We start from the raw sequence: 144,179 nt of genomic DNA on the forward strand, positions 1-144,179 counted from the left end.
CTATGAACGAACAAATACTTGTGTCTCCAAAAGCACAAATACATGTGATGTTTTTCTTGAGGTGTAATTGACATACATTATATTTCAGGTATATAACATAATGATTCGATATTTGTATACATTGTGAAATAATCACTATAGTAAGTCTAGTGAACATATGTCACCATATGTAATTAGAGTTGTTTTTTTTTTTTCTTGTGAGGACAGTTACTAAGATCTGCTCTTAGCAACGTTCAAACATGCAACACAGTGTTAACACTTAAGTGGGAGTTTGTACTGTTTCCCTGCCCTCACCCATTTGCTCCCTTCCCCTGGGACAACCACCAATAGGATCTCTGTATGTGAGCTTTTTTTTTCTTTTTTTTTATGATTCCACATACAAGTGCGATCATATAGTATTTGTCTTTCTCTGACTTCATTTAGTATAATGCCTTCAAGGTTCACATGCTGTTACAAATGGGAAGATTTCCTCCTCTTTATGGCTGAATAATATTTCATTGTACATATACATCACATTTTCCTTATCCATCTGTTGATGGATGCTAAGATTATTTCCATGTCTTGGCTCTTGTAAATAATGCTGCAATGAACATGCATGTGTAGATAGCTCTTAGAATTAGTGTTTTCATTTTCTTGGCATAAATGCCCAGAAATGGAGTTGCTAAAACATATATGGTAGTTCTATTTTAGTAACTTTTGAGCAAGCTCCATACTGTTGTCCACAGTGCTTATACCCATTTACATTCCCACCAACAGCACATGAGGGCTCCCTTTTCTCCACATCCTCACCAACACTTGCTATTTCTTGTCTTTTTGAGTCTAGCCATTCTGACAGGTGTAAGGTGATGTCTCCTTGTGGTTTTGATTTGCATTTCCCTGATAATAAGTGATGGTGAGCATCTTTTCATGTACTGAGGTCATTTGTATGTATTTTTTGGTAAAATGTCTCTTCAGATCTTCTGCCCATTTTTAAGTTGGATTGTTTATTTGCTATTGAGTTGTAGGAATTCTTTATATATTTTGGTTATTAACTGCTTATCAAATATGATTTACAAATGTTTTCTTCCATTCAGTAAGTTGCCTTTTCATTTTGTTGATGGTTCCCGTTTTTTTTTTTTTTGAGATGGGGGAGGGGCGCGGAAGGGAGAGGGAGAGAATTTTAAGCAGGCTCCACGCCCACTGTGGGGCCCCAACATGGGGCTTGATCTCAGGACCCTGAGATTATGACCTGAGCCAAAATCAAGAGTCAGATGCTGGGGCACCTGGGTGGCTCAGTTGTTAAGCGTCTGCCTTCAGCTCAGGTCATGATCCCAGGGTGCTGGGATCGAGCCCCACATCGGGTTCCCTGCTCCGCGGGAAGCCTGCTTCTCCCTCTCTCACTCCCCCCTGCTTGTGTTCCCTCTCTCGCTGTGTCTCTCTCTGTCAAATAAATAAAATAAAATCTTTAAAAAAAAAAAATGCTTAGCTGAATGAGCCACCCAGGTGACTCAACGGTTCCCTTTTCTTTCTTTTTTTTTTTTTTTTAAAGATTTTATTTATTTATTTGACAGAGAGACAACGAGAGAGAGAACACAAGCAGGGGGAGTGGGAGAGGGAGAAGCAGGCTTTCCGCTGAGCAGGGAGCCCAATGCGGGGCTTGATCCCAGGACCCTGGGATCATGACCTGAGCCGAAGGCAGATGCTTAACGACTGAGCCACCCAGGCGCCCCAACGGTTCCCTTTTCTAATGTAGTCCCACGTGTTTTATTTTTGTTGTTATCTCTGCTTTTGGTGTCAGATCCAAAAAATCCTCACCAAGACCAATGTTAAGGAGCTTACCCCTATTTTCATCTAGTAGTTTTATGGTTAAAGATCTTACGTTCATGTCTTTGATTCATTATCAGTTAATTTTTGTGTATGGTGTAAGATGGTGGTCCAGTTTCATTCTTTTGCATGTAGCTGTCCAGTTTTCCCATTACCATTTATTAAAGAGATTGTCCTTTTCCCATTGTTGATTATTGGCTCACTTGTCATGTGTTAATTGACCATATGTGCATGGGTTTATTTCTGGGTGCGGTTCTGGGTTCGGTTACCTTGATCTGTGTGTCTGTATTTATGCCAATACCATACTGTTGTGATTACTACAGGCTTTAGTTTGAAATGAGGTTGTGACAAAGATTCACATCCCCACCAGCACAAATACTTGCAAATTTTAATGCCATAATTTTTTGAAGAACTAAACTGTTTTGGGGGCACCTGAGTGGCTCAGTTGGTTAAGCATCTGCCTTCGGCTCGGGTCACTATCTCGGGGTCCTGGGATCAAGCCCCACATCGGGCTCCTGGCTCAGCAGGGAGCCTGCTTCTCCCTCTCTCTCTGCTGCTCCCCCTGCTTGTACTCTCTCACTCTCTCTTTCTCTCTCTCTCTCTCTCTCTCTCTGTGTCAAGTAAATAAATATTTTTTAAAAAGTAAACTGTTTTTAAATTAATTTATTTTTAAATGGAATATATTTGAAATATGAAACTAAATTGAAGGTGTACAGCATGTTACCCTGATACACTTCTCTATAGTAAGAGGAGTGCCGTCGTAGTGACGATACCGCTAGCGTGTTACATGATGATCCTTGCTTTTTAGTGGTTGGATTGGGACCAGAGTTTTAAAAAAACTCTTAGGAATGACAAAGGAGTAATGAAATAGTTACTTTTGGTATGTTGCTGAGGATATTTCCATAATTAGGTTTAAAAATTGGAGTGAAAATTTTTATGATTCCATTGTATTAACATGAAGTTCAGGGGCGCCTGGGTGGCTCAGTCATTAAGCGTCAGCCTTCGGCTCAGGTCATGATCCCGGGGTCCTGGGATCGAGCCCCGCATCGGGCTCCCTGCTCAGCGGGAAGCCTGCTTCTCCCTCTCCCACTCCCCCTGCTTGTGTTCCCTCTCTCGCTGTGTCTCTGTCAAATAAATAAATAAAATCTTTAAAAACAAAAACATGAAGTTCACTTGGGTCTAATTCAGATTTTCGAAAGTCAGCATTACAGAGCGTTCTTTTCAAAATGAGGGTTTGTAGCCACATTGTGAAAACTTGAAGATCCAGTCTACATGCAGCATTCAGTGAATCACTTTGGAGAGCAGGGTTACGGTCTGGGTACCTAAGATAAACTGATGTCTTTGCAAACCATTGGGACCATTTTTTATTTTTTTATTTTTTAAGATTTTATTTATTTATTTGACAGAGAGAGACAGCGAGAGAGGGAACACAAGCAGGGGGAGTGGGAGAGGGAGAAGCAGGCTTTCCGCTGAGCAGGGAGCCCGATGCAGGGCTCAATCCCAGGACCCTGGGATCATGACCTGAGCCGAAGGCAGACGCTTAACGACTGAGCCACCCAGGTGCCCCGGGACCATTTTTCAAATGCTTTTATTTTGGAATAACCGTAGAGTCACAGGAAGTAGCAAAATAGTACATAGAGTCCCATGAAATCCTGTAGGGTCCCCTCACCCAACTTCTCCCCACAATGGGCCCGTCCTATATAACTGTAGTTTAATGCCACGATAACATTTTATATTGATAATGGTATTAAGTTCAGCCACGATTTGCAGTAAAGCAAACCAGCTGTTCAAATAATTGTGTCTTTGAGATAATGTCTTCTGATTCTACTGAAGAAGATTGTGTAGAACAAGAGTCCTGGCCTGTTCTTTTAAGACAGATAACCTTTAATCATATACAAGGTGGTAATTCTTTTGTGCAGGGGAATCCTTCTGTAGTTAGAACATGTTTTGCTAAAGCTTCATCTGCTTTAAATTTAACAAAGTGTATAATTATTAGTCGAGCAAACTTTGATTCTTTCTAAATTCATATATCCTCAAAATTTTAGTTGAATGTCTTCTATATTCAGTTGCCTATAATTAATGTGACAATCCTTAAGTGACATCATAAGACATTCAATTCTGTAGAATAAATTGTGCTATTCTAAGAAATGAGGTGGCAGTTGAAAACCTAATGATACACCTACAGATTAGTATTTCAATATAAATAATCATTATATTCACTACTTGATACCTGCTTAATTGAAGTATATATAAATATTTTGGCAAAGCAGCCCATCCACATGGATGGATGAAAAGAGCTAAGATTTCCAGTATCTTACTTTAAGTTCATAATTTATTCTGTAGACATCTTAAATTTGCCTTGTACGCATGCTGAGACCTAAGTGATAGAGACCAGCAAAGTCAAAGAGAAGTTGAGAACCATCAAGGCCAAGACCGACAGCACTAATTTGATTGTACACCTGATCCTAGGGAAGCATATTTTCATTTTTCAATAGAATGTTTTCTATGATGGAAGCTTTTTTTTTTTTTTAAGATTTCACTTCTTTATTTGAGAGGGTGAGAATGAGAGAGAGAGAGAGAGAGAGTGCACAAACAGGGGGAGCAGCAGAGGGGGAGGGAGAAGCAGGCTCCCCGCTGAGCAGGGAGCCTGATGCGGGACATATTTATTGAATGATAGATACTTTAGGAGAACAATCTTTAATCTCTTTAGTATTAGCATGCGTTACTATATTTTCTTCAGAAGGATGTGGGAACTTCAACATACTCCAAATTGATTGGATCGCCGTTAATCGTAGGGGATTCTTTCTAGCTCTAAGAAAGCCCAGGCAAATGTCAGGTTAATTTTTTAATTAGTGGTTTTTCTATTTACTTATTTCCATGAGGCTAACAGTTTGCCCTGAATTAGAAACATGGTCTACTTTAGATGCACGTGGACTTGATCCCAGGATCCTGGGATCATGACCTGAGCCGAAGGCAGACACTTAACCTACTGAACCACCCAGGCACCCCTATGACGGAAGCTTTAAACATGTTGGTATTATCTGTGCATTTATTTTTCAAGGGGAGGAAGAAAAACCTAATAATTCGCAGAGAAAAGTTTGCCAATTTAGAACGCATCATTTGCTTTACCTTTTGATGTAACAGACAAGGTTAGATGTAATTCCAACCATATTTTCTTATTTTTTTAAGTAGGCTCCATGCCCAACAGGGCTTGAACTCCGGACCCTGAGGTTGAGAGTCACACGTCCTACCCGCTGAGCCAGCCAGGTGCCCCCCAACCATATTTTAAAGAACTATGCTTTACATTGGGGATTTTCACTGAGCTGATCTCAGCCTTTTATGGGTGGTGGTATGCCAACTCATCTGCCTGGGACTTGGGACATCATCTGGATCAGGACAAAAATAGTTTTAAAGGACAGAGGAAATATTTTCATGATGTAAAGAAATCACGATATCAGCTGATTTTGGACTATACCAAAGCTTGATTACAGTTATATTTTGCTTTTCTTAGCAATTTGAAATGTGTCACCTGAAGTATTTATTGCTAGACACAGTAACTTGAATTTGCCGGGAAAGAAAGAAATACTAGATAATAAAAGTTGAAATCATCTGAAATGGGTATTTGAGAAATGGTACCAGTGCTGCTGGAAATGGCAACCACTGGAGTTAGGCCAACAAAGTTATTGTGTATAGGGAATCCGATGCTCACACCATCATTGGAAGGGCCAGAGGAGTAGAAGTCTGGGGAGTCTGCCATAATCTTCCAGATTAACTGAGATCCAGAAATTAGGAAAGGCCAGCACACTTTGAAATAAGCATCTAGATTTCATACCCTTCTCCCCACACAGCTGGTATGTAAATAGTGATGGGTGGAACGTGGCCACTGCAAGAATTCGCAAACGTTAGAAACTAGCAGCCACCACCCTGCACGATTTTTCTCTTCTCAGCCATCCAAATCTCACATGAATTGACTAAAGTTGAATTGCATCCAGTGCCTTAATGGAAAGCTATCTGTGAAATAAAATTTTCAAGTTATTGTAATCGAAGAAGGAACAGAGAAGGGATTGAAAAGATGCCAAGTGCTATTTGACAAGATCTGGGATAGAAGTAATCTCTATGCACTTGGAAATCCCATATGTGTGTGTGTTACATGGTTCAGCATGGCCCGGAGAGTAATTCATGGAACATTGATTCTGCAGATACTTATCAGGGAGAGATAGGACTCATGCTCCAAAGTGTTTAGAGATCCCTGCATCCCCACCTTTTGCAAAGTCCTGGTGCAAATTAGCACATTAAAGACTCGGAGAAGCCGCCTTTTCTCTTCTGGAGAGTGCACATCATATGGTCACAGTGGTGATCTCTGGGAAGTGGAAAAGGGCCTCAAAAGACCGTTCCTTGTCACTCTCTACTGTTTTGAACAAACAGAACTTGATAGAATGTTAAGAAATTCTTATCTTTTATAAAAATAAAGTTTGTTTTCCTTCTTTCTAAGATTCAAATAAGAAGTTGAGATGTAGGAGCTGAAGGCATGAATCCCCTGGAGGAAGAGGCCCACGTGTTATTTACGGCCAAGGAACAATACCAGTGGTTTTCAGTGTGAGATCTTAGGGCTCCCTGTATCAGAATCACTTGGGGGGGGGGGGGAAGAGTGGCTTACTGACTAAAATGAAAATTCTGGGCCCCTCTTGAGATCTACTCTATCAGAATTCCTGAGGTTGAGACGTGATTATTTGCATTTTTTAAACAGATGTCCCATAAGTTTAGTTTTTTTCACTTTCTTAGTGTGATAAAATAGATATAACAAAATGTGCCTTAACAATTTTTAAGTGTACAGTTAAGTGGCATTAATCACACTGACAGTGCTGTGCACCCGTCACCACTGTTTGCAAAGCTTTTCGTCGCTTGAAACAAAGACTCGGGGGGGCGCCCGGCGGGCTCAGTGGGTAGAGCATGTGACTCTTGATCTCAGGGTCGTGAATTCAAGCCCCATGTTGGGCATGGAGCCTACTGAATAATAATAATAATAGTAATAATAATAATAAACAACAGAGACTCTGCAATTATTAAGCAATAGTTCCCATTTCCCCCTTTCCCCTAGGCCCCTGTAACCTGTAATCTACTTTCTGTCTCTATTAATTGGCCTATTCTAGATATGTTATGTAAGTGGGACCACACAGTATTTGTCCTTTTGTCGGGTTCTTTCAATTAGCATAATGTTTTCAAGCTTCATCAGTGTTGCAGCAGGTGTCAGGACTTGATTCCTTTTTTTTTTTTTTAATGGCGGAAGTGTCCATTATGTATGCACAGACCACATTTTATTTATCTCTTCCTCTGCCGCTGGACACTTGCGTTGTTGCCATCTTTGGGCCTCGGTGAATAATGCTGCTGTGAACATTGGTGTGCACGTAACTGTTTGAGTCTCTCTTCAATTCTTTGGGTAGTGTTTTCCCAAGAATATCCGAACATTTTAATGATACTAATGCTTGCAGCCGATGAGCATTGAATATCTTTTCATTTGTTTGTGTCATCTTCGATTTCTTTTAGGTACTTTTATCTCTTTTTTTTTTTTCCTTTGTCATTATACCTAAAGGTTTTTTTCTTTCCAGAGAGCCAAATTTTGGTTTCATAGGTTCTCTTATTTTTTCTCTATTTTATTTCTCCCTGCTCTAGTCTTTACTGTTTCCTTCCCTCTTCTAGCTCTTAGTTTAGTCTGCTCTTCTTTTTCTAGTTCCTCAAAGTGTAAATTTAGGTTACTGATTTGAGATCTTTGTGGGGTTTTTTTTTAACACAGGCATTTATACTTAGAACTTTGCCTCTAAGTCCTGCCCTCACTACATCCCAAAAGCTTTGGTAGTTGTATTTTTTTTTTTTTTTTACTCTAAATATTTTCTGTTTTCCTTTGCAATCTCTTCTTTGAGGCACTGGTTGTTTAAGAGTGTGTTGTTTCATTTCCATATACTTGTGAATTTCCCAGTTTTCCATTTTTTAAGGTGATTTATAATTTTATTCCCTTATGGTTGGAGAAGATACTTTGTAGGATTTCAATCTTTTAAAATTTATTGAGACCTGTTTGGCCTAGCATCTCCGGGAGAAGGTTCTGTGTGCACTTGTGAAGACTGTGTTTTCCAGCATGGTTGGATGGAGTGTTCTTTGTGTCTGTTAAGTATAGATGGTTTATCGTGTTGTTCCAGTTCTCTGTTTCTTTATTGATTTTCTGTCTAGATGTTTTATCCGTAACTTAAAGTGTTATACTGAAGTCTCCAACCGTTTGCAGAACTATTTCTCCCTTCAGTTACGGAAGTTTCTTCCTATGTTTTGCAATGTTAATAATTTTTTGTTATTTAAAGATTTTATTTATTTATTTGACAGAGACACAGTGAGAGAGGGAACACAAGCAGGGGAAGTGGGAGAGGGAGAAGCAGGCTCCCCACTGAGCAGGGAGCCCGATGCGGGGCTCGATCCCAGGACCCTGGGATCATGACCTGAGCCGAAGGCAGACGGTTAACCGACTGAGCCACCCAGGCACCCCAATGTTAATAATTTGTAAAAGTAAAAATAACATAATAATAATAGCTAACAACTTTTGAGCATTTAGATTATACTAGGAACTCTTCTATGTGCCTCAAATAGAGTAATTCGTTTAATCTTCACAACAACCCCACAAGGTCGAGTGCTGTTAATGTCCACATTTCATAGAGGAGGTGATTGAGTTTGAATGAAATAAAGCAATTTGTAGAAGATCACACAGCAAGTAGGTAGTTTACCTCCACAGACAGAATCCTTAACCATTAATGCTCCAGGCACTTCTCCCTGCTAAAACAAATACAAAACACTGTCATAAGAATTTGTGTGGCACTAGACACACACACACAGAGCCTGTGTGCTTATAATTAGAGGAATATGGTTATTTTAGAGAATAAACACAAATGGAGGACTGAATATAGTGCTTCATCCATTGTGGCTCTTGGAAGTTAAACTGGTGTTCTTTGTACCTAAACATTGATCCTACAACTAATTCATATTTGCTCTTGGAAACTAGCATATTGATGGGATAGGAAGACAGATTTATTTTATTTATTAAATTTTTAGTCCTTAAAGAATTTTTTTTACTCCTTGGTGCAAATTCTCCTTCTAAAATGAAAATGTTCTTAGATACAACGTCAGGGATTCTAAGTTTTTGGTCCCCAAATAACTTCTTTATCACATTTTAAAAAATGAATAAAATCGACAAGACTTGGCAGGTTAGGAAAGGTACAATTTTCTTGATTCTCTGTGTAGAGCATGTAATTGCGTCTCACAGATTTTATATCAAGATATTCGCACCTTGCATCACCTCTTTATTCTTCCTTAGACTTCTTGACAGTTATGATTATGAAATTATTACATTCCCATTATAAACAACAATTCCAATATGGACTTTATCATTATTAAGGCATGTTCTCTCTCAACCCATTTTCTTGAGAGTTTTTGTCTTGAAAACATGTTGTATTTTGTCAAACGCTTTTTCTGCATCCGTTGAGTTTGGTTATATGCTGTTTATCTTTCCTCTTGTTAATGTGATGTATCACATTCATTGATGTATAAATTTTGAACCACCTTCATATCCCTGGAATCAATCCTACCCGATCTTGGTGAATGATTTTTTAATGTATTGTTGAATTCAGTTTGCTAATACCTCATTGAGGATTTTTGCATCTGCATTTACCTGAGATACTGGTCTGTAGTTTTCCTTTTTGTAATGTCTCTGGTTTCAGTATCAGAGTAATGATGGCCTTGTAGAGTGAATATGGAAGTTTTCCTTCCTCTTTTATTTTTTGGAATAGTTTGAGAAGAACAGGTATTCTTTTTTACGTGTTTGCTAGAATCCACCTGTGAGGCCATCTGGTCCTGAGCTTTCATTTGTTGGGAGTGTTTGGATTGCTGATTGAGTTTCATTTCTAGTAATTGGTCTGTTCAAATTGTCTATTTCTCCCCGATTCACTTTTGAAAGATAGGATGTATCTAGGAATTTATCCATTTCTTCTAGGTTGTCCAATTTGATGGCATAAAATTTTTCATAACATTCTCTTACGATCCTTTGTATTTCTTGGTGTCCATTGTTATTTCTTCACCTTTACTTCTGATTTCAGTCCTCTTTTTTTCTTGATGAGCCTGGCTAAAGGTTTATCAGTTGTTGATCCATTCAAAGATGCAGCTCTTGGCTTCATTGATCTTTTCTTTTGTTTTTTAGTCTGTAATGCATTTACTTCCACTCAATTTTTATTATTACCTTCCTTTTACTAGCTCTGGGTTTTATTCTTCTTTTTCTAGGTCTTTTAGGTGTAAGGTTAGGTTGTTTGAGATTCTTCTTGTTCCTTAAGGTAGACCTGTATTGCTATAAAATTTCCTCTTAAAACAGCTTTTGCTGAATCCCACAGATTTTGGACAGTTGTGTTTTCATTATCATTTGTCTTCATGTATTTTTTAAATTTCCTTTTTGATTTCATGTTTGGCCCACTTGTTGTTGTTGAGCAGCATGTTGTTCAGCTTGCATGTATTTGTGTTTTCTCCAGATTTGATTTCCAGTTTCATACTGTAGAAATTGTCACTGTAATTGATTTTTAGTTTAAGACTTTTGTAGTTGCAAAAGATGCTTGATATAATTGCAGGCTTATTAAATTTATTGAGTCTTGTTTTGTGTCCTAACATCCACCCTGGAGAATGTTCTATGTGCACTTGAAAAAAAATTTGTATTCTGTTGTTTTAGGATGGAATATCTGTATATATCTGTTAGATCCATCTGGTCTAATGTGTCATTCAAAGCCACTGTTTCCTTGATGTTCTGTTGGGATGATCTATCCACTGATGTAAGTGGGGTACTAAAGGCCCCTACTGTTACTCTATTAATTTCACTTTGTCCTTTTATGTCTGTTAAAAGTTGCTTTATGTTTATAGATGCTCCTGTGTTGGGTATATGGATTAATATTTCTGTCATTACATAATGCCCTTCTTTTTTCTGTTATTAGTCTTTGTTTTATTTTTTTAAAAGATTATTTATTTTAGGGGTGCCTGGGTGGCTCAGTTGGTTAAGTATCTGCCTTCGGCTCAGGTCATGATCCTGGGGTCCTGGGATTGAGCCCTGCATCGGGCTCCCTGCTCAGCAGGGAGTCTGCTTCTCCCTCTCCCTCTGCTGCTCCCCCTGCTTGTACTCTCTCTCTCTCTGTCAAATAAATAAATAAAATCTTTTCTAAAAAAAAAAAGAGTATTTATTTTAGAGAGAGGGCAAGCAGGGGGAGGGGTAGACGGAGAGAGAGAATCCTGAAGCCGACTCCCCACTAAGCGTGGAGCCCAGTGTGGGGCTCGATCTCACAACCCTGAGATCATGGCCTGAGCTGAAAGCAAGAGTCCACTGCTCAACCGACTGAGCCACCCAGCCACCCCTAGTCTTTGTTTTAAAGCCTTTTTTTAATCTGAAGTAGTATTGTTACCCCTACTTTTTTTTCACTTCCATTTGTATGGTACATGGTTTTCCAACGTTGCATTTGCAGTCTGTGTCTTTACATATGTAGTGAGTCTCTTGTAGACAGCATGTACATGGGTTTTGCTTTTTTATCTATTCAGTTTTTTGATTGGAGCATTTAGTCCCTTTACATTTAAAGTAATTATTGGGGTGCCTGGGTGGCTCAGTCAGTTAAGCACCCAGCTCTTGATTTCAGCTCAGGTCATGATCTCAGGGTCATGAGATGGAGCCCTGTGTCAGGAGTGGTGCCTGCCTAAGATTCTTTCTCTCCCTCTCCCTCTGCCCCCCCCCCCCAATTCACTTGCTCTCTTTGTGTCTCAAAAAAATAAATAATGTACACTTAAAAAAATAATTATTGATAGGTTTTACTGATTGCCATTTTGTTAATTTTTTCTGGGGTGTGTGTGTGTGTGTGTGTGTGTGTGTGAGAGAGAGAGAGAGAGAGAGAGAGAGAGAGAGAGAGCAAGCTCCGCACCCAGTGTGGGGCTTGAACTCAGGACCCCAAGATCCAGAGTCATATGCTCTACTGACTGAGCCAGCCAGGTGCCCCTTTCTGGTTGTTTTTGTAGTTCTTCTTTGTTAGTTTTTTTCTTCTCTTTCTCTCTTCCCTTGTAGTTTGATAGCTTTCTTTATTGTTACGTTTGGATTCCTTTCTCTTTTTGGATGTATTGCAGGTTTTGATTGTGGTTACCATTAGGTTCACATATATCTTATATGCATAGCACCCTATACTAAGTGGATGGTCGCTTAAGTTTGAACATGGTCTAAAAACACTACATTTTTACTCCTCCCTCCTCATTTTATATAGATGGTGTCATATTTTATATCTTTTTCTTTTGTGTATTCCTTGACTATATTTTGTAGATATCTTTGATTTTGCTATTTTGGTGTTTTATCCTCCACATTAGCTTTGTAAGTGATTAATCTACTACTTTTACTGTATCTTTGCTTTTACCTGTGGAATTCTTTCCTTTCACAATTTTCTTCTTATTACTGACTTTTCTTTCCACTTAAAGAATTTCCTTTAATATTTCTTGTAAGGCTGGATTAGTGGAGATAAATTCCTTCAACTTTTGTTTGGGAAACTTTTTATCTCTCCTTCAATTGGGAATGATAACCTTGCTGGGAAAAGTATTCTTAGTTGTTTCAGCACTTTGAATACATCCTGGGACTCTCTTCTGGCCTGCAAAGTTTTTGCTGAAAAGTCAGCTTATAACCTTATGGCATTTCCTTTGTATGTAACTGACTTTTCCTTTTCTCTTACTACTTGTCAAGTTCTCTCTTTATCATTACTTTTTGCCATTTTAATTATTATGTGTCTTGGTGTGGACCTCCTTGGATTGATGTTGTTGAGGGCTCTCCCTGCCTCTTTGATCTGGTTGTGCTTTTCCTTCCCGAGTGATCAGTAAAGTTTTCAGCTATTTTTTCTTCAAATAAGTTTTCTGCCGTCTTCACTCTCCTCTTTCTGGGACCTCTACAACGCAAATGTAATACACTTGATGATGTTGCCAAGTTCACTCAACCTATTGCCATTTTTTATTCTTCTTTTCCCATTTACTCTTTAGCTTGGTTGATTTCCATTACTGTCTTCCAGATTGCTGATCTGTTTTTCTGCATCCTCTAATTCACTATTAATTGCTTTCAATGTATTTTTTTTATTTCATTTATTGAATTTTTCATCTCTGATTCTTTTTTATACTTTCTTTCTCCTGGTTGAAGTTCTCACTGATGGCTCCCACCCTTTTCTCAAGTCCACTGAGTATCTTGATGACCATTATTCTGAATTTTATCGAGCATATTGTTTATCTCCATTTCATTTGGCTCTTCTACTGATTTTGTCTTGTTCTTTCATTTTGCAGAGATTCCTCTATTTTGTCTTAGTTTCAGTGTTGGTTTCTTAAAAGTAGTGGCCTCATGTAGTGGAGGTCCTGTGGTGCCCTGTAGCGCAGTCCCCCCCCCACTCACCCCACCCCCCAGTTACCAGAATTAGGTGCTCCAAGGGGTATTCACTCTGTGGGCTACATAAACACTACCACTGGAGCTGAGCCATGGGTTATCTTTAGCTGAGCCGGCTACAATGAGCTCCTTTGCCTGCTTTGGGTCCACAGGGCAGGGTTTGGTCTCTGCATTGAGAGGTTTGAGGCCACTGTGAGTTCTTTGGTGGGCGGGGCTGACGGTCAGCCGAGACGTCTGTAATTAGCCTCTGGGCCATTGCTGCAGGTGCACCCAAGGTCAGGCTTTGCTTGCTGTGTAGCCAGCTAAGAGGCAGCGTTGCTGAAACTTGTGTGTGGAGTTATCCCCACCTCTCCCCGGGGCAGGAGTCACTTCGGAGTGGCACTGGTCCCTGCTGGGGCTGCCAGTGGGGTGTGGCAGGGCAGGAGCTGCTTTGGGGGGACAATTGCTCTGGCAGGTGGGTTGGATGGGTGGGTCTGCAGGGGAATCCTGGGGCAGGGCATGTGCTGCTAGCAAGATAGATGGGAGAGCTATCTAGGCTGGGGGAGTGGAGGAGAAATGGTGCCCACCAGCTTTTTTTCTTCCCGGAGACATCTGAAGATCCCTGCCCCTCTAGCACATGTTCTAAGATTAGTCAATAAATCTTCACAAGTACTGGGGCGCTGGGTGGCTCAATCCTTAAGCGTCTGCCTTCGGCTCAGGTCATGATCCCAGGGTCCTGGGATCGAGCCCTGCATCGGGCTCCCTGCTCAGCGGGAAGCCTGCTTCTCCCTCTCCCACTCCCCCTGCTTGTGTTCCCTCTCTCGCTGTGTCTCTCTCTGTCAAATAAATAAATAAAATCTAAAAAAAAAAAAAAAAAAAGTCTTCACAAGTACCCCCAGACAGTTTCAAACCGCTGTGTGTGCTGTGTCTTGGATGGAGTTATTTATTCTGAGTCTTTTTTTTTTTTTTTTAATATTTTATTTATTTATTTGAGAGAGAGAGAATGAGAGAGAGCGAGTACATGAGAGGGGGGAGGGTCAGAGGGAGAAGCAGACTCCCTGCCGAGCAGGGAGCCCGATGCGGGACTCGATCCAGGGACTCCAGGATCATGACCTGAGCCAAAGGCAGTCGCTTAACCAACTGAGCCACCCAGGCGCCCTATTCTGAGTCTTGAAGGGCAGGGACTCCATTTCCTTTTGCCTTCCTGCTCTCCTAGAGGTGAGCCCGCTGGTGTTCAAAGCTCCCAAAATTACACCCAACAGGTTTTCAAAGCGAGGGACTCATCTTCCCTGTGTGGGTCCCCAGTGCCAGGGGTGCCTGGCGTGAGGTCTCATTGTCCTGTTTCTGTGGGCTTGCAGTGTTTCTCCTGTCTGTGCTTACTTAGTCTTACCTGGGATTTGGTTCCCAGCTGCATCTCTGCCTTCCCGTTTTGCTGATGTGGCCTCTTCTCTGCAGTTAACTGGAAGATCTGTTCTGCCAAGTCTTCAGGTCATTTTCAGAGTTAGTGGCATAGATGTATCTGTTTGCCTCACGGTGTCCGTGGGATGAGATGAGCTTAGGATCCTCCTATTCTGCCATCTTCCCCCTCAGTCTAGCCTTGCTTATTGATGAGATCAGTTTCTGTTGAGCTGAAGTTCTTCTACAGATAACCACCTATGTATGGTTTTCTCCTGTATGTTTCCTTAAGTGTGTGTGACAGGAAAACAAGAGACAGCAAATGCCTGTTCATAGATATGACACATGTAGGACTTTCCTCCAGTACTCCTATGACCTGGATCGGTCAGTATGCTGGCTTCTCTCTGCTTTGTGTCCCTGCATGAATTTCGAGATTACAAGAAGTTGTAAATTGTAAATCACATACATCATTATTGATAGTGGTTTTCTCACCAGAATGCTTGTGATTATGGATGTATAACCAGCATTTTTGCACAGACTTTATCACATAATTCACTTTGGTATGGCTTCTCACCTGGATGACTCATTACATGAGTTTTCAGCTGGTTACATGGGTATCTTTCCACACATATGGCAGCCGTAGAGTTTGACCCCTTTATATAGTCTCACATACCTTCTCAAGCTCTTAGCTTGGATAAACACTTTGCCATATATGTTACTCATCAGCCTGGCCTTGGAATATGGGTATCTCTGGCCTTTCAAAAGTTTGTGATACACCACTTCGCTTTTACAAAAGACCTACATTCATACATGTTTTTGCTAACCAAAAGAAATTGGAAGAGGACTAATTTTTACCAAAAAAGGCAGAAAATGAAAGGTGTTCAGCAGCATGTGACCCGAGCGGTGAGAGTGGCCCCACCAAGCAGCCTCGCTGGGAACTGCACTGAGCATCTCAGCATCAGGCTGCCATCACTTTAAACTCTGTGAGCATCTGTGCTTGATCCTGATTTGTGTGTGTGTGTGTGTGTGTGCATGTGTGTGTGTGTGTGTATCTATTAGCAAGATGTGTCCTAAGGTATCAGAAGAACCTTAAATTTAAAGAGGTTATTTTTGGGGTCTGGGAGTGCTCAAAAAATGTCTCATATAAATTAATGGTGACTGCTTCTTTCCTTTATGCTATTTCAGCTTACAGAAGCTTTTATAGGAATGCTCTACTTCTGGTTAGCTGGGAAACCTCGATCTCTGATCCAGTTTTTCCCTGGAGCTCTCCACCTCATCAGGATTCTTGACACTGGACGTATTAGATACAGCGTGTTCTTTCAGAGTATAGTTGAGCTGTGATTTTCCACATTTCTCTTTCACTGTTTGAGTTGGCACAAAGACTTCCTGTGCTGGAAATGTATTTCATAGAGTTCTGAATTATCATTTCTTTGTGCAACTTGTTCTCTCACAGGTGTAGACAATGTATTTGCATGTAGAAATTTTTCAACGGATGCATTCTCTAAAACACAGAGATACTGTACTGTTTTATTCTGCCCCGTTTTCTGGGAGTTGAAAGCCTTCTTTTTAGTGTCAGATAACATCTTTGGTAATGCCCCTTGTTAAGGATTTGCCTGAACTAAATCTGATTTTATTCTTAATTCCAGTTATTTAGAAGAGTTTTTTAGTTTTCTTTCTGGTAGCTTGATTTGTTTTTAGATTTAGTGTCTCACAGTCAGAAAAATGCGGCCTGTATAATTGCTTTAAAAATTTCAGTTTTCTGGATTTTTTTTTTTTGTAAATGTTTGGTAAACATTTGAAAGAACATTTAGTCCATGTGAGATATATAATTTTATTACATGGAGGTTTCACTAAGCTGATTCTAGTACTATTTGTCTGTTTTGCATTTCACACTCAGAGTTCTGTTCAAGCTTACCAGAAATGCAGGAGAATTCTGATGTCACTTTTATCTTTGTAGGTACTATTTTTTTTTTTAACCTCCCACCATGAGTCTATTTTATTTGTTGCTTCTCCTATTTGCTGTGTCATTTCTTTTTGTATTTTTAATTATTGCTTCTCCTAGATCTAGATTTCACATTTGTTGTGTCAGCTCTTCATCTTTCTTCTGAATTCTAGAATAATTTTCTATTGACTCAGGTTTCTTAAGTTTCACTACCTGTATTTGTAGTTTAGGATTTGGGAAAAACCAGTTTTCATTTGACTGAAACCATTTTGATCTGATTGATCCTTTCTGAGAGATATCTCATCACTGTACATTTTGTTTGGAATTAAAATTAGAAATTAAAGTTTTCTGCTCTGATTCTGTAGGATGAGGTCCTTCTTTTAGAATGCTAAATCTTTCCATGAGTTTACTGATTTTTAAGGAATCTTTAAAAAGGTTATGTGGATCCCAATGCTCAGATCTTTTAATCCTTAATGAAAAAGAAAGCTCAAGGGGGCGCCTGGGTGGCTCAATCGTTAAGTGTCTGCCTTCAGCTCAGGTCATGATCCCAGGGTCCTGGGATCGAGCCCCACATCAGGCTCCCTACTCGGTGGGAGGCCTGCTTCTCCCTCTCCCACTCCCCCTGCTTGTGTTCCCTCTCTCACTGTCTCTCTCTCTGTCAAATAAATAAAAAAATAAAAAAAAAATAAAAAGAAAGCTCAAGCTTTGTACTTTTTTTCTATGGATTTTCCTCGATGAGAAAATGCTTGATAACAGAGCATGGGAAAGACAGGGAAGTGCATGTTCTGCTAAGCCTTTGTTTTTAGCCAAGCACCTGTGGGTACTGCTTTAGGTATTTCCTGGGGAATTGAAAATTGTTCCTTGGAATCCTCAGCTAGGCCAAGCAAATTTTTCCTCCGTGTTCATTGTGGTAGCTGGAAGTTACTTGGTGCATCACACCCCTTATCTCAGTGGCCAAACTACTCCCTTAAAGGCCTTGCTTATTTAATGAAACCCATGGTGCAAGTAAGACAAAGACAAAAGCCACAGTCTCAGTGCTTCCTGTCCAGCACACTTATCCTTGCATAGAGCTTGGGGGTTACCACGGGCTCTCTCGGGGAGTCCCATAGACGTGCTCTGCAGGTTTTCCTTGATGACCTTCATTGGTGACTGGAATCGTGGACTGGCTGATCCTGGTCGCCGCTGCCTTCACTATGTCCCCATCTGTACCTTGTCATTTCTGACCCCCAGAACATCATTTCCTGTTCTCCACCCATTAAAGATGTTTTCATTAGTTATTTTAGAACTTGGGAAGAGAAACTCAAATCCAAATCTTAAAATAGGAGTTCCCTTGCCACGTGTGACCGTTTGATTCCTTGCCAAAGTGTATAGGGAATGCAAGCGACTTCAGTTATGCTTAACCCAAAGATCTTTTTTTGAATTAAACCTAACCTACCCAGGGCAGACTATTCTTAGTGATGTAGAAGAAATCAAAATTGGAGGATGGGATTTTAAAAAGGCTATAAATGTTAGTGGTTCTTGACCACTGCAACAGTACTCCCTGAAAACCACCTTGGTCCCCAAGAGAATGAAGGCACAAATAAGTCCAAACCAAGCTAAGTAATATAACGAGCACTATGTTCCCAAACCACAGTGCAAAACTTGAGGAAGCCAGGCTGTGTGAAAAGCACCTGATTTTCCCTGCACTTTTTTTTTTTTTAAAGATTATTTATTTATTTGACAGAGAGAGATAGGGAGAGCAGGAACACAAGTAGGGGGAGTGGGAGAGGGAGAAGCAGGCTTCCTGCTGAGCAGGGAGCCCAATGGGGGACTCGATCCCAGGACCCTGGGATCATGACCTGAGCTGAAGGCAGACGCCTAACGACTGAGCCACCCAGGCGCCCTGTGCTCTGTATTTCTTAACCACCAGAATGTCAAGAAAGGGCGATCAGAAGCATACCCATCAAATTCCAAGAGGCAGGAAAAGTGAGGTGGTTTGCCTGATAAGAGAACCTGGAAGTGGTGAACCATAATATCACCCACATAATCTGTATCCCGTTAAAACCTTTGAAACCCCTATCACAAAACATGGCCAGAGCACCATCATAGGAAAAGGCCAACAGACCAAAGTTAAGTAGGGAGTCTTTGGAAGAATGCAGGTGGGAGACAAACACCCTGTACCCAACAGTGCCCCAGACTTCTGTGTGGAAAACTGAGCTACTCAATACCTAGAGAGAAATTATGATAAAGACCGTGGGATTGTAATAGGGAGATCATGTAGTTCTCACAGATGCCTCTCTTAATTACAAAAAATGAGTACCATAATGACTCAGTATTGTGTTAACAGATTTGAAGTCATTTTCTACTTGAAAATCCATTACTGAAAAGGGACAACCTAGGGGCGCCTGGGTGGCTCAGTCGTTGTGTCTGCCTTCGGCTTAGGTCATGATCCCAGGGTCCTGGGATTGAGCCCCGCATCGGGCTCCCTGCTCGGCCGGAAGCCTGCTTCTCCCTCTCCCACTCCCCCACTTGTGTTCCCTCTCTCGCTGTGTCTCTGTCAAATAAATAAAATCTTAAAAAAAAAAAAAAAGGGACAACCTAGGATGTGGAAAATACGGGAGCAGGGGAATTAGAAAAATAGTCCACCTACCATTGTTAAAATTGTCTTGGATTTTCTGTCTATGCATTACTTTACTTACTGTAAGATGTGGTGGGGAGGTAACCAAATAGTAATGAGGGAAAGTTTGATTTCAGATGTGGAGAGAAAACACTTGTGTAGTTTCAAGATGTAAGGGACAACAATTTCAAGTATTCTACTCAGACCCTAATTGAGAACTGCTTGTAAAAAAAAAAAAAAAAAAAAAAAAAACAACTACTTGGAAAATTTAACACAGGATATCTGATATTTTGCAAGGTGCGATTGGAGTATATGGTGCTTATGTTTAAAAAAAAGTTGATAGATGAATTGCTATGATGCCTAGGATTTGTTCTGTTTCAAAATAATTAGGGGGGTGGGGGAAATGAGAATACAGATGAAATGCATTTGCTTACATAAGGGTCCTTTTGGAAGCTGGGTAATGAGCAAAGGAGGGATCATTCTACAATTCTTCTGTATTTGGGTGTGTATATGAATTTTAATATATTTTTAAAAAGTAATAGAAATGTTTTGACTTCAAATATGCTTACTCGCTGAAAAGGCTACCTCCTAGAATTCATCTGTGCTGATTGCTGTGCAAATGTTGGAACGTGGACTATAGACTCTAGCAAGTGGGTCAAGTCCTCTGACAATCTGCCTTGGACAAATGACAGGTGACCCTTGAACAACATGGAGGTTCGGGGGCACTGGCCTCCTGCACCGTGGTAAATCCGCATGTAACTTCTGGGTTCCCAGAAATGTAATAGTCTAATGTGGACTGGAAGCCTTATAGATACCATAGTCCTTCACCGCATATGTTGTATGTTCTATGTATTAGAGACTATATTGCTACAATAAAGCACACTGAGGAAAGGAAGTATGGAGAAAAATCACAAGGAAGACGAAACACATTTGTAGTCCTGTACTGTCTTTATCACAGTCCACACATAAGTGGACCTATGCAGTTCAAACCCATATTGTTCAAGGGTCAACTTGTAGCTAGCTACAAATGACAAAAAAATTGAGAAGAAAATTACTCATTATTTAATTTCTTAACATATTCCACCGTTTTCATAAAATTTGCTTATATATCCTTCTACCCAATTTTTAAAGTTAACGTACACTTAATGCCCAAATCTAACATTACGACGTGTTCTAATATAGGAACAGAAATATGATGGAACATTACGTTTTTGAGACCGCGTATTTCAGTCTAGAAAATGTGTTGGACTAGTTTGATACTGTAGATCATTTCTAACTACACAGAAAAGATGCAGAATGTAGTGTTTGCTTTTAGTTTATTAATTTATTTTGCAGGAATCTTTGACTTTCCGAATATGTACTGTTTGGAAGTACGATGCATGCATAGCCTTTTAAGATGCCTTTGTACAATTTCACCTCAAAATGATTCACAGCATACACAGAAATCTAAAAGAAACATGGTATTTACAAGATTTAAGAAGTTCTTGCTGTTTTAATGAAGAAACTGATCAATTCTTTTACAGTAGGGAAACATGGACATTGGGTGTCATTATAAATAAGAATTCAGAATTGTTCAGTCTCAAAGCAACTTTTCATGGCTTTAGAAACTAAGACTGAGTCATCATCCTATTAATCTCTGAATGCCCAAGCCATGCAAAATCTACTTGTATTAAATATTTGGGGATGCAAATGATAAAAAAAAAATGCAGGTCTAGTGAATGTGAAAACATCATCAGAATTAACTTTTACAATAAGAAAATACTGTTAATTCTTTCAAAGAGATACAGTAGTGGTGCAACAGACAGTGCCCAATTTATTCTGATTTTTTATAGTAATATTTCAATGGTCATTTTTCTTGCTCGACCAATATACAGACACACACTGTAACATGGATTCATTCAAAGTCTGAACAGTGGTTACAATAGTAAAATAAATCAAATTTAACTATGAAGGGACATCTTCACATTCCAGGATACATCACCGATATTTTCAAAGGACAAATTTTCTATGCCTTATATCCTTTTTGTTTATACTGTCAAAGACATTATTACAGTCACCTTTGAAATACTATTTAAAATGGAGTTGCCACAGAAAGCTGGATATGAACCCTCAATAACCGGGACAAACCAATGACAAAATTTACGGAAACGATAATTTTTTTTTTTATAATTAAAAAGTACTAAAATCGAGACCAGCTCCTTAAAAATTAAACTGCTCATCACACTTCCCCTTTCGTTCAGGGAAATAAACAAATTAGCAACATTTTCCCCACCATCCTTTATCTTCTCTAAAACTACCTTTTCTACAATGCAGTTCTTTTATTTCTTTAAAACCTCCTGCCTCTTTGCTCTCGCATACAAGGTCATTATCAATTCCAAACATTTGACAATGCGTAGAAAGTTTCTGGCTCCTCCATTCCCACTTTAAACTCTGCAGACCTACTCCAAAAGTTAAGGGGCCATGTACTTTTAACAAAACAGCAAATGTGCTTTCTAAAAACCCAGTTTACAAAGCCATGAAATAGTGTGACATGTATCGTCAGGCCTATGTGTTACCAGGTACATCAAACTAGTCATGTTTTCAGAAACAATACTTTTTACTAGAAACACAAAGTGCACCCACAGAACCAGAGAGCCGAAGTAGGGCGGCGGATGGGCACCGCGCGCCTTCTCTCCTCCCACTCCGATGCCGACCGTGCCTGCACGTCCATCTGACCGGGAGACCTTTTGCAAAGGCACTGTGAGAGTGGGCTGAATTCTTGCTTAAAGCGGTCACGGGCAAGTATATACAGGGAACACAGGTAAACCTCCCAAATGTGTCAGTGTAAGACAGTTTTGCTTACTTGAAAAACTGAATACAGCCTACGCTGGCCTATGAAACTTGGGCACAACCAGAACTGAACACAGACGAAACGTCTTTAAAATCCAGCTCTGATGTCTCCTACCCCACCCTCTACACCTATCACAGACACTGGCTGCTTCTTTTTCCTGGCAGGTGAAAAGGATGATTTACTAGATAGATCACCAAAGGACTGGAACCATGCATCTAGGGTATGAGAACAGCTTATTAACCTGGATGTGTGTTCATGCAATAGTTGTAAAGTCACCTACAGGGTTTTAATACAGCATCCGACTGTTTGCATACATGCTACTTTCATTCTCAACCGACAAGTGCCAAGTTACCTGCTGCCCCTTCAGCAGATCGAAGAATACTGGTAAACCTTTAGCTAGAACACCAAGCAGGATATATATTTTTCCCTAAATTGTTATTTAATACCAAGTGGGGTTGATCATCCCTAAAGAGATACGAAACCATACAAAGGCAAAGGCCTTGGCGTATTAGAGAATAGTAGGACTGAAAGACGGCTACTGGAGACGGACAGATCCCAGTGTCACAGAAACCTTAAAGAAAGCCGTTTCCAGGTCGCTTTTAAGCCCATCTGTTTTCTCACCATTATTTTCACAGTTTGGCCACAGTTTCATGAGAGATGGTTTATCAGTGTCATCACAGAGCCACGCATACTTTTGTGAGACGAGTGGATATTTCGGGGGGGGGGGGGGGATTTCCCACATAGGAAAAAAACGTTTTCAAAGCTGTAGGCCGAGTGTGAAATTAGATGATTTTGATGGAAAATGATGATGGGTTATTAAGCCTTTGGTTTCATTATACTATTAAGTGCAGCTTGTTTTTCCAGGTCTGCCAGATATCACTTCTAAAGTAGAATACAATAAGAGCTTAAAGAGCGTGCGTGTGCGTGTGTGTGTGTGTGTGTGTGTGTGTGTAGCGGGACACACGGTATGGTGTTTTACCTCTGGTAAAATCCTTTAGGATTAGAAACCCTACTGACTTTATTGCTATTTATAGTCACCCAAATAACAGGAAGATTCCAAAATCCAATTCTGAGCTAGGAAGGAAATTCAACAGTGATAGAGACCTTAATTAAATGTCCTATTCATAATTTTCCAGTGGTACACCCTAGTGAATCACATGATCTTATATCTCTTCAGTTATTCATACCCTAAAGTTGGGGTTTCATAAACAAGGAGTGCTTTAGTATCACCTGAACTACTTGAACAAACTCAATATTACCTCTGAATACAGTATGTTAAATTGAAACAGTTCTTAGTTTTAAAGTCCTTTGTATTCACCTTTCTCTTAATCCTGTTTCTTGACTAGCCTTCTCTTCCTCCCAAGTAATGCAGTGTACAACTTTATGATCTTGGCCAACTGTAATTTCCCTCACACTGGTTTATTAACATGTGCAAATCAATCTGTATTGAACAGCTCATTTTTTTTTTTTCAGCTAAGTAAGGATTCTGGCACAAAACACTGTGCTGTAAACATCGTGAATTCGTCACACAAAACTGGAAGGAGGAAAAAAAAAAGGCCCTATGGACTGCAAACATTTCTTACAGAACCACAGCTGAGCTCAAGATTTCTGAATGGATTTTGGAATGGATTTACATTTGGCGTACATTCACTGTGTTATTGGCAAAGCAGAGTTTTACGAGAAGGTCATTCATAAAATCGTACTTGGTAAGGACTTGTTATTTTTAAAGCCAATGGCCTAATAAAAGCATGCAGTAACTTAAAAATTATATCTACTATGTGGCATCATTAGGTCTTAGTTACCAGTGTTGATTGAGCTCGATGAATTATTGTACAAGTAAAAGGGATCTTATCACCTCTGATTGTAGTTTTGAAGGAAGGGCATGATATGCCTCATTCCTGACTGCTACAAATCACATTTTAAGCCACTGTGTTTGTGTTTGAAATTACCTCTGAAAAAAGCAGCAATTACAAATACCCTTATTATTTTGGTCCCCCCCAGCCCCCCGCAAAAAAAAAAGTCATATTCTGGGTGCTTTTTCCTGTCCTTCTCCTCAGTAGGCAACAACGGGAAGAAGCCTGGGGAACCTTGGTTTTCTAGAGAGCTGTGACCAGGGCAGTCTGCCCCAGGAAGTCACAGTCAGTCTGCATGAACTGTATGTAACATGTCACAGCATGATTGAAAGTTCTAGTTTATAAAGTGAGGGCCGCTCAGCAGTAACTTTAACTGGGAGTCCACAGAAGAGTTCTTGACTTCTCTGTGGACATTCTTTCAGGAGTGAATCCTTTCCCAGTTTCAAGTATCCCTTTCTATCTCACTCTGCAATGAGTCAAGAAAGGAAAAAAACAAAAACACAAAATAAAGAGAACGCCCCATTTTTCTTGAGTGAGCACGAGCCCTACAGGGGCGCTGCTCCTCCCCCGGTGGAATCAGAAATGAAAAGGCCGGGCAGATGCACAGACTCCCAAGGTTCCTTTTCTTCTAGTGGGTGCTCCCAGTTTCTCTCTCAAGTCGACGCAGACTCTTGGGAGTTCAAGTGTACCGTGGCATCTCGCACTGCTCACAGCGGTTCAGTGCGGGGTGGTTCAGGAAGGTGCAGCTATCACAATTCCATGGGGCCCCCTCATAGTCTTCATCGCGGGGTTGTGTCCGGGGACTCTGTTTGGAGCCAGTTAGATGCTCTGAGGGAAGTTAGGATCAAGAGAGAAAAGAGATTGAATTTTTCCAAATATAATCCAAACTGAAAAAATCACACACACACACACACAAAAAGAAATAGTTTCTACTTGGCCTAAGGTGAAAGCCAGTGAATGTCCACAGCTACTAGAACAAGAGGTTTATGATACAAACTGTACTTGGTTTAAGAAGATAAACTGAAGTCCAGGATAGACTACCTTCCTCATTCATTATCCATAGATAGTGGTTATACTGTATTGCAGCCGAATGAACAGAAGGAGAAATACCAGGCAGCATGTGAAATTCAGCCCCCTCCCTATTCCCCCCCCCAACTTCAGCCCCCCAGGACACGCCCCCTCGTAGTAGTAGCTATACTGTATTCAATATCCGCTGGGAGACCTGCAGCTTCACAGTATGTATGTGTTAGTTAATTATAATGGTTCACAGTGACTGCGATGCTTCCACGGAGTTGCTCCCAGAATGGTTAAGAGAGAGAGACTCTATAGTTTTTCATAAAAGCTAAATTCATTCAATGTGAAAGATTGTTTTTTATTCTCATATTTTTTCCTTTTTGGCATTATAAGGTCCTTGAGATAGTTTTTTAAAAATGTCTGTATCTGGCAATGTAAAATGCAACCTTAGGTGGGTCCTCAGGATTTTTTTTTTTTTTAAAGATTTTATTTATTAGAGAATGAGAGCACGAGCCGGGGTGGGGTAGGGGGAGGCACAGAGGGATGAGCAGGGAGCCTGAGCTCCACAAGATCCCAGGACCATGGGATCATGACCTGAGCCAAAGGTTAACCAGCTGAGCCACCCAGTGGCCCCAGTCCTCAGGATTTTCTTTAAAAATACTTGAAACTTAGGGTGCCTAGGTGGCTCAGTTAAGTGTCTGCCTGTGGTCAGATCATGAACCCAGGATCCTGGGATCGAGCCCCACGTCGGGCTCCCTGCTCAGCAGGGAGGTCCGCTTCTCCCTCTTCCTCTCCCTCTGTCCCTGCTCATGTACTCTCTCTCTGTCAAATAAATAAAATCTTAAAAAAAAAAAATACTTGAAACTTAGATTCCTCCTAGATCCTCATCTCTCTGGCCTTGAGCTCAAAAAAAGGCTCTTTGCTTCAGGAGTTAATTTGTAAATCCTGCTTTTTAAGAACAGTCCCTACTGAAAGTGGCAGCAGTGAGTAGGAGGCTAAAGATATCTGGGTGGAATTCCCCCTGGAATCCGGAGCATGGCCAGGAGGCTGGGAAAATCTACCTGTAAAACACTGGAAATCATCACTGTGGACGCAAATGAGATTAAGATCTAAGGTAAGCAGTCTACCTAAGCCGGTCACAGAAGAAACTAAGATGGAAGGCTTTAATCAGTTACCATTTGGGGTTAAGTTTATCTTCCAGTGGAAATTAATGAACTCACTTGTGGTTAGCAATTCGTATTTCATGACAAATGGCTGGTGTGAAAAGAGACCTAAGTTTTAGACCTCAAACCTTACAACAGGCAATAATAAGGCTCAGGTTGAAACAGGAGGGAGATGTTAGCTTTACAACAGAATAGACAACCTCTGGGTTCATCAACCAATTCCTAGAACTATAAAAAGGAAAATGGGTTTGTTTCTCTGGCCTCCACTGGCGATCTGAGTGGCCATTATCACCCACCTTGTATCTTTGGGCTCATGACTCCAAAACACAGAGACTTGATAGTTTTCTTTTTTGTACAATATGGAAGAATAAAAAGCACATTTAACTGTTACAGCCTTCTGTTAGAGGAAAAATGTTCTCCATGCCACTTCTAGAAAAGGTCCTCTCTCATACAATACTCTTTGGTTTTCAGGGCATTTTGTTCTCCTAAAAGGTAAACACTTAAACCGTATTGCTGTTGGTTTTTAATAAACAGGCCCTGAAAACTCACTTTTATACTTTTCTAGAGCAGGCAACTTTTTACTTCATGAAGTGTAACTCCAAACCTAGCCTTAAATTTTATTTTCTAAACTCCATAAATACCTGCACAACCTATTTTAACATAACTAATACAGGATACTTGGGGCTCCTCTTCATTGTCTAATACTGTACGCAAAGTAAAAATAATTTCCCCTCTATCCTTCTGAGTTCTTGCCTGAGACCCACCCTATAATAAAAGACAAGAGAAGAAACCACGTTCATTAACATGTATACCTCACACACACAGGACAGAGACCTAGGAAAAATAACTCCCCAAAGGGGGGGCCAAAGCTGCCACTTAACATACCATCTACAGCTAAAGACAAAAGAAAGATGCTGGGGGCAGGGCAGGGGAAGCCAGTTAGGGAAGATCTACCTAGATTTAAGTCAGTTCCCTTCTCCACTGATCCAATTCTCTTTTGATTTAGTCACAAGGCTCTCTGGGAGGGGCAGGGAAACACTTGTAGGTGGAGACTGCCTTTATCAATGTAGATGTTCCTTACTCAAGGGTAACTTGTACTCTGTTGTCAGGGCTGCTCCAGCCTTCACAGTCCCTCAGAGTAACCCTTCCTTGTGCCAAAGAGGCGTGTTTGGTGGGGGCACGTTTTCTCCTTCAGGACCGGGATGATTTAACTTGGAATCAAGTCACTCTGAAGTAACTTATCAGAAGTTTTCAAGGCACCTAATTTACAATTATTGTTGGTAAGACACTGCTCATTTCATCACAGGGAAGTACTGTTTAAATAGAAGCCTCTAGGGGCGCCTGAGTGGCTCAGTCGTTGGGCCTCTGCCTTCGGCTCAGGTCATGATCCCAGGGTCTTGGGATCGAGCCCCGTATCGGGCTCCCTGCTCTGCGGGAAGCCTGCTTCTCCCTCTCCCACTCCCCCTGCTTGTGTTCCCTCTCTCAAATAAATAAATAGAAGCCTCTAAAACCCAAAAGACATTTTAGATGTCCGTTTTCATTTGATTTGACAGTTGTAAAATCTTGTCTTTTTATGGACTGTTTAACAAAATATTTCAGGCCTCATAGAAAAAAAAAACCTTAAAATATGCATATTTATACACAAAGGAAAAGTGAAGTCAATATGTTTTTCCTTTAAGACTATTTTTAGGGGCGCCTGGCTGACTCAGTCAGAAGAGCATGCCACTCTTGATCTTGGGGTCATGAGTTAAAGCCCCACGTTGGGTGTAGAGATTCCTAAAAAAAAAAAAAAAAGACTTAAAAAAAACTATTTTTAAATGGGTTAATAGGCCAGATTTCCATAAAAATAATCATCCTCAAAAACATCACAAATCAACAGTTTCACCAATATTGTTTATATTACACAGTCATACTTACATAAACTCAAACATAAACAGTATTTTTAGAACCCTTATTTCAACTGAATCCCAGGGTAAAATTCAAGAAGCATTAGAAAATTGCAGTGAGAAGTTATAAAATCCCGAACTTTCAAGTTATTTCTTTAATTACTTGGCCTTGCTTTCTAGAAGCTATTATTAAGAGCAATCTGTCCAATATGGTGACTACTGGCCACTTGAAATGTGACCAGTGTGAACTGAGATGTGCTCTAAGTGTAAAACGTACACCAGATTTCAAAGATGTTGTATGAAATCAAGAATGTAAAATATCTCGCTATTTATATCGACTTCATATTGAAACGATAATACTTTGCAATATACTAGGTGAAATATTTTATGTATCTGCCTTGTATTATATTTCTATTGGACAGCACAGCCGTAGAAACTCGGCTAAGAGAATAATTTTTAAAGTAGTCTCTACACCCAACAAGGGGCTCGAACTCAAAATCCCAAGATCAAGAGTCGCATGCTCCACCAACTGAGCCAGCCAGTCGCTTGGAGAGAGTAATTTTTTTAAAGGGGGAAAAAAAAAGGCAGCCTTTACTTGTGGTAACTCTACACGGGCAAACACGTGTCTTTGGACTTTGTGCACAAAATCCGGACACACAAGTACAAACCCTCAGCAGCTGCTGCCTGGGTGTCATGGACGTCTGCCTGTACTTTGGAGGTCACGCTAATTCTTCGGGCTTTCCTCTCAATTGTGCAAGGGTCTGACGAGTCTGCATGAAAAGAAGCAAAGCCAGGAGAAAAGGGATTAAAGCCATCCATGAGAAGAGTGGACAGGCTCCCAAGGATCTCCCATGGGACACGGACAGTTGCCTGTTTACCCTTTCTGTTGCTTCATGTTCCCTTTAGTTCTCCTGTGAGGGTAAGTGCCATTTTTAATATTGCTTTTACAACCTATACAGAACAGTGCTCTTAGAACCTTTTCCATCCTCTACAATTACTTGGAATCAATGCCTAATTTCACCAGTTGCCCCCCTTCCTAGTGCAAACTCAGTGATGGTAATTAAATGTCAATGTAAGGGCAAACTGTGGAAGATGATACTCTAGCAACTGCCTTAGTAAGCAACAGTTATTAGAAAACCACAGGTTGAAAGTACATGATGTGTAAGGCTAGCCAAAGAATCCATTAAAATAAGATAAAACTATAGTACATCATAATTAAAGAGTAGGAGTAGCAGTAACTGAAAAAATCAGAACTCAAAATAATATGGACTGCAGGTATCCCAATTTTTTGCTAGAATTTTGTTTCTATTAATTTATACATTATTAGTAAGTAGTCCTTTCTTTCTGTTAAGACTTGGTATCATTTGCCCTTAAGAACAAAGAAAGATCTTGTATTTTCTGATCCGTTCTGAGCCCCCATAAGCAATCCCCTAGGACAATCCACCTTTGGAAATCACTGCTCCAGAATTCTAAGCGTGGTGCCTCGGTACTTAAACACTCCGTTATCAGAGTAAACAAAAGCAGAGTAAATGGTCTCCTTAGGCTCCAAAGAGTAAGTTCGATTTCTTAAATTTGTAAAGCACTTCTTTAGTGTCACATACTTACTCTCACAGACTCTTAACAACAGCCCTGTAAAATACACAAACTATTAAGTATTTGGACTGATCGCCTTTCTGGTGCACAGACTAGATCTGAACAAGGTCAGGTGGCCAAAACTACCCAGACACACGCTCCAGTAGTGGGACACCAAGGTCAATGCTCTCACCAATGATAGCTTGGGGAGGACTTGCTGAGTCCGCCGAGGAGCTTACATGCACACTGCACTGCTTCAATACAAAGTTCAGTCCAAAAGGTTTCCGGGTCTCCCTCTTTTTCCTTCTGTTTCTTTTTCTTACTCTCTCCTTTTTATCACCATACTTCAGACAAACATCCTTATTCCACTTGGATTTACCATATGTGTCTGTAATAACTCCAAGGCATTTATTCTAACCAATAAATCAATTCTACCAGTTATTTATACTTTATCTTAAATTAAGTGATACTGCAAGAAAATCTACATTAAGCTACTTTTTAGAAGCCAATTTAGTTAAAAAATCTGCAAATGCTTAGAAAACAAATTTGAATTCATAGAGAAAATCAAATAGCTTTTAGAAATGTAATGAAAAGCCTTCTTAAGGAACTGTAGCATTAAGTTCTATTCATAAATTTTAAGAGGTGAAAGGTTTAAAAAGTATAAGGGTTACATAATAATACTATTTTATACTCTCACCAACAGTATATATAATGAAAGCTCAACTGGATTTCTATAGTAGAGATTCATTTATAGTGAAGATGTTAGTTCTCTAGTCTACTCAAAACTGTAGAGGTAGACGATAAGCTGCCTGGGGGAGGAGTCCTGTCTTTGTAGCATCAAGCGTCTATCTACATAATCCATCTACATACTGAGCATTTGCTACATAATTTAAAAGTTGATTGTAACTGTAATTTAATTACAGCTAACTCCGAGGGACTATCCAATTATCAGCTTTAGCAAAATTTGTTTGAATTCAAAGTGCCATAGAATAGAGCTTTTTTTGTATAAAAGTACTTGTAGAGAGCCCGCTGAAGCTTGCTATTACAGCATCCTAATAATGCAAGCCCTGCACTGGTCCTAGCTGAGCCAAACACCAGCTCCCCACCTCAAATACATGGTGTTGGTCTCAAAGACAGCAGGCAGAGTGACCGTCTGCCACCCCAATATCACCACTGCTAGAACACGGAGTATATGGGCTCCTGGCAGCTGATCTATCCCATTACATCAAGAAAGTGTCCTTTTATTTTCTTCTGAGTTTTCAAGGTAAAACTTACACAATGAAATACACAAACCACATGTGTTGCCATTTGAGGAGTTTTGACAAATGCATATACAGCTGTTAATAACCCAAATCCCGATCAAGACATTCTCATTAGCCCATAAAATCCTCCCATGCCTTTTCCCAGTTAATCCCCGACCTCTAGAGCTGTTATCCCAGAGATAACAGCTGTTCTGTTTTTTTGACATAAATATATAGCTTATGAGATGCATATAAACAATCATACAGTATGCATTCTTTTGTGTTTTATTTCTTGCAGCATTATGTCCTTGAGGTTGGTCCATGTTATGTTTAACAGTAGTTGATTTGTACTGCTCAGTAGTATTCCATGATTTGAATATATCAGTTTGTTTATCCATTCATCTGTTGATGGGCTCTTGGTATGTTCCCAAGTTTTTGGTTATTTTGAGTAAAAATGCTATGAATCTTCTAATACAAATCATTTTGTGGACATAGGCTTTAAATTCTTTTGGATAAGTCTTCAGAAGGCGAACTGATAAGCTACCGGGCAGGTGAATGAATGTTTGGTTTCATAAGAAATGGTCACCCCATCTTAAACTTTTACCAGAAATGTGTAAGAATTCTGTTTGTTCTACATCCTCATTAATGTTTCATACCATCATTATTCAGGAATATCAGGATTTTAATTTGCATTTTCTTAATGTCTATTCAAGTTGAGCACTTTCATGTACTTACTGGCCATTTATATATATTTTTTTGTCAAGTGTCAACTCAAATGTTTCGACCTTTTAAAAATTGGATTGTCCTTTTATTACTGTTTTATAAAAGTTCTTTATATATTCTAGATACCAGGTTGGGTTTTTGTTTTTGTTTTTGTTTACCAGATATGTTTTCAAATATTTTCTCCCAGCCGCCTGGCTTGCCTTTTCACTTTCTTAATAGTGTCTCTTGATGAGTAGAAGTGTTGAATTTTAATGAAGGCTCAAGTACCAACTGTTGTGGGTCCTAAAAATTCTAAGCTAAACCCAAGTTGCAAGGATATTTTATGTTTCGCTCTGGAAGCTCTATAATTTAGCTCGACACTTAAGTGTGTATGACCTATCTCAGATTTTTGTGTATAGGAGGTAAGAATCAAAACTGGTAATTTTTCCATATGTTTATCTAGTTCTTCCAGCACTGATTGCTCCAGCGACTTTCCCTTCTCCATTGGTTGCTTTGGTCAAGAATTTGGCAGTGTTAAGTGAGGGTCTATATCTGGGCTATTTATAAAGCTACAGATGATTTTGGATAATAAGTTTCCCAATTTTTATTTAATTGTAAACATGGTGTATTACTCTCATTCCTTTTGGCAACGTTTTGTAGTTCTCAGCCTATACTGCTGGTTAGATTTATTCATAAGTGTAATGTGTCTTTTGATGGTTTTGTAATTCTCTTTTTAATTTCGTTAAGTTGTTTGCTTAGTATATAGAAATATGGTTCTTGTATACTGACCTTCCATCCCAAGACCTTGTTAAATTCACTAATTAGTTCTAACAGTTTTTTTTTTACCTTAGGTTGTCTTTGCAAATAACCATGTTAATTGGAATGGCTGCTGACTTCAGTCAGATGCTTTCCCTGCATCTAGTAAAATGATAATGAGCTTTTTCTCCTTTGATAGTACATTCCTAAGCTAAAACAAACTTGGTCATGATATATTATCCTATTTATTGTGAATATTAAGGATTTTTTTGCTTTAAGTGCAGGAGGGTTATTGATCCGAATTCTGTTTTCTTTTTTTTGGGGGGGGGGTGAGTAGGTAATCCTTTATCAGGTTTTGAAATCAGGGCTCTGCTGACTCCGTACGACCAAAAAAAAAAAAGGGGGGGGGGGAGCTTTCCTTCTTCTCCTGTTTCCTCAAAGAATTTGTGTAAGATTGGTAGGATCTCTTCCTTCAATGTGTTACAGTATTCACCAACCAGTGCAATCATCTGGATTTGGAGTTTTCTTTGTGGGAAAATTTTTAAGATAATGGATTCAATTTCTTTAATAGATATACAGCTATTATTAGGTCCTATATCATCTCGTTTTCAGTTTGAGTAGATGCGTCCATTTCACATAAAGTGCCGAGTTTACTGGCATAAAGATGTTCATCACATTTTATTTTAATGGGTAACCCATCTTTTGTTTCTGATTTCGATAATTTGTGTTAAGTTTTACTTATCTTTACATCTCCTTGACTTTGTTCTTCTTTCCTAGCTTAAGGTGGAATTTTAGGTCACTGATTATTAATCTTCAGGTCTTGTGTATTTACAAATTTCTTTGTAACCACTGCATAAATTTTGTGTAAGTAAAGAATCTGACCTTGCCTAAAGATGGGTCTAGCTTTAATCCCTAGCTCCTGGGAGATAACCACTAAAATCTTGAAATTTCCCAAGTGATCAGAGGGTCTTTGTTATTTACAGTGGGCCCTTTGGACCATACCTGAGAGTTTATGCTAATGAGATGGCTCATGGTGGACACACTGTCTGCTCATCAACTGGGTCCTCTAGGCTCAGGTTAACAACTTTTCAACGTACTCCCTTAAATAGAGTGATTCTTTTATAACAGCCCTTGAATCAATTATCTGTTGGATTAGTAATAGGTAGTGCTTCTTTAGTAGACACCCAGGCAACATCAAGTTTAAAGACTCATGTATTATTAATCCAAATGGTTAAAGTGATCAGTGATACATAACTCTCTGACTTTCAGCTTGAAACGGCCAAATCTAATACTTGGAAGTCATCCACTAAGATACTTATGTGTATTACTCTTAGGAATCCTACTATTTTAAATGCAGATCAGATGAAATACCTACGGTAGTAGTAGTATTGCACTGCAACCTATAAAGCAAATACTTAAAATACATAGAAAACTGTTCAACTAAAATTTAGGTGACAGAATTTATATATTACCTAAGGAGTAGTAACTCTGACAAGATTTTAACATGTTTCACCCTTAAGTTGCTTAAAGCAAAATGGATTAAGACATGAAATGCATACTTCAGCTCAGTCATATAAAAGAACATGAGCCTTGAGTAAGAATGGGACAGAAAAAATTTATCTAAATTCAATGACTCAAATTTAATTCAAATTAGTTTTTTAAGACACTGAAATGCCAATTAAACAGTGGTAACATAAAAATAGAACAGAGCCAAAAGTGATGCCTCCAAATCTTGGTTACAGAGGATTTATTTTGTCTTTTATGAAAAAACACCTAGTCCCTATCTATCTAATTATTATTATGTTCACCTGTTGGGCACACAAGGCTGCTTCTGCGACCTGCCAATTTAACATTCTAACTTAAGACCTTTAAAGTTCTCATTATTTTATAAGAATTATCTTTTAGGATTATAGTTATTACAGAGGTAAGTAAATTTATGTTAGCTATATAATATATTCTTTAAGTTCTTTTTAAAAAATTAAATTGTATATCCCACTTAATTACCTTTGACCATAATTCCATGAGTTACTAATTTTAGTGCTTTTCAAAGTATGGTTAACTTTTTTTATGCTGAACAAGTTAATATCTCTAATGGAAATTTCTTCAGCTAAAGAGGTGAACTCTCAAAGAATTCTGGTATTTATTTCTATGATGTTTATGGCATTTCCCTACTCACCTTTTTTAGATGGCTTGGGTGGTACAACTGGGCCAGGTTCTATGTTGTCATAAAAATTATTCATGGCTTTTGGATCAAAGTTTCCTATAAAGAAAATAAAATCACCATGCATTTAAGGCTCTTTCTCCTATTTGACTTTTTTGTTAAAGAATATACAGAAATATCTAAAAAGGGAAACTGCTTTCCAGGGTTTCAAAACTCCTATCACCTTCCCACTGAAAATGTTTTTCTTGATCACTGTGAGAAAAGGCGCAAGCAAACTACCACATCAGTGTTGGCCTATAAACTATCACTTCAAGGAATATTTTTCTAACTGCAAAGCTAGTCTCTTTCAGCAGGATTATGTACGTGGCACACTTACGGAGGTAAATGAGGAAGAGAAATTAAAGAATGGCTGAACTATTTCATGTCATTCATAATTTACCTTAAAAAGTTATCCATTCTAAATTCAACAGTGGAAGAAGTCAAACATACAAAGATGAATCCAGTTAGAATAGCAGCAGCTCACAGATTCCTATCTTCAAGAACTGGAGAATACTGAATGTTGTCTACAGATTTAACAAAGATGGTAAGGTGCCAAGTTCAGAATGATAAATAAAATGATCCCTGAGAATTTTGTCTTGCCACAAAATTTTCAACTCTCTTACAAAGTTCACTCCTTGGCCTCGTGTCGATTTCAGTCCCAATTCCTGCCATGACTCCTCCAAGGTGGGTTCTGAGACAGTGGCAGCCTTAGGTCCTACCTTCACTTCTGTGAAGCTATCAATCACTGTAATCGGCTTGTTCTGCACAATTCCAATTAAGCATTGTAACTACGCATGCTATCAGGTACTAATAGTTCAAATATATTAGATGTCTTGATTTCTAGACATTATTTCTCCCCCAACAAAGTTTTCCTCACCGAAACCAACAATAAACCTGCTTTTCAGCAAACCAAATAATGATCTGCATCTAAGATCCATTCTCTCACTTCAAAGTTCACACTGGAATTCAGTATAAAATGGACATATTTGGACCCCTTATGAAAGGAGATTTGGAAATACTTAAGCACCAAAAAGAGCTCTTTGTTGCCCAATGGAGACCAAAAACACAGCTCTTTGCTTATAAAACTTTAATAGTGGTTTCCCTTGCAGGTCCTATTACAGATGCTTTTAACCATTTGGAAGATAATGAAAGCCACAGTGCTATAAGATGTTGCATATGTATTTCTTCAATTACTTAAGTTACAGCTGATGTTTTAATTTCTAGATCTCGTAAGGCTTACTATCAATACCCTAACCAAATGTTTGTGTGTTTTGCTTTAAAAAACACCCAAGCAAAAACTGATGCAGTCTTCCAATACACTAACAATAATCTGTATCACCCCTCCATGATGCAGAGCTCCACTGCTTCAAGCTACCGAGTCTCTACAGGGATCACCTTCTGACCTGGCCAGACTGCTCAACTTTCACATTCAAATTCGCTTCTATTCAGATTGGTGGGCATCTTTTAGGTTCCCCTGCTTCTACTGTTAAAGTTAGCTCATTGCCATTTTTAGTCAAGATTTGTTATATACTCTCAGAGTAGACGCTCTCTTAGCTGCCATAATTGAAAACAGTAAGTGGTGGTAATGGGAGAGGCTGATTGAAACAGACCTTTTAAGAAAAATTACTCAACTTCAATGTTGGACCAAGACTTTTTTTTAAACATGTGTCCACTGAAGTTCTATACTGTCTTTCTTACATAAACTACACCTGTGATGAGCTACAGGGGGAGTGGGCAAACTTTTTCTTATGTAAAGGTCCAGAAAATCAACAATTTTACGCTTTGTGGACCTGTAATAGTCTGTTGCAAGCCCTCAAGGGTGCTGGTGAAGCACAAAAGCAGCCCCAGACGACATGCGAACAAATGGGCATGACTATATTCGACTAAAACTACAAAAGGAGCCAGCAGGCTAGTTCCCTGAACCCTAAGTTCTACAATTTTGTTTCATTTTGAATAAGAGAACAGAATCCTCTTAGATTTTTGTGATTTCTCCCCTTAACCCTTTCCAGTTTTCACCCGTATCTAATTCACAGACCACCCCCCCGCCCAACCGCACCTTCTTGTTTTTTTGTTTTTTTAAGTAATTTGCCTTTGGTTTTTTTTATAGGAGGAACAGCTCCTCCTGCATTCTTGTCAGCTTAATAAACATTCAGAAATAGAGTAACTGGCATACACAGGTTAGGGAACAGGTACAACTAACTCACTGAGCGGACAATTCAATTGCTAGGAGCAATAGTACTTGAACATGCCAGTATGTGGCCAGCGGCTGTGGGCAGGGTCAGAGTATTTTACAGAGGAAATGAAGAACAGCTCTAACCTGGTGAGCTGGGTAAATGAAAGTTAAGAGAGCTTCTACTGTAGTACAATTCTATAAGAACGTTAAAAACAAAACAAAACCAAAAAAAAAACAAAACAAAAACCCATTCTCCTAAAAGTCTGAGATATACTTGGATGTTTTCATATGATATATAAAAATGGCATATAGAATTTATTTTAAAAGTGATAAATCTGATACTGATACGTGATTCCCTATTTTTACAGATACTTTTGATGATTATCACAACATCAATCTAGGAAGTTTTATAAATGCAGAGTAACAACATAGAGCAGTCTAAATGACAAAAATTTAATGATGGAACTGCCAAAGTAAAACTATTTTTGATCCCCCAAATCTATGACCATAGGGTGGAGGGATCTCTTGAAGAGGATCATAATGGATAAAAACTATCTCTTAAATCTGTAAAACCAAAAATGATTGCTATTTAAGCAGCTTAAAACCCCACACTATTACTTTATGGTTTACCAAATAATCAAGTCTATACCTCTAGATTGAAGGAGGTCAACTTCTTTCAGTGTACAGTCAACATTTATCTGGAGTTGTCTGTTCATGCTTCTCAATCTTGTCATTTCCTCAGGCTAGTAAGAAAGGACCCAAAATAGCAATTGTGGGAAAGTCATTATCAAGCCCAACATTTAAGAACTGCTATTCATGTTAATAGTTTTGATTGGTTATTACCAACAATATGGCCTTAGTCTATAAGAGGGCATGTATAAGAAGTCCTAAACGTTTAAAGGAACAGTCAGGTTAAATGGGGACATCAGTATGGCCACATAAACACAAAATCTGCATAAAACGTGGCAAGCTACAGTACTAGACTATGTCTTATCATACAAAATACCATTTTAATCACAGAGCACTAAAAATATTTTACTTCTATGTTTTCATGGTAAGGGAATCTATGAGAATCAATCTGTAAAACAAGCAATGTCCATGATTTTAGTGTTGTCCAGGCTTGAAAAAAATAACAATACTAAGTGTCAGGCACTGTGTTTACCAGAGGTCTCATTCTTTCCTCAAAACATCTTTCAAGGCAAGTAGTAGTCATATCGCTAATTTATACATGAAGAAGCTGATGCACCCAGAGTGCATGTAATTTTCCCAAGTTTATAAAACATAGTGATTGGTAGAACCAGGATTTAGATCAAAGGAAGCAATCTATTACATGAAAATTTCACAAACAAATGGATCCCATTCTTCCTCCAATTTTGTTTCCTTCTTCCTTGATTTCAAGCCCAGTCTACCTATCCTTAGGCCTTTTAGAGGCATACATGAGACACTGAAATGTACAGAATGCCCTATTCTTCAGTTAAAGTTTTTTGGAAGCCTTTACATCCCCTGACCTTCTAGATTTCTTTACTATATATACATACATACATATACATACACAGTAACAAAATTAAGAGTTTGAATTCCAGAGGCATGGATACTGAAGCTTTCAGCACAGCCCAGATATTAACTCAGTTACTGATGTGCTTTCAACTATACGAAGTAAAAGGTAAATATCTGCTATGAGAGAATAAAATCCTCTTCTGTTAAAAACCTGTATTTTTGGGACGCCTGGGTGGCTCAGTCGGTTAAGCGGCTGCCTTCAGCTCAGGTCATGATCCCAGGGTCCTGGGATTGAGTCCCACATCGGGCTCCTTGCTCGGCGGGGAGCCTGCTTCTCCCTCTGCCTGCCTCTCCCCCTGCTTGTGTTCTGTCTCTCTCTCTGACAAATAAATAAAATCTTTAAAAATAAAAAAAAAGCCTGTATTTTTCTACAAAAGAGCAAAAAGGTTCTTAATTCACAATAATGCAAGCTCTTATGCTTTTAGGACACGTTATCAGAATAACTGGGACTGCCCCTTACATTAGCAAGTATGAAACATTTAAAATAAGGGATGATGTAATGTATGGTGATTACCATAACATAAGTGATAGAATACAGTAAGAACTACAGTCCCTCAGAATGGTCATTCAGAAATATTTATTAGGGATTGCTTTCCTTTTTTCCTATCTGAAAAATTATGGGACATTACCATGTAAAATGCTTACACCTTGTCTACCAGGCAATATTAAAAGGGTTTAAAATATACCTGAGCATTTATACTAAAAATAAAGCACTTGTCCAGGGGTTTCAAAGATACTGTCTTCGTAGGAATATGTGAAAGAACCCATTCTCCGTAGAATCATAACGGGAAAATTAAATACCTAAAGGAGTTGATTCTTCCTATGTATTGGGGCGGGGGGGGGGGGGGGGTGTTTTAGTCACAATGGTCCTAAATAGTGAAGCTCTAGAACTAAGTATGGAAGGACTGTAATACACTTTATAGTCTAGAGGCTACAGCACATTTGCTTATAACAAGAGATCTAGTCAACAAAATCATTTCCAAAGACAGGAGAACCACTGGAATTTACTAAAAGAATAGTTTATCTGTAAGATTCGTATGTCCTTTTTCATAGTTTCTGACTGAAGCAATGTAAAAAAAAAAATTCTGAAAAGTCAGTACCATTTGCCAAAAAGTACACGGTCTTTTCAGGGAAGAGGGGTTTCAAGATCGGCTGTGTACAATTTAGAGCTGTTTGTAAAAGATCTGACATTTCAAAGTGAAAAATTCTAAGCTTTTTTCAAAAGGTGGCAAAACTACCTTAAGTCAACTGAGCACTTTAAGAAGTTGTATCACAGAGACCCAGTCGAAGACCACTGTTGTTCAGTGGCTTGGCCCTAATTATGCATCTGAGACTAACAAACGTGGGTTATTCCAAAAACCCACTTAGAACAAGACAAATGACAGGAAAAACAGGCATCTCTCAGCTTAATCCAACCTTATTTATTTTTCAAGGTTTAACTTAAATGTCCCCCTCTGCCATGAAACTGTCTCATCTTTGAACCCTACTGGCAAAAAGCTAACATTTCTATCTCAAAACCCTGAAAGTACTTAATATCCTTACCATTTAACTGGCCAACACTTCTGATTTAATGTCAATTTACATGAACTTTTCTCTCTCTCTCTCACAAATACATACAGGTTCACAGACACATCTATCCTTTCACATACAGATCTCTTTATGTGACGACCTCTTCGACAGCACTTAACACAGGGCTTTGGGAACAGCAGATTACGGCCATCTTGCACTTCTGCCCTCCTTAGATTATTTCACTGGTGCTCTAAGCTTCTACAGCTGGTAACAAATGTGCGTTTCAGTCTCGTGAGGCACACACATTTTAATACACTGCTTGATAAAAAATGTGAAAACTTGAAGGTAGAAATATGTGCTTAATAGCAAAAAACAGTTCATTCTCTATCATGTAATCCTACATGCGAGTGGGACAAAGATAAAGACAGCCATTTTACTGAGCACCTAACTCCATGCCAGGCACTTTACATATATTGTTTTTATCTTGACAACAATATTAAAATATACTTATTAGAATTCCCATTATAGATAGGGAAAATCAAATGCAGATAAGTTAGATACAGCCAGTGATTGCCAGAACTATTCTGCCTCCAGAGCCTATGTGGGCACTTTTTTTTTTTTTTAAGATTTATTTTAGAGACAGCAAGTGGGAGAGCTTGGGGGAGAGGGACAGAGGGAGAGGAAGAGCAAGAATCTCCAGCAGACTCCTCGCTGAGCATGGAGTCCGATGTGCGGCTCGATCCCATGACCCTGAGATCATGACATGAGCAGAAATGAAGAGTCGGCTGCTTAACTGACTGAGCTACCCAGGCACCCCTTATGTGGGCATTCTTTACAACTATGTCATGGCACCTCGAATGAGCCTCTATCAACAAAAGGGAATTCTGACAAAATGCTTTACTTCTGGATTCATTTCCTACATAATATACCTTATGTTATGCATACACCTAAGGCTAAATCTAAATTTTGCAAAAACAGTTCGTGGGTGTGTGGGTGTGTATCTCAAGCAGGTTTTTCCAGTGTTGTCCAACCAACATTAGTAAGAATACTTACTATTTATTGGGGACTGCATAAATTATGTATATTATCTTATTTAATCCCATGAGATAGGTACTCACAGATAGTATAGGTAAGAAAATAAGCAGAGAAAGTTACTTCTCCAAGGATATATGAGTGACAGGTAAGTAGCAGGAGGATTCAAATTCACATCTGAAAAGAGGCACTGTCTGAACCTCCACGTAGAACTGTCCGTCCCTCAGCCATGCATTGCTAATAGTCCTTCATTTTACTCTAGGCCTGGCAGCAGAAACACAAGGGAATCAAATTTCTTCTCTCTCAAATATTGTCACCCATATGGACTACCAATTTCTGAAGCTGGGTGATGGCTACACAAGGGGTTCAATCCACTCTTCTGCTTTTCTTAAGTAACTCATCAATAAAAGTGCTCATCTAAAATCTGGATTTTTTTTGAAGCACTAACCTATGTTACCTTTGACAGTTCTCTACTTTCTAACACAACAAAAAAAATCAATAGGGCTCATTTTAGCAGGAATTACCACACAGCAAGAGGTTACTAAACAAATCTTACTTGGTTAAGTTAGGGTAAATGACTTTTATGCTAAGAAAATCTCTTTATGCTCCGTAAGTACCTAAAAGATTCTAAAGTGCCCAACCACCAGGGTAGATTCCTATGTGGGTTATGTTCTTCAATACCTCCCCCAATCAGAGAATTCAATTAAGATTTCAAGTGGAGAAAACAATGAGAAACTTATTACCTTTCAGTTAAAGATAGCTTTGTAATTTTCTAAGTGTTTTAAGTAAAACCCTCCCTTCTTACTTCTAATACTGACTATATTTAGGAATTTCGTCAATATTAGAAAAAAATTTCATTAGGTTACTAAATATGCCTGTTTATCAATACTTTCCTTCTGAAAAATTCCACTGGCTCCCCATTACCAGCAGAATGACGTTCAAACACCTCACCCTCAAGGTCTAAACCCCAATCAGCAGATGCACACTAACCTGTTAAGACATCAGAAATCTCAGCTTAAGTGTAAGACCTGTATTTGCTGCCTCCTGAAAGTCTGTCCCTGTCTTAACTTCACATCTTCATTATCTCCATGTTCTTTTCCCTCCTTTTCTCTTTTCTTTTCCCTTCTAAAATGCCCTCCCCTTTCCTCTATGCCTATACAGCAACACTATGCTGTTTAGAGCAGTGGGTCCTCACCGTTTTCCCCTTCACTCTATTAACCTTACGAAAATCAGATGAAAACTGTAGACATGCGTCCATACTGCACATAATTTCAGAAGTTCACAGACTGCCTTTGAAGCCATGACCCTCCATTAAAAACTTATATACGAAGGCGGAGCTGCAGACATGCTGTCTGCAAGAGGCCTGACATACATGCTCACCTCTCCAAACCCGTAAATGCGGAGAAATTACCCTCCGTTGAGAGAGGTCAGGAAAATAAGGAATGGCTCCAGAGACAAAGTAAAGGGTAAGGTGAAGCCCTGAAGAATACACAGGACCTACCCATGAAGAGCTTCAGGAGGGCATTCCAGCAGAAGAAATGCATTGAGTACATATACAGACTAGTTGATGTACGAGTTCTCTCATTACCCGTGAGCATCACCAGCACTTACCACACTGAATACTAATTATCTGTCCATGGGTCTATTTCTCTCGCTAGCAGGTATGCACTAAGCACCCAGCGCAGGACCACATTCATAAACTCAACAAGGACTGCTGCACCAATAAATGCCAAAAGGTGAAGCGATAGGTCGGATCACAGAAAGCTTGTATTGTCACAAGATTTTAGGAGACTGGTTTCAAAACGTTCTGAATAGCTTAACATTTTTTAGAACTCAAATAGCACTTAATATGTTAAGAATATATTATCCAAATCTTTTCGTTAGGGCAGTTTCGATTAGGACCGCTGTCAATACCGTTACCTTCGTTCCTACAATTATTTATACTTAACAAAATTGCTCTGCCTTAAAATGCTCTACAGGGCACACTTGCCCAGGTTCATACTGATACTGTTCTAACTCCTCTGAATCAACGTACTTAAGAAAATAACTTTTAAATCTTTGGAATTTATAAGTATATTATATGCTTAAAAGAAAAAATGAACACATGAGAAAAAAATATAAAATGCTTGGGCAGGGTGCACTTTTCTATTTTGACAGAAAGCAATTCACAGTAAATGAGATGCCATACCTTCATTATAACTGTCAGTTATTTGACAATACTGATGAACCTATGGAATTCATACATGTGAGAAGACATAAAAGCATCGAATTATTGTGATGAGAACAACCGAAGGTGAAAGTCTCTCATCCATTGTGGAAAAAACGAAAAGGCCCTGCCAGGAACAGAACCTAAAAGAAAAACACATGCCCTGGACAGCCCTCCTCCCCAGCTTCCTGTCCACGCAGGCCAACAGAGGACTTACCGTGGGGACCGCAGTGGTGCAGCTGACCCTTCTGAGCCGTCTCTGCATCAGGTCATGCTCCATACTGTTAACTTCAGCCTTCAACCGCTCTAGCTCCTCTTTCTCAAGTTTCAACTGCTTTGCTAACCTCTCCATCCTTGCTCGCTGATGTAACAGCAAAGCTATAGTGTTACAGATAGAGTCATTGCAGAGGGTAACATTGAACAAGTGACTGGGAGATTTCTATACGCACTGCTAATGCATAAAATACTCAAAAGAAACCCTGTCCTCCATTTTCAGTTGGCATTTACCCTTGTGTCTTGCTAATGCTATTTTGCTTTAATCTGGCTCTTGTAACTGCTGCCAAAATGCCATCATCTGTACGTCCCTCTTGCTCTGTTGACCTTCGTTTCCCTATGATTGTCTTTTTAACTGTACCTGTGTGGGTTTTAAACAGGTTTAATACCAGGCATGTCAAACTACAGTCATAATTACTACTCTTATATAATGAAAGAATATTAAATTCTCAGATACCTTGAAATCTGAATAGACTTTTAAAAAATTCTGTCCTCCTTTTAGTTAGGTCCACTATTAACTAATCCAACATTAGTCTTCATCACCAATCCCACTTATAAATATATATCACTTATAAATATTACACCCTCCAGGCCAATCTCATTAGAAAAGATTCTAATTCCTTAACCTTGATAAACTTTAGCCCATCCACTATGAATCTCCTTTTCCCACTCTGTGGTTTGTGTTTTGACAGTATCAATTTCACTTGTCTATGCTTTTGTCCCAATGAATGTTATTCCTAAAAACAGCCTTCTTGGGTCACTATTATCATGCCTATATTTTCATATTTTAAAACAAAGCCTGTAGAGAACTCTGAAGCACTGACCCTATTTTTTTCTAACCCTATTCTTGGTAGCGATGCTATTGCCCAATATTTAATAAATACTAACCATTTAATTAAAACTAAACAGCTAATATAAATTTATTTTGAAAAAGCCACCTCACCACGAAGATGAAATTTCATTAAAGGGCTCAAATTACCTTGCGTATAGGCATAGTCATCTGATCCAGAACTAGAACTCCTCTGGTATTTATGGCTTCCCTTTTCTCCCCCAGAGCCTGGTACCACTGAAATGGGCTGAATAGGTTCTGGCGCAGCAGAACGTTCTTCTTGGTCCACTAAATTTAAAAGATTTTCAGTCGTTGCTCGACCTACAGTAATTTTAAAAACTGTTGTTGGGTTTGGTATCACTCGAGGAGATGGTGATGGAGCACATGAAGGTCCGGTTGGCTGTGTATATGTAATGTACACAGGATTAACACTAAATGGAGGTTTTGGTTGACTGGATATTCCTCTCGAAGGAGAACTTGAAGGTGGTGTGGTGGCTGTGTACAGTGAGTGCTGATTCCGTGGAGACGGCTGATTACTGATAGGTGAAGGGCTCCTGTTCATTGCTGTCCCAGGTCTTTGAGAGGGTTCAACTGTAATTTCGATCTTCTTCATGGATCCTTTGGGTAAGCTAGATGTTGTGTATGGGAGATAAGATACTGAATGGCTTCCCTGTTTCTGATAGCTAGGAGGTCCTTGTTGATATGGATGGGGTGGAGTAGTTGAAGGACTAGGTGGCATAAAGACGTGGGAACTTGGGTGGCCCAGCTGGGAAGGTTGCACTTGGTGCTGTGGAGAGCTGAAGGGTGAAGGACATTGAGAAGGAGGTGGTGAATGGTAAGCAGGTTGAGGAATCTGCTGTTGTTTGGGAGAATACTGAGAAGGTTGATAGTTCTGTTGATGTGCATAAACAGGTAAAGGACGCTGGCTATAATGAGGCACTGGGCCCTGTGGTGAGGACTGCCATGGTGTAGTCTGAGGAGTTTGTCTTCCTGATGAACTCTGAGATGTCTGTCTAATATAAATAGAACCAGGAGACCCATAGAGATTGCTTGGAATTTGTGGAAGAATTTGTAAAGCTCTTGGTACAGTCTGTCCAGAAGGGAGGTTCTGGGATACTGTAACAGTAATCGGATTTGTACTATACCGAGGTATGTGCATGTATGAAGGAGGTGGCGGCGGCGAAGGCCCTTGCATAGCAGACGGATTCATTCCTGTTGGCATGGAAGATGGTTGCTGAGGTGGCTGTGAAGGAGGAGTGGCTGCACTTCTGTTCTGTTCATTCATAAAAAATGGATTGTAGTTTGGAGTAGCAGCCACAACAGCTGGAGCGGAGTGTGGTTCCTGAACTAAACATATCAGCTGTTTACTTGCTGCATGCTGTGGATCAATATGTCCATCACTTGAGCTATGTACCAGTGTTCGACCCCCATTAAGTTGTGTTCCATCTCCTGGGTGGTAGCTACTAGGAGAATGGATACCCAGATTAATATGCAAAAGGCGATTTCTATTCATCCTGTTGTCATCTGGACTATGGTATTCCATATATAAGTATTTGCTACTCTCCTGGGAAAGGGCTCGGCAACAGGCTTCAAGATTGTTGTTGTTCTAGGGGAGAAAAATGGTAAAATTAACACTGACAAAATGAACAAATCCTAATAGAAGTCAAGCTTTGCAGGTTACACAAAGACGACTATCATAAAATAAGTAGAGAACAGCATTTTAAGCACGAACAGCTTCATAGTCACCTACCCTGACAAGGAGATCCCAAACAATTCATATTGTTTCACAGACATTTAGTTCCTATGACTGGTACTCCCGCTACTGCTACACAAATGGAAAGCACCCACTAATGAACAGTGTGACTCAACTCCAAGTCTTCTGAGTCCAAATCCAGGACTCATTTTAGGTCTGATGCATCTCCACAAATTAACATGTTGGGCCAATCTTGGATTCACCACAATGCTCTAACATGTAAGTTAAAGCAATATTCATCATTAATATTTAATCTGAAAAACATGGGGGCACCTGGGTGGCTCAGTCGGTTAACCATCTGCCTTCAGCTCAGGTCATGATCCCAGGGTCCTGGGATCGAGGCCCGCGTCGGGCTCCCCGCTCAGCAGGAGGCCTGTTTCTCCCTCTCCCACTCCCCCTGCTTGTGTTCCTGCTCTCGCTATCTCTCTCTGTCAAATACATAAATAAAATCTTTAAAATAAATACATGAATAAATAAACAAACTGAAAAACATGAAAATAACCATGCTTTAGTTTTCGAAAGGCACTGAAACCACAAAAGGAGAAAAATTATAATAGAATTCCTAGAGTCAAAACAATAAAAATTCTAAAGCAGCCTTTTCTTTTAACCAAATTTATCCCTATATAATTTCAACTATCATTAGGAGAGATTAAGCTAAACAAAGAAATCAGTAAAAACAAGCACACTTTTTGAACTATGGTTCCACAACTTGGCCAAAGTTAAGGCTATTTAACAGAAAACCAGGTCTCGACTGCCTTAATGAAATTCATTCACACTCCCACAGTCTCAACATTTTTTACCCACTGAAAAGTAGCCTGGTGAACTTTCAAATCATTGTAGGATTTTAATTTTTTGAGTCACTACACATACACTCAAAGATGGTAATACCAAAGTGACATTTTAGATACTCCAACAATAATCAACTAATGAAGGAGGTTCCTCTTTTTTTAATTTGAAAATTATAAGGTAGTTTTCCATTAAAATACAAAATTCTGAACTATTTTATTAGCCTAAAGCACTATTCTCCATTGCCCTTGGAATAAAATTTCTCAATTTCTGTGACTTTCTCTGTAGTTCATAAATACACAGATAAGCACATACATACCTACTACTACATACTGATTTTAGTAAAAAGCACATTTTATATAAAAATGAAAGGAAACACTTTTACTTCTGCTGGGAAGCAAATAAGGTTAAACCTAAAACAGAACGTACAATGCTGTAATTTTAGAGCTGGAAGAACTTTTAGGGTTCATCTATTCCAACTCAACTCATTTACAGATGAGGAAAGAGATGCCCAGAGAGTTACATGGCTTGAGAACTAGCACTGAACTAGTTAACAGGAGAGCCAGTTCTAGATTCTCCATCTCCTACTCCCACTGCTGTTTCAACTATAACACAGTAATTTCAAGGGAGAGGATGTTAGGCCAAAAGTAAATTACTATACTAAAGCTTTAAGAAGTAAACAAAGAGGGCGCCTGGGTGGCTCAGTTGGTTGAGCGACTGCCTTCGGCTCAGGTCAGGATCCTGGAGTCCCAGGATCGAGTCCCACATCGGGTTCCCTGCTCGGCAGGGAGTCTGCTTCTCCCTCTGACCCTCCCCCCTCTCATGCTCTCTCTCTCTCTCTCTCTCTCTCAAATAAATAAATAAATAAATAATCTTAAAAAAAAAAGTAAACAAAGATTCAGTTAAGCAAACCTTTGCAAAATGAATTCTCAGAAATTTAAAGAATTGGCTTCATCAAAACTCCATACATAACCTGTATCTGTTTCCTTATATAAAGCTTTGATACTAAAATTCTGAGCCACAGAGAAAAGTAATTGCTGAAATTTAAGAAGAAAATTATTAAAACTCAAAGTTTGGCCTTTTTAAAAGTCCTGCTTAAAAATCATTGTGATCAAGGAAGAGAAGCTAGGTATTAAGCAAATTTGGATCCAAAGGATTTAAACTGATTGCCAACTAGAAAATGTCACTGACAGATATCTGAAGGAAAAGAATATGTATGAAAAGTGAAAATAAAGTATCTCTGCAATTGGACTAAAAGGAGAACAAAAATTAGCCAGTTTTATATGAAATCTAAAGCACTCGTGGATACTTCACTATTTGACATTTGTATCAACGTTGCTGAAAATTCATGTTTTCTACAGTGAATTAGGGAGCCTGAACAGTATCCTCACACGAGGACCCAAATTCACAATGATACAAAGTTGGTTTGTCAGCCTATTCAAATGCATGTCTATAGTAACAAGGTAAGTAAATTTTCACATGAAGAAAAAATTTAAACCAGCAATACAAAGTATTTAAGTATTATCTTTATGAAATCATTTTTAAAAGAATACCACCAAAATAGATTCAAATGTTATCTTTAACCTGCAGAATGCTTTCAAAAGAAAAAAAAATGGATACAAAATTTACCAAATACTAAATATAAATAAAGAAATCAAAATTACTTAGTTGGATAAAGAGGTCAGAATTCTTTTCTCTTTCTTTTTCTTTTTTTTAAGTAGACTCCATGTCCAATGTGGGCCTTGAACTCACGACCCTGAGATCAAGAGTTGGATGTTCTACTGACTGAGCCAGCCAGGTACCCCAAGAGGTGAGAATTAAACAAACAAAAACCATATATAAACTCTTGAAAAGATCAAGGCAAAAAAAAAATCATACTCCTAAAAAGTGACCCTAAATTGAGAGATGATAGCTCCAGAGAGAGAGGCTTTAAGACTGTATATTAAATGTAAACTACTGAGTCTTTAAATGCAAACAGAAAAACTTTTCAGAGCCACTCAGTGGTAGTAAGTCTCCATACCAATAAACTCTATTAATCCCAAAGGAACAAAGAAGAGAAAGACTTGGGTCAATGTAAATTAGCAACAAATGTTCATTAACTTCAATTTAAAGTTCATTCCTTCAGTTTAGTGTGATAAAGACACTAAGCCATGAAAAAATACAGGTGATAAAGGGATAAATTAAATTTGAAAAAAACAAAGTCAGAGATGGGGGATAGGTGGTAAGGAAGGTGATTGCTAGAAAATGGTTTTAGCTAAAAGCCTCACTCATGCTTGGTTTTACTCCAGTGGGAAGCACCTTTGCTCTACCAGAAACCAAGATGTGACTGAAGTAAAGAACGGAAATTCAGACTGGGAATGTGTGTTGGAAAAAACAAAAAGCAAGCTATAATACAAAAACCGTAAGCCCGTAGGTCTAGACCTAGCAGAAGGTCTAGGAAGCACCTCTTTTACCACAATTGTTCTATTCTATTTGTAATTAACCTCCACTGTATATAGGCTTAGGTGATAACCTGAGCCGCTCACACTGCAGTAAGGTAAAATTTGAACTGACTGTAGTGTGAGGAAGTCCAGTGGGCAAGACAAAGGCGCTGTACCCAAAAGTGAACCAAAGAGGGAAATGCTGTAACCCAAAACACTCTGAGATCCTGTGGAGGATGCTGCAAAATTCAATAAGGGAAGCATTAGGCCGGTTTCTCTCTTGTCCCTTGAATGGGAAAACACATTCTACCCAATATTAAAGATACATTTCACTACAAGACAACCAAACCAAAGGAATATGATTAAACTTAGAGAAAGTGGCCTTATACTTAAAATTACCTATTAGTAAGCATTTATCAACCAGAAAAACAGTAAGAAAGGGACTGGACTCTCTATAGACTTTAAAAAATAGGCTTGGGGTGCCTGGGTGGCTCAGTCATTAAGCATCTGCCTTTGGCTCAGGTCATGATCCCAGGGTCCTGGGATCAAGCCCTGCATCGGGCTCCCTGCTCAGCGGGAAGCCAGCTTCTCCCTCTGCCATTCCCCCTGCTTGTGTTCCCTCTCTCGCTGTCTCTCTCTCTGTCAAATAAATAAAAAAATTTTAAAATATAAAAATAAAAAATAGCCTCAAAAGTATATAGCCTAAAAAGTTACAATGATAAATCTGAGATTCAAAATTCAAATCCAAGGATTTGGGGACTGATCAAACAACTCTAAAAATGTAAAAAGTGAAATATGAACATAATCAGTTTTTGTTTTGCTACATGCCTTTTTTCGCCCCCCAAAATCAGTGGTTCTCAATGGGGTAGAGGTTTTGCCTCCCATAAGATATTTAGCAATGTGTGGAGACATTTTTGGTTGTCACAACTGCAAGAGTGCTATTGGCATCTAGTGGTAGAGACCAGGAATGCTGCTAAACAGCCTACAATGTACAAGGCAGGGCCCCACAACAAAGATTACCCAGCCGAAATTTCAATAGCACCACGGTTGTGAAATCCTGCTCTAAATATCTCCTACTGCCCTCCACATAGACAAGAAAACTTAAGGAGAACTGTAGCTTAATATTAATCACTATCATTGCTGGGTAATCTACCTGTAACATGCACTGAGATACAACACCCTCTGGAATCTCCGGGAAACGTTGTCGGAGGTCATGGAGAACCTGCATATCAAGCTGTGGAGTGCTCTGCGCCATGCCAGAACAAATGGTGGTCAAGTATCTGTTAGGAAATTGATGCTAACCGGCCTTCCAATAGTAATGATCTTCCAACACCGCATTCATTTTCTATTAAAAGAAATCAAAGTTAATCACTGTGTTTGTACACCTAAAACTCATGTAACATTGTGTGTCAACAATACTTCAATAAGGTACGGTTGAATTTACTTACATATTTCACTTTATTCAAACAGAAATGATCACTATGTTAAAATGGAGAGTTGTAAAATTGACAGATTCAACTTAGCCAGACTTTTCTGATATAATACAGCCAATCACTGGTTTAGAAACAAAAAAAGCCAAAAAACATCTGAAAACCTGTTTCATTTTAATGCTTAAAAAAATAAAGCAGCAGCTATATTAAAACTACAGAGTATTACTATTTGGCAACCATATTTTGCTAGCCTTGAGAAATGCTACTTACGTATAATCACTCATATTTTCCCAAGGTCTATCACATCACTCCCCTAAAGCACAGTAATCATTTTGATGTCCGAAATAGTAAGAAAACAAGGACTTGATGATAACACCAGAAAGCATTACCTGTCCTGTCTTACATCCTACTTGTACTCTGAGGCTAAAAGATTTGAAGTATGAGTAAAGGAAACCCAAAGTCTAAAGGAAATAACTTAGCAAACAAAAACGGAAACTTAGAATCCTTTGTTTTTAACCATGATGCTTTGCTGGAGGTGAGGTGGGGGGGGATGGGCTAAATGAGAAATGGGAATTAAGGATGGCACTTGTGATGAGCACCGGATGTTGTATATAAGTGATGGATAACTAAATTCCACTCCTGAAACCAATACTACACTACATGTTAACTAACTTGAATTTAAATAAAATCTTGGAAGACAAAGGAATTAATTAATTAAAAAGATCATGCTGCTGGCCCATCATTAGCCAGACCTAAACAGCTAGGCTTTCACTTATTTCTGATGCCACTGACAGAGGTGCTAAGATGGCAGGATTTAAGGATACAGTTTGAGTGGAGAAAATTAACATCCAATCTCACCGGCACTACTCAAGTTGAGCACCCACATATAAATAAGGCAACTAGTGAAATAATGAATTCATAAATTCACTGGCAGCATCAAGGGTCAATGAACTGATACATGTTTTAACACAGCTGACTTCTGAATGGCATAGGGGTTATGGGCACCAACCCCAGTGCAGTCGAAAATCCGTATTTAAGTTCTGACTCCCCCAAAACTTAGCTACTAACAGTATACTGTTGACCTTACTGATAACATAAACAGTCGATTAATACGCATTTTGTATGTTAAATGATGTATTATATACTGTACTCTTACAATAGAGTAAACTAGAGAAAAAAACATTACGAAAATCGTAAGAAAAAACATCTATAGCACTGTACTGTACTTATTTTTAAAAATCTGCATATAAGTGGACTCATACAGTTCCAACCTATGTTGTTCAAGGGTTCAACTGCACATATTTCCTATTTTTTTAAAGGGGAAAAATGTAGTGTATACCATACAATCTCATAATTTCTGCTGTGTTCACTCACTAGATGGTCAAATATTTTTAAGTATGTGAAGTAAACACCTGCATCATCTTAAGAGGCATGGAAACCATGATTGTAAGCTACATGGTCTAAACCACACTCATAAGGAAGGGTCATTCCACACCAAATCTTCTTTACCTTGCAAATAAGTCCTGAAACTTCAAATCATGCCATTACAATGTAGAGAACTACAATCAATATTTCAAAAATAAAAAATGTTCGGATGGGTGTAAGAAGGCAGCATAGGAAGACCCTGAACTCATGTCCTCCCATGGACACACCACATTTACACCTATATATACATCAATTCCTCCCGAAGAACGAGGGGCTGACGGGACAACTTCCACACAATACAAGGTTAGAGGGACCTCAATCAGAACGGCAAGAGAAAGAGATGCATGGTAACAAGGGCAACCTCCCCCCCCGCTTGATGCCACAAACTGCCAATAGTGGAAGGTATCACTGCCCAGTGCACCGAAAAAAAGCTGCAGTTTAAAGGGTAACTAGACTATAAGTGAAGGAAAATCATTTGTTAACCCCAGAACATCCACCAAACAGTGGGGTAATGACTGGAAGTCTCCCTGGGGTCAGAGGTGCTGGTGAGTGCCACTGGTGACCTGCCCACTCCCACCGTGACAGTCCACGCAGGAGCAGGGACTGGATGTTCTAGACAGCCTGTCTCTTCGGCTAGTGCTGGGCCCCAAGCACACACCAGCCCCAGCCATCTAAGCAGGGGAGCCCCAGTGAGGCACACACCAGGGCACACCTCGCCTATATCCAATACGGCTCCAGTAATCTCACCAAGGGGCACAGTGCAAAGCCCCCGGAGATACCCCCATCCACGCCAGGTGCTGCTCCAGTTTTCCATTAGGGTAGCCCTGCTGCAGAGTGCCCCAGGACCCGGGGACCACACGGATCGCAGCTCCAGGCAGCCAGCTACCCAAATGCGCGAGGAACACACAGTCTGCATGGGGGATGTGTCTACACAAGGCCACTCCTCTAAGACTGGGAGAGGCGGCTCTTTCACCTCATTCATAGAAACAAACACAGAAAATCAGATTTAAAAAAGGAGCAGAGGAATATGCTAGTAAGACAAAATTTCAAGGAAATAACTAAACCAAAATGAGATAAGCCATCTACCTAACAAAGATTTCAAAGTAACGATCATAAAGTTGCTCAACAGACTTGAGAGAAGAGAGGATGAATTCACTAAGAACTTCCACAAAAAGACACTGTTTTTTTAAAAAACGTCTGAGGTAAAGACTAAAATAACTGAAATAAAAAATATACTAGAGGTAATAAACAGGAGATTAGATGATGCAGAAGATGGCAGAAGAACAGATGAGCAATCCCGAAAACAGGGGAACAAAAAACATTCAAGCTGAACACCAAAAAGAAATGGAATTTTAAAAAATGACAACATCAAGCAAATTAACATTCTCATGATATGGATCTCAGAAGGAGATTGAGAGAGAAAGGGGCAGAAAATTTATATGAAGAAATAACAGGGGCACCTGGGTGGCTCAGATGGTTGGGCATCTGTCTTCAGCTCAGATCATGATCCCAGGGTCCTGGGATCGAGCCCCACATCGGGCTCCTGGCTCAGCGGGGAGCCTGCTTCTCCTTCTCCCTCTGCCTCTCTCCCTGCTCATGCTTTCTCTCTCTCTCTTATCTCTGTGTCTCAAATGAATAAATTAAATTAAAAAAAAAAGAAAGAAAGAAATAACAGCTGAAAACTTCCCTAACCTAGAGAACAAAAGAGACATCCCGGTTCAAGAAGCAGAGAGCCCCAAAGAGGGCCATACCAAAACACGTAATAATTAAAATGTCAAAGATCAAAGATAATGAGAAGATCTTACAAGCAGCAAGAGGAAACCAAACAGTTATGCACAACAAAAAAACCTATGAGGATATCAGCTGATTTTTCAGCAGAAACATTGCAGGCCAAAAGAGAGTGGCAAGATGTACTCAAAGTGCCAAAAGGAAAAAAACTGACAAACAACAATCCTCTGCACTACAAGGTTATCACATAAAATCAGAGAGACAGAGTTTCCCAGACAAACAAGTTAAAGGAGTTCATCACCACTGAACCAGCCTTACAAGAAATGCTAAAGGGACTTCTTTAAGTGCAAAAGAAAAAGCCATGATGAGAGGGTAAGAAAACAGTGAAAGGAAAAAATTTCAAGGGTAAAGGCAAACACACAGTACATCAATCACTTACACTGCTAGTATGAAGGTTAAAAGGCAACAGGAGTAAAATCATTTGTACTTAAAAAATTAAGGGAGTCACAAAAAGATGTAAAACATATAAAAGATGGATGGGAAAATAAAAATATAGTTCTTTTAGAATGTGTGATAGAACTTTAGCAATCAGCAACTTAATATAAACTGCTTATACTTAGGATGTTATATATGAATCTCAAGGTAACTACAACACAAAAACCTGTAAGAAATACACCAAAAAATAAAAAGAAAGGAATCCAAGCATAAAACTAAAAGTCACCAATCATGAGGGAAGAGCAAGAGAATAAAGAAACAGACAACTACAAAAGCTATCAGAAAAAATTAACAAATGACAATAAGTACATACCTATCAATAATTACTTTAAATGTGAATGGTCTAAATATTCTGATCAAAAGCCACAGGGTATGCATAAAAAAAAAAAAACAAGACCCATCTACATGCTGCCTAGGAGAGACTTAACTTCAGACAAAAAGACACATACAGACTGAAAATGAAGAGATGGAAAAACATTCCATGCAAATGAAAGCCAAAAAAAAAAAAAAAAAAAAAAAATACGGTAAAAAAAAAAACAAAAAAAAAAAAAAAAAAAAAAAACTTGGGTAGTAATACTTCTATCAGACAAAATAAACTTTAAAACAAAGACTGCGAGGCACCTGGGTGGCTGAGTTAGTTAAGCGGCTCAGGTCATGATCCCAGGGTCCTAGGATAGAGCTCCACATCGGGCTCCCTGCTCAGCGGGGAGTTCACTTCTGCCCCTCCCTTTGCCCCTCTCCTCACCTCCCTGCTTGTGCTCTCCGTTCTCTCTTGGGCTCTCTCTAAAATAAATATTTTAAAAAATAAAATAAAACAAAGACTGCAACAGAAGACAAAGAAAGGCATTATGTAATGATAAAAGGATCAATCCAACAAGAGAATATTACAGTTATAAATACACACCCAACAATAGGACACCTAAATACATAAAACAAATGTTAACAGGGGCGCCTGGGTGGCTCAGTCGTTAATAGTCTGCCTTCGGCTCGGGTCATGATCCCAGAGTCCTGGGATCAAGCCCCACATTGGGCTCCCTGCTCAGCAGGAAGTCTGCTTCTCCCTCTCCCACTCCCCCTGCTTGTGTTCCCTCTCTCGCTGTCCCTCTCTCTCTGTCAAATAAATAAATAAAATCTAAAAAAAAAAAAAAAGTTAACAAACGAAAGGGGAGAAACAGAGTAATACAATAATTGCAAGACACTTTAACATTCCACTTACATCAATAGATAGATCACTGACACAGAAAATCCATCAAGATACACTGGCTTTGAATGACACATTAGACCAGAGGGACCAAATATATACAGAACATTCCATCCCAAAACAGAAGAATACATAATTCATTTCAAGTGCACATGGAACATTCTACAAGATAAATCACATGTTAGGCCACAAATCAAGTCGCAATTAATTTAAGAAGACTGAAATCATATCAAACATGTTTTCTAATGACAATATGGAACTAGACATCAGTAACCACAGCAACAACAAAAACTGGAAAAACACTACCATGCAGAAGCTAACAAATATGCTACTAACCAACCAATGTGTCAACAAGGATATGAAAGAGGAAATTTAAAAATACCTGGAGACTAATGAAAATGAAAACACAACAGTTCAAAATCTTTGTGACACAGCAGAAGCACTTCTAAGAGGGACGTTTATAGTGATACAGGCCAATCTCAAAAAAACAAGAAAAATCTCTACACCTGAAGGGACCAGAAAAAGTAAGGACAAACAAAGCCCAGGGTTACCAGAAGGAAGAAAAGAGTAAAAATCAGAGTGGAAATAAATGAAATAGAGACTGAAACACAATAGAAAAGATCAGTGAACCAAGAGCTGGTTCTTTGAAAAGATAAAAAAGAACCCTGACAGACCTTTAGCCAAACTCATCAAGAAAAAGAGAAGAATCAAATAAAATCAGAAATGAAAGAGGAGAGGGCGCCTGGGTGGCTCAGTCGGTTAAGCATCCAAGTCTTGATCTCAGGGCTGTGGGATCAAGCACACACTGGGCATAGAGTCTGCTTAAGATTCTCTCTCTCCCTCTCCCTCCCCACCCCCTTCTCCTTATGTGCTCTCTCGCTCAAAAAAAAAAAAAAAAAAAAGAAGAGAAAAATGAAAGAGGAGAAATAACAACTGACGCCACAAAACCACAAAGAATTATATACCAAGACACTGGACACTGTAGAAAAGATGAGTAATTCCTAGAAATACACAATCTTCCAAGACTGGATCAGGAAGAAGAGAATATCTGAACAGAGTGATTAGTTCTAGTAACAAAACTGAATCGATAATCAAAAAACTACCGCCCCCCCCCAAAAGTCCAGGACCATATGGCTACATAGGTAAATTCTCCCAAACATTTAAAGAGCTAACACCTAACCTTCTCAAAGTATTTTAAAAAATAGAAGGAAAACTTCCACATCCATTCTATGAGATGAGCATTACCCTGATATCAAAACTAGGTAAAGACACTACAATAAAAGGAAATTACAGGGGTGCCTGGATGGCTCAATCGGTTAAGCGTCTGATTCTTGATTTCAACTCAGGTCATGATCTCAGGTTCATGAGATCGAGCCCCACATCGGGTTCCACGAGGAGTCCGCTTAAGATTCTCTCCCTCTCCCTCTACCCCTCCCACCCCTGCTCACGCACTCTCTTAAAAAAAATTAATTAAAAAAATGACAGAGTACTATCCCTGATAAACAAAGATGCAGAAATCATCAACAAAATACGAGCAAACCAAATTCTACACACTGACAAAGACATTCACCACAACCAAATGGGGTTTATTCCAGGGATGTGAGGATGGTTCAATATCTAAGAATCAATGAACATGATACACCACATTAACAAAAGGATAAAAAGTATATGATCATCTCAATAGATGGAGAAAAAAAATTTTGACGAAATTCAACATGCATCCATGATAAAAACCCTCAACAAAGTGGGTTCAGAAGGAAGATAACTCAACATAACATAGGCCATAGATGAAAAACAGTACACTGAATGGAGAATAAGTGAGAGTTTTCCCCCTAAGGTCAGGAACAAGACAAGGATGTCCACTCTCACCAGTTTTATTCAACACAGTACTGGAAGTCCTAGTCACAGCAATCATACGCTAGAAATAAAAGGCATCCAAAGTGGTGAGGAAGAAATAAAACTCACTATTCACAGATGACAAGACACTATATAGAAAAAACCCCAAAGACACCACCAAAAAACTATTAGAATAAATGATTTCAGTAAAGTTACAGGATACAAAATATACAGAAGTCTGTTGCATTTCTATACACTTAACGACAAAATGAGAAAATCCCATTTACAAGTGCATCAAAACAGAATAAAATAATGTAGAAATAAACTTAACTAAGGAGATGAAAGACCTGTACTCTGAAAACTGTAAGACACTGATGAAGGAAACTGAAGACGACACAAACAAATGGAAAGATACATCAGGCTCATGGCGTGGTATAATTATTATTGTTAAAATGTCCATACTACCCAAAGTAATCTACAAATTCAATGCAATCCCTATCAAAATACCCACAGCATTTTTCAGAGAACCAGAACAAATAATCCCCCCCAAAATTTTTTTTTTTTTAAAGATTTTATTTATTTATTTGAGAGAGAGAGTGAGAGAGAGAAAGAGCACAAGAGGGGGGAGCGGGAGAGGGAGAAACAGACTCCCTGCTGAGCAGGTAGCCCGATGCGGGACTCGATCCCGGGACTCCAGGATCATGACCTGAGCCGAAGGCAGTCGCTTAACCAACTGAGCCACCCAGGCGCCCATAATAATCCCAAAATTTGTATGGAACCACAAAAGACCCCAAATAGCCAAAGCACTCTTGAGAAAGAAGAACAAAGCTGTAGGTATCACAATACCAGATTTCAAGCTATACTACAAAGGTATAGTAATCAAAAGAGTATGGTAATGTACAAAAATAGACACATAAGATCAATGAAACAGAACACAGAGCCCAGAAAGAAACCCAGGCATACACGGTCAATTAATCTACAATAAAGGAAGCAAGCATATACAATGGGGAAAAAACAGTCTCTTCAATAAATGGTGCTAAAAAAACTGGAGACCTAATGCCAAAGAATGAAACTGTGCCACTTTCTTACACCATACACAAAAATAAACTCAAAATGGATTAAAGACCTAAATGTGAGACCTGAAAGCATAAAAATCCTAAAAGAAAACATAGTCAGTCATGTCTTAGACATCGGCCTTAGCAACATTTTTTTTTTTAAAAGATTTTATGGGGCGCCTGGGTGGCTCAGTCGTTGGGCGTCTGCCTTCGGCTCAGGTCGTGATCCCAGGGTCCTGGGATTGAGCCCCATGTCCAGCTCCCTGCTCGGCGGGGAGCCTGCTTCTCCCTCTCCCAGTGCCTGCCACTGTGTCTACTTGTGCTTTCTCACTATCTCTCTGTCAAATAAATAAAATCTTAAAAAAAAAAAAATCTTTAAAATAAATAAATAAATAGAGAGCGAGAGCAGGAACACAAGCAGGGGGAGTGGGAGAGGGAGACGCAGGCTTCCCGCAGAGCAGGGAGCCCACTGCGGGGCTCGATCCCAGGACACTGGGATCATGACCTGAGCCGAAGGCAGACACCCAACGACTGAGCCACCCAGGCGCCCCAGCAACATTTTTCTTTTTCTTTTTTTTTTTTTTTTAAGATTTTATTTATTTATTTGACAGAGAGAGACACAGCGAGAGAGGGAACACAAGCAGGGGGAGTGGGAGAGGGAGAAGCAGGCTTCCCGCAGAGCAGGGAGCCCGATGCGGGGCTTGATCCCAGGACCCTGGGATCATGACCTGAGCCGAAGGCAGACGCTTAACGACTGAGCCACCCAGGCGCCCCCCAGCAACATTTTTCTTGATGTCTCCTTAGGGAAACAAGAAAAACTATGGGGACTACATCAAACTAAAAAGCTTTTACATGGCAAAAGAAACCATCAACAAAGAAGACAACCTATTGACGGGGAGAAGGTATTTCCTATTGAAGGGGAGAAAATATATAAAGAATGCATACAACACCAAAACCAAACCAAACCAAACCACCAAACATTCCAATTAAAACATGGGCAGAAGAACCTGAATAGGCATTTTTTCCAAAGAAGACATCCAGATGACCAAGAGACACATGAAAAGTCACTCAACACCACTCATCATCAGGAAAATGCAAATCAAAATCAAAATGAATTAGCACTTCACTCTTGTCAAAATGTCTAATATCAAAAAGACAAAAGTAAGTGTTGGCGAGGATGTGGAGGAAAAAACCCCTCATGCACTAATGATGAGAATGTAAATTGGTGCAGCCACTATGGAAAACAGTATGGAGGTTTCCCAAAAAATTAAAAACCCTAATTTGAAAGGATACATGCACCCCCATTTTTACTGCAGCATTATTTACAATAGCCAAGTTACAGAAGCATCCCAAGTGTCCACTGATAGCTGAATGGTAAGGAACATGTGGGATATATACACAATGGGGTATTACTCGGCCACAAAAAATAACAACATCTTGTCACTCACAACAACATTAAACTACAGGGTATTATGCTAAGTGAAATAAACCAATCACAGAAAGACCTATACTATATGATTTCACTTACATGCGGAATCTAAAAAAAACAAAAAAAAAGAACAAGCAAGCAAGAAAACAGAAACAGACTCATAAACACAGAGAAGAAACTGGTGGTTGCCAGAGGGGAGGAGGGATGGGCAAAATACATGAAGGGGATTAAGAGGTACCAACATCTAGTTATAAAATAAATAGGTCACAGGGATAAAAAGAGTAGGAAATACAGTCAATAATATTGTAATAATGATGTATTGTGAAAAATGGTAGCTACACTTACTGTACTGAGCATTCCTAATGTATAGAATTGTTGAATCACTCTGTTGTATACCTCTAATATGACATTGTAAGTCCACTATCCTTGAGTAAAAAAAATTTTTTTAAAAAACTGGAATGAATCGGGCGCCTGGGTGGCTCAGTTGGTTAAGTGACTGCCTTCGGCTCAGGTCATGATCCTGGAGTCCCTGGATCGAGTCCCGCATCGGGCTCCCTGCTTGGCAGGGGGTCTGCTTCTCCCTCTGACCCTAACCCCTCTCATGCTCTCTCTCATTCTCTCTCTCTCAAATAAATAAATAAAAATCTTTAAAAAAAAAAAAAAACTGAATGAATCTTTGAAAAACAAATGAAGAAATAAAGATATTTAAGGAAAATACTGAATTACTTTTGCTCGTCTATAATTAAATAGATACTTAACAATCATCATGTAATCTCAAACTTGATTTCATTTTGCATACAAACTGCTAGCTTTCACTGGGCGTCTGGCTTGCTCTCCTCTTCCTTCCAAGCTAAGACTGTTAAGAGTTATGTACACTCTTTTTGTCTACCAAGTGGCCACAAAGCCCATACCTATGAGACTCTGCCTAACCACAGGTTAAAAAAAAAGCCATCAGTGACTGTTTTAATGACTTCCAGCCACAACACAAAAGCTATTTAATGAACATGAAGAAAAATTAAAATGTGGGGGAATATGACTGGTACATATATGGGCTTTCTGTCCACCCTGTACTCTTCTCCCTACAATTCATTCCTTAGTCTGCTTTAATCTGGCTCTTATCAACATTCCACTGAAATACCACAATCTCTCTGCTGCTAAATCCAGAGGATATATTTTCTGGTCCCTATGCCCCCTTATCTCTGCAGCATCTGACAATACTGATTGCTCCTTTTTTTAGCCTCTTTGACAACATACTAGCCTGGTTTCTTCCCACCTCTTTTGTCCCATTAACGTCTGTCTGGTTTTTGCCCTAAGTTGCTTCCTCTTTTCATTCTACATCCTTTTAACCAGTGATCATATCCACTAGTAGGCATTCAGTAACATTTAAAGGCTGATGATTCCCAAATTGGTATCTTGAACATCATGCTCTCTCCAAGACTCCAGACACATATAGCCACCTGCCTACTACAGAGCACCATCTGGATATGCCCAAAGATAATTGTCAATATGTTCAAAAAGGAAATCCTCACCACAACCCTTCCCCAAATGCTCTCTGTTCTCTCCGCGAATGTTACCACTATTCACTCAGTAACACTACAAGAAACGAGGGTGTGATCCCTGACTTCCCATTCTTGCACAACCAACTACAGGGTGAAACGAAGTGGTCATGGTTTCCACCCCAGTTCTGCCATTTGTTAGTGTCTAAGAAAATACTCAATCCTTACACCTTTGAAATTTCACCTATAAAATGGAAATAATAGTAGGGCTGTAGTAAAATTTAAATGTCAAACGTTAGTAAGTCAGCATTAGTTACTATTATTCGGGGCACTTTTGAATACTCTCATCAACATTATGGCTCCAACTTCGTGCTGCTCTCTCACCTCTGGTCTTGCCTTCCTCCCACATCACAGCCAGAATATTTGTGTTCTAAGATGCAGATCTGATCATGCCCCCTCCACTCTGCATCCCAAAGGAACAGAGCCAGGTGTGATCCTGTGCATGGCTGTCCTGTGCTACCTCCTCCTAGGGCATGAGACCATGATCATCCATCTGCCTGAGATGCTTTTCTTCCTCCCTCCCCACTGCTTCTCGAAGCCACATCGATCCTGCACACGTTGGTACTGATGGCACCTCCTCTAAGGGGGCTTCCACTGACAACCCCCTTCCCCGAGTCCTACCGCCATGCCTCTCCTCTACCCACACCGTGCTAGAGGACCCTCCACTGTGCTTTCACTGCAGGTTGTGCTTATCCTCACAGGCGCACTGAACACACAACACTGAAGCCACCAGTGTATCTGAAGGTCTCTCATATAAACTGTAGCTCTACCTAGAACATGCTGTTACACCACAGAGCGGGGGAAGTACTCAGAAATGATGGGAGCTTGTCCTAAGGACCTGGGAGCCAGTGTGAAAAGGCTCCCACTGGCCAAACCTGTGACAATTTGAGTACCAAAATAATTAAGGACAGTAATGAATTACAGGCCTGTAAAAAACAGGAACCCATGAGTCGCTATCAGTATTAAATACACATGTACATAAATGGAGAAGGGAGGACTTTTATTTATAGTAGAATCCAACTGGTAAACATGCAAGGAGTGCTGAAGCCTTAAAAAATCATCATTTTGCCGATATCACAGTACAGACTGCTTCAAGAAAAAAAATCATCAATGGATGCTAAATCTAGGAGTAGATTTGCATGAAGAGTAGTATGTATGAATGGTCTTCAAGTATCTCCCCCAAAGAACTGCTTATTAGTTGCGGGGGGGAGGGGGAATTACACAGTAGATAAATCAAACAGTATCACGATTAGCTAATCAAAATTAACATCAATGAGGGAAAGATGGACAACATACACCTCTAGATGGGACACCCTGAGAAAACATATTACTTTACAGTATTCCAGTCAGGAATGCAGAACCTGAGGGGCGCCTGGGTGGCTCAGGTCATGATCCCAGGGTTCTGGGATCGAGTCCTGCGTCACGCTCCCTGCTCAGTGGGGAACCTGCTTCTCCCTCCCCCTCTGCATTCTATTCCCCCTGCTTGTGCTCTTTCTCTCTCTCAAATAAATAAAATCTTAAAAAAAAAAGGAATGCAGAACCCGAAACTTATGAGGAAAGAGACAAAGCCAAAATGATAAATGTTCTATTTAAAAAAAAAAAAAAGAGGAGGGATGGAGACAGGGTGAGAATGTCATCTTAAAAATGCCAATGTCATAAAAGAAAAAGGCAAGAAAAATATCACAGATTAAAGGAAAGAGAGTACATAACAACTAAATCTAATAACTAATCCTAGACTGGGTCCTATTCTAACTGGGGAAAATGTTACAAAAAAATGGATCAATTGACAAAATTGAAAGATGGTAGATTATGGAAAGTATTCCATTATGTTTAATTTATTGAACTTACTAAGTTTACTGAATTGATAACTGTGCTATGGTTCTATGTGAGACTACATTAGTTTTAGGAAATAAGGCAGTGAAATATTTAGGGGTAAACGGTATGACAACTTACTCTCAAAATGATTCAGGAAAAGAATATATACCATGTACGTGTACACGTGTGCCTGTACACACACACACACGTACATGCACAGAAAGAGGGAACAAATAAAGCCAACAGGGGAAATGTTAATAGGCGAATATGGATCAAGGATATAAGGTGCTCTTTGTAAAAATTTTTACTCTTGCAACTCTGTACTTCTGGAATTATTTCCAAATAAAAAGTCAAAACAAAACAAAACAAAAACAAAAAGGCTGTAGTTCTATTCAAGGGCTATGCTTTGTTCACCCCTGCATTTCCAGAGCCTGAGCTCATACTTGCTCAAATGTCTGTTAAATAATTAATTACATAATGAAGAGTCACTTTTACTATACCAAACCAATCTACCTAATAAAGTAATTATATATAGACGAACCTTGTCCCCCACCTCCTATACACACCCCCAATAAAATACTGGGGGATCAGCGATCACCTCTGTAGAACAATTTGTGAATGCTTAGGAAAAAGGGAAAATAGATTTAAGCTACTCAATCTTTGAGTATGTTTTTCCAGTTTTCTACTCTTAAAATATCCCTGATATCTGAAAAGCTAATTTTAGCTTTTTTCTACCAGATTAACAATCCAGGCTTAATTTAAAATGTACATTATTTCAAAGTCCTTAGTGTTAACTTTAGTCCTTAGGGTCAATTCAAACCTGTTCGAGGGCACCTGGGTGGCTCTGTCGGTTAAGTGGCCAACTCTGGGTTTCAACTCAGGTCATGATCTCATGGTCGTGAGATAGGGACCTGCGTCAGACTCTGCGCTCAGCGAGTAGTCTGCTTCAGATTCTCTCTCCCTCTCCCTCTAGCTTGCATGTTCTCTCTCTCAAATAAATAAAATCTTTAAACCTGTTTGAATTACCCACCATTTTCATCAAAACAACCATCATCTGCCATTTTCACAGTAAGGTGATCTATAATTTGCACTAGCCAAAGGAGTCCTAGATAAATAACCCCGCCAAGTCACTGAAGGTCTAAGACAGCACTGTCTAATAAAAATATAATGCAAGTCCCTTTAAATGTTCTAGTAGCCACCTGAAGGAAAAAGCAAAGGTGAAATTTCAATATATTTTATTTAATCTGATATATCAAAAATAGTATTGTTTAACTATATGATCAATATAAAAATCACGGATGAGCTATTTTACATATTTCTCTCCAACGAGGTCCTTGAGATCCAGTGTGCATTTTATACGAACAGCACATCACAATTCAGACTGGCCACGTTTCAAGTAGTCAGCAGCTACCTGCAGGTAGCTCTAAGGCTTTAGGATTTGCATTCAATTAAAAGGCTAAGACCTACAACTCTTAGATTCTATAATTCAGTATCTCCTTTGAGGGTATACAATTGATTAGGCACAGGGTCTGGCACAGACTAGGTATTCAATGAACATTTGTTAGGTGAAATAGAAAAGAAAAATGGAATTCACTGAATTTAATGGTAAGAATGACCTTAGTCATCAAATCTGCCTGTATTTACAGAAATGATGACAACTTTCCCACTAGGAAATGATACTTCAATACTTGAGGGGCTAACCATATTCAGAACACTTGCTAGCTATTTAACTGTCGTCAAAAAAGAGTTTCTGAAGCACCCAAAAGCTTAACTCAAGCTTCTCTAGTGGCTCCAAAGAACTGTTTTATTCATTTCTCAACCCTAATTTCAAGCCTTTAAAATATAAGGATAATACAACTGCCTCCTTACGAAAAAGAAAAGGCGACAAGGGTAAACAAAAACAAAGACGCTTCAGGCGTCAAGCAAGAGCTTGGGTTCTGTCCAGTTCTGAGCTCTTGGGAGCTGCTAGCTCTCCGCCAGCTCTGTCCACCTTTAAAACCTCAGGAGCCACCAAATGCCAAAGTTACCATTAATTTCACCACTACTGCTATCAGATACCATTTACTGAACAACTGTGCCCTCCAAGGTAGCTGTGATTATCTCTAGCTTACAAATAAGAAAACAACTTCCAGGCGCCTGGGTGGCTCAGTCGGTTAAGCGTCTGCCTTCAGCTCATGATCCCAGGGTCCTGGGATCGAGCCCCACATCGGGCTCCCTGCTCGGCGGGGAGTCTGCTTCTCCCTCTCCCACTCCCCTGCTTGTGTTCCCGCTCTCGCCGTGTCTCTCTCTGTCAAATAAATAAATAAAAATCTTTAAAAAAATAAAAAATTTAAAAAAATAAGAAAACCACCTCACAGAATGGGCATATGGCAGAATCACGACTCAAATCCAAGCCTGCCTTCTCCAAAGGCTGTGTTCTTTCCACTATGTCACTGGTAGGTATCAAGGACACTGCCAGTAGGGTGAGAATGAGCGCCTTTCTTTGGGGAAAAAAAGACAAGAAACCTCCATCAACTTATCATCCAAAAAGGGGGTTACAGGGGTGGGAAGTGAAGGGCTGAGAGGGGTGCAAAGAACCCTTGTATAAATAAGCTGTTGTAGGACATATAAGAGGCAGAGCTAAAAGGAAAAAAATTGCCCTTAAGAGTTACAAATACTTGCTTTTGAAAAAAACATATTAAAAATCATCTTTAAAATCAAAGCCAACAATTTACCCACAAAGATGGCTACCATCTGAAAAGATGATTTTTTAAAATTTATTTAAATTTTATTTATTTATTTGACAGAGAGAGAGAGAGAGCACAAGCAAGGGGAGCAGCAGAGGGAGAGGGAGAAGCAGGCTCCCCGCTGAGCAGGGAGCCCGACGTGGGGCTCAATCCCAGGACCCTGGGATTATGACCTGAGCCGAAGGCAGACGCTTAACCAACTGAGCCACCCAGGCGTCCCCTGAAAAGATGATTAACAGCAGACCTACTTTTCACAGCAAATATGAAAATGTCTTCTCTTTAAAGGATTATGTATGTAATCTGAACAGTGGTTAGCACTCTGCCCTATACAGTCATTTTCATAAGCACTAACTGACATGGATAATCATTAAGTATTTCGCAATATATAACACTCTGAATAATTTCCTGATGATTAAAAACATGTTAAAATTCTTCTTTAAAAAAAGCAATTTCCTTTCTGCTGAGAGATTAAAACAGATAGTTTACAAATAGAAAGTATTCTAGCCAGTAAGATGAGCCTGTTTCCCTAAAAAACAAAGTTTTAAAATAAAGTACTACACTACGTTTTTGCATGTAATCCCACAGAATACAACTAAGATGAAACATTGGCCTATAGTATCTTATATTATAGATTTCGATGTGATGCACATCAAAACACACCATCTATTCCTGTCCAGATATTATCAATGTATGCAACAACTATGCTTAATAGATATGGACTTTGTTTCTTAACCTTTTAATAGGCTGCTTCTTTTTATACAATTCTAAAGTGATGAGTGATGATCTGAAACCAACCAGAGGACTCAAGCAGTATCTGAACTGTGCTGGCTAGGCTGGGCTGTGACCTAACTCCTGGGACACCCTTGAAACACCCCCACTAAAGCACAGATGGCCACAGCTGTGGCTTGTGGAGCTGTGTAGGCGGTAACCCTAGATCAGAAATAAGAAATACTAAAGGCATAAACCCCACGATCGTCATAGGGTTCTAAAGCCACATAAACCAAGAAGTTCTACAGGGTGGAGCCTTTGTGGTCTGTCAGCTTTGCGGGCAACTCCCAATTTCTGAGGGCAGGATGGAGAGTAGGGGGCCCAGACGCTAGGCTCAGCGGTGGAATCACTCTGAGCCTTCTTCTAGGGGTGCAGCTACCCCCACCCCCATTCAGGAGTGCCAGCACCACAAGGCGCAGTGGGTTCTGATCCTCAGAAAGCAGCTACTGGGATTTCTCCAACAGAATTCCTCCTCCCAAACAGAGAGAAAGCTCCCCCAAAGCTCTGTTCTGATGCTGCCGTTCTCCGCACTCTAGAAAATGACCTCACACCTAGTGCTTTGTTTCCACAGCAAATACTTTCTGAGATCAGCAAATATGCAGGGTTGTGCGGTTATAGGCCTGAGTGTTTACTTCTGCCACATTTTAGCTCACTTCCTAAAATAATTATAGCAGAGGTTACAAACCAATGGTCTATAGGCCAAATCCAGCCCACTGATCTGCTTGGTTTGACCTCAATAGTGTTAAAGAAAAAAGCTGAGCCACATTTTTTTTTTTTTGAAGATTCTTTATTTCTTTAAGTCATCTCTACACCCAAAGTGAGGCTCAAACTCACACAACCCGGAGATCAAGAGCCACGTGCTCCACTGACTGAGCCAGCCAGGTGCCCGGAGCCACACTTTAAAATAGAGAAATTGTACCTAACAACCCGGATACCCAACTTCTCTCTGAAAAAATGAGAAGCTACAGCAATAGCAGGCAAGTGGCTACAGCTGAGGCACGGCTGCGCCCTGTAGAAGGGACACGTACTTTCCAGCCTGCCTACTGCCCACACTCCCTAGGCCGTCCCAGACACAGAGGCCTGAGGTTGCCTCACCCACTGGCGTACCAGCAGGGTCTGTGCCCCCTGCAATGTGTTCCATAAAAGGTTTAAAGCCAGTACTGTATCAGTCTAGTCTAGTGTGTCTCCACAGTCGGCTACTGATCCGGTAATTTGGGGTACAATAATGCTTCATCATGCAAGCTTGCCCCATGTGTCACAAGGTGGTTAGCATCCTGGCCTGTAAAATGCCAGAAGCGCCCCCAGGTGGTCCCTAGAGAGACAACAGTATCTCAGGCTGACAGCCGCTGCTAGCATCTTAAGTTTGGTGAGGTGAACACTGCTGAGGTTTGAGGAAAAGTTAGCCTGGCCTTGAGAGAACTTTTAAGGAAAGGAATCATTCATTTTTCTGATTAGTCTGGCCCAGCCAATAACCATTGAACAAAAACATGTATACTCATATAAACCTTTGGAATTTTCACCCATATTCTTGTTGCTTTGGAAGTTTTGGTTTTAGATGATATTTATTGAGCCATATGTATGTACCAGGCACCGGGCTAAGTGCTTTGTCTCATTTAAACCCCCTTATCCCACAGGAGAGGCAAATAATATCATCCACATTCTACAAATGAGGAAATGTGAGGCTCAGAGAGGGTAAATAATTTGCCTGTAGTCACAGAGTCAACAAGCAGCAAAGCTAGGAAACAAACATTATTCTCCTATACTTCTGGCTACATCGTAAGACTCTGATGATGTCAAAACTCTTAAAGACAGTTTAAATCAAAACCTGATTATAAAATAGAAAGGGTTTTTGTACTAGATAGTAAATTCTTTTAGGTAAGCAGCAACAAGAAGTGGCCAGTAGTGGAGCATAACTAATGATCTTTTACTGGTACAGGTAAGGGTTCCAATTTCAAGATTTTTCATGCATATGTAAAGGTGCAACTAAATAACAAGCAAGGGATAGGAATATGATACTTGTTATTTCCCCTAAATGAGCCTTCCAAATGATTTCTAAGACAATCGTCCCATAGGATTTTGATTATAATGGAAACCATTCTGAAACAGTCACATATTCGTTGCATCTATCTTACATTCTACTATATTCTCAAAGGAGATATACTACGGATCAATATTTATATTAAAAGAATCAAAAGCATCTTCATGTTAAATATAGTCCCCCAGAAACAGATAGAAGCATATTCAGTTTATTTTTTGTCTTTGTTTTTTTTAAAAGATTTTATTCACTTATTTCAGACAGAGAGAGAGCGCGAGCGAGCGCACGAGCAGGGGAAGGGGCAGAGAGAGGAGGCTCCGGGCTGAGCAGGGAGCCCGCCTGGGATCATGACCTGAGCTGAAGGCAGACACTTAACCGACTGAGCCACCCAAGCGCCCCCATATTCAGTTTAAATTTAAAATGAGCACCCGTCCTCCCCAGTGAGTATCTGCTTGCTAGCTGCCACCTCTACAGAACCCATGATATGTGCCACTCCTGCTGCCTCCCACGACCTCCCCAACAAAAATAAAAATAAAGGTACTTGGGATCTTCTCCCAATTCTGAGTATGGTAACAAAAAAGCAGGATATGAGTATTAGTTTTTTTACTCTTTATTTTTTTAAAAAAATTATTTTTTGGAGAGAAGGGGGGCGGGGAGGGAGCTCGAGCCAGCAGTGGGGAGGAGCAGATGGAGAGAATCCTGAAGCAGACTCCCAGCCCAGTGGGGAGCCTGACATGGGGCTTGATCCCACAACCTAGGAGATCATGACCCGAGCCAAAACTAAGAGCCAGATGCCCAACTGACTGAGCCACCCAGGTGCCCCAATTATTAGTTTTTAAGTCAGCTCTACGCCCAACATGGGGCTCAAACTCATGACCCCGAAATCAGGAGCCGCATCGTCCATCGACTGAACTACCCACGTGCCCCAAAGAAGTAGGATATTAAAAAATAAAGCAAAATGCCCTTATAGAGTGGTATATGAAAAAAGAAATGGGAAGGCCTTGATTCTTACTAGAAATATTTTGTTCATTTAGGAATACTGATTGGTGGTAGGAAAAAACGGTATCTAGGTTAGAAAAATCAAAGGTTTCCTACTATAAAAATATCTCAACAACATTCTGGAAAAGGCAAAATTATAGAGACAGTAAAAAGATCAGTGGTTGCCAGGGGTTTGTGGGGAGGGTTCATAGATGAAGCATAGGCAATTTTAAGGGGGTGAAATTATTCTGTATAATACTCTAATAGTAGATACATGACATCATGCACTTGTCAAAACCCATAGAACTTTATAATACAAAGAGTGAACCCTTTTTCTTTTTGAGGAGGCGAGGAGCAAGGGAAAGGGAGAGAAAGAATCTTAAGAAGCCTCCATGCCCAGCCCGGAGCCTGATGCAGGGCTCAGTCTCATGACCCTGAGATCATGACCTGAGCCAAAATCAAGAGTCAGACGCTTAACCAACTGAGCCACCTAGGCGCCCCAAGAGTGAGCCTTAAAGTATGCAAATTTAAGATCATTTAGTAGGTCAGGGGATCCCAGGAAGGAACAGACACCATATGATGTAATCTAACTGTATTACAAATGCATGAAACAATGTCATTCCAGAGGGTGGGGGGGAAAGGTGCTGACCTACATAATTTTGGAAATGAGTGGCATTTGTAAGACTAAAGTAAAGGCAAAAGGAAATATACATAGGCAATGCACTCTGGTTGATAAAGCTGTTTCCCATAGAGGTAGAAGTTAACAAAACTGATATACATCTATATATTTTATATATATATATATATATATATATATACACCAGGAGTGAACAATTAAGTACATTGATGGTGAATGATGAGAGCCAGGTTTCTCACTGTTTGGGACAGGTTACAAACAAGCAAGGAGAGAAGGCTAGAATGATGCATGTGGTAATGGATTAGGTTGAAGACATCAGTAAAAACTCTTGTTTAGCTTAATATTGATATAAATATATAAAAACAGATACAGAGAAACATGTATAGACATGCATAAATATACAGATACGTGGGATGTGTATACGTGGGATTTCAGCTAACAGAGCCTAGAAACACCCCCCCCCCCCCAAAGTAGCAGTGAGCCTACCTAGTACTCAGATCTTGATTTCTAATAACATTAGCATTCTCTAATAAAAGGAACCAGGGCTTTGAGGAGAAATGGCTGATTCTAGAACTAAAACAGGGGATACACATCCTAGGATAAGTCTGGAGTATCTTACAATGCCCGAAAGTAAGGAAGTGCTCAAAAGGAACCCCACCCCATGACAATGGGGGCATGTTAAGGTAACACATGGGCCAACCAAAACAGCTCATCAATGGCCAAGGCTAGAAAAATTTAAGCAACAAAATAAAGTAGTAAAGGAATATGACCCAAAGTATAAAATAATTATCCATGAACCTCTAATGATACAAAGAAATGACTAAATAAATAAGCAAATAGGGGAGAAGAGACAATCTCCCATTCAGAAGAATTCCCAATAATTTATGTAGAACACCCGAAAGGAGATGCAGTATAACTTCCGACTCCTTAAGTGGCGACTACACAGTGCCTTCATTCCAAACAACACAGTACAAAAGAGAATTAAAAAAAAAAAAAAAGTAACATTAGAGTGGAGAATGGAGAAAGCGGACATAAACCTTCTCAGCCGGGTGACCAAAGCCAACATTAACAGTGATAAATCATGATGACAGTATGTACTCTTGACGTGATGTGACAAGAATGTAAGAATGGCACTTTACCTCTGTGGTCTTCCTCCCCAAAACCCAGGACACCAGTCTAACAATGAGAAAAACATCAGACAAATCCCGATTGAGGGACATTCTACAAAATACCTGATCAGTTCTCCTCACAACTGACAAGGTCATCAAACCAATGAAAGTCTGAGAAATTGTCACAGCAAGAGGAGCCTAAGGAGACATGACAACTAAACGTCATCCCGGTGGGATCCTAAAACAGAAAAAATACATTAGTTAAAAAGGAAAAGGGAGTGAACTATGGACTTTAGTTAATAACAGTGTTTCAATATTGGTTAATTAACTGTAACAAACGTACCATGCCAAGGTCATCTATTAATAATAGAAGAAACTGGGTACTGGGCATATGGGAACTCTCTGTATTATCCTCCCAGTTTTTCTGTAAAATTAAAACTGTACAAAACAATCTACTTAATTTTAAAAAATTTACCTCAAGATGATTTATGATCTCTGGCACAGGAGTCTTATTCACATCTCCAGCTCTAAAAGCACCTTCTTTTCAGTAGTCTAGAAAAGTGACAAAATGAGGAATTAGTTATCCTTTTGCTAACTTCCTAACTCAGTATGGAAACATGACAAAAACTCAAGACTTCTGGTGCTTATAGGTAACAGCACACAGGAGGCTAGACCACTTTTAGGGCAGGTGGTTCCTTCCCAAGTACCATCACAAGCTGAATCATCTTCTTTTCTTTTAGGTCACAAGTATTTTCTACAGTAACTAAATTCTACATTATCCCAAGAAGAGAGCAGCAGTCCAGAAAAATAAAAAAATAACCCACCATTTGTTTTCTTAAGGCTTTTGAAGCACACCTGGTTGTGACGTAGCATCCTGAGCCCCCATCTATTTATAGAAGAAAGGATGAAGCCCAGGCCCTGCAAGCACGTAGGAAACTTTAAATTGTACGGCCAAAATAATAAGTATCTTTTTAAAAAAATGCTGACTATAATATAACCCATTTCTGTTCCATGAAGAGCAATTTATATAAAGAACAGTAACCTTACTGGCTTATTTTGACAGATGAGCATTCTCTCTCCCCATCATTCAGAAACTACGATAGTCCCCTCTTACATGTGGTTTCACCTCCTGCAGTTTCAGATACCCGTGGTCAACTGCAGTCCAGAAGCAGAGGATCCACCTTCCAACATAGCATCAGAAGGTCAACAGTGGCCTAACGCTATGTCACAGTGCCTACGCCATTCATCCCACTGTAGATCAGGCAGGCATTTTATTATCTCACATCATCATAAGAAGGGTGAGTACAGTACAATAAGCTTTTTTTAAAAAAATATTTTATTTATTTATTTCAGACAGAGAGAGAGAGAGCACAAGTGAGGGAGAGGCAGGCTCCCGGCTGGGCAGGGAGCCCAACGCGGGGCTCAATCCCAGCACCCCAGGACCATGACCTGAGCCAAAGGCAGACGCTTCACCGACTGAGCCACCCAGGTGCCCCTAAAATAAGCTATTTCTTTTCAAGATTTTATTTATTTGAGAGAGAGAGAGAATGAGAGAGAGCACGAGAGGGGAGAGGTCAGAGGGAGAAGCATACTCCCTGCTAAGCAGGGAGCCTGATGTGGGACTCGATCCTGGGACTCCAGGATCACGACCTGAGCTGAAGGCAGTTGCTTAACCAACTGAGCCACCCAGGTGCCCCAAAATAAGCTATTTTAAGAGAGACACCACATTCACATAACTTTCATTACAGTATACGGTCATAAATATTCTATTTTATGACTATTAATCTCTTCCTGTCCCTACTTTACAAACTTTATCACAGGTTATATACAGAAAAAAACAGAGTAGGGACGCCTGGGTGGCTCAGGCATTAAACGTGTGCCTTCGGCTCAGGTCATGATCCCGGTGTCCTGGGATCGAGCCTCGCGCTGGACTCCCTGCTCAGCGGGCAGTCTGCTTCTCCCTCTCTGGCTCCCCCGATTGTGTTCCCTCTCTCGCTGTCTCTGTCAAATAAATAAATAAAATCTTAAAAACAAAACAAAACATAGTATTATGGGGTTTGGTACTATCTGATCCACTGGGTATCTTCAAACGTATTCCCTGTGGATAAAGGGGGGGAACTACCATACCTTCATCCCAGTAAACCTAATAATCCAATGTTAACTTTATCATTTGGGGGCAAATAATGCCTTATATCAGAGGGACCAGAGATACAAGTCTCTAATTAATCTCCTGACTGAACCTCATTTTATAACCACAGGAGAGTTAACATACCCTGTTTATCTGTATATTTTCAGCACTTTACCATATTTTTTCTTACTTTTTAATTTCTCAATTACTTTATCTTAAACATTACCCAAAAAATGAGCAAAAGTCCTGGGCACCTACATGAATGCTGTTTTCTACCACATGTAATAGCTTTTTCAGATCTCTGATATGACAATGCGAAATCCACCCCACATTCATGCTAACTTTCTCCCAGTGACCTAAATCACCACAGCTTTCTCCCCTTCCTAAATGCCCAAAAAGTCATGCGTTTATTACCACTATGAACACCTGAAATAATGTTTTTTAACTTTTTATTCTCCTCTAGGTATTATCACTGTAAATCTTGAGAACAAAAAACCAACAGTGCCTTGTGCACACTAAATACTTAGTATAAATGACAAAATACAGGATTTTACATTAATTGGGAATCAAGGTGTTTCAAGGTCTTTTTTTTTTTTTTTTTTTTAAACAAAAGGGTGTTTATTTGTAAAAAGCCAAAGGGGCTCCTCAGGCAACAGGACAGACAGGCCGGCTTCTCAGGGGTCGGGGGCATTTGGGCAGATGTGCTTGAGTAGGGGGAAGGGGTGCCCTCTGAGTCCTCTGTGTCACCCTGGTCTGCCCTGGAGACAGGCGGCACTAGCTCAAAGACAGGGTAAACTCCAAAGGCCTCAGCCTCCAGCAATTCTGGAACAGAATCCTCCTTGGTCAGCACTGGGGTTCATCAGTGCTGCCTGCAGTAATGCTCCCAGGACTGCTCTCTTTAGCCCAGCCACGGGGGCCAAGCATCCTCTGGGACCCCTTCTGGTGGTCTGGCAAGTGACAGAGCAGCTGGGCTGGCAGATGCCCCCAGGGCTGGGCTCGGTGCCCTTTTGCAGGGAGCCTCCCGAATGGAAACTGATTATGGTTCTCAGGGAGATCCAGCAGGATGAGGAGGGCCACCCTGCGCCCGGGGACTGGTGCCCCTGCCCTGCCACTCTAGGCCTGAGGATTTCTCTGCACCCCCACCTGCCCTCTGTCACTCTTCCTCCTGGGGATCCACCACTAGCACCCACTTGAAGATATGAAGGGAAGTGTCGCCCACAGTCACCCAGGACATCTCCCATCTCCAGACCTTCTCAATGGTTGCCATCACTTTCTTGATGTCATCCTTACCCCAGCTCTGGGTCTCAGTCCATATGGTCCAGCCAGCCATGCTGGCAGGGCCAAGGTCGAGGCTGCGGGTGGGCTGCCTCCCATCCGGCGGGCTCAGGCTCGGCACCAGACCCGGGTGCCGCTCTCTTGGCCTGCCGTCCCTCCCTCCAAGGTCTTCATTAGGTCAATTCTTAAATGGCATTATTTAAAAAGAAAGACAGGACAACTGACTGGTAACACATGCTAGAAGCAGATCATATCCACATTTTATTAAAGAGATTACTTATAACAGTGTTTTTCAAATGGTAAGTCGTGGCCTATTAGTGAATTGTGTAATAAATTTATTGGGTGATGACAAGTATTTAAGGAAAAAAAGGAAATGTCATAGAAAGTATCAGAGTGCTTTATACACAGTAATGGTCAACAGTGGTTCAAAAAACTTGTTTGAGGTGTGGATATGTATTAAATCATGATTTAAATGTGTTGTTTGTTTTTTATTTTTTTGTTTTACTGTGGGTTGCTATGAGAAATACTGACTTACAATATAGCAAGGTATTATAGGTTATGTAAGAAAGAATATTTACTACCTTTCCATTTTACTTTTATCTGAATAGATGGCAGCTTTCTAATTAACCAAATGGAGTTGAGAAACATCTGGATATAAAAGCCAAAACATCTCTTTATGTTATGAATTTTTGTGTGACTTTATCTTTCTCAAATGCAGCCTCAATGTGTTTTGTGTGGCTCCCTCACATACTACTGGAGGTTCCTGCCTTCTAAAAAGATTTTTTTAAGTAATCAGTTTCCTAAACCCAGAAATTCAAGATCACAAACTGTGGGAATTTCCAAGGTAAGAAAGATGAACAAAAATATCATTTATAATCATTTATTTAACAATGACAAACCTGATAATCCTCCCAAATCCACTGTTCATTCATTTAACAAAATCTGAGCACGCAGCTTAGAGGTAGAGAAGACCCATGCCCTCAAAGAAACACAATGACAGTTAGAGTAGAGTGGGATTAAGTTTTATAATAAGTTGTCAGATACAGAAACAATTAAAATAAGACAAGGAAAAAGAGCATGAAGGAAAGCTTCATCGAAGAGATGATATTTAAGCTAGGTTGCAAAGAATAGGATTTTTTGAAATAAAAACAATAGAAATAGAAAGTTGGAAGGAACTCTACGCATCATGTAACCAAGTGGCTCCCAACTGGGGATGATTTTGCCCAAAAAGGCACATTTGGAAATGTCTGGAGACAATTTTAGTTGTCATAGTGGAGAGAGATGCTACTGGCATTTGGTAGGCAGAGGCCAAGGACACTGCTCAACATCCTACAGGCATAGGACAGCCCGACACCAAAGAATTATCTGGCCCCAAATGTCAATAGTGCCAAGGTTGAGAAACCCTGAATCCAACCTCAGTACAATCCCCTTGTCTTACACAAGAAGGTAACTGAAGGCCACAGGGATTTTAAAATTTGCTAAAAAAGCTAAGTTTATAAAACAGGCCTCATAACATCTTGTCCAGTGTTTAATTCACAACACACACCCACACATGTTATTATACTAGGAAACAGATGTTTTAAAAGAGTGGGAACGTTTGTATAAGGTGGAAAAACAAACTATCTAGATAGAAATCAAAGGTGATATTATTATACCGTCTTTCTTGAAACAGATCTATCAATGGCTCAAAGCAAGAATGATGCTACCATTTAAAAAATTATACCCGTATTTGTTTATAATACTAGATTTATCATCTATACAACTTAGTTGTTGAACACGGACCTGTAAGAAAAATTACAACAAAAACTAGGAAGTTGGAAGATCAGCATATGCACACATCACACTCAGTTACTCCTGAGGGCAGGTCTTTGAAGCTCTACCAGCTCGAGCCACAACCACTGGGTGTCTGGAACCTGGGTAGGATTTGCCCCTTTAATTCAAAATCAACTGCTAAATTACCCTTCCGTTGGCTGGTGAGGTTTCCAATTAAAACAATGAAATCTACAAAGACCTCCTTAGGGTCCTGAATTAGGGCCTGGACATCTGAGGTTACCTGGACATCTTTTATTTTCTCATCCTTGCTATTCAATGCACAAAAGGGATGGGAGTGAGGGGATAAGATAAACAAACATGTTAACAGCAATACAGATTAGATTTCAAAAAAGGCTGTTGTTCTAATAACTACAGAAATAAAGACATATATATATAGATATACACTCCTTACCTCCAATTTTTCAAATGATGAAGCTTCAAATAAGATACCTTGTCCAGTTTGACACACAACAATTCACGGTGAAAAACTTGAGAAAAGGCTGCAGACACTATCCTAAAAAAATTAAAGACCCAACAGGTAAGATTTCAACTATAAAAGGTTTAAAGAAAAGAGCATGAACAAGTTATACAGCAAATAAATGGTCATGAAAGAGAAAGCAGCTGTTTGTACCGCTTTACTACATGAAATTCCAGAGAATAAAGTTGATGTTCCATCAATACTAATAGAAAGTTCACCTGACTGTATCAGTCACCTTGTTCCCCTTCCCACTAAGTCACTTCTAGTACCTAAGGGAGAGCCGGCAACAGCAGAGGGTTAGGGTTAGGGTTAGGGCAAAGCTTTTCTGAGGTTTCGTCTTCACAGAAAGCTAGCAAGAGGAACTTTAACTGCATCTCTGCCAAACCATCAGGGGTCCCTACAGCTCCCCATTTATACTAGCCATTAAAATTTAATGGGTTTCAGGCTCTTTAAGAGCCACAGGTCTTAAAATTTAAATGACTCCATACCAAGTCTTATTCTCTGGTAAAGTAAAGGATTTTTTTAGATTTCCACACCCCAAATGAGCACCACACCCTCACTGCAAAGCCCAACAGCAAAGAGGGTATATAGTTCTTTGTCACCTGCTATACCTTCTCAATAGAATTACAACTGCTCACTAAAGACTGGGAGGCCCTCCCCATAACCCAACTCACAAAGTCACTCATCTATCACTCAAAAATATGAAAAAAGAAAAATACTTGATCATAAGCCTCAGTGAAAAAATAGCCTTATATAAAGAGGAAAGCAGAAATAAGTACATACCTATCAATAATTACTTTAAATGTAAATGGACTAAAGCTCCAATAAGAAGATACGAGGTTAAGGGTTGCCTGGCTGGCTATCAGTACAGCATGCAACTCTTGATTTCAGGGTCATGAGTTCAAGCCTCATACTGGGTGTGGGGCCTACTTAATTAAAAAAAAAAAAAGATACAGGGTCACTCAATGAATTAAAAAAACAGGAACCATCTATACATGGTCTATAAGAGAGTCACTTTAGAACTAAAGACACATGTAGACTGAAAGTGAAGGGATGGGAAAGCATTTATCATACAAATCAAGTGAGGAAAAAAAAAAAAGCCAGGGTAGCAGGGGCACCTGGGTGGCTCAGTCGGTTAACCACCTGACTCCTGATCTCAGATCAGGTCTTGAGCTCGGGCCGTGGGTTCAGGCCCCATGTTGGGCTCCACAGCCTATTAAAAAAAAAAGAAAAAGCTTACTGTGTACAAAAGCCAGAGTAGCAATACCTGTATCAGACAAAATAGACTTTAAAACAAAGACTGGAGCAAAAGACAAAGAGAGGCACTACATAATGATAAAGGAAACAATGCAATAAGAGGATATAACAATTGTACGCATCTTTGCGCCCAACATAGGTGCACCAAAATACATAAAACAATTATTAACAGACAGAAAGGGAGAAACAGACAGTAATGAAATAATAGTAGCGGACTTTAACACCCCACTTATATCAACAGATAGATCATTCAGACAGAAAATGAAAAGGAAAGAATGGCTTTAAACGGCACATTAGACCAGATGGACCTAACAGATATAAACAGACCATTCCATCCAAAAACAACAGAATACACATTCTTTTCAAGTGCACACGGAACATTCTCCAGAAGATATCATGTAAGGCCACAAAACAAATCTCAATAATTTTAAGAAAACTGAAAACACATCAACCATCTTTTCCGACAAAAACAGTATGAAACTACAAATGAATTACAAGAAAAAAATCTGGAAAACACAAATACATGTAGGCTAAACAACATGCTACTAAAAAACGGGTCAACCAAGAAATCAAACGGGAAATCAAAAAATACATGGAGACATATGAAAATGAAAATATGCTGGTCCAAAATCTTTGGGATGCAGTAAAAGCACTTCTAAGAGGGAAGCTTATAGCAATACAAGCCTTCCTGAAGAAATGAGAAAAATGTCAGGTAAACAACCTAACCTTACTCCTAAGGAAGCTAGGAAAAAACAAGGCCCAAAACTAGTAGAAAGAAGGAAATAGTAAAGATTACAGGAAAAATAAATGACACAGAGACTAAAAATACAATAAAAAAAGATCAATGAAACCAGGAGCTGGTTCTTGAAAAAGATAAAATCGATAAATCTTTAGCCAGATTCATCAAGAAAAAAAGAGAGCTCAAATAAATAAAATCAGAAATGAAAGAGAAGTAACAACTGACAGCACAAAAACACAAAGGACTGTAAGAGACTACTACCAAAAACTATGCAGCAGGAAAATGGACAACCTAGAAGAGATGGCTAAATTCCTAGAAACATATAATCTTCCAAAACTGAATCAGGAAGAAATAGAATATTTGAACAGAATGATTACTATAGTCGCAATAAAACTGAATTAGTAATCAAAAAACTTACAAAAAACAAAAGTCTAGGACCAGACAGCTTCACAGGTGAATTCTACCAAACATTTAAAGAGTTAATACACCTATCCTGCACAAAGTATTCCAAAAAATAGGAAGGAAAACTTCCATTATCATTCTATGACACCAGCATTACCTTGATACCAAAACCAGACAAAGATACTACAATAAAAGAAAATTACAGAGCAATATCCCTGATGAACACAGATGCAAAAATCCTCAACAAAATATGAGCAAACCAAATTCATTATTACATTAAAAGAATCACTCACTGTGATCAGTAGGATTTATTCCAAGGATGCAAAGGTGCTACAATATTCACAAATCAATGAGATACATCAAATAATCAAGAGAAAGGATAAAAACCTTATGATCATCTCAACAGATGCAGAAAAAGCACTTGACAGAGTACAACATCCACTCACAATAAACACTCCCAACAAAGTAGGATGAGAGAGGGGCGCCTGGGTGGATCAGTCGTTGAGCGTCTGCCTTCGGCTCAGGTCATGATCTTGGGGTCCTGGGATCGAGCCCCGCATCGGGCTCCCTGCTCAGCGGGAGGCCTGCTTCTCCCTCTCCTACTCCCCCTGCTTGTGTTCCCTCTCTCTCTGTGTCTCTCTCTGTCAAATAAATAAATAAAATATTTAAAAAAAAAAAAGTAGGATGAGAGAACATACATACGTCAATACAATAAAAGCCATATATAAAAACCCACAGCTAACAGCATATTCAACAACAAAAAAGTGAGAGCTTTTCCTCTAAGATCAGGAACAAGACAAGGATGTCCACACTCAACACTTTTGCTCAACATAGACCTGGAAGTCCTAGTCAGAGCAATCAGACAAGAAAAAGAAAAAAAAAAGGCACCAAAGTGGCAGGGAAAAAGTAAAACTCACTATTTGCAGATGACATGATAGTATATAGAAAAAACCCTAAAGGCTCCACCAAAAAATTATTAGAATTGATAAATGAATTCAGTAAATTGCAGGATATAAAATTAATATACAGAAATCTGTTGCATTTCTATACATTAATAATGAAGTAGCAGAAACAGAAATTAAAACAATTCCATTTACAATTGCACCAAAGAGAATAAAATACCTAGGAATAAACTTAACCAAGAAGGTGAAAGACCTATACTCTGAAAACTATAAAACACCGATGAAAGAAACTGAAGAGACACAAATGGAAGGATACTTTGTACTGATGGATTAGAATATTTTTTAAATATCCATAATACCCTAAGAAATCTATACATTCAGTGTAATCCCGATTGAAACACCAGGAGTGCTTTTCACAGAACTAGAACAAATAATACTAAAATCTATATGGAACCACAAAAGACCTTGAATAGCCAAAGCAATCTTGAGAAAGAACAAAGCTGGAGGTATTACAATCCCAGATATCAGGACATACTATAAAGCTGTAATAATTAACACTATGGTACCGGCACAAAAACAGACACATAGATCAAAGAAACAGAATAGAGAGCACAGAAATAAACCCACACTTAGTCAATTAAGTCATGACAAAGGAGGCAAGAGTATACAATGGGGAAAGGAGTCTCTCTAATAAATGGTGCTGGGAAAACTGAACAGCTACATGCTAAACAACGAAAATGGACCACTTTCTTACACCATACACAAAAATAAACTCAAAATGGATTGAAGACCTAAATGTAAGACCTGAAAATACAAAACTCCTCGAAGAAAACATAGCTAGTAATTTCTTTGACATCAGCCTTAGCAACATTTTTCTAGATATGTCCCCCAGGCAAGGGAAACAAAAGCATAATTAAACTATTGGAACTACACCAAAATAAAAAGCTTTTACACAACAAAGAAAAGCATTAACAAAATGAAAAGGCAACCTACTGAATGGGAAAAGATACTTGCAAATGATATTAACTGATAAGGGGCTAATATCCAAAATATAAAAAGAACTTCTAACAACTCAAGGCCAAAAAAACCCTCAAATAATCTGATTAAAAAATGAGAAGACCTGAATGGACATTTTTCCAAAGACATACAAATGGCCGACACATAAAAGATTCTCAGTCATCAGGGAAATACAAATCACAATGAGATACCACCTTAAACCTGTCAGAATAGCTATTATCAAAAAGACAAGAAATAACAAGTGTTGGGAAGGATGTAGAGAAAAGGGAATCTTCATTCACTGTTGGTGGAAAGGTAAATGGGTATAGCCACTGTGGAAAACAGTATGGAGGTTCCACAAAAAATTAAAAATAGAAATTCCACTACTGGGTACTTACCCAAAGAAAATGAAAACATTAATTCGAAAAAATACATGCACCCTTATGTTTACTGCAGCATTATTTACAATAGCCAAGATATGGAAGCAACTCAAGCGTCCATCTGTAGATGAATGAACGAATGAAGATACAGCATGTATGTGTGTATGTGTGTATGCGCACGCATGTGTGTATGATGGAGTATTACTCAATCATAAAAAATGGTTATCTTGCCGGGATGCCTGGGTGGCTCAGTCATTAAGCGTCTGCCTTCGGCTCAGGTCATGATCCCAGGGTCCTGGGATCGAGCCCCTCATCGGGCTCCCTGCTCCGCGGGAAGCCTGCTTCTTCCTCTTCCACTCCCCCTGCTTGTGTTCCCTCTCTCACTGTGTCTCTCTCTGTCAAATGAATAAAATTTTTTTAAAAATCTTTAAAAAAAATGGTATCTTGTCATTTGAGACAACATGGATGGGACCTAGAAGGTATTGTGTTAAGTGAAATAAATCAGAGAAAGACAAATACCATATGATTTCACTTACATGTAGAATCTAGCAAAACAAACAATAAAACAGACTCTTAAATGGAGAGAACAAACTGATGGTTGCCATAGGGGAGGTGGGTGGGGGAATGGGTGAAACAGACAAAGGGGAGTAAGATGTGCAAACTTCTAGTTATAAAATAAGTCACTGAAATGAAAAGTAACATAGGGAATGTAGTCAGTAATATTGTAACAATGTTGTTTGGTGACAGATGGTAACTACACTTGTGGTGAGCACTGAGTAATATATAGAACTGTTGAATCAGTGTATTGGACATCTGAAACTAATGTAACACTGTACACTACTTACACATCAATTTAAAAAAGAAGAAAGCAGTCTTCAGTTCCCCAAAAGGCGTTATTAACAACTCAAGAACTGACTAGATATTTTAGGTTAACCAAGTAGCCCTACTGAATGAGGAAAAATTCTTCTACAGAGAAAGATTACAGCTAATAACGGCAGAAGTGACCAAACTAGAACAATCACTACTTTGTTTTATTTATTTATTAATAAGTAAACTCTACGCCCTATGTGGGACTTGAACACATAACCCCAAGATCAAGAGTCACATGCTCTACCAACTCAGCCATCCAGGCGCCCCTCAATTTTTTAATTTTTAATTAAATAACTAATCCATGCATTGGTAATCAATGGATAGTGAAAGAATTAGGTAAAAAGTGGGGCTTCATGAAGGGATCAGGATGTTATCACCTGAGCCTGCTGACAAATCAAACTATATAAAAAAAATTTTTTAGAGAACCAGGGAAACTTGAACATGGACAAAATACCATATCAGCTATTAAGAAATCATTATCGGGGCGCCTGGGTGGCTCAGTTGGTTAAGCGACTGCCTTCGGCTCAGGTCATGATCCTGGAGTCCCTGGATCGAGTCCCGCATCGGGCTCCCTGCTCGGCAGGGAGCCTGCTTCTCCCTCTGACCCTCCCCCCTCTCATGTGCTCTCTCTCTCTCATTCTCTCTGTCTCAAATAAATAAATAAAATCTTTGAAAAAAAAAAAAAGAAAGAAATCATTATCAGGTGTGTTGTATATGATAATGCATTATTGCAGTAATGCAAGAAAAGGTGCTGTTTTAGAGACGTATTATTTAGGAATAAAACAATGTCTTAGATATGCTATAAATTCTCAGCAGAACAGTGGGCTGGGGGAAGAGGAAACAAGTATGGTGAAATGTTGATGACCGCAGCACAGAGGTTCACTAAACTTAATTTGTGTACATTTCAAAATGTTCACAAATAAAAAGGCAAAAATAAAAAGCAATCAACTAGGAGTCACTGCGGAGTCCTTTAAGGAGAAAACATGAATGAATTCAAATTAACATTTAAAAGTTGACCATTTTCATTATTTTGTACAGAGACTGCAGAAAAAGAAGCTGGGGATATAAAACTACTGCAAGGCTTCTTAAGGCAGTCCAGAGAGAAAATCCTTAAAAAGCCAACACTGTTCAATTTAACTATCAGTTTACTATTAATATTAAAATTAGTAATCCTATTATTAATTATAATTATCACATTATCATTTATAACTGATTATATTACATATTAATCTACGTATTTAATGAAAAGTTATTATATGCAACGCTCTGCAATAAGTGATAAAGCCCATGCCCTGTTTTAAAGCTTCCACTTGAGCTGGTGAAAAAGAACATACTGCATACCCTAGTAACACACAGTTCAGAGAAGGGAAAGATGGGTTCAGGTAAATCAAGTTTACTGAAGAAAAATAATTAAAGTAGACAACAAAATAGATACAGGAGTTTAAAAAAGGAAGGGAAAAAATGCAAATGTTCTGATGAGGATATTCAAAAGATAATGGCACCAGTCACAGTTCTTTCAACATTTTATTTTTTTATTTTTTTTAAGATCTGAGAGAGAGAGAGAGAGAGCACCCAAACAGGGACAGAGGGCAGAGGGTGAGGGAGAGGAGGAGACTCCCCACAGAGTGCAGAGCCCCACACGGGGCTCAAATCTCACGACCCTGAGACCATGACCTGAGCCGAAAGCAAGAGTCTGATGCCTAACCAACTGAGCCACCCAGGCGCCCCTCCATCAACATTTCAGAGCATGACAGATTTGTCAGTGGGACAGGAGGCAAAACTAATAAATGAACTTTCAAGAAAAGAATCCTTACAGGGATTTAAAAAAATAGTTCTTGAAAAAAAAAAATGGAGTAATATTGAATTTGAGGCCACATCCTCATACCCTTTAATATGTAGTAAACGAACACTATGTGACTGAGTATACTCCAAGTAAACAAGGACATCTGACATTCACAGACCTAATATAACTGTTCAAGGTTACCATAACCAGGGCACTGCAAATACGATGTGAGCACCATGCAGAAGCAAAGGCACCACCGTACTTGTGGTGAAGCACTGACTCTAATGCTGCCAAAAGGGTCCAAGGCAGAAACGCTTTTTGTTCCCCCTAAGATTCACGTGATCAGAGCAAACAAGATTTTGACTAGTATCTTAATCAAGAGTGATTAGAGAATAAGAAAAGAAGCCTTACGGAAGATATCCAGTAAAGGAGTTAGAGTTTGATTTTAACCATAAGAATAACAAGGATGGCAAATGTGTTAGGGGAAAAAAAAGGTATGTCTCAGAACTGGAAAAACTGAAACATGTCTAAAGAGAAGGAAAGGGACTGACTGTACATGTGGGGAAGAGAAAAGACTAGTAACAAAGCAAGCTTTCCAACAGGGCAGCGGAGTTGGCAAATTCCAGAGCTTAGTGGAACCATGTTCTAGAAATGGCCGGGGCGGGGGGAAGTCAGTGAGGATCGGATATGAAGGAGTTATCTCCCAACTGTCTCAATCCTTAGGACATGAGTCATGAAGTCATTCTATCATTTAGTTTACAGAAAGAAAAAAGCATAACATGACAAAACTGGGCAATCGGTGAGTATCTACAGACAAGCTTTAACAGGTCACAAGAGATGAAGAAACGCTCTAGTGGTCATTGTCCTTAACCAGGTGTAGGGCCACAGACAAGTCACTTAACTTCTCTTAGGCCCTGTTTCCTAATCCTTTGTGTAATAACACATAACTATCACACCACCTCACAAGGCTTTTATGGAAACTACACAAAGAAGGAAAATGGTTCTCACTTGTAAAGGACTATATTCATTTATGAGGCTGTTTGAGAGCTCTCATAGGACAGCAAAAAGGAAACTCTGCACAACGGCATCTTTCTTTCTATTTCAAAAGGACAGATATATATCTTACCTACAAACAGATAAACTGAGACATATGTAATGATGATAAAAGTGTAGCTAGGAAAGCATTCTTTTCCACGACATTAAAAAAAATTAGTTGATATTGCACATCCCAATTTCAATAGCAATGAAGAGGGATTGCACGTTCTGAGACTCATTCCAGACACTATTTTTGGCTGAAACTTAAATATAACAAATGTGTCCATTGTCAAGGTCTAGAAACTGCCCAACGTTGAAGAGACTTAAAACACTGAGTATTCTGGTAAAACTTTATATTTACACACACACACACACACACACAGAATATAACCTTTTAATACAAACGTACAAAAGTATCAAAGTGAGTACAATTACATGTGCAATTACATAAAACTTAAAGCGAACTAGGGGCTGAGTCTGAACTCTTAGAGAAACATGACAAAATCATATTCTGCCATAAAGAGCCAACAGAAGGACCTCCTCTCTTGGTTATGGCACATTAGGTGATCTGAACCAACCTTCCTGCTGAAGACATGTAAATAGAGCTGCACAAAATATAAGAAATGACTTTTGTAAATGACTGAAGAACCGACAGGATAGTGCTTTTGGACTGATTAGAGGACCAGAAAATTCTGAGAAGTTACCCCAACAATCCAGAAGAAACGGAGGTTAAACTGTATCTGACAGCCTGACAAGCTGAGAAGAACAAAAGAAAATCCTCTTCTCCCACCTTCAGGTTAGGAATCTGAGGAGCAGCACCTTATTAGTAAGGGTGAATCAGAAATGAATCAGTCCAGGGACGCCTGGGTGGCTCAGTTGGTTAAGCCTCTGCCTTCAGCTCAAGTCATGATCCCAGGGTCCTGGGATCGAGCCCTGCATCGGGCTCCCTGCTCCACGGGGAGTCTGCTTCTCCCTCTGCCTCTGCCTCTGTCTCTCTGTCTCTCATGAATAAATAAATAAAATCTTAAAAAAAAAAAAAAAAAGAAATGGATCAGTCCATACACTGAATGCAATTTGGCCTTGATTCATCTGGTTGGCCCAGAAAAATCTTGAAAGTTGAGATGAGGCTAAGTAATCCTGGATTCTCTCAAGCAGACACCACAAAAATATGGGGCACCTGGGTGGCTCAAGCGGTTAAGCATCCAACTCTTGATTCTGGCTCAGGTCATGCTCAGGGTTGTGAGTTCGAGCCCTCTATTGGGCTCTGCACTGGGCGTGGAGCCTGCTTAAGATTCTCTCCCTCTGCCCCTCCTCTCTCTCTCTCTCTCTTAAAAAAAAAAAAAAAAAAAAAGCAGATGCCACAAAAATAAATCCTTTCTGGAAGATATCCTTGGTCTCAAATAATTTGTAAAATAATTTTCCAAATCCAATGGCCAGCATACAATTGAAGAGAACTGGGCACTTGAGGAGACAAGAGAACAAGATCAAAAGCCACAGAAATAGCAAACAAAACAACAGAAAGTGACTCACAGAGACTACAAATATTGGAATTACCAAACAGAGATTTTTAAATTACAACTCGATCTCAGCAATTAACTAAAATACCATAAAAAGTGATATAGCAGGTTTTAAAAGAAATAAAAAGTAATTCTGTTACTGAAAAATATAAAAACCAAAATTAAGAATTCAATATACAGGTTTAACAGCCAGTGAAATAGTAAATCAGACCGACAGTTGAGACAGTAAATCAGAAGACAGATCAGGAAGAAAAAGTAGAAGGTCTACCATATAACACAGTTAATTGGACTCCCAGAAGAAAAAAACAGTATGGAGCAGAAGCAATATTTGAGTAGCTGAAATTTTCCAAAAATGATATATGAAGTCAAACCACAAACCTAAGATTCTCAATGGGAGCACCTGGGTGGTTCAGTCAGTTAAGCATCTGCCTTCCGCTCAGGTCATGATCCCAGGGTCCTGGGATCAAGCCCCACGTCGAGCTCCCTGTTAGGCAGGGAGTCTGCTTCTCCCTCTCCCTCTGTACCTCCACCCACTCGTGAGCTCTCTCTCAAATAAATAAATAAAATCTTAAAAAAAAAACTATCAATGAATTCCAAACTCACAATCAACAAAGAAAAACTTAAATGCATGGGAGGGGGGAGGCGATTACTTTCAAAGAAGCAACACAAAGATAGCTTAATTTGCAACAAACATGGAAGCTAAAACAATCTCTAGGAAGCAGAAAGAAAAACAACTGCCTAGTATTCCATTGCAGAGAAAATATCCATCAAGAATGGAAATGAGGGGCACCTGGGTGGCTCAGTCGTTAAGCGTCTGCCTTCTGCTCAGGTCATGATCCCAGGGTCCTGGGATCGAGCCCCACATCGGGCTCCCCGCTCTGTGGGAAGCCTGCTTCTCCCTCTCCCACTCCCCCTGCTCGTGTTCCCTCTCTCGCTGTGTCTCTCTCTGTCAAATAAATAAATAAAATCTTAAAAAAAAAAAGAATGGAAATGAAATATATTTTCAGACAAATAACAACAGAATTAACTTCCAGCAAACCCAAAAAATCATAAAGCAAAAGAAAACTGATCCAAATTGGAAGGTCAGAGATGCAGAAAAGAATGAAGAACCATGAAAGTTTAAGTAAGCAGTTTAAAACCTAACAAAACACTGTATAAAATAATGTCTTGGGGAGTTTAAGATACATACAGAAACTTACCTCTGAACTCATTAAGTTATATATACTAAATGTGTATAACTTTTATAAAAAAATATATACAGAATATGAAATTACAGGACAACAGCATGTATGTCAGGAGGTAGTTAAATGGAACTAAGGAGTTTTAATATTCTTACTTCAACCAAGAGGAAAGTAAAAGTATCACTTAACACTAGACTTTAATAAGTGAAATATACATGCTGTAAGTGCTGGGATAATCACAAAAAGTATTAAAGTGAATATGTGGTATGTGAACCAATAACAGAAAAACTGATATAAAAAATAATCAAAATGAAGAAACAAAGAAAATATCTAACAGGTGAAACAAATGTGATGCTGGAAGTAATCCCAAAATACCAGTAATCATATTAAATGTGAATCAATTAAATGTTCTCCAAAAAATTAAAGATTATAAAATTGGATTAAAAAAAAAAAACAGGGGCGCCTGGGTGGCTCAGTTGGTTAAGCAACTGCCTTCAGCTCAGGTCATGATCCCAGGGTCCTGGGATCGAGCCCCGCGTCGGGCTCCCTGCTCTGCGGGAAGCCTGCTTCTCCCTCTGCCCACTCCCCCTGCTTGTGTGTGCACTCTCTCTCTCTCTCTCTGTAAAATGGATAAATCTCTTAAAAAAAAAAAAAAGACTAAAAGGATAGAAAATTACATCATGCGAAATCATCACTAGACTTAAGTCACTTCAAAAACAAAGTGTTTAATTCACTAGAACAACATAATTAACTAAATTTGTATGCAATTGGTAACATGGCCTCAAGTTATATACATAGGTAAAATGGATAGAATTACTAGGAGAAACAGACATAGGTCAGTATCACAGTGGCAGATTTAAAGATCTCTCTCTGGGCGCCTGGGTGGCTCAGTCGGTTGAGCATCTGCCTTCAGCTCAGGTCATGATCCCAGGGTCCTGGGATGAAGCCCGTGTTGGGCTCTCTGCTCAGCAGGAAGCCTGCTTCTCCCTATCCATCTCCCCCTGCTTGTTCTCTCTCACTCTTTGTCATATAAATAAATAACATCTTTAAAAAAAATCTCAGTAGTTAAAAGAATAAGAAGACAAAAAATCTGTAATGATACAGATACAAAACAATTAACAAACTTCACCAATGGGCACACATAGAACACTGAATCCAAGAGCTACAGAATATATACTTGTCAAGCACTTACACTGCAGAAAAATGACAACAGGTTGACCATAAAGTAAATCTGAAGAAATTTTAAAGTCACTCAAAGGAAGTTCTCTAAGGAAAATGTGATTAAGACAGAAACCAATTACAAAATACGCATACTTAGAAAATTCTATTACTAGAACTTAAAAAATACAATTTTAAATAACCAACGGATCAAAGAAGACATAACAATGGAAATTAGAAAATGATGTGAAATAATGAAAATATTACCCCCCAAAAATTACGGGATTCAGGTAAAGCAATACTTGAAAGTGAAATAATTTTTTTGTCTTGTTTTTCAAGTTTTATTATGTTCAGTTAGCATATAGTACATCACTAGTTTTTGATGTAAGGTTCAACAATTCATTAGTTGCACATAACACCCAGTGCTCATCACAACACGTGCCCTCCTTAATACCCATCTCCCGGTTACCCCATCCCCCCATCCCCCTCCCTTCTGTAACCCTCAGTTTGTTTCCCAGAGTCCAGAGTCTCTCATGGTTTGTCTCCCTTGAAATGATAGTTTTAAATCCATGTGTTAGGAAGGAAATAAGGTTGCAAATTTATACCTAACTACCCCTGTTAAGAAGTTAGAATAAGAAAAGCAAAGTAAACTCTAAATAAAGTAAAAGGAAATAATGAACATAAAAGCAGATGTTAACAAGATAGAAAAACACCTAAAATGGTTTTTTGGAAAAATTACTCTAATTGCTAAACCACCACAGAAATTTTTTTTTAAAGATTTTATTTATTTATTTGAGAGAGAGCACACAAGCATGAGCGGTGGGGGGGGGGGCAGAGGGAGATGCAGACTCCCCCCTGAGCATGGGGCTCGATCCCAGGACCCTGAGATCATGACCTGAGCTGAAGGCAGATGCTTAACTGACTGAGCCACCCAGGTGCCATGGAAATTATTTTTAAAAGGGGGGGGAGATACATATACCCAGTGATGAATGAAAAAGGCCCAAGAGAAATGAAAATATACATTTGCATGAAAACTTGTATATGAATGTTTATGGCAGCATTATTCATGATAGCCAGAAAGTAAAAATCACCCCAAATGTCCATCAACTGATGAATAAAAAAATAAAGTGATATATCCATAACATGTAGTATTTTCTGGCAATAAAAATATAATATAAAACTAATAAATGTTACAATATAGGTAAGCCTTAACATTACACTAAGTGAAAGAAGCCATTCACAAAAGACCAAATATCATATGACTCTATTTATATGAAAATTTCAGAATAAACAAATCTATAAGGGGAAAAAAGACTTGTGATTACTTAGGGCTGATGAAGAGGGGAAGGGGTTGGGAGATAATGGGGAGTGACTGCTAATAGGAGCAGGATTTCTTTTTGGGGTGATGAAAATGTTCTAAAGTTGATTATGATGATGGTGGACAACTCTGTGAATGTATTAAAAACCACTAAATTGTACACTCAAAACTATTTAAAAAAGGAATAAAAGGGAAGACTATCACTAAGGAATCCGCACACATTAAATGACAAAAAAGTGAAACTGTAGTGCCAATACATTTGAAACTTCATATGAAACAAATTTTTATAAATATAGGATTTACCAAATGGTCATAAGAAAAAATAAAGCCATATTTAGCATTTTTTCCTAACTACAATAGTATGAAACTAAAACCAATTACAAGAAGAAAAATAGAAAATTCACAAATGGAGATTAAACAACATGCTACTAAATAACTAATGGGTTAACAAAGAAATCAAAAAGAGAAATAAAAAAATACATTGAGACAGCAATCTACACATTTAATGCAATCCTTACCAAAAAAATACCAACAGGTTTTTTCACAGACTAGAACAATCCTAAAATTTGTATAGAACCATCAAGGACCTCAAATAGCCAAAACAATCTTGAAAAAGAAAAGCAAAGCTGAAGACACCATAATTCCAGACTTCAAGTTATATTACAAAGCTACAGCAATCAAAACAGTATGATACTGGCACAAAAATAGACACATAGATCCACGGGACAGCAAAGAAAACCCAGAAATGAACTCCCAATTACATGGTCAATTAAACTTCGACAAAGCAAGAAAGAATATCCCATGGGAAAAAGACCATCTTTTCAATAAACGGTGTTGGGAAAATTGGACGGCAACATGCAAAAGAAGGAAACTGGACCCCTTTCGTACACCATACACACAAATAAATTCAAAATGGATGAAAGGCCTAAATGTAAGACCTGAAACCATAAAAATCCTAGAAGAGAACACAGGCAGTAACTTCTTTGACATAGGCCATAGCAACTTCTTTATAGGTATGTCGCTGGAGGCAAGGGAAACAAAAGCAAAAATAAACTACTGGGACTACATGAAAATAAAAAGCTTGTGCACAGAAAAGGAAACAATCAACAAGACAAAAAGGCGACCTATGGTGGGGCGCCTGGGTGGCTCAGTTCGGTAAGCGTCTGCCTTCGGCTCAGGTCATGATCCCAGGGTCCTGGGATCAAGCCCCACGTCGGGCTCCCTGCTCTGTGGGAAGCCTGCTTCTCCTTCTCCCACTCCCCCTGCTTGTGTTCCCTCTCTTGCTGTCTCTCTCTCTGTCAAATAAATAAATAAAATCTTTAAAAAAAAAAAAAGGCGACCTATGAAATGGGCAGAAGATACTTGCAAATGACCTCTGATAAAGGGTTAGTATCCAAAATATATAAAGAACTTATCAAACTCAACCCCCAAAAGATTAATAATCCTGTTCAAATATGGGCAGAAGACATGAATAGACAGTTCTCCAAAGAAGACATCCAGATGGCCAAGAGACACATGAAAAGATGCTCAACATCACTTACATCAGGGAAATGCAAATCAAAACTACAATGAGCTATCACCTCATACCTGTCAAAATGGCTAAGATCAACAACATAGGAAACAACAGGTGTTGGTGAGGCTGTAAAGAAAGGGCAACAGGGTGCCTGGGTGGCTCAGTTGGTTAAACAACTGCCTTCGGCTCAGGTCATGATCCCGGAGTCCTGGGATCGAGTCCCACATCGGGCTTCCGGCTCAGCGGGAAGTCTGCTTCTCCCTCTGACCCTCTCCCCTCTCATGTTGTTTCTCTCTCTCTCTCTCTCTCAAATAAATAAATAAATAAAATCTTAAAAAAAAAAAAAAAGGGGCAACAGTCTTGCACTGTTGGTGGGAATGCAAACTGGTGCAGCCACTGTGGAAAACAGTATGGAGGTTCCTGGAATATATAATGAAATATTACTCAGCCATTAAAAAGAATGAAATATTGCCATATGCAATGATGTAGATGAAGCTAGAGAATATTATGCTAAGTGAAATAAGTCAGAGAAAGACAAATACGGTATGATTTCACTCATGTGGAATTTAAGAAACAAAACAAATGAGCAAAGGAAAAAACAGAGAGAGAGAGAGAGGCAAACCAAGAAACAGACACTTAACTATAGGGAACAAACTGATGGTTACGGGGGGGGGGGGGGGGTGTGTGAAACAGGTGAAGGTGATTGAGAAGTGCACTTATGAGGAGCATCAAGTGATGTATGGAAGTGCTGAATCACTATATTGTACACCTGAAACTAATATTACACTGTAGATTAACTAACTGGAATTTAAATTAAAACTTTAAAGAAATACCTTGAGTCAAATGAAAATGTAAATACAATATGCCAAGATTTATGCAATGCAGCAAAAGCAGTTCTAACAGAAAAGTTCAAAGCAACAAATACCTATATCAAAAGACAAGAAAGATCTCAAACAACTTAACATTACACCTCAAAGAACTGGGGGGGGGGAGGGGAAGCCCAGAGTTAGCAGAATGAAGGAAATAACAAAGAACAGAGCAGAAATAAGTGAAATAAAGATGAAAAAGAAACAGAAAAGATCAGTAAAACTAAGAGTTAGTTCTTTGAAAAAATAACAAAATTGAAAACCTTTAGCTAGACTCAACAAGAAAAAAAGAGGGCTCAAATACATAAAAAGAGAAATCAAAGAGGATACAATAGATACCACATAAATACAAAGGATCATAAGAAACCACAATAAACAATTATATGCAAACAAAGTGAAAAACCTGGAAGAAATGGATAAATTCCTAGAAACATACAACCTTCCAAGACTGAATTATGGCAGAATAGAGTAAGTGAACAGAACAACTACTAGTGGGATGACTGGGTGGCTCAGTTAGTTAAGCGGCTGCCTTCGGCTTGGGTCATGATCCCAGGGTCCTGGGATTGAGTCCCACATCGGGCTCCTTGCTCAACAGGGAGCCTGGTTCTCCCTCTGCCTGCAGCTTCCCCTGCTTGTGCGCACGCGCTCTCTCTCTGACAAATAAATAAAATCTTTTAAAAAAAATACTAGTAATAAAAATAAATAAATAAGTACTAGTAAGGAGATTCCGTCAATAATCAAATACCTCCCAATGAGCAAAACACCAGGACAGACAGTGACACTAGTGAATTCTACCAAACATTCAAAGAAGAATACCAATCATTCTCAAACTCTTCCAAAAAATTGGAAGAGAAGGGAACACTTCCAAACTCATTTTACAAGGCCAGCATTCTCTGATACCAAAACTAGACAAGGGCACCACAATCAAAGAAAATTATAGGCCAGTATCATTGATGAACTTAGATGCAAAATGCTCAGCAAAATATTAACAAACCAAGTTCAACAATGCATTGAAAGGATCATATACCAGAATCAAGTGAGATTTATTCCGGGGGTACAAGCATGCAAATCAATGTTACACACCACATTAACAAAATAAAGGATAAAAATCCTATGATCATCTCAATAGATGCAAAAAAATTCGACACCTTTTTATGATACAACGTCTGAACAAAGTGGATACAGAAGGAACATACCTCAGTATAATAAAGGCCATATATAACAAGCTCTCATATAACATCATACTCCAACAGTAAAAAGCTGAAAGCTTTCCCTCTAAGATCAGGAACAACACAAGGATGCCCACTCTCACCACTTTGATTCAACATAGTATTGGAAATCTTAGCAGACCAATTAGGCAAGAAAAAGAAGGAAGCATTCAAACTGGTAAGGGAAAAATAAAACTGTTAACTATTTGCAGATGACATGATATTATGTAGAGAAAACCCTAAAGACGCCACCAAAAAACTGTTAAGAGCTAATAAATGAATTCAGTAGTTGCAGAAAACAAAATCAAAACACGGAAATCTGTTGCATTTCTATTAACTAATAAACTATCAGAGAAATAAGAAAACAATCCCATTTACAATTATAGCAAAAAGAATAAAATAGGTGGGGCGCCTGGGTGGCTCAGTCATTAAGCGTCTGCCTTCAGCTCAGGTCATGATCCCAGGGTCCTGGGATGGAGCCCTGCATCGGGCTCCCTGCTCGGCGGGAAGCCTGCTTCTCCCTCTCCCATTTCCCCTGCTTGTGTTCCTGCTTTCGCTATGTCTCTCTGTCAAATAAATAAATAAATAAAAATTAGAGGAAAAAAAGAATAAAATAGGAAAAAATTTAACCAAAGAGGTGAAAGATTTGTCTGCACTGAAAACTGTAAGACAGTGATGAAAGAAACTGAAGATACAAATAAATAGCTAGATATTCTGTGCTCGTGGATTGCAAGAACTAATACTGTTAAAATGTCCCTAACCATCCAAAGCAATCCACAGAGTCAATGCAATCCCTATCAAAATACCAATGGCAGGGGCGCCTGGGTGGCTCAGTCGGTTAGGCATCTGCCTTCGGCTGAGGTCATGATCCCAGGGTCCTGGGATCGAGTCCCGTGTCGGGCTCCCTGCTCGGCGGGGAGGCTGCTTCTCCCTGGCTTCCTGCTTGTGCTCTATCTCTCTCTGACAAATAAATAAATAAAATCTTAAAAAAAAAAAATACCAATGGCAGTTTGGTATTTTGAACAAACAATACTAAAATGTGTAGGATTGACCTCCAAAAGACCCCAAAAATGGCCAAAGCAATCTTGAGAAAAAAAGAACAAGACTGGAGGCATCATACTCGCTGATTTCAAGCTATCTTACAAAGCTATAGTCATCAAAAGAGTATGGTATTGGCATAGAAACAAACACACAGACCAAGAGAACAGAATAGAAAGCCCAGAAATACATTCAAGCATATACAATCAATTTATGACAAAGGAGCCAAAAACATACAGTGGGGAAAGAAGAGTCTCTCTTCAATAAAGTCTGTCAGGAAAATTGGACAGCTACTTGGAAAAGATGAAACTGGATCACGATCTTACCCCATACCCAAAAATTAACTCAAAATGGATTAAACACTTGAACATTTAAGACGTGAAACCATAAAACTCCCAGAAGAGAACACGGGCTATAATAAGCTTGACATCAGTCTTGAAGATTTTTCTCCATCTGACTCCAAAAGCAAAGGCAACAAAAGCAAAACAAACAAGTGGGACTACATCAAACTAAAAGGCTCTGCACAGTGAAGGAAATCATCAACAAAAATGAAAATGCAACCTACCGAATGGGAGAAAATATCTGCAAATCATATCTCTGGTAAGTAGTTAATATCCAAAATATATAAAGAACTCATACAACTCAAAAGCCAAAAAAACCCAAACAACCCAATTTATAAATGGGCAGAAGTTCTGAATAGTCATTTCTCTAAACAAGGCATGAAGAAGGCCAATAGCTACATGAAAAGATGCTCAACATCATTAATGATCATGGAAATGTAAATCAAAAGCACGAGGGAGCACCTGGGTGGCTCAGGCAGTTAGGCATCTGCCTCCAGCTCAGGTCATGATCTCAGGGTCCTGGAATCAAGCCCCACGTCAGGCTCCCTGCTAAGTGGGGAGCCTGTTTCTCCCTCTCCCTCTCCTCCTGTATGTGTCCTCGCGCACACAGTCAAATAAATAAATAAAATCTTAAAAAAGAAAAAAGCACAATCAGAGGCTCCAGGTTAGCTCAGTTGGTAGAGCATGCAACTTCTGATCTCAGGGTCATGAGTTTGAGCCCCCACATTGGGTGTAGAGCTTACTTTAAAAAAAAAAAAAAGTGAAAAAAAATGGTTAATATCAAAAAAATGGTTTTATCAGAATGGTTAATATCAAAAAAATAAAAAATAACAAGTGCTGGTGAGGATGTGGAGAAAAGGGAACCCTTGTCCACTCTTGGTAGGAATGCAAATGGAGCCACCTCCATGGAAAACACTATGGAGGTCTCTCAACAGGTTAAAAATAGAACTACCATGTGATCCAGCAATTCCACTTCTGGGTATTTGCCCAAAAACCCCAAAAACACTAACTCAAAAAACACTAACTCCCATATTCATTGCAGCACTATTTATAATAAAAAGAAAGACAAATACTGTATGATCTCACTTATATGTAGAATCTTCAAAAAAGAAAAAAAAAAAGAAAGAAAGAAAGAAAGAAAGCTCATAGATACAGAGAACAGATTAGATTAGTGGCTGCCAGAGGCAGCAAGTGAGGGTGGGCAAAATGGATGAAAGAGGTCAAACGGTACCAACTTCCAGTTATAAAATAAGTAAGTCCTGGGATGTAATGTACATCACGGTGACTATAGTTAATAATACAGTAGTGCACACTTGAAAGTTGTTAAGACAGTAAATCTTAAAAGTCTTCATCCAGAGAAAAAAAAATTGGGGTAATAACTATGTATGGTGACAGATGTTAGCTAGACCTACTGTGGTGATCATTTTGCAATATATACAAATATGGAATCATTGTGTTGTAGGCCTGATACAATGTTATATGTTACAATGTTTGTACCTCAATAAAAAAAAAAAAGAGGGGTGCCTGGGTAGCTCAGTCGTTAAGCTCTGCCTTCAGCTCAGGTCATGATCCCAGGGTCCTGGGATCGAGCCCCACATCAGGCTCCCTGCTCCACAGAAAGCCTGATTCTCCCTCTCCCACTCCCCCTGCTTGTGTTCTCTCTCTCGCTGTGTCTCTCTCTGTCAAATAAATAAAATCTTTAAAAAAGAAAAAGAAAAAAAAAGAAAGAAACCTGAAATATACTACTACTACTTTAAAACTTGAATCTGTAATTAAAAGCTTTCCTGCAAAGAAAACTCTAGGCCTAAATGGCTTCAGGGCTCAGTTCTATCATACCTTTAAAGAAGAAATAAAACCAATCTTAACACACTCTCTTCCAGAGAATAGAAAGAGCAGGTATATTCCTTAACTCATTTTACAAGGCCACCAAAACCTGACAAGGGCACTACAAGGAAACAAAATTAGATGCCAATCTCACTCAAGAACAAAGATCCAAAATTCCTAAGGAAAATGTGATACTAACTGGAACTAACTGGATTTATTCCTGGAATGCAAAGTTGATTTAGCATTAGGAAATCAATAGATATAACCTGATTTAAGGAGCAAAATCATAATTCCTTTTTAACAATAAATATTTGATAAAAATCTGGTATCACTCATGAGATAAGCCCTTAGCAAACTAAGAACAGATTAAAAACTTTAATTTGAGAGGGTAACTGGGAAAAAAATTAAAGCAAATATATATTTAATGAAGAAATATTGAAAGTTTCCCGTTTGCAAAAAGGAAGACGACAATGGTGCCCTGTATTTCCACTTCTATTCAATAATATAATCTTAATACTAGTCAGCACTAAGAAACAAAAGTACAGCAATTCGAAAGGAAGAAACAAAAAGCCTGAAGATAAATTACTAAAGGTAATAAGCATTTAGCACAATTGTTATATATAAGGTCAATATAAAAGTCAATCGTATTTTGATAAGCAACAAACAAAATGATCTCTTCAAAAACTACAATATCAAAAAATATCAAGTATCTAGGAATAAAAATCTTAAATGTTGCAAACGTCTCTCCTGAAGAAAATTATAAACATTATTGAGAGAAATTAAAGAGGACCTAAATAAACAGAGATCATGATCATGAATTAGAAAATAAAATGATAAAGATGTCAATTCTAAATTGCTCTATAGATTTCACAGAAATCCAATCAAAATCCCAACAGATTTTTTGTGTGTGTACATGTGATGTGTGGAAAGTGACATGATGTGATGTGTGGAAAGTGACATGATGATAAAAACGCATTATAAATGTGCAAAGGCCCAAGAATACCCAAGATGCTCTGAAAAGACAAGCAGGTGGAAGAACCTGTTCTACTGATCATCAAGACTTATGATAAAGTTTTAGTGAAGAACACAGTGTGGTATCAGTGCAGTGAACAATGGAACAGAATAGACAGCTGTGAAACAGAACCACAAACATAGGAATATTTGATTCCTGACAAAAGTAGGAAAAACACCGTGCTGGGACAATTAACTAGCCATGTAGAAAACGATATTTTCCCCTTTCTCACACAATACACAAAAATCAATTTCAGGTACATGCTAGACCTATACATGAAAGCCAAAATAGGGCCGCCTGGGTGGCTCAGTTGGTTAAGCGACTGCCTTTGGCTCAGGTCATGATCCCAGGGTCCTGGGATCGAGCCCCGCATCGGGCTCCCTGCTCAGTGGGAAGCCTGCTTCTCCCTCTCCCACTCCCCCTGCTTGTGTCCCCTGTCTTGCTGTCTCTCTCTCTCTCTGTCAATTAAATAAATAAAATCTTAAAAAAAAAAAAGAAAGCCAAAATAATATAGCTTCTGGAAGATGAAAGAGAATATCTTCAAGACCCTGAGATAGGGAAGGATATTTTAAACGGAACCTGGTATCTAATTTAAATACAAAGGAAAATATTTCTAAATCAGACGACATTAAAGAATTTTGGTTTATCAAAAGACACATCAAAAATGAAAAAACATGCTCATGCAACCAGCAAGGGCTCATTTCTAGCACATAACAAAGAACTTCTACAAATCAGCAAGTCAAAATAGTCAACGAAGTACATGACACATTCTTGAAGGAATTCAGTCCAAAATAGTTATAAAAACACAAACCTCAGTCACCTAGAAAATTTAGTTGTAAATACTGACACTTTCCCTGAGATTTGGAGTAAAAGATTTTACTATTTATTAACATTGAAAAAAATGTTTCAGATGTCCATATTAAAATAAACCAATTCTCTCTTCTTTCTCCAGTGGCAATTCCTAAAGAAATACTTATTATTGAAAAAGTCTTGTTTAAGAAATCTTAGCCTAGTGGCGCCTGGGTGGCTCAGTCGTTAAGTGTCTGCCTTCGGCTCAGGTCACGATCCCGGGGTCCTGGGATGGAGCCCCGCATCAGGCTCCCTGCTCAGCGGGAAGCCTGCTTCTCCCTCTCCCACTCCCCCTGCTTGTGTTCCCTCTCTCGCTGTGTCTCTCTCTGTCAAATAAATAAATAAAATCTTTAAAAAAAAAAAAATCTTAGCCTACTCCAAGGTCACAAAGACATTCTCCAAAAACTGAGACCTACCTACGTATCTATCAGCAACAAAATAATAGTGATATAGCCACACAAAGGAATATACCCTAATGAGAAGAAACAGTCTACAACTATACACAATATGTAAATAAATCTCACATTCATAATGTCGCCCAAGAATACAAGAGGACTCCATTTACATAAAGTACAAAAGTAGACAAAACCATGTGATGTTAAACATCAGGAAAATGGTGAAGGAGATGAAGAGGTACAAATTTCCAGTTATTAAAAAAAAAAAAAAGTCAGGGAAATGGTGGGGGGGTGGGTAGGGTAGTAAATGATCAGAAGGGCACACAAAAGGGCTTCTAAGTGACTAGTAATGTTCACTTTCTTGATCTAGGTGCTGGTACAAAAGTGTGCTCAGTTGGTGAAAATGCACTGAGCTGTTTACTACTGATGTATGCTTTCTGCATATTTTATACACTTTTAATAAATTCTTTTTTTAAGTATGAAGGAGTACTTATTTTTCAAAATTTGTTAGGGGACAGGAGAGCAAAAAAGTTTGATTGGGGGGCGCCTGGGTGGCTCAGTCGGTTAAGCGACTGCCTTCGGCTCAGGTCATGATCCCAGGGTCCTGGGATCGAGTCCTGCATCGGGCTCCCTGCTCAGCGGGGAGCCTGCTTCTGCCTCTGCCTGCAGCTCTCTCTGCTTGTGCTCTCTCTCTCTGACAAATAAATAAATAAAACATTAAAAAAAAAAAAGTTTGATTGGTTCAGGTCAAATCACAGAAATCAAATAACTAACAAAAACTTAAAGTAGGTATTAGACAACATGCTAACTACCAAAAAAAATATTCAGAGATGCCAAACCAACTAGGAACTCTCAAACTTACAGTAAAATTGGTTTGAAACTATTCAAACCCAAAAAGGTAAACTGATTTATATCTAGATTTAGTGACTAGTATTGATTCATAAAGCTCTAACAGAAGCCACTTGATCTTACGTTTTTATTAAATAAGAGGGTCTTTCAAATCTAAGAAGTAAACTAATAGATTCACACATCTAGTCAAATCTCCTAATTTTATGAAGAAACCAAGGTCTTCTGAATTGGCTGATTTGTCCAAGGTCATAAGCAGCTCTCCATAAATAGAAACAAAGTTATTTAATTAAGTTCATCACTTTCCCAATTTTCTTTAAGTTCTAGAGGATTCCTACCCAGCAAGAGAATTTGTCTACTGGCAGTGTCTCTCAATACATGCTATATTCAACTGAAACAGTTTCATCCAAATGTTACCAACTCAAAATTAATTTCTTTGCCATTCATGACTAATAGCCAAAAGCTATTTCTGGAGCAGAAAAGATTAAGACTTTCTAAAAGTAAAGTTCATGATGTGCAACCTAACAGATAACTTTCTGTTTACACTAAATGACGACTCTGACATCAAACTTAAAGCATGTGTGGTAATTCAGAATGTCAATAGCACCTATAGCATATGGTACCCCTGAAAAAGACCCAAAAAACCAATCATGACCACAACCTGAAATCAGTACGTAATAAAAAAAACAAAAAACAAAAACAAAGACTCAGTTAGTGACAATAAAATTATAGTACTAACTTAATACTAATTTCTTATTAAATCAGTAAGTCCAAAAAAATAATTTCTCCAAATCATTCCAGGTAGCTTCTACATCTAATATGAAGAAAGTATGCTTTCTATGTAACTTTAACATTTTTATTTATTTTTTTAAGGTTTTACTTATTTATTTGAGAGAGAGAGAGCATGAGCAGGGAGGAGGGGCAGAGGGAGAGGGAGAAGCAGCTCACAGCTGAGCAGGGAGCCCGACATGGAGCTCGATCCCAGGACCCTGGGATCATGACTTGAGCTGAAGGCAGACACTTAACCGACTGAGCCACCCAGGTGCCCCAACTTTAACATTTTTAAAAGGAAAAATGACTTGTCATTCTGAAGCTAACTCCATCAAAAGTGTACAGTACATAAAATAACCCATTTAGTCCTGTGAAACATATTTTTAATATAAAAATGCTTTACTCTCCATGCCATCCCCATTCTTTCCACTATCACAGGACTCTCTTTTTTTTAAGATTTTATTTATTTGAGAGGGGGAGAGAGAGAGAGCATGAACAGTGCGGAGAAGCAGAGGGAGAGGGACAAGCAGACTTCCCACTCAGCAGGGAGCCCGTTGCAGGGCTGCCAATGGGGCTTAACCGAATGAGCCACCCAGGCATCCCAGAGAGAGGGGGGTATTCTATAGTCCTAAAACAGTAACAATAATAAATACGTGTATAATGTTACTTATGCACTTGCCTATGGGCTAGCTGCTGTTTTAAGTGCTTTATATATATATTAACACATTGAACCCTCCCAAGAACCTATAAGGTAGACAGTACAGTACTAATATCTATGTTTTACAGGTAAGTTCTATAAGTGATGGAACAGAGATTTGAGGGCAACCACCATACTAAACAGCCTTCTGAGGAGCCACACCAGGAAAAAACTTCTGCTTTCTAGAGACCAGGTCCCACTACTCACCCTGTCCTCAGCATCCACTTAGAGAAACAAGCCCTCTGCCCAAGACTTGGGAGTCCTTGCTAGGATCGTGAAGGAATGTGACTCCCCATCCCACCTTCAAGATTGTGTTCATAATCTTGCTACCTGAGGCACTCAGTGCATATTCTTATTGAGACACTGTTACACATACAAGTTAGTTTATATAGCACTATCAGTCTTCAAATTCAGATATGTGGGACTGGTCTGGGAATCTAAAGGCCATATGTGACATTTTTTCTATGGGAAATGGTGGTGAATTCCAAAAAGAAAGTCTTATAAATGGACCATTTAAAAACTGAGGCTCAGGGCGCCTGGGTGGCTCAGTTGGTTAAGCGGCTGCCTTCGGCTCAGGTCATGATCCCGGGGTCCTGGGATCGAGCCCCACATCGGGCTCCCTGCTCAGCGGGGAGTCTGCTTCTCCCTCTCTCTCTGCTGCTCCCCCTGCTTGTGCTCTCGTTCTCTGTCAAATAAATAAATAAAATCTTTAAAAAAATAAAAACTGAGGCTCCCTCTACACAGATTATGGCCTTATAGACGCCAAGATAATTAAACAAATTTTAATAAAAGACACCGCAGTTACATAATCCAGTTTTGCTCATATACCAAAGTGGCACAGTTTCTTATACTTAACATAATAGGAATGGTGTTACTGAAAAAAAATTAGCTTAATATTTTATGCATTTCCTGCACTACAGCCAATTTTGGATATATCCAACAGTTAATATACTGCTCTCCCTGGCCCCCCATAAGCTTTGCATGAAAAATTACTACCGAATAAATGTTATCTCTCACTCACAGTTCTCTCTCACACTCTCACTCACAGTCTCTCTCACTCACACACACACCCGGAACAGAAGGGGTGTCATCTCAGAATGTAGTAACAGCAGCAGTAACAATATTGATGACAACGTAATAAAAAAAACTAACTCTTCTTGAGTATTTACCATCACTAGTTATGTTCTAAAAATATACTATACATCCTCTGGCTCATTTAATCCTCACAAAAATCCTGTGAGGTAAGTATTACACTACCCCAATTTCAAAAATGAGGAAACAGGTCAGTGATTAAGCAACTTGCCCAAGATCACAGAGCTAGTGTCAAAAGTAAGATTTGAACATTTAAGCATTTTACCCTGAGAAATGTTTTTAACCACTGCACTGTGTGTGTTATTAAATAATTTGGCAAACTCTTAAAATAAATAAAGGGTGCTTACTCCACTTTTAAAACAAGAGTGGTTTGGAGACCAAAAAAAAAAAAAAAAAGAGAGAGAGACCCATCTTGCCTTTTATTAGGAATCTGTCTTTCCACCAAGCAAAGACTGAGCACATTTACAGAGAACAAATTTAAAATGTATTTTGCTTGAAATCCCTCACTTGTTTGAACACTACAGTGGTAAAGGCATGCAGCTTCAACAACAGACTAATAAAACTTTATTTTAAAATCTTCAACATAAAACAAACACATTGTCTCTGTTTACCATTAGGTAAACTAGGATAAAATAACTGCTAGAGTTCAAATACCCTTGAAAAGTTTCAAAACAGCAACAAGAAATAGTGGGAACAAGATATTCTTTTTATGACAAAGCAAAACTCTGTTTTTTCCACAACACTGTAACAACTGCTTTAAGGACAAATATTAACCTGGGATGGACTGAACAACTACATTTCAAAACATCTGCCTAAATTCAGAAATTCTTCACTGACGATCTAAAAAGGCTATCAGTTTGTCTCCCAGAAGAGCCACCTGATCCACATATCTAATTTTGGACAGCTAAAAGGTGTGCTCCATACCATCCCACTGAGTAATTAACAAAAAGCATGCAACCCCCCAACAACTTCTGGAGCACACGCTGATTTTTTTAAGTCATCTATTTGAATCTCAGAACTTGCCTTCCCAGCAAACAAAGGTCTATGTGGCAGGAATCCAAACGAATCCACAAAAGCTAAAACACCCATAAGGTTACAGAAGTATAATAAAATACCAAACCTGCATGGGCAACGTTTCTATGGGAAAACTCATTTAGCAATCAACTTAGAATAAAACCAAGTATCCCTGCCCCACTCAGTCCTGGAGTATAACTGTTTCCTCCCCTAGGACCACAGGCCTAGGCTTCCATGATCGAGGCAGAGCAGGAGAAAAGGCAGGAAAGACGGCAGTTGGCACTGCATGAGGCTTCAGAGTTAAAAGGACAAAAAGGCAGAGCTGCAGTGGGAGGCGATCCTGGGATAAGGAAGACAAGACCTACTTGGGAGAGAAGGATGAAGGGCGGGATGGCAGCTGAAAGAGCAAGGGAAAAGTGTGGGGGTCAGGGTGGGCTGCAGAAGAGGACAAGGGAGCAGGGTTGGCTCCTGGAGCAGATGAGCTTTTACAAACTTTCCTCCTGAATGCTTAGGAAAGGGGAGGAAAAGAAAAAGAAACCGTGGCAAGGATCTTGACGCTGCCTCTCTCACTCTGGCTACTCTCACTCTCCTTTTCAATAATGAAAGGAGTGGGTTAAGAGGTCTTGTCCGGATCCTTCTTGATCTCCTAGAGCACAGGGACTCGGAGAACGGGAATGGACTTAAGAGTTTTGTTCCCCTCCTCATCAGCATCCACTCTGCCAAAGACTTCAGTGTCAATTAGAACTAAGGGAAGTAAGGGCTCCAGGTACTAGCAGGAACAACTAGTAGGAGAAAGAGAGGAAGGAACCTAAGGAAATTTGAAGCAGGAAGTGGGATGGTGGAGCGCCAGACAAATAAGTTAATAGAACTGCCAACGAATTAAACTATACTAACTCTTCTTAAATATTTAGGATTAATTCATCTTGACAGTTTCCAGTATTTCCTCAGGTTCATTTCACTTTTAAACAAATGAGTATTTGTAGCCATGGTAATATATTGAGGTTTATTATGTGGAAGATATGAAAACATACATCTAAATACATGTGAGATAAATTCCTGGTGCCTTTTCTTTATACAGTGGCAATATAAATCATTTCAGAAAGGCTTTTTTATTTACAAAGTGAGCACTCAGTTACATTATCATTTGTCAATTTTTTCACCCCAATAGCCCAAGTATCTTGAGTAATTACCTTCACAAATAAGGAAGGATATTTAACTCTTTCTTGGGAGTATAACTATAATGAAGAACTTGCTCACTGAGACCAAACACTGCCTGTCAGGACTCCAAGTTAGTATTTCAAGCAAAGCTCCAAACTCATACACATACACAAATGCATCCTGAGGAGCACAGGACATCTTTTACCTCCAGCCTCTAATGCCCATGTTTCCAAAAGACAGGGCTACTTAACCGAGGGACCCCAAACAATTTACATCTTAAAAGATGGTGCAGTAAATCCCAAATTCCATAATAACATTTCCAGAACTCCCAGCCAGGGATAATTAATTCAACAGGTAAACCTAACCAAATGACCAGCTGGAGGATGAGTGCGAGACACTTAGCATCCGTTTTTTCCCCCTATTTAAGCTGCTACTCTTCCAGTTGAACTCTCTCCTGAGCAGAGATAATGGCCAGGAGGCAAGCTCAGCAGCACATCAAAGATGCAAGAGCAGAGGCGCCTGGGTGGCTCAGTCGTTAAGCGTCTGCCTTCGGCTCAGGTCATGATCCTAGGGTCCTGGGATCAAGCCCCGCATCGGGCTCCCTGCTCTGTGGGAAGCCTGCTTCTCCCTCTCCCACTCCCCCTGCTTGTGTTCCCTCTCTTGCTGTGTCTCTCTCTGTCGGGTAAATAAATAAAATCTTTAAAAAAAAAAAAAAAAAAAAAGATGCAAGAGCAGAGACCATTAGGGGACAAAAGTGACTATCAGCCATGCACTGGCAAGATGTTCCTGCTGTTTCACTGACATATCCGATACTGCCTGGGAACCTGGAAGATCTTTCACTTCCTAGCCCCACAGAAGATTATGCTGGATCCCAGAATAGCTGCCGTATTTTCTGCAAACGACAAAATGGATCCAAAACCTCTGTACTAAATTAAAAAGAAGAAAAACAGTGTCTGTTATCAAGTACTCCACTTGTTGGAGAAAGTAGGTGGGTGGGTATGGGTGTGTATACCTCCTAGCTACGATAAAGCAAATTAAGACCCCTAGAAATAGGTGGCATTTTATTTTAGTAATATAATTTGAAAAACTATTCAGGACCAAAATAAACAAAATATTTGATCTTTGAATTACCCTGGACATGCTGAAACTGCAGCCAAAGTTACTGAAAACATCTGAATTTCACATAGGTCACTACAGGCTACTAGGAATCCTTACTAATCAGCAGACTTCTGTTAAAATGTTACCTCTGGCTAGAAAATGAACACATGAGAAAGAAAGAAAAAAAAACAAAAAACCTTAAGATTATCTTCAACCAAGAACACTGAAATCTTTCAAGATTACCAAAAGAACTGAAAGGTTTCTTTGTAACAAAAATTTCCATTTTCATGAAATTTTTATCAGCACACACACTCATGCAGAGTATAGTAGAAAAAGCACATATTCTAAAATCAGACACACATGAGTTTGAGTTCTAGCTCTGCAATTTGCCAGCTATATAACTTCCTCAGGAAAATTACTTAAGAATACTGGAGGTTAGTGTGGTTATCTGTACAGCAGGAATAAAACTACCTGCACAGGGTAACTATGAGGATTAAATGGAAAGGTACATAACCCACCCAAACCAGTGCCTGAACATACTCAAGGTTAGCTCCCTTCGCTCCAACACAAACTGTACAGAATTTGCTAATGAAAAATCTGTGTAATTGTCGAATCCACACGTGGAAGAAAATTCAGAGTGACAGAACACAAGTCCTGTCCAATGCAAAGATGAAAGTCATATATTTAGTATTTATCTTCACAAATCTTTCCTTTGATTAAAGCAGTCACAGGCAAACGGAGGGGGGGGGCTAAAGTTGAAAAACTTCATATGACACAATGCTTTAAAATATGTATGTGTATTTGCTTGCACTCTTGACACCATCACAAAATTTACCATGGGTGATCATGCCCTTTAAAACACCGTGAAAAACTAAACTCTTATCTCAAAAACCTTTTCTTGATCGAAATATTTCTTCCTTCTTACAAATGTTTTGATATACGACTGGAAAACATTTACAAGGCAAAGAAAAAAATAAATCCCTTCATTCTTCCAAAATGAAAAAGTGAGCAAAAGAAGCTACGTTTGTCAAATTGTTCTTCTTTCCCATTCATTCTTGTTCTTTTACAAACCAGAAATAAATACATCAGATGCCGAAATTACTGTCGGACTGACAAACGTCACTGAAGAACACATGGAATTGACAAGCCCTGTCTGGACCAAAGGTGACAAATGTCCTTAAGCAATTTAAATAAATTACGTTTCACTAAGGACAAAAACGCTTTTTATCAACCCTATGAACTTTCGACTTTATATGCAGCCTACTTTATAACCCACCTTGTCCTCCCCTCCCATCCCCCCAAATCCTGTTTTTATGCACTTTAATGAGCTGGCACACAGTACTAAACTACACAACTCCAACTGGGAATAACTCTAATCTGTCACTGGACCTCAGAGGACTGCTTGTGTGATCTTTGTTAAAAGAACGGAGACAATGTTTTCGCCTTACTCCACACCTGCCACCAATTTACAAACCCCGTATAGAACAATTACTATTACTACTAACCTTCCCCCACATCTCTCAACACCCTGAACAGACCCAACCTTGATGCTGATTAGCCCTCACCCCCAAACGCCCTGCTGGGGGGCTTGAAGCCCGTCCACCGAGGTTCACTCTCCGCAATGTTTAGGGTGCGGCGAGGAAGAACATCATCCCCCCCGTTCGAGGGGCGAGGGCCAACCGAGGCCCCCGGCCACTCCCTCTCTCCTCGGCCTCCCGGGGCGTCTGGGGCGGGCGCGTCAGGCCCTGCGCAGACCTCCGGCAGCCCCGCAGTTCCTAGTGTCCGCCGCAACCCCAGGCCGAGCCGAGCCCCCAGGACCCCCGCAGTAGCACGCACGCCCACCGCCCGGGCGCTGGGTCACCGAGACGACCCCGGGGCCACCCCCGACGCCCAGGATCGGGCAGGTGCCGGGCCCTCCTCGGGGACACTCACCCGGCAGCCGCTCCTCCCTGTCTGCCGCTGCCGCTGCCTTGCCTTCTCGCCCGCCGCTTGCTCCCGCGGGGGGGTCCGGGCCGGCGCCGCTTCCCCGCCCGACCCCCCTCGGGTGCGCGCCGCGCGGGGACCGGATCCGGTGAGAGGAGCCGCCGCCGCCGCCGCTACCGCCGCGGCTGCTGCTGCTGCTGCCTCTGCCGCTGCCGCCGCCGCTACCGCCGCTGCCGCCGCCCCCTTTCCTTTCCTCCCTCCTCCCTCAGTGCGTCCCTCCCACCGAGGCCCGCCTCGTATTTCCTGGATCCGGTCTCGGCTAGAGCTTGGCAAGCGAACCGTGGGCTTTCAGGACTCCTGTCTGGCGCCGTCGCTCGCCAGGCACAAAGATGGCGCCGCCGGAGACTGCCGAAGGCGATGTCGCGAGACTTCCCCTCTCCCGCCCTCCCCAACACACACACCCCCACAGCAACTAGAAGGCGGGGGCCGACAGGAAAAGTGGTCAATAAGGGCAGCCTGAGCTGGCCTGAGAGCAAACGCTCCCGCTAAGCGAAAATGGGCGGCACCAGTTACAGCGGAAGTTACTGCGCCTGCGCGGTGGCGGGGATTGACGCATGCCCAGAACGGCTCCTGAAGTAAGACCCAGTTCTCCGTGTTTTACCTGTTTCCTTCTAGAGGCGCGGGGCGGAGGAGTGGGCGGAGGAACCAGAACTGAAACCCGGGAAAGGGTTGGGCAGAACTGGTTGAGAAAAGAGGGGCGTTCCCTAAGGCTTGGGTCATCCCTCTGGAGCCCGAACGGCTAATTTGGCGTCCCCGGGAGTCCTCCAGCCCTTTCCTTCTCCCTGCTCTCCCGGTCACCGAGTATTCTTTGCGAAGTCTCAGCTGCCCTTTCATCCTGTTGTCGATTCGCGTTTTTTACCGAGAGCTCGCTGGCTGCTCGGAGCTGGGCTCGCTGCTGGGAGCCACAGCCCTCCTGTTTCTCACATCACCATCTAACTTTCTCTTTCATTTTGGCGCTACGTGAGCCTTCCAAATCGCATACTATTATCTGCTTCCGTTCCTGTTTTATTTTCCTCCCTGGGAAAATGAAATGAATTTATTCATTCATTCAAACATGTGTTGTTCATAGTTTTCTGTGTGCCAGTACTGAGGAAAGGGACGTGTACTCTGTGCTCAGGTAGCTATTGGCCTGGGATGGCGATGAATGAGAAAAAAATAATGACGACAGTTGAGCAGAGTAAATTCTATGACGAAAATAAGTGCAGAGAGGAGTAGCAGGTACTGGGAGCAGGCTATCATGAAGTATGTCAAAGAGAGAATTCTTGAGGGCGGTCTCAGGCATAGGATTTAGTCCATTGAATCAGTCAGGGGAATGTCGGGAAACAAACCACCCGATTATTGTAACAGAATTTAGTACAAAGAAATGATAATTAGATAACTGAAAATGCAAGAAGAGAACTCAGTATGTGGCAGAGATAGCGACTGTGCTCTAGTGGCGTAGCAGCTACCATGGGCGGAGCTAGGGGGACCAAGGGAAGAGGCTGGGATTATGAAAATTTAGAGATCTAGAAGAGGAGCTGTGTGGAGCTGAAACTCAGACCTCTGAGGAGGGAACAGCCCCTACTGGTGCTGCTGTCTCTGATGGATCAGGGCTCAAGATGCTGTGTCTGCAAGTGTGGGAAAAACTGCAAACTGGATCCAACTGCTGCTATGGGAAGAAACGTGCACTGTCCTGAGAGCTACAATCTCCCTCTGACCTGGGAATGAGAAAGAGACACTAGAGTGGAGCTGAACTTGACCCACATCCACCAGCAGAGCAGCTCCCCTGTGGAGAGCCACTCATTTTAGAAGCTGGATGTGGTCAGAAAGGGGGCCTTCCACTCCTGTCACCCACCCCACACAGCGGGCACTGTTGTGTTAAAACACTGGTTAAAAAAAAAAAAACCTGTTTTGAGTTCAGCATTTCATACCAAACAGAGCTGCCCCAGCCCACTCCCAAAGCCATGAGTGAGAAATAAATGTGCATTGTAGTATGCCCCTGAGACTTTCCCTTATTCGATGGCAAAAGTGGACTAATAACAGCAGCTCTGCTCCACAGAGTGAGCTGGAGTTTGTCTTCTGTCTTCTTGCTCCACCATCCCTAGAGTACTGTCCTAGCATATTTGGTCCAGAATGGCTCAGTACCACAGCACATTCCAGTCATCAGGAAGGGGAAGATGTACCCATTTCCTTTAAGGGTACAACCCAGAAGTTGTTAACATCCTTTATATTCATAACCTGTTAGCCAGAACTTATTCACATTAACCTATTTACCTGCAATGGAGACTGAGAAATGTATTCTTATTCTCAGCAGTCTCGTACCTAGCTAAAAATTCCATGACTTTAGAGAAAAGGGTGGCTTGTTGGGAGGTGGTGGTGGGGAACCTGCAGCCTGATAAAATAATCAAAACTCAGAACTTGATTTATAGTTATTTCTCTTTTTTTAAGATTTTATTTATTTATTTGACAGAAAGAGAGAGAGAGAGTGAGAGAGGGAACACAAGCAGGGGGAGTGGGAGAGGAAGAAGCAGGCTTCCCCCTGAGCAGGGAGCCCAACGCGGGGCTCGAATCCCAGGACCCTGGGATCATGACCTGAGCCGAAGGCAGATGCTTAACGACTGAGCTGCCCAGGTGCCCCGATTTGTAGTTACTTCTTGTCCTCTCTCCCAGTTGGGTTCTGCCACAAGGGGCTTAAAGTCAAAGAAGCGAGTATAATCCTCTTTCTGTTCCTTACACTCCCATTTCTCCTTCCCCATTTTTCTGACCACAGTTTCTTCTCCTCCAAGGATGAAGAGGGTGGGAATGGAGGTAGGTAATTTCCTGCTTCACAGGTTACAGTCTTAAGATGGTTTTGTCCTCTCTGGACACAGCAGATACCTAAAATTGGCTTTCTCTGTTGGTTGCTTTTGGAGGTTCTTCTTAGGCTCCCACTGGGAAGATTTGTTAACACATCCTAGGACACATATGATGCTTTTTCCTCTGTCGGGCTTCTCCTCAACCCCTGGTCTCTTTTACTTTCTGATGTTGCTGAAAGTCCTCTCTTGGTTGTCCATGTCTTCTGTGTGACTGGCATCCAAATGCTGGCTCTCTATGAGGTGAGCGTGATTCTTCAAGACCCTCCTCATGGCATAATTCTTGGATGCAGACTGCCGTTGTGGAGTACCCACAGCTTCCTACTGCCAGGATCCCCTCACCCATTGGCAGGGCCTTTGGCAGGGCACAAGCAAGAGGCTCAAGCTTTTTTGCTTCCTGTGACCATCACTCGATCCATAGGAAACACACATATCCTTGCTATGCTGAGTAACAGATAGGCTGTCCTGTCATTGCTGCTCCAGCAAGCTTCCTGTCTTCAGAATTCTGGCAAAAGGCAGGCAGCACTGTCTATGCTGATTCTGGTCTCCAAACTCCAAGGATATGTGTGGCCAGCTCTCCCTAAAATTCTCTGCTCTGGGGGCACCTGGGTGGCTGTCAGTTAAGTGTCTGCCTTCGGCTCAGGTCGTGATCCCAGGGTCCTGGAATGGAGCCCCACATCGGGTTCCCTGCTCAGCAGGAAGCCTGCTTCTCCCTCTCCTTGTGCCTGGGGCTCCCCCTGCTTGTGCTCTCTCTCTCTCTCTGACAAACAAATAAATAAAATCTTTAAAAAAAAAAAAAGTAAAATTCTCTGTCTCCCCTAAAATTCTCAGGTAGCTACAGTTCAATCAAGCAGCTGGAATGTGATACATCTTTTTTTTTTTTTTAAAGATTTTATTCATTCACTTGAGACACAGAGATACAGAGAGGGAGACAGAGAGCATGAGCAGGGAGAGAGGCAGAGGGAGAGGGAGAAGCAGGCTCCCCGTTGAGCCAGGAGCCTGATGTGGGGCTCGATCCCAGGACCCCCCGGGATCATGACCTGAGCCGAAGGCAGACGCTTAACCATCTGAGCCACCCAAGCACCCCTGGAGTGTGATACATCTTTATGACACCCCTAACTCAGCTCTCAGAGGTCCCCTCACTTTGGCTTTGCCTTCGCCAGTGGAAGAGAAAATCAGTAATAACAATAATCCCTGAGAGATAATAACTAATCAAAATCTCCCTTTTAGCCTTCTCTTATTTCAGCTGAAGGAAGTGTTTAGGTTATAGTTCTAGACCCAGTTTTGCTGCCTTGTGGTGAGCCTTTAGGGAAGGGCCTAAAGCTCTCTTTGGAATGTGATAGAACTTAGCATGTATTTTCTTCAGCTGCATCAGATCCATCTATGTACATTTCAGATATTTTTGGCCTCATTTGTTTCAATAATCTATTGCCACGTAACAGAGCATTCCGAAACATAATAGTCTAAACTAATAACCATTTTATTTGTTCGTTATACAGTAGATCAGCAATTTAAGAATTTTTTAAAGATTTTATTTATTTATTTATTTGACAGAGAGAGAGAGAGACAGTGAGAGAGGGAACACAAGCAGGGGGAGTGGGAGAGGAAGAAGCAGGCTTCCTGCAGAGCAGGGAGCCCGACGCGAGGCTCGATCCCAGGTTCATGACCCTGGGATCATGACCTGAGCCGAAGGCAGATGCTTAAGGACTGAGCCACCCAGGCGCCCCTAAGGATTTTTTTTTTAAAGATTTTATTTAAAATATTTTTATTTATTTGACAGAGAGAGAGAGAGCACAAGGGAGAAGCAGGCTCCCCGCTGAGCAGGGAGCCCGATGCAGGACTCATCCCAGGACCCTGGGATCATGACCTGAACCGAAGGCAGATGCTCAACCGACAGAGCCACCCAGGCGCCCCAATTTAAGGATTTTTAAATTTTTATTTACTTTTTCTTTTTTGGTAATCTCTACACCCAACGTGGGCCTTGAATTTACAACCCAGAGATCAAGAGTTGCACATTCCACCGACTGAGTCAGTCAGGTACCCCGGTAGGTCAGCAACTTAGATTGGCCTCAGCTGGGCTGCTCGTCTTCTGATCTCACCCAGGGTTACTCATGGTCACAAGAATAGTGGCTCTTCATGGGACTAACAAGGCCCCCTCTCACCAAGTCACCCCAATTCCACACGGTATGGTCTAAAAGCTAAAAAGTTGTGCTTAGGGGCGCCTGGGTGGCTCAGTCGTTAAGCGTCTGCCTTCGGCTCAGGTCATGATCCCAGGGTCCTGGGATCAAGCCCCGCATCGGGCTCCCTGCTCCGCGGGAAGCCTGCTTCTCCCTCTCCCACTCCCGCTGCTTCTGTTCCCTCTCTCGCTCTGTCTCTCTGTCAAATAAATAAATAAAATCTTTAAAAAAAAAAAAAAAAGTTGTGCTTACTTTGGCAGCATATATACCAAGAGCTAAAAAGTTAGTGGGCCTTTAATGGGCCAATTTCATTAAGCTGTCTGCTTCTGAGTGACAAAGCATATAATGAGACCACTAGTTCTCATGGTCACGTGCAGCTCCTTTGCAGTAACACAGTCTGTTGGTTTTAGTCAACACTGTATGGGATACCATGTCAATGGATGACCATTTTGTAAACTCTTGAATGGTAGTCCTGCGGGGGGACCTGTGGATAGGAAAGGCAAACTCACAACTAGAGTATGAATCAGTCCTGAAAAGAATGAATTGCTGCCCCACAGTCACACCCACCCCATGTGGAAGAGATCTAAAGTAATCATTTTGCCCAAGTGACTGGCTGGTCTCCTTGAGAAATGGTGCCTTACTGTGGCTCAGTGTTGGTTTCTGCAGGTGGTGGGTTGGGCCAGTAGCAGCTAATTGAGCCTTAGCAAGAGGGAACCCTTGTTGGACCTGAAGAGTGAGCCTGGCTTCCATTGGCAGGATCCCTTCTTATGGAGCAAGCCTAGGAGGAACCTTGTTGGTGATGGACTACTTGGCTTGCTTGGTGCCAGGTAATCTGGATTTGGGATACCTGCTGTTTATAGGCATTTTCGGGGACCTTGAAGCTGATGGGATATTACAGTCCTCTTGTGAGAGGAGGAGGTCCCATGGGAGGCTAGGCTGGATTGCACCCCCTCCCTCTGGGAGAAAGGCAGGTCTCTGGTTCTAGTTAGCTTTTTGCCTGCAAACCAGCATCATAATTTCTCAGAATCACTTTCAGACAAGTGTACTCTTTCTACTAAAATACTCTCTTTAAATTATGTTAATGTTCACTTCTGTGTAGACTCCTTGATTGATTTTTACCTTGTGATTTGGCGATTCTCAGTGGGAAAGAGGTTCCTCATAACCTAAATTGTTCCCTGTGTTCTACCTCCTATTTTGCTTCCCTCCTAACCTTCATTTAGCACTTGTCCCTGTACTGGCCAGTACCCTAAATAATGAGTGTGTCAAAGTGCCTTCTGAGCTTGCTGGAAGAAGTAAAGGCAGCCGATTCTAATCGTCCTTATCATAACCACAAGGAACAATGGGATTTAGCCCTCTTATACCAAGACGTTTAAAGAAGAAAAATAAAATTATGAATTAAGTGCAAAGGACCAAGAAGGTAAAGATGCCAGTTGCCCAGCACCAGCACCCTTTCACCCCTCCTTCCAGGGCAGGGCACACTCATTGTCTCATGTTTCAGCATTCTCCGACTTGGGAGTTGTGATCTGGTGATGGATAATGGGATAGTGCTCTTTCTGGAACATGACTCATCTATACTCACCAGCACTCTTTTTAGAACAAGCCAGAGAAATAGGATTGGTCTCAGGCCATCACCTGAACTGGATGGATACAGTACACCAATCTCAGCAACTCCAGCTGCTGACCAGGATCAACCCTTTCACATCCCTCCCTTTCCTTGCTAGTCCTCATTCCTAACCACCAGTGCCCCCATCCAGTGGTCACCTCCCCGCTGGTTCATCTCTACCAAGGCTGTCATCTCAGGAGTGGAAACCTATCTCTCTTAATATAGCTTAATCAAAATTGGTTCAATGTCTTTTTCTTGTTTAAAGTCAAAGGTTAATTAATAATTGGAATAAAAACATTCAGGGTTCCAGTTCTCTTGACCAGTACAAAGTAATCTCTAATCCCTTTTCCCCAAAATATTACATTTCAAATAGAAAACATGCTCAGTATCTACTTCTAAATAAATTCACTGTAACTCTCATTGTATCTTTCCTTAATGCTACATAAGCTCAACAATGCTCTGAGGGAATTGTAATGTACAGACTGCCAGTTGCCCACCTTCCTCAACTCTCAAGTTGAGAGAATCATAAATAGATTTATTTTAAAAATCTCTTCTCTGGGGCACCTGGGTGGCTCAGTTGGTTAAGCGACTGCCTTCGGCTCAGGTCATGATCCCGGAGTCCCGGGATTGAGTCCCGCATCAGGCTCCCTGCTCAGCGGGGGGTCTGCTTCTCCCTCTGACCCTCTTCCCTCTCTTGCTATCTGTCTCTCATTCTCTCTCTCTCAAATAAATAAATAAATAAATCTTAAAAAAAAAAAATCTCTTCTCTGGGGATGCCTGGCTGGTTCAGTCAGTAGAGCATGCAACTTTTCATCTCAGGGATTGTGAGTTTGAGCCTTATGTTGGGCAGAGAGATTAGTTAAAAAAAAAGAGTTTAGGGGTGCCTGGGTGGCTCAGTTGGCTAAGTGTCTGCCTTTGACTCAAGTCATGATCTCGGGGTCCTGAGATCGAGCCCTGTGTCGGGCTCCCTGCTCAGTGGGGAGCCTGCTTCTCCCTCTCCCTCTGCCTGACATTCCCCCTGCTTGTGCTCTCTATCTCTCTCTCTCTGTCAAATAAATGAATAAATAAAATCTTTAAAAAAATGTTTAAAATAAGTAAATAAATAAAAATCTCTCTGTAATGAGCCAGCAATGTAGATTTGCACAGATACAGTGGTTGGGTAACAGTGCCAGGGGAAGACAGCAGAGGTAAGCACCATTTACGGCTAAGCAGGTAGAAGAGAATGAGTGGGTAGGTGAATTAGGTAAAGTTCTTATGGAGTGACCTTACTAAGATTACAGTAATGGTAGAGAGCATTTGTAGTGGATACTGCGGTAATCCACTGAGATCCCCTGTTCAGAGCAGTGCACCTATCCCCAAGTTACTGGGGCTATTGATTCCTGACAGGTGACATCTAAAACTCACTGGGAATTGCCTTTGCTTCAGGGATCTGCCTCACAAAGGTTATGCACTTTCCCAGCGGGTGACCCACAGCCAGTGAAGGGCTGAGGTGGAAATAGAAAGACTTGGAATCCTTTCATTAATTTGGGATACTCTGAAGGACCATTTCAGCTTCAGAGCTCCATGTGAGATAGCCTGAAGTCTTAATTGCATTGTCGTCATGGGTCAGTGTTTCCCTCTATCCCATTTTGTTTTCCTTCCTTACTGGTGTATTTCCCAAGAGAATTTCTCAATAAACTTCCTGCACTCAGTTATTCATCTCAAATCTCTTTTTTTTTTTTTAAAGATTTTATTTATTTATTTGACAGAGAGAGACACAGCAAGAGAGGGAACACAAGCAGGGGGAGTGGGAGAGGGAGAAGCAGGTTTCCGGCCGAGCCGGGAGCCCGATGCGGGGCTCGATTCCAGGACCCTGGGATCATGACCTGAGCCGAAGGCAGATGCTTAATGACTGAGCCACCCAGGCCCCCTGAGCCTCATAATCCTTAAGCCACAATAATTGGTTCAGGGGTGGTCACGTGACTCAGGCAGAAAAACTCAGATGCAATAAGACTTTTGTGAGACATCCAGGGAAGACATTCTCACTTTTTCTAGAAGATGGAAGATCTGGAGTTACAATAGCATCTCATGACTATAGAGGGAACTCATCTAAAGAATGGTAACAACCTGGAGCGCTTGGGTGGCTCAGTAGTCAAGGGTCTGCCTTCGGCTCAGGTCATGATCCCAGAGTCCTGGGATCGAGCCCCGCATCAGACTTCTTGCTCAGTGGGGAGCCTGCTTCTCCCTCTGCCCCTCCCCCTGCCTGTGTTCTCTCTCTCTCTGTCAAATAAATAAAATCTTCAAAAAAAAAAAAAAAAAAAGAATAGTAACAACCCAAAGGAAATGAATTGAGAGATGAAGAACGAGAGAGAGAAAAAAAAAGGAAATAGGCTTGGGGGTATCATTTGAACTCCTTATATGTCTTGATGGGGCACCTGGGTGGCTCACTCGGTTGAGAATCCAACTCTTGATTTTGGCTTAGGTCGTGATCTCAGAGTCATGGTATCAGACTCTGTGCTCAGCGTGGAGTCGGCTTGAGATTCTCTCTCTCCCTCTACCTCTGCCCCTCCCCCTGCTCATGCTCGCTTGCTCTCTAAATAAATAAATAAATAAAATCTTCAAAATAATTTTAAAAATTAAAAAAAAAAAAAAGCCAGCCCTATCTCCTATACCATTCAGTTACATGAACTAATACATTTTCTTTTCTGCATAAGCCTGTTTAAGGTAGATTTTCTGTTGCTTGCAAACAAAAGATTCTAAGCTGATATACCATGAATGAATAAGAAATAAATAGTTGGAACACTCAAGACCCTGACTGAGATGGGGAAGGCAAATTAACCAAAAATATTTATATTCTGTGTTAATAAAATGAATCCTATCTTTTCTTAATGCTTTCAACGTATAACTTCTGAAGACATAAGTACTCTAGAAGCATCTGTTAAGTTAAAATGTAATTCTACAAAAGGAAACAAACCTGGAGAACTAAGGTGGCACAGTGAGTTTGGACAGAGGCAAGATTTAAACCCCTCCTCAGCAAATGTTAATGATTGAGGGATTAGTACAGTTTACAAAATATGGTAACTGAGAATCTTCTTTGCTCTTGGGAAGACAGGGCCAACCCCTCAAGACATATAAAGCAGTTTTTTTTAAGATTTATTTATTTATTTATTTATTTATTTATTTATTTATTTGATAAAGACATAGCAAGAGATGGAACACAAGCAGGGAGAGTTGGAGAGGGAGAAGCAGGCTTCCTGCCGAGCAGGGAGCCCGATGTGGGGCTCAATCCCAGGACCCTGGGACTATGACCTGAGCCGAAGGCAGATGCTTAACAACTAAGCCACCCAGGCACCCCATTTTTTAAAGATTTTATTTATTTACTTAAGAGAGAGAGCACAAGTAGGGGGAGTAGAAGGCAAAGGGAGAGTGAGAAGCAGACTCCCCACTGAGCAGAGAGCCTGACATGGGTCTCCACCCCAGGACCCTGGGATCACAACCTGAGCCGAAGGCAGGTGCTTAACCCACTGAGCCACCCAGGTGCCCCATCAAGACATAAACAATGGCTTCTGTTTTAGTCACTTTCTTTCCTGGATGGTTTTGAGGTCTTTCTGAACTACAGAATTTCCTTTTCATAGTAAACATGTGTAGGGGAGGAATAATTTTATTCTACTCTTCAAGCTTCTTCTAGCTGGCCTAAGAATTAAATTGACATAACACAGAGTTAATAGGAGAAAAAAAATGAAGTTTAATTATGTGTCCGTGGAGGACCAATAATAAAATTGAGACCTCAAAAGAATGACCAAGGTAGGCAGCTTTCATACTTTTTTTTTAAGGTTTATTTATTTAAGTAATTGCTACACCCGAGGTGGGGCTCGAACTCACAACCCCGAGATCAAGTCACACAATCTTCTAACTGAGCCAGCCAGATGCCCCAGTTTTTATGCTTTTTAAACAAAGAAACTATCAATTTGGGAGAAATTGATGGGACAAAGAAAACTTACGTTTGGGAGTTTCTTTTTTTTTTTTTAATTTTATTTTATTATGTTCTGTTAGTCACCATACAATACATCACCAGTTTTCGATGCAGTGATCCACGATTCATTGTTTGCATATAACACCCAGTGCTCCATGCAGAACGTGCCCTCTTTAATACCCATCACTGGGCTAACCCATCCCCCCAGCCCCCTCCCCTCTAAAACCCTCAGTTTGTTTCTCAGAGTCTATAGTCTCTCTTGGAGTTTCAATTAATAAGGAATCCTCAACAGGTTTGGGCTGGGGTGGAAAATTAGTGAAAGAAACCAAGTTTGTTTAGACAGCCTTCTTGGCTCTGAATTCCCTAGATCTGGTGATAAGGATGTCGCTTTACCTCCTGTTACAGGGAGGGGAACTTTCACATGAGAAATTTACTTTCTGCTGTCTGACAACAAAAGTCAGGGTGTTCTTCTTGCTCTGGCTGTTTCTCAAGTAACTTTAATTCATAAAGTAAAAAAAAAAAATTTTTAGGTAATCTGTACACCAACAAGGGGCTCGAACTCAGGACCCCGAGATCGAGAGTCACATGCTCTACTGACTGAGCCGGATAGGCGCCCCTTAAGTAACTTTAATTCAAAATAATCAATATGCTGAAGTGGCACATTTGGGGGCAGGTGGACTTGGGTAGCACAGATGGACTAGTACAAAGAAACATTTGACAGATGAAAATTGAAGTTAAGAGAATTGCCCAAGGTAATAAGTAACTGGACCAGTCAATATGGGACTTTGATCCTCTCTTTCCAAATGTAATAACCTATCTGCCAGAAATAGCAAGTGCCATTTACTCATGTCTTAGGAATTCATTCATTGTTCAACATACATTTATTGAGTCAGATTCTGAGAATACAGAGATGAATAAGACAAAGTCCTTAGCTTCAAGGTATTTCTAGTCTATTTGAGAAAAATGTCACATAAACAAATAAGCATAATAGAATGAAGCAAATGAACCTATAGTTTGTATCTTTGATGTTCTAGAACCTATGGTCTAGAGGAAGTGTTTGGCATAGTGGACTCTGGGAAAAGTTACAAGAAGGAGACAATTGTCTGGGGAGAGTGTCCCCAAAGAGGTCATGTGTAAAACTCATAATGAAAATGAGTAAATATGTGTTCAGTTATTATAAATGAAATAATAAATATTCAAAATTAAAGTTTATCATTATTTCAATTTTACCAGGGAGAAATTATGTATAGTTTTTTAAAACTTCTTTTGGTATCTAAAAAGGTCATTTGTTTATTCTCAAATCTCATCCTCCCAATCATAGAGAAGTGATGTCACAAGAATTCTTCTTAAACTTTTCATTCTGTAATCTTCTTTTTTTTTAAAAGATTTTATTTAGTTATTTGTCAGAGAGAGAGAGAGAGAGAAAGAGAGAGTGTACAAGCAGAAGCAGAGGGAGCAGCAGGCAGAGGGAAAGGGAGAAGCAGGCTCCCCGCTGAGCAGGGAGCCGGATGCGGGGCTTGATCCCAGGACCCTGGGAACATGACCTGAGCTGAAGGCAGATGCTTAACTGACTGAGCCACCCACGCGTCTCTCATTCTGTAATCTTCTGACCCACCATCATGAGTCCAGAGGTATGGGAGGGAATAGCTGGGAGATGATAAATCAGGGTGCATGAGAGTAAATCCTTGTTATATTGTGATTTGTGATAAAAAATACATATTTGGTCTGTGTGCCCATTCCTGGCATAAAGATCCTAAAACCCTTGGAATTCCCAAGTCATAAGAGCTATGAAAGTGCCTTTTGTTATTCATAACAAGCTCCTTTCAACCACACCTGAGTTTGTGTCAACAAGGTAATTTTTGGAAAACCCCTAAGGATAGGAGCTGGTTGCCCAGGGAACCAACCTTGTAATTAAAGGGTTGGAACTTTCAGCCCCACCCGCAAACCTCTGGGGAGGGGAGAGGGGCTGGAGGTTGAATTAATCACCAATGGCCAATGATCTAATCAACCATGCCTATTTAATGAACCCTCCATAAAGACCCAAAAGGACAGGACTTAGAGAGCTTCTGGGTTGGTGAACATGTGGAGGTGCCATGTGGGTTGCCTTCCAGAGAGGGCATAGAAGCTCTATGCTTCTTCCCCCATACTGTGCCCTACACATATCTTCCATCTGGCTGTTTCTGAGTTATAGCTTTTTATAAAAACCTGGTAATCCAGTAAGTAAACTGTTTTCCTAAATTCTGTGAGCTGCTCTAGCAAATTAATTGAGCCTGAGAAGGGGATGATGGGAGCCTCTGATCTCTAGCTAGTTGGACAGAAGCTCGGATGACAAGCTGGACCTGTGACTGGTGTCTCAAGGGTGGAAGGGGTAGTCCTGTGAGATTGAGCCCATAACCTGTGGGATCTGCTGCTATTTCCAGGCAGGAAGCATCATTGATTAGAACTTAATCATATGATTACATCTAACTCCACATGCCCAAGGAATGGATTGTGGCGGACAGCTAGCAGATTCCACCACAAGAGTGTATGTAAAATCTTTTTGTAGATTTTGCTTACTTATTATATTAAACATTTTCCATATTTCTTTATAGCCTTTATTATTGTAGTAGATTTTATTATTGTTCAAAAATATTTGCTGCCCAGGACACCTGGGTGGCTCAGTCAGTTAAGCGTCTGCCTTCAGCTCAGGTCATGATCCTGGGGTCCTGGGATTGAGCCCCGCATTGGGCTCCTTGCTCAGTGGGGAGCCTGCTTCTCCTTCTGCCCGCTGCCCCTCCTGCTTGTGTTTTCTCTCTCTGTCTGACAAATAAATAAAATCTTAAAAAAAAAAAAGAAAAGAAGATTGCTCTTATTCCCAAAAGGGGTGTTTGTCTGTAATTAAGTCAGGTTCCAGCAAAAACCCACAAAAACCACTCTAGTACGTTTGACAGAGGGAAAATAAAACAGGAAATTGACTTTACAAATAATGGAGAAGCTGAAAAGCCAATGGTGAATTAACTCAAAGATTGGCAAGAGCAGAAAGATGCCGCCACCCCTAGGGATGGAGGGACACTTGGATATAAGATAGTGTTACCAAAGCTCAGAAACCAAGGCCATCTGAAGAGAACTAGAACCACAGCTAGGTAGGCGTGGCCAGAACTGTCCGGTAGTAGTTTGAGCCATCAAGGGAGGTTTGTTCTAGCAAAGCTGAATCCATGGAAGAGATGCTACAAGAAGCAGAAAAAGAGAGGGAGAAAAGTACTTTGTTTTTCTTGCTCTCTAATCTTCTGCAGATATTGTCCACTGGGCAAAACTACCCAGAAGTCAGAGAATAAAGGAACCTGGGAAATTTGGTTTCCTATGATACAGTATAGAGCAAGAGAAGGGCAGTGAGGTATCTGAGAGCAAACCGGGCAGTAATGAATGAGTAAACAATTTTATTAGTCTCCAGCATTGTATGTTGTCATCGTTATAAATGTTGTTTTGGCAATATTGTTTAGTAGTTGAAGTACTGACTAAAATCAGACATGCCTGGCTTTGAAATCCTGCTCTAAACATTTCCTAATTATGTGACCTTGGGTGAGTTGCTTAAACTCTTCAAGTCTGAGTTCTTCATATATAAAATGTTGTGAAGATGAAATGACCTAAAACACTTAGCATAGTGCCAAGTGTGAAATAAGTCCTCAATAAGCACTAGCTAATATAATTACTAGGTGCAACATGAAATCTCTAGATTAGTTTAATTTTTCACTCGTTTGATGTCTATATAGGGTCAACATTTTCTAAGTGATTTTCCTTTACCATATATATTTCCTCAAGTATCAGTCAACTGTTCATTCTCTTAACTATAGGGTTTAAGCGTCTTTCTCACAAATTTGAATGACTTTCTTAACATGGTAAAGTTATTAATTCTTTGTCACATTTTACATTTCATATTGCTTGAAGCTACAAAAGTTATCATTCTGACACAAAGCTGAAAAATACTCCATTCTGGGTTTCTAGAACTAGATTATGATACATAATTGCCTATTAATAAGTTAATAAGTTTGGCGGTGTGTAACAGATAAATAAAATCTCTTCTGTCAAAGTCTAGGCTAGTATGGTGCTTTATAGTACCAAGAAACCAGACTCCTTCTATCTTGTTCTGCCATCTACAGAATGCTGCCACAGCCTCCTGGCCCCAGAGGGCTCTCTACCACCTCCATACTCCAACTAACAGGAAGCAGGAGAGGGGTAGACACGTGCCTTCCCTTTAAGGGCATCACCTGAAAGTTGCATACCGCATGCCATCTCACATCCCATTGGCCAGAACTTAGTTTCATGACCACATCTAATTACAAGGAAGACTGGGAAATGAAGTTCTTATTTTAGGGGGCTACATATTCAGCTCAAAATTCTATTATGATACAAGGGGCAAGTAGATTTGGGGGGAACTCTTGGCCCCTGTTGTTCTGATTTTCTGGACACACAAACATCTTTGTACCCTTCTTCCCACACACCAGAACATACCCATTGCTAAGGGAGAGAACTCCCCAGTACAATCCCATTGCTACCGAAGGGGAGCAGATTATGCCACCCTAAAATAGGCCTCTTTGTCATATTGATCATCTTGAGAGCTAGTTATTTTTAAGAAACTGCAGATAACAGGAGAAGCTCTGAAACCTAGTGGAGGTTACCCTTTTGTAAGAGACGTTTACCTTTAGGGGCGCCTGGGCGGCTCAGTGGGTTAAGTGTCTGCCTTTGGCTCAGGTTGTGATCCCAGGGTCCTGGGATTGAGCCCCGCATCTGGCTCCCTACTCAGTGGAGAGCCTGCTTCTTCCTCTCCCTCTGCACCGCCCCCCGCCCCCCCCACCCCCGCTTGTGCGCTCTCTCTCTCAAATAAAATCTTTGAAAAAAGAGAGAGAGACATTTACCTTTATAAGAAATCTCTGTGAGGATGGTTCCTTCTGTCCCAGGATGAGGAGGATGACTAAAACCAGAAACTCTTTGGTTCCTCGGTGGCTCAGATGTTTAAGTGTTTCATTTGACTCAGGTCATGATCCCAGGGTCCTGGAATCGAGCCCCGTGTCGGGCTCCCTGCTCAATGGGGAGCCTGCTTCTCCCTCCACCTCTCCCTCTGCTCGTTCTCTCTCTCTCAAATAAAGAAAAAATCTTTAGGAAAATAAAATAAAACCAGAAACTCTTATCAATGGAGAAGGTAAAGACTTCAATCTGCCTAACAACCTTACCCTCGTTTACTGTGTTTTCCCTGTCACCTCCCATAAATGGCATCCCCTCTCCCCCAACGTCTTTTATCTTTATCTGAAGGTATTTAAGGGGGTGGCTTGGGCCATTTCAGGGAGTTACTCAGTCTCCCTGGGTCTCTCCCATGTGTGCAGGAGGTGTACATGTTATTAAACTTCTGTTTGTTTTTCTCCCGTTAATCTCTCCTTTATTATAGCGGGGGTCTTAGCCAAGAACCGAGGAGTCGAGAGAGAATGATTTTTCCTTCCCTACGCTTGCATGCATCTCAAAGTTCAGGATCTCTGAGGGATGTGTGATATCCCCTCTGTGAGGTTCAAATGTATCAAATGATCCTGCAATCTGTAAAAAAGACAAGTGATGCGCGCCTTCCACAACCTCACGGTAGAGTAGGAGTGGGGTGATCGCGGACACGGTGCTGGAAATTCCAGACCAACGGGACAACCCTCGGCAGTGGTCACTTCCTGGCGATTATGGAGTCCCACTGGCTTGGAAATGCAAAAGCTCCTTGTCCTCGAACTGGATCAAATTCCTTAGTTAGCCCATCTGATAGCCCTTAGCTCTGCTTCCTTAAAGAAAATCCTTGTCCATTGTCCTCTCTGGCCCTCCAGAAGGTTCATTTCCATTGATTGTTTATGGCCACATTCGCCCTGGACCTCTCTTGGGGATGGGTCCGCTTTCACCGTCCGTTCTTTGCTGAGCAGTTTGGGGGCCTCAACATGGCCTGAAGGTGGAGGGGAGCGGAATTTGCCACCCCAAAACACGCCTCTGCGGCGTAAGGATTATTTGGGGCTGGTTATTTTTAAGAAACTGCAGACTCGGGAGAAGCTCTGAACACGGAGTAGAAGTTGCACTTCTGTGAGAGACATTTACAGGTCTTAGGGGAATCTGCATTTGTAAGGGTGGTTCCCTCCTGGTTCCAGGAAGAGGTGGTTGACTCTAAATCTCTAGAAACTGCCAGGGAGGGAGAAGGCAGGGATTTAAATCTGCATAACAACTACACCCTTGTTTACCGTGCCTGGCCCGGTAGCCTCCCAAAACAGACTCCCCACCCCCAACATATTTTGTCTTTTGCTGAAGCCGGTATTTAAAGTGGTGGCTGGAGCCGTTTCGGGGAGTTACTCACTTTTCCTGGGTCTCTGCCATGTATACAGGAGGTATGTATGTCATTGAACTTGTTTGTCTTTCTCCTATTAATCTGGGTTTTATTATGGGGGAGGGGGGTCTCAGCCAAGAACCTCAAAGGATAAAGGGAAAGCTATTTTTCCTTTCCCGTGCAGGATCTCATCATCACAGGCATTTGCAAACCTGCCTTTCGGTTTCTTTGGTTTTCAGATTCTCTCTAACATTTAATAAGCTTCTGGTCTGTTTGCTGCTTGTCAATTACATATAGCGGAAACCATCCCGGGGGGTCAGCCTCAGGGCAGTAAGAGTCCGTCTTGGCCATGAACTCCTCTGGAGGAAGGAGGCAGGAAGCAGCAGGGCCTAGGGGTTGAAGGGATCACAGACCCCGGGAACCTGACCGAGATGTGCAACTGCCCAAGACTCTGTCCCATGCCCTGCACCCCTGCGTGCCCTCCTGCAGCTGCCCTAGTTCCGCAGATGGGCAGCTAGTGGTGGCGATTTGCACACCCCCCCCCGCCCCCCACGTCTGACTAGCTCTGGTTGGGTCCATCCCTCTGTAGGGTGTTGCTAAAAGCAGCAAGATGCAGCAGACACTGTTCAACATTATAAATGTTTCTTGTTTACCCCAGTGCTATTCTTCTGCAGCCTGTGAGCTGCTTTCCAAGATCTGGCTGACCTTTGTTAATGCTGTGCCTAGCTGAAATTTCTATTTCCTTAGAAGAAAGCGAAAATGGATGTTGGGGCAACTAGCACTCTCTGCCACAAATGCCTATTGATTCAGACAGGTTCTTAATTCCACTCCATAAAGTGAGTCAGCAACTTGTAGGAGGCATGGGGCCAGTGAAATAGAAAACTGGTTCCCTCAGATAGCCATATCGTGCAGTGTCCTAGGACTCACTATGAAAAAGGAAACCCCGACAGCCCCAGCCCCCCCACCCCCAAAAGTTGCAGCTAAACTTTTGCTAGTTTTTTTTTTTTTTAAAGATTTTATTTATTTATTTGAGAGAGAGAGAATGAGAGAGAGCACATGAGAGGGGGGAGGGGCAGAGGGAGAAGCAGACTCCCCGCCGAGCAGGGAGCCTGATGTGGGACTCGATCCAGGGACTCCAGGATCATGACCTGAGCCGAAGGCAGTCGCTCAACCAACTGAGCCACCCAGGCGCCCAACTTTTGCTAGTTTTGATATGATGGATATAAGTGCTCAAAGATGATGTTATAACTAGCAGTAAGGCTGATTTTTCTGGGCCCTGTCAAAAACTTGACTTTCAAAGTCTCGTAAAACAGCTACACAGTGACTTTAGAAACTCAAGGTGGGAAAACCCATGTACTGTTAGAATTTTTCAATAGGGTTGTCAGATTAAGTTACTTCTGCAATTCTTTTATTCTCTTTTAGATACATTGAATGTGGATCTGTAGCTTGTAATATAGTCTAAATACTTCATGATGTTTCCTCCCTTCTTACAATGTAAAATAAACCTTTACAGAGAATGAAAAATGAATGACTGTCACAGAGATTTTTCTTTCTCTTCTCAGCATGTTCATTTTCTCTATATGTCATTTTCTTAATGTTCATTTCATGTAATAAATCTACTCCAGATTCCTTCATCTCTAGCACTAAAGATAGCTTCGTTAGTTTGCACACTGTCAAAATACAAATTAAATCCCAATTTTATTTGAGAATGGAGACGACGACTATTCTAAACAGAAGTTCCAGAACAAAGTCAAGAGACTTTGAGAAGTTTATATCATTATAGTTATTTATACTGCTGTGAAATGTAAGGGACTTGGATGTATTTTGTTCACTGCTATATGGCTGGTACCTAGACCAGTACTTGATGGACACTCAAATATTTATTGGGTTAATAAATTAATGGATTTTTCTTTTTCATCATCCTAAAATACATTGGGAAACCTTTAACCAAAGTCATTGGAGTAGAATTGGATCTTTTTGATTCCTTACAAGGAGAAGGCATGGTGGGATTATATAATTCAGACTATTAAAATTCATGAAAGCATTCAGACTGGGTGAGAAGATATTTAACCTCAATTTGATGTCTCTAAATATTCACACCAGGAGAGAGGAGGAGGGGCACAAATCGTGTCCCGTGGGAACAGGATTCTGTGATACAGTGTCTCAGATGTGTGTCTCTGGTGGGGGATAATAGCTGAGAAGACACTGACCCAAATGATTGGCAACATAATATTGAAATAAATATTTTCAAGTGTTCTTCATGTAATCTTCTGGTCTCACAACAAATTTGAGAGTGGTTTCTATTACTCTTCTCATTTTACAAATGTAGAAATTGAGCTTCCAAGATAGAACCTGTCCAAAGTCCCACAGCTGATGATTGGAAGAGCCCCAGCTTCAAGGTCACCTTGGATAAGAAGTCCTGCTTTTGTTTCATTGGCATTCAGCTACTCTGCAGTTCTCTCTCTGCCCCTCACTCCTTTCTGCAGCATATCTCCTTCTGCAGCATATCTCCCTTCTTGTTACGGTTATTGTACTAATGTTGTAATGTCATGAGCTCTGAGTTAATAAAGGCTTCTTTTCTAGTGTCCAAAACAATGCATAATATTTGCTGGGTCTTCAAGGAGGAGATAATGATGACTGGAACCAAAGTCCCAGAATTCTCCACAAGCAACTTGTCGTATTACAGATTTCTGGGAGAGCTATTTTAGTAGGAACTCTACTATGGACTGAAGATTTGTGCCCTCCCCCCATTTATATGTTGAAGCCCTATATTTGGAGAGGCTTTTGAGAGGAGGTTGGGTTAGATGAGGTCCTGAGAGTAGGGCCGCATGATGGGATTAGTGGCTTTATCAGGGCAAGAAGAGAGATCCCTTTTGGTCTCTATGCACGTGCCCCGAGGAAGGGCCATGTGAGGACATAGAATTTGGCCATCTGCGGTCCAACGAGCGCTCTCACCAGGAACTGAATTGGCTGGCACCTTGATCTTGGACTTCTCACCAAAATTGTGAGCAAATAAATTTCTGCTGTTTAAATCACCTAGCCTATCGAATTTTTTTGTGGCGGCCCAAGCAGGCTAATATATACTCCGTGGTGCTTTGGCCCCCATGCCTCTGTGTGGACATCTTGACCCAGGTGAGGCAAATTACATCACTAATGTTGGGTGAGCACTGGTTTTGCCTAGACTAGAAACTGGCCTCAAGGGCCTTTCCTGTGTTCTTTTTCCTGAGCCTGAATCTAGTTTCCGCTCAGTCTTCTAAGGTGACGGAAGTGGAGATGGGGAGCTTCTTTCTAGCTGAGGGGGCAGTGAGAATAAGAAGGGATGTGGCCTATTTGTTGTTATCAGTTCCCGAAAGAGGCCAAGAATAAGAATCTCAAAAAAGCATCCATTCCAGAGAATCTCTATACATGGCTTGTATAGTCCTCTAACTTCCCAGCTAATCCTGGAAACAGGTCATTGAATTCAGACTTGATTCTTCTTTTGTGATGTAGGTTTTTAGTGCTATAATTTTCCCTCTAAGCACTGTTTTAGGTGCATCTTGCAGATTGTAATATGTCATATTTCATTTTCATACAGTTAAAAATACCTTCTAATTTTTCTAGATTTCTGCTTTGTCCATGAATTAAAGTTGTGTCATTTGGGAATTTTCCAGAGATCTTTCTGTTTGATTTCTAATTTAATTCCCATTGTGGTCCTATAACACACTTTGCATAATTTGAATCCTTTTTAATTTATTGAGACTTGCTTTCTGGCCCACACTGTGATTTATCTTGGTAGATATTCCACGTATATTTGAAAAGATTGCGTATTCTGCTCTTGGTGGATGGAATATTGAATAGATGTTAATTGGGTCATGTGAATTGATAAGTGCTTACCTCTCCATATACTTGCTGATTTTCTGTTTACTTGTTCTATTAATTATTGAGAGGGGGATATTTAAATATCTGACTAATTATGGTACTCTCTACTTTTCAGTTCTATCAGTTTTTGCTTCAGGTATTTTATTTTCTTTTTAAGATTTATTCATTTATTTATTTTAGAGAAAGAGAGAGCAGGAGCGGATGGAGGGGCAGAGGGAGAGAGACAATCTTGAGCAGACTTGTGCTGAGCGTGGAGCCGGACACGGGGCTCCATCCCACGACTCTGAGACCATGACCTGAGCGGAAATCAAGAGTTGGCTGCTCAACCAACTGAGCCACGCAGGTGCCCCTGCTTCAGGTATTTTAAAGTAGTGTTAATAAGTTCATAAACATTTATGATTTATATACTATGGTGAATTGACTGCTTTATCATTAGGAAATGATCCTCTTTATTCCTGGTATTATTTTTTGCTCTGAAATCTAATTTGAATTTGATATTAATATAACCACTCCAGCTTTATTTTGATTAGTGTTAGTACGGTATATAGTTTCCCATGCTTTCACTTTTAACCTGTATGCATTTTTTAAAAAAGATTTATTTATTTTAGAGAGGGGGTAGGGGCAGAGGGAGAGGGAGAGAGAGAAGTTCTGTACATATTTAGTTTGTATTTTAAACTTAATGAAATTCGTGTATGTGTTGACACATGTATATATTTCATAAGTAAAGGTTATGTATATATATTGGAGATTGTGATCGAAAATCTTACTACTGATGGGGTAAACAGTCAAAAAAGGCATAGAAACTGTGGCTTTAAGGGCAATGTGAACGAGTGACCAATCCTTTTTACACGAGAACAGAAATAGGACCGGAGAGAACGACAGGGCCTAGACATCACGCAACTCTAGTTGACTGGCTCCCCTTGGATCATGTATGTGAATGGTGCTCCCCACAGTTGTGTTAAGCTACGGCTTTTGCCAGAGAATCCGTTTGGAGGGAAGAATTAGAGTCACATGTGGAAAGGGCTGAGAGGCGTCTCTTTCCAAGAGGACACAAGGCCAAGCAAACTGTCCTAATGTATGTCGTTGCCCATGTAAGTGAGGAAAAATACTTTTACCTCCATTCCTTCTATGTTCTTGGCTGAGAAGCCCCCGCCCCCCCAAAAGAAAAGACAGATTAATGGGAGAAAAAGAGAAGTTTAGTAACATGTATATCTCCTGTATACATGGGAGAGACCCAGGAAAACTGAGTAGCTCCCCCAAATGACCTAAGCTACCACCTTAAATACTGTCTCTAGCTGAAGACAAAAGAAGATGGGACTCCTGGCTGGCTTAGTTGGTAAAGCATGTGACTTTTGATCTTGGGGTCATGAGTTCAAGCCCCACGTTGGGGGGAGAGTTTACTTAAAAAAGAAAAGATGTTGGGGCATGTTGGGGTGCGGAGTCCATTATGGGAGGTTACCAGAAAAGCACAATAAACAAGGTTATGGTTGTTCTACAGATTTTAAGTCCTTGCCTTCTTCATTGATATGTTTCTAGAGATTTAGAGTCATTCTCCCCTCCTCCCCCATCCAGAGAGGGAGACACCCTGACAGATGGAGATTTCCCTTATAAATGTAAATGTCTCTTACAAAAGGGTGACTTCTGGGGGCCCCTGGCTGGTTCTGTCAGTCGAACATGTGACTCCTGATTGGTGGAACATGTGACTGTGGATTGAGGGGTGGTGAGTTTGATAGCCTCATGTTGGGTGTAGAGATTACTTCAAAATAATATCTTTTAAAAACAAAACAAAAAAACCAAAAGGGCAACTTCTCTGTTTTTAGAGATTTCTCGTGTCTGAAGCCTCTCAAAAATAATCAGCCCGAAATAATCAATCTGCCAAAGAGGCTTATTTTGGGATGGCAAATTCTGCTCCCTTTCACAGATGAAGTCCAGAAAGATTGTCCAGTGAAGGGAGATGAGTATGCTGGGTGAAGTACTGGAGGGTGAGGGGACTAGAGAGAAAAGATCCAAAAACCTGCACAGGGGTCCCTTTGAGGGCTGTAGCTGAATAGTAAAGCTGCGCATGTGCGGAGTTTAAATACATAGTGTGTCCAAAAGTCGTGAAGGCAAAAGTTCAAAGTACTGCCTCGGGGCACCTGGGTGGCTCAGTTGGTTGGGTGTCTGCCTTTGGCTTGGGTCTTGATCCCAGGGTCCTGGGATCGAGCCCCACATCGGGCTCCTTGCTCGGCAGGAAGCCTGCTTCTCCCTCTCCCATCCCTCTGCTTGTGTTCCTGCTCTCGCTATCTCTCTGTCAAATAAATAAATAAAATCTTTAAAAATAATAAAAAATAAAACACGCTATTCAAATAGTTTACTCTGGTAGACAAGTACATTCTACTGAAGAATATTGGTAATTATTAAAAGGATAGTTTTAGAGCCACCTGGCTGGCTCAGTCAGTAGAGCATGACTCTGGATCTCAGGGTCGTGAGTTTGAGCCCCACATTGGGTGTAGAGATTACCTTTAAAAAAAAAAAAGGTAGTTTTAAAGACTAAATGTGTATGTGGACTGTGTAAAGATCACCTCACTCAGTATCGGGCTTTTTGAATTTAATTTGTAAACTTCCAAAAGTAATCTAAAGCCTGATATTTTCCAAATTGTGGATTGAAGGTGCAAATTTCCCTCAGCCCTTGTAGGGAAGTCCTTTTGAATTAATTTCCCTGACATGAGATTGCTCTCCCCAAAGCAATTTTGGAGGGAACATTAAGTGTTTTTAATCAGAGCTGCGTGGGAGCCCATTTAATCACTATGTAATAGAAGACATTAAAGGAACAACATTTTGTTTAAGGGACTTATTGACTGAGAAGTTCGTTTAAACTGCGTCTTCTCTTCTCTGGCTTCCCATTTTGGACATGTCCAGCCAAGATTGAATTCAGTATTTCTGTTGGGTAGCTATCCTGCAGCCCACCCCTACCATCCACCCTCCAGCATCTTCAGCCTTCATCCTATAAATAAAAATTAACATGTTTTGGGTTTTGTCCTTGCAAGTTATAGTTGTCTCTGACAATTCCCTTTCTGTTTGAGAAAAGCCAGAGTGGTGCTGTGTATTTTCGGTCATATTCTCTCTGGTATCAAATGTCACAGCTGGCTTGCATGAGGTTTATTTATATTATAATAGCATTTCCTTTAGATCTCAAGGGGCCTCTATCTCTAAAATCACTTGTCTACAGGAACTTCAGGGAGAATAACTTGACCTTTTTTAAAAGTAAACTTTCCAGTTGAATGGCTCCCTCTGGATCTAGGTTCAGATGGTTCTGTGTGTGTGCGTGTGTGACTCATGCTTTTAGGTTAATGTAGATTCAGACTTTTCAAAGTGATAATAGTGTGTCTTTGATTTTCCAAACAGAGATCTTTCATTGATTGTGATGAAGAGTAAACAATAAGCCTTGTATAATTTATGGAGATTATAATGTATGGTCTTCTTCCTCCCATTCCAGAAAGTCAATTCTTTTTAGTTTAGTTAGTTTAGTTAATAATTCCTTCCCCAAATTCTATTATATTTATAGACAGAAACAGGGTGACCAGCTGAACTTTCAGTACAAAAACCAGGGAAGGGGGTGCTTGGGAGGCTCAGTCGGTTAGGTGTCCAACTCTTTATCTCGGCTCAGGTGTTGATCTCAGGATCATGAGTTCAAGCCCCGCATGGGGCTCCATGCTGGCCGTGCAGCCTACTTAAAAACAAACAAACAAACAAACAACCCAGAAAAGTCCCAGGCCAACTGGGATAAGTTGGTCACCCTGGGCAGAAGTGATACACAAGACACTTCCCAACCTAGAGTTTTTCCTAAACCCTGAGTTCACTGAAGAGAAGTGTCCCTAGGGCAAAAGGAAAGTGGAATAACAATGTAAACCTTTTTTCATTTTAATTTCAGCGTAGTTGACATACAGTATTATATTAGTTTCATGTGTACAGTATAGTGATTCAATAATTCCATACATCACCCGGGGCTCATCATGACAAGTGCACTCCTTACTCCCCATGACCTGTAAACTTCTTTTTTTTTTTAAAGATTTTATTTATTTATTTGACAGAGAGAGACACAGTGAGAGAGGGAACACAAGCAGGGGGAGTGGGAGAGGGAGAAGCAAGGCTCCCCGCAGAGCAGGGAGCCTGATGTGGGACTCGATCCCAGGACCCTGGGATCATAACCTGAGCCGAAGGCAGCCGCTTAACCGACTGAGCCACCCAGGCACCCTTTTTTTTTAAAGATTTTATTTCATGACCTGTAAACTTCTAATTAAAATACAACATATATGTAATGTACAAATCTTAAGTGCTCTACAAAATTTCAGCAAGTGTACACACATGCGTAAGTAGTATCCAGATCAAAAAAAAGAATATTTCCAGAATCCTAGAACCCTCCTTAGGCATACTTTCAGTAACTACCCCCCTTGAATACCCATGTAAGGTAGGGGGAGTAATTTTCCCTCTACCCTTCTGAACTCTTGGCTGAGATACCACCTGCAATAAAAGACACATTAACAGGAGAAAAACAGAAGTTTAATAACATGTATATCTCCTGTATACATGGGAGAGGCCAGGAAAACTGAGTAAAACTCTCTGAAATGGCCTAAGATATCACCTTAAATAGAAATGTCAGCTAAAGACAAAAGAAAGATGTTGGTGGTTGGGGGAGGCCTGGTATGGAAGGCTATTGGAAAAACACAAATTGTTATACAGATTTAAGTCCTTGCCTTCTCCATTGATAAGTTTCCTACAATTTAAAGTCATCCTTCCCTTCCTGGTACTGAGAGCGAGACCTGCTTGCAAATGGAGATTAACCTTCTAAATGTAAATTTTTCTCACAAAAGGCTGTATTCTACTTTGATTTTAGAGCTTCTTCATGTCTACTTTTTCTCAAAAATATGCCACTTCAAAGTAGTTCTTATGCCAGAGGCATATTTTGGGGTGGCATAGTCCACTATTTCTTCAACTGTTATCCTTACTTAAAATAATTTAGGGGCACCTGGGTGGCTCAGTCGGTTAAACATCCAACCAACTTTTGGTTTCAGCTCAGGTTGTGATCTCATAGGTTGTGAGATTCATCGACCCTGCGTTTGGCTCCACACTCAGTGGGCAATCTGCTTGAAGATTCTCTCCCTCTGCCCCTCCCCCCACTCCTCAAAGTCCATTCTGGAATAGGATTTTGGCTTTACTTTTAGGTACCCCAGAGGCTTCCAAATGCAAAAGAACCCTCAAAGAGGAATTTAAGCCTCTGCTTCAATGACATGGGCTGTATTTGAAGATTGCAAAAATTTCAGAAACAATTTTTGAGATAGATCTCATGGTCACTGTACCCAAGCTATCCTTTTTACCAGAAGTCTCTGCAAGAGGAAAGCTCTTCTCAAACAATTGGCCCAAGATGGGGCCCTGTCTTTGACATGAGGAGAGATAAGTAGCATATGCTATCTCAGTTCTAGAGAAAATTAACCTCAGGGGGTGACAACTTTATCCCTGTTCCAATATATATCAGCATGCCCATCTTGAAAGGTCATCTAGTATCTGAAAAGACCAAGGACTTTGAAGTCAAACATCGTAGTATCAAAGAGTGATTTTCAAAAGCTAAAAACAATAGTGCTCATACAAATATAGAATGGATGTATGTCAAAGATTTTATTCAACTCATTAATGAGGGGGATCAGTAAGATGGTAATGCTGGTTCAAAGAGCATTTTGAGGACTGGCATATTTATAGTCCACTAGGAAAGGCAGTTTAAATTTGCTAAGTTAGAGACAACTGATTAATGTCCAAAGGGCAATGAAACTAACTTCGGGGCTCTATTTTCTATTGGACAGAAGAATTACCATATAACTTCAGAGTCTGAGCCCTTAATTAATAGTAAATGGCAGTTACACACAGATCTATATCCCCTAGATAATTAAATAATCCTTGAGTATCCTGTCAACATCCCAAGATGACTTTGAAAGGACATACAACTGTAGGGGCCAAGGGCAGGCCACCCCAAGATGGGCCACTTTATCATGAAGATTATTCTGAGCTGAAGGCCATTGAGACCTTGTGAGCTCAAGAGAAACTTTGCTCCTCTCTTAACCACATAGAAGAATCTAAATTGGGGATTTTTTCCCCGAATAAGGGTTATTATCAGACAAACTTTATCTGAGTGACCCATCTGTATGGTAGGACAAACATCTAATTACCAAACATCTGCTCTTCTTATTGCCCTGTGAAGTGCATTTCTTTCCTCTGAAGTCCCAGACCCCTATCCCTTTCTTAGTTCAGGATGACATATATACCTTATTTTGCCTGACTGTCTTTGGAATTTCTATGCTGTTGGATTCCCTGAACATACACTAGTAAATTTGATTTTCTTCTGTTAATCTGTCTTATGTCAGTTTCTTTTTTTTTTTTTTTAAGATTTTATTTATTTATTGGGCACCTGGGTGGCTCAGTTGGTTGAGCGTCTGCCTTTGGCTCAGGTCATGATCTCAGGGTCCTGGGATCGAGCCCTGCATCGGGCTCCCTGCTCAGAGGGGAGTCTGTTTCTCCCTCTGCCCCTCCCCCTGCTCGTGCTCTCTCTCTCTCTCTCTCACTCGCTCAGATAAATAAATAAAAATAAAATATTTAAAAAAGATTTTGTGTATTTGAGAGAGAGAGCACGAGCAGGGGAGGGGCAGAGGGAGAGGGAGAAGCAGACTCCCCGCTGAGCATGGAGCCCGACGTGGGGTTCAGTCCCAGGACCCTGGGATCATGACTTGAGCCGAAGTCACTTAACTGACTGAGCCACCCAGGCGCCCCCAGTTTGATTCTTAGTCCAGCTAGAAGGACCCTTGAAAGGGACAGGAATTCTTGTTCCCTAACACAACTTAATTTTCCCCCTTATTTCTTAAGTTTTAAATAATGTATCTTAACAATATCTAAGACACCTATGTGCACAATATACTAGCTTTTGAGCACTTACCCAAATTCAGTTTGGGACTCAGTTTCTTCATCTGTAAAATTAGGATGATAATATCTATCTTACCTGATTATTTAATTTTTTTTCTTACTCCCCAGCTAATGGAGACCAAGCGGGGATCACCCCTGGGTAGGCCGAAGATGGAGTTGGGTGCCTTTTTTTGGTTTGTTTTTTTAAGAGAGGAAGGGAGAGAGCGAGAGAATGGGGGTGGAGGGGCGGAGGGAGAGAGGAAGAAAGAGAATCGTAAGCAGGCTCCATGCCCAGGGCAGAGCCTGACATGGGGCTCAATCTCAGGACCCTGAGATCATGACCTGAGCCGAAATCAAAAGTCAGATGCTTAACCCACTGAGCCACCCAAGTGCCCCGGAGTTAGGTGCCTTTTACACGCATGACTGGGATAGAGACCAGAGGGTAGCAGGGTATAGGCCAGGAAATGGACCAAAGCCTGCATTACTGTATCTGAGGGATGGAAGCCTGGAAGGGAAACCAAGTGAAAATGAGCTGAAAATTAAGGAGTAGTCAAAGTTGAAGAAACCAACAGACAGAACCAGGAACGTGTGTCAGCCAAGAGCACACACAAGTTGGGAGTTCACAAAATAAAGCGGGGGGAGAAAGGGGACAAGAATGAGCATGAACCTGAGTGGGGGAAGGTGGCAGCTTTTGTTCTATCCAGTTCTGCCAATAGCGTGAGATGGCCTCTTTTTGGAGATTAGGGTTACTCTCAGGCAATAAATAGGATAAAGGTTAATGATAATTTATGCCAGGCACCTTGTTTAGTATCTACAGAAGCAGGTGCTTAGTAAATGGTAGTGATTATCCTTTTTGTCTACTTTTCTGTCAGTGGAGGTTGAAGGTGAGGCAGTTCTCTTTCAAAAGAAGCTACAAGAATTAAAGCCTCTTTGACTCTCTCGTTCAGTAGAGAAGGTATTCATATTACCGGAGAAAATGAGGAGGGGCATGTGTTGTATTTGGCAGCTCCAGCAAACGAGATGTGCCGGTCGCATCTTCCTTCAAGAGAGAACTTGCTGGTCACCCGCGGGGCCCTGCTCTCCCCGGGGAAGCCCTAGCCAAAGACTGAGCCCAGGGTGGCCAAGGCCTGGCCACTTCTGCTGCACATCAGTATTCTGGAACAGGCCGTCTTTGCTCAGAGCTCTTTGGCTCTTTTGGAGGCTCCGTCAGATCTGCCCTGTGGTCTGAGCCTCTCCCTGCCCGATTCTTTCTCCTTTTTTTTTTTTACTGGTGTCAGATCTGCAACACAGTCGGAAGGCTTTCTGTTGGCCTTGCTTCCTCTGACTTCATTTTTCCCAAGTGTTAAACTCATCCGAGGGACCTTTTTCACCCTTCACTCTGCTTCCTTGTTTGCTGCCCAGAGGATTTGAATGGACGCAGCCGGTACCCGACGTGGCCTGAGAGACCAGGAGAAAGGGTGGAGGTCAGTGAGGGTCGCTCACCACCCGTCTGGCCGGGAAGACCCCAGCCTGGGTAGTGTGTAGGGTGCGGAGAACGTGCTGGTCTAATTGTGAAAACGTACACTGGTTGTGATTTGGGGAAAGGTTCTCATGGAGGGGAATGCTCAGGCGGTTTGAGAAGTCTGGAGTCTGGAGGGTGGGGGGTGGAGGGTGGAGGCTGGAGGCTGGAGGACAGGGAGGAGGAGGCCGCACGGAAGAGAACAATGGAATTGTCTGCTTGCTGTTAAGTTCTATCATACCCTACAGAGAGATAATGAAAAACCAAAGGCAGTCAATACACCATTGAAAACCAGGTGTGAAGGCCACAAGTCCTCTCTGGTAGTTTACAAAGGGGCTCTTATCTTCTGCAGTGGGAGAGCGGAAAAAGCTGAAGGCAAAACTCAAGATTAAATGGTTATATTCATCGGCCTTCAAAGCTGATGGAATGCTTGACTGAGGCAGTCTGTTCCCGCAAGGTCAGAGCCCTGTTGGGGGCAACCCCGGGACGCTGCTACGTGAGACGAGCATATGTGGGTGGAGGCCCCTGAAGACTGGGCCTCCCAGGGTTCAAGAAACCAAATTAGGGACGGGTTGAAGTCATTTGTGCTCAGCCCCATGACTGCACACCAAAACTGTATGAAATTTTTGTACTCGGCTTTCCCAGAAAAGGAAAGCCTAAGTCAACCAGTCAGCACTTGCGTGTCCGGCACAAGTGAGCTGACCGCGCTGCAAGACTTCCCTTGGTTCCAGAGAAGGAAAGTAACCCTGCTTCAACCAATCCGCAAACACCCAGCATAGCTTCCTTTTTCCTACTCATATTGGTCTATAAAACCCTCTTGAGTTGTACAGCTCTTTGGAGCTCCTTTCTCTTGGCTAGATTGGATGCTGCCCAACTCATGGATGGCTAAACAAAGCCACTAAGATATTTAAAATGTACTCAGTTGAATTTTGTTCTTTAACACCAGCTCCTCTGAACCCTGAGAGCCTTCAAGGATGACCCACTCCTCCCTATTAAGAGCCATAATGCTCCCCACCTCCAGTGTAGAAAGATATTGTAGAGTCTTCTCCCCCATGAGGCAACAGCCACACAGCGCACCCCCCCACCAGCACCCCCACCACCCGCTCAGGATCTGCCCAACTTTATCTCTTGGTTGCCAGGCCGATAACTAGAATCATGCAACAGCATAACTCATCTGGGGATATGCTGGGCCTGATAAAGGAGGAAAGGGGCCATACCCCAAAGGAGCTCTAAGACCGGTCAGCATGTGCCAGCAAGAGCTGTGGGAGAAACAGTGGACTGGGTTTTGAGGATGATTGAGTCATGGGCCTGAAAACTATAATTGGATAAGGCAGAGTTTATTGTTTGACTGGCACTCTCTTGGGATACCCTGGCAAGGACCCCGGAGATGGGGTCTGTTAGGGAAGTTTCTAGATGCCTGGAGAAAGTGGTAGCCCAAACTGAGCGAAGTTGAAATGCCCAAATTGTCACAACAGACAATAGAGCAAGGAATTAAGAGTCTGAGAGAGGTGGGCAGACAGGAATGCATATATTACACGAGACCAGATGACTCACCAGTGGATTATGCCCCATGGAAAAATCCAGAGGACACACCATTCACCGAGGCCATCAGAAATGTGCTGGGGAGCCGGATATCAGCCTTACTGAAACATTTAGTGGAGGCTTCCACTGTAAGGTTAAGACAGAGAGACCGTCACAAAGTTTGGCTTGTTGATAGTAAAGAAAATGGTAAAACGGGACTCAGGCAGTAGAGGCCAGATGATGGTGCTTAACTGCCAGAAACATGGGAATGCAATTATGACCAGAAAGGATGGAGGAGCCGCCAAGGGGCTTTAACTAGGAGAGAATTGTGAGGATGGTTATAAAACTACAGCTCCCTAGGGGCTCAACTATAGCTGCCTCGGGGAAAACCAATGGGCATACAAAGATGCTGCTAATCTACACAGTAGTCCTGAGGCGCCTGGGTGGCTCATTTGGTTAAGTGTCTGACTCTTGGTTTCGGCTCAGGTTATGATCTCAGGATCATGAGATTGATCGAGCCCTGTGGGGGGCTCTGTTCTTAGCAGGGAGTCTGCTTGAGATTCTCCCCCTCTCCCTCTCCCCCTTCCCCTGGCTCGTGCACCCAGGCTCGTGCTTACACATGCTCTCTCTTTCTCTCTCTCCAAAAAATAAATACACACACACACACACACACACACACAGTAGTCCTCCCTTATCTGCAGAGGATATGTTCCAAGCCCCCCAGTGGATGCCTGAAACCGTGGATAGTACTGAACCCGGTATATACTAAGCTTTTCCCTATACATACATATCTATGATGAAGTTTAATTTATAACTTAGGTACAGTAAGAGATTAACAACAATAACAGTAAAATAGAACTATTATACTGTAATAAAAATTATGTGAATATGGTCTCTGTCTCTCTGAAAATATCTTACTGTATTATATTTACTCTTCTTGTGATGATGTGAGATGGTAAGATACTTAGCTGCTGAGATGAAGTGAGGTGAACCGTACAGGCATTGTGACCTCGAGTTTGGCTACTATTGACCTTCTGACAATTCCTAAGAAGGAGGGTCATCTGCTTCCGGACTGTGGTTGACTGCGGGTAACTGAAACTGTAGGAAGGAAGACCGCGGATAAAGGAGGCGAAGGTGGACGTGCAGAAGGCTTAGAGTGTTGCTCCAGTAAAAAGTCATGACCCACTGCCCATTTCATTGTCCATTCAGCCAGTTTTCGGTACTGGAATGTATTGAATTAAGAGGTGGCCATGTCTTCAGCTCCCCAGGGGGAAGGAAGCTGCAACACCATGACAGGGTAGACCACCATAATTCCCCCAGTGTTTTCCCAAGGGAACCAGCTATTGTTTACTCAGGTACCTGTATACTTGGGAAGGGGAGCAGCATTTCCCATCCTCAAATATTCCTCTTTGGTATAAGGATTAATCTGGGATGTTTATTTTTAAGAAAACTGTGGACACACAAGAAGCTCTGAAAACTGAGTAGAAGTTACCAGTTTTCGTAGGAGACAGTCCATTTATAAGGGGAAATCTTTTGTAAGGGTGTCTCCTTCCCTGTACCAGGAAGGAAAGAATGACTCTAAATTTCTAGAAACTCTCTATCCTTGGAGAAGACAACGGCTTAAATTTGCATAACAACCACACCCTTGATTACTGGGCCTTTCCTGGTCACCTCCCAAAACTGATCTTCCCCTTCCCCCCAAACATCTTTTGTCTTTGAAGATGGTATTTAAGGGGGTGGTTTGGGCCATATTAGAGAGTTACTCAGTTTTCCTGGGTACCTCCCATAGTTTCAAGAGGTATACACGTTATTAAACTTCTTTTTATTTTATTATTTTTTTAGATTTTATTTATTTGTTTGTCAGAGAGAGAGAAAGAAAGCACAAGCAGGGGGTGTGGCAGGCAGAGGGAAAAGCGGCCTCCGCACTGAGCAAGGAGCCCGTGATGCAGAACCCTGGGATCATGACCTGAGCCAAAGGCAGACACTTAACCAACTGAGCCACCCAGGCATCCCAAACTTCTTTTTCTTTTTTTTTTAAGATTTTATTTTTAAGTAATATTTTTAAGTAATCTCTATACCCAACGTGGGGCTCAATCTCAGCCCCAAGATCAAGAGTTACATACTCTACTGACTGGGCCAGCTGGGTGCTCCCATGTCACTAGACTTCTGTTTTTCTCCTGTGAAACTGTCATTTATTGCAGGGTGGGGGTCTAAGCCAACAACCTAGAAGACTAGAGGGAAAATTATTTTTGCCCATCTACAGTTAGGAAAGGGAAATATGCAGACATTTTGAAGATGATTGGACGTAGACTCCAAGTTGGCCTTGATATACGGAGACTCAGAGCATCATCAGGCCTCTTGTTAGAGTGGAGACATATGGGGGCCACAGTCTAGCTTACAATCTCTCTACTTTTTTTATGGACTCACCCATTAGTAACTTTCTAGTCCTTGAATGCATGATTGGGATGGACATACTTGGCGATTGATTTAATCCCCACATTGGTGCTTGGTCTGTGTGTGGGGTGAGAGCCATCACAGTAGGGAAGGCCAAATGGATGAAACACGATCCTTCCTCTGCCCTGTATTCCCTCACCCTTTCCCCAGCAGCCAAGGTAGTAACTCAAAAGCAATATTGTATCCTAGGGGATAGTGATTATTTCTACAGTTAAGGACATAAAAAGATCTCATGAATCCCTTAATTTGGTGGTCTGGCCCCTGAAGAAACTGCATGGGTCCTGAGAAATGAGCATGGACTGTTGCATGATAGGCCCATTCATGGTTGCCATGCCAGACATGGTGTCAATGTTAGAACAGATTAACATGGTCTCAGGTACGTGATATGCACTCCTTAATTTGGCAAATGTGTTCTTGTCTTTCCCATGTGCACTTATTGTCTTGCCACAAGGCTGTGTTACCTTGCCTATCCTCTGTTACCACATAGTCCAAAGAGATCTGGGCAGTTCCACAGAGTATGGCATTGATTCACTGCATTGGTGACATTATGCTGATTGGGAAGGATGGGGAAGAAAGTGGCTAGTAAGCTGGAGGCCAAGGTAAGGTGTGCTTTGCGGTGTATGGGAGACAAACCCTATACCTCAGGGTATGAGAGGCAGATGAGCTTCAGTTGCATCGAAGCTAATGTTTTTTGAGTTGCTATCACTCGCAGCCAGTCTTAATCATGATACAGGATCATTTGCCCCAGATAATGGTATTTTATTTTATTTTATTTTTTAAAGATTTATTTATTTATTTGAGAGAGCGAGAATGAGAGAGAGAGAGAGAGCACATGAGAGGGGGGAGGGTTAGAGGGAGAAGCAGGCTCCTCGCCGAGCAGGGAGCCCGATGCGGGACTCGATCCAGTGACTCCAGGATCATGACCTGAGCCGAAGGCAGTCGCTTAACCAACTGAGCCACCCAGGCGCCCCCCAGATAATGGCATTTTAGAGTAATTTATCTTTTGAAGTATTTCTGATGATAATTAGATTACAGCTAATTGTCTGTTGATATTGCTGCTACAAGTTCATGTCAGTAGCGAAAAATACAAATCTTCTATTCTACAATGGGACTTAAAGTGAGAGGGTATGATTCTAGGCTATCTAAAAGAGGGTTTTGCAAATAGGCAAGACACAAAGCGAGGGGAGAGCAGTAGAATACAGACCTATATTACACCACTTAAAATTATTGACTTGGCTCTCAGGAGGCCATTTGAACAGACCGTATTTCTCACAGTGGTGCTGAGGCAAGGGCCCTAATAAGTATGAATAATCAGGGGTCCCTGTGGAGATCAGTGACTTGCCATTCATATCTGACAGCCACTGGTTAAGGAGTAGTCAAACTAAACTGACATAGGGGCACTTGGGTGGCTCAGTCGTTGAGCGTCTGCCTTCGGCTCAGGTCATGATCCCAGGGTCCTGGGATCGAGCCCCGCATCGGGCTCCCTGCTCAGCGGGAAGCTTGCTTCTCCCTCTCCCACTCCCCCTGCTTGTGTTCCCTCTCTCGCTGTGTCTCTCTCTGTCAAATAAATAAAAAATCTTGAAAAAAAAAAATTAAACTGACATATAACTTGTTATTCTTAACAGATGTTCCCAAAAGTTATGAAAAGTGTATTAGTAGCCATTCATGCCCATGTAAAATATTGTCTGAACAATCTTATACATAAAATATATCAAATAGGAATGAATATTGAATTTAAATTGAGTGGTCAGCAGACCAATAGGTCTGTAGTTAGTTGGAACTAGAAGATTGCCCATAAAAATAATTTGTTACTACATGAAGAAGGCTTACCAGGAATGCAATTTAAGAAACCTTAATAAAATTAAGGTAGTTGTCCTTGGATTATAAAAGCTGAGTCAAGAAAGTTTTCTGGGGGTCAACTGAAGAAATCTGAGCATGCTGCTTTAATCTCATTCACCAGATCCAAACTATGGGTTCATTATGTCCTCTATGTCCATTAGTGCTTATAGAGGCCTAACCTAGAGCAATCATACAAGGACATATTTTACTTACGCAGTTTTTTTACTTAAAACATCTTAAGACATTATTTTGCTTAAGCCATTTCTTAGGTAATAAGTTTGTAGTAAAAGTTAAAACTCTTTTAAAAAAAGATTTTATTTATTTATTTGTGAGAGAGAGAGCACAAGCATGGTGGAGTGGGGGTGGGGGGTAGAGGCAGAGGGAGAAGCAGACTCCCCACAAGGAGCAAGGAGCCTGATGTGGGGCTCCATCCCAGGACCCTGGGATCATGACCTGAGCCGAAGGCAGACGCTTAACTGACTGAGCCACCCAGGCGCCCCAAGGGTTAAAACTTTAATAAGACCCTCCAAGGTGACCTTTTCTGTATCTTGTTTCACCTGGCACCACACTAACTTGGTTAAGGTTTTGTTTGGTTTTGTTGCATCCCTAAAGTACTTGTCAAAGCAGAAACTGGAAGGGTGAGGCCCACATTTACCAAAACCTGGAACATGATTTTAATTTTCATTGGTCTGTTGTTAGAAACGAAAGGGGACTTGTCACTCAGACACTCAGGGCACTTTCAAGAAACAGCAGGAAATTGCCAGTGGAATAAACAAACCTCTTGCTCTGGATTAGTATCCTCGACCTTTTAATCTCCCCATCCAATTAGACTAATTAGACTTCAGGACGAGTTACCAGTTGAAGTAAAAGAAAACTGCACACTTTCTACAGAGTTCAAAAGACCTATAATAAAATGTATAGCACTGGCCTCAAGGGTCTAGACAATATTTCCCCAAGATTTGTTACATTTCCCTATGACTCAGCAAAATGCAATTTATAATTATAGGTAGTTTGTTGAGAAGTTTTACAGTTAAGCAAACACAGTTGTCTTAGGACAATTAGCTTTTAGAGAAATAGCCCAGGCTACCCTCTGTCAGTTGGGACGTTTAGGCATTCCAAAGA

At 40.6% G+C, this 144,179-nt stretch overlaps 1 protein-coding gene and 2 pseudogenes across 6 annotated transcripts; all 3 read right to left on the reverse strand.

The window, feature by feature from the left end:
- Positions 1–5,560, reverse strand: part of LOC116645995 — an 8,342-nt pseudogene extending 2,782 nt beyond the window's left edge.
- A 14,909-nt stretch (positions 5,561–20,469) lies between these two features.
- On the reverse strand, positions 20,470–108,197 carry TAB3 (TGF-beta activated kinase 1 (MAP3K7) binding protein 3). Of its 6 annotated transcripts, XM_032426464.1 has the most exons (11): positions 108,034–108,197; positions 76,776–76,877; positions 71,624–71,700; positions 71,272–71,386; positions 50,079–50,270; positions 44,117–45,572; positions 43,082–43,242; positions 37,210–37,303; positions 34,364–34,447; positions 28,585–28,686; positions 20,470–24,681 (listed from the first exon to the last, which is right to left on the reverse strand). In XM_032426464.1, exons 5-11 carry the CDS (start codon positions 50,178–50,180, stop codon positions 24,533–24,535), a joined length of 2,148 nt encoding a protein of 715 aa, XP_032282355.1. In that variant the 5' UTR covers positions 50,181–50,270; positions 71,272–71,386; positions 71,624–71,700; positions 76,776–76,877; positions 108,034–108,197; the 3' UTR covers positions 20,470–24,532. The 6 variants fall into 6 exon arrangements, 5 of the variants coding, with proteins under 5 accessions (XP_032282355.1, XP_032282356.1, XP_032282357.1 ...); XM_032426465.1 differs by lacking the exon at positions 50,079–50,270; XM_032426466.1 differs by lacking the exon at positions 34,364–34,447.
- Positions 73,951–76,754, reverse strand: LOC116645973 (annotated as a pseudogene).
- Positions 108,198–144,179: the final 35,982 nt, after the last annotated feature.

Source organism: Phoca vitulina, unplaced genomic scaffold (genome assembly GCF_004348235.1).
Source record: "Phoca vitulina isolate PV1807 unplaced genomic scaffold, GSC_HSeal_1.0 scaffold35, whole genome shotgun sequence".
In the NCBI taxonomy this organism is placed as follows: domain Eukaryota; kingdom Metazoa; phylum Chordata; class Mammalia; order Carnivora; family Phocidae; genus Phoca; species Phoca vitulina.

Bases quoted from the DNA above. Each gene is read 5' to 3' on its own strand.
- TAB3 (XM_032426464.1), bottom strand. From the start codon at position 50,180: ATGGCGCAGAGCACTCCACAGCTTGATATGCAGGTTCTCCATGACCTC. The intron at 43,243-44,116 runs GTAATTTGAGCC...GTAACACTATAG, and splicing joins TGACTATGCCTATACGCAAG to CTTTGCTGTTACATCAGCGA. The intron at 37,304-43,081 runs GTAAGTCCTCTG...CTTTCTTACTAG, and splicing joins GCACCACTGCGGTCCCCACG to CCTGAGGAAATGACAAGATT.